The sequence below is a fragment of the Arachis hypogaea genome, chromosome 8 (assembly GCF_003086295.3).
Source record: "Arachis hypogaea cultivar Tifrunner chromosome 8, arahy.Tifrunner.gnm2.J5K5, whole genome shotgun sequence".
NCBI classification, from domain to species: Eukaryota; Viridiplantae; Streptophyta; class Magnoliopsida; order Fabales; family Fabaceae; genus Arachis; species Arachis hypogaea.
In genome coordinates, this window is record NC_092043.1 from 10747988 (window position 1) to 10892166 (window position 144179).

Sequence of the window (144179 nt, forward strand, 5' to 3'; positions counted from 1 at the left end):
AAAGTAGCTTCTAAGGTTGATTTTGTGATCCCTTGAAGCTTTTATCATATTATGCATGATATCTGTTGAAATTTTGCTGTTCTGACCTCTTTAGGTTGTTTGCATGCTTTATCGTTTGTAGCTTGGATCCTTTTGAGGTCGTGCCTGTGGGGGGTCCGACTTTTTTCTCGGTTTCCTCGCTCTTTGTTTGTATTTCTGACGCCTTATGACCGATTTCTTTATATTGGTCCCCTTCAAAAGTTTATTTTGTGATCCCCTTTTCTAGACTTTTACTTGGTCTTTTTCAGGGATTATGTTGATAACTTTCTAATGGTAGGAGTCCGACTTGGTTGTGTCGGTCTCCTTTAAGTTATTTTTTCGTAGTCCTCTTTTTTGGATCTTTGTCAGATCTCTTTCAGGAACTACTTGTATAACTTTTCCAATGGTAGGAGTCCGACTTGGTTGCGTCGGTCTCCTTTAAGTTATCCTTTGTAGTCCTCTTTTTTGGATCTTTATCAGATCTCTTTCAGGGACTACTTGTATAACATTTCTGATGGTAGGAGTCCGACTTGGTTGTGTCGGTCTCCTTTAAGTTATTTTTTCGTAGTCCTTTTTTTTGGATCTTTGTCAGATCTCTTTCAGGGACTACTTGTATAACTTTTCTGATGGTAGGAGTCCGACTTGGTTGTGTCGGTCTCCTTTAAGTTATTCTTCGTAGTCCTCTTTTTTGGATCTTTGTCAGATCTCTTTCAGGGACTACTTGTATAACTTTTCCAATGGTAGGAGTCCGACTTGGTTGCGTCGGTCTCCTTTAAGTTATCCTTTGTAGTCCTCTTTTTTGGATCTTTATCAGATCTCTTTCAGGGACTACTTGTATAACTTTTTTGTTTTGGGCTGACTTTGTTATGTCAGGCCCTTCTAAGTTAAAGTAATCCTCTTTAATAGGGTTGGCCAGACCTCTTTCCAGGGTTTACTTATAACTTGGGTTGACCTGGTCCGATTTCTAAATGTCGGCCAGTCTTTTAAGTTATTATATTAGCTATCCGTAAGACCTCGTCAGGTTCTTTTATTGGATTGCTTTCGATAACTTCTTACATTATTCTGTGTTCATCTTTGCCGATTTGTAGAAAATGGTTGGCGTCTTTAGGTCGTCTTTTGGGTGAATCGCGTTTTCACCTTTATCGGACGATTGTCTTTATCGTGGTCGCGCAGTGAATTTGTTTTTCACTTTCTGCCGACCTGTTGCTTTATAATCGGACGATGAATACTTCAGATTAATGCGTCTTGGAATCTTGTAGAATATCTAAATAATTTTTATTCAAAGGAAAAAAAATGCAAACATGTACATGTGGGAGTTTCCTTGTCCCTTTAAGTCGGGTACGATCTAGGTCTCGATATGGTGCCTCATTAAAAAACCTTTTCAGGAAAAAGAGCGCATCCATTTAGTGAGATCTTTTACCTTTTCTAACTGTAGTACCTTCTTAGGTTGCAGGCGTGCCATGATCGAGGAAGCTCTCGTCCATCGAGCTCGGACAGTCTGTAGTATCCCCTCCCCAATACTTCAATGATTCGGTAGGGTCCTTTCCAGTTTGCTGCCAGCTTTCCTTCTCCGGGTCGAGTTGTTCCGATGTCATTTCTGATTAAGATGAGATCATTTTCTGCAAAACTTCTCGGCACTACCTTTTGATTATATCTAGAAGCCATTCGTCGCTTTAGGGCTTCTTCCCTGATTCGAGCTCTTTCTTGTATTTCGGGTAACAAGTCGAGCTCTTCTCTCTGGAGTTGGGAGTTTTCTTGTTCATTGTAGTGGACTACTCGGGGAGATCCTTCTTCGATTTCTATTGGAATCATTGCCTCCGCTCCGTATGCTAGTCGGAATGGTGATTCGTTTGTAGTGGAATGAGGGGTTGTTCGATATGCCCATAGGACCTGTGGAAGTTCCTCGGCTTCTTGTAGCCTCCGCTTTAATCCGGCCAATATAACTTTGTTGGCCGCTTCGGCTTGTCCATTGGCTTGGGGATGTTCAACGGAGGTGAACTGGTGTTTTATGTTCAAGTCAGCCACCAGTTTTCTGAAGCCTGCCTCTGTAAATTGGGTACCGTTGTCCGTGGTGATGGAGTATGGTACCCCGAACCTCGTAATAATATTTCTATATAGGAATTTTCGACTTCTTTGAGCGGTGGCGTTGGCCAGGGGTTCTACCTCGATCCATTTTGTGAAATAATCTACTCCTAGTATGAGGAATTTTACTTGTCCCGATCCCTATGGGAAGGGTCCGAGAAGGTTGAGTCCCCATTTCGCAAATGGCCAGGGTGAGGTTACGCTGATGAGCTTTTCTGGTGGGGCGATGTGAAAGTTGGCATGCTTTTGGCATGGTGGACATGTCCTTACAAATTCTGTAGCCTCCTTTTGCAGAGTTGGCCAATAGAACCCCGTCCGGAGTATCTTTTTGGTGAGAGCTTGCGCTCCGAGATGATTACCACAAATAACGCTGTGTACTTCCTCCAAGACTTCCTTTGTGTTGGAAGTTGGTACGCATTTTAGTAAAGGTGTTGATATCCCTCTTTTGTACAGCGTGTTGTTTATGATGGTGTAGTACTGTGCCTCTCTTTTCAGCCTCTTTGCCTCCTTTTCATTTGTGGGGAGTTCTTCTGTTTTAAGGTAGTTTATTATGGGTGTCATCCATCCTTGATCCCAACCTATTATGGCTAGGATTCTTTCTTCTTCCGCTATTGATGGGTTCTATAGTACCTCCTGGATGAGGCTTCTGTTGTTGCCCCCTGGTTTGGTGCTGGCTAATTTTGAAAGGGCGTCAGCTCGGGCATTTTGCTCACGAGGTATGTGGTGGATCCTATATTCCCCGAGTTGTCCGAACTGTTCTTTGGTTTTATCCAAATATTTTTTCATGGTCGGATCTTTGGCTTGGTAGCTTCCCGTTATTTGTGAGGTGATGACTTGTGAGTCACTGTAGATGTTGAGTTTCCGAGCTCCAACCTCCCTAGCCAGCTTCAGACCAGCTAGTAGTGCTTCGTATTCTGCCTGGTTGTTTGAGGCCGGGAATCCGAATTTAAGGGAGAGTTCAAGTTGAGTTCCTTGATTGCTTTCAATTATCACACCCGCACCGCTTCCTGTTTTATTCGAGGATCCATCCACATATATGTTCCATTCTATGGGGATTTCCGGGATATCTGTAAATTCCGCGATGAAGTCGGCCAGGTGCTGCGATTTGATTGCTGTACATGCCTCGTATTGGAGGTCGAATTCAGAAAACTCGATTGCCCATTGTAGGATTTTTCCTGCTAGATCTATTTTCTGCAATATCCCTTTTATGGGTTGGTTTGTTCGGACTTTAATGGTATGCGCTTGGAAATATGGGCGAAGTCGCCGGGATGTGAGGATCAGAGCGTAGGCAAACTTTTCTATTTTCTGGTAGTTCAACTCGGATCCCTGTAGTGCTTTACTAATGAAGTAGACGGGTTGCTGTCCTTTTTCGTCTTCTCGAATCAGCGCTGAGGCTATTGCCCGACTTCCTACTGCGAGGTATAGTATGAGCGATTCTCCCTCTTGTGGTCGAGATAGGATAGGTGGTTGCCCTAAGAATCTTTTGAAGTCTTTGAAGGCTTGTTCACATTCCGCTGTCCATTCGAAGTTCTTTCCTTTCTTTATGGTAGCATAGAAAGGGAGGGATCTTATTGCTGATCCTGCTAGGAATCTGGACAAGGCTGCCAACCTTCCATTGAGCTGTTGTACCTCTTTGACGCAGGTTGGGCTCTTCATGTTGAGTATGGCCTGATATTTATCTGGATTTGCCTCGATTCCCCTTTGTGTGAGCATAAATCCTAAAAATTTACCTGCTTCTACTGCGAAGGTGCATTTAGCCGGATTGAGTCGCATGCCATGTTTCCTTATGGTATCAAATACTTGAATCAAATCGGTTAGCAATGTCTCTTCGCTTTGTGTCTTTATCAACATATCATCCACGTAGACCTCCATGATTTTTCTGATGTGATATGAGAAGACTTTATTCATTAGTCTTTGATAAGTGGCTCCTGCGTTTTTCAGGCCGAAAGGCATCACAATGTAACAATAATTTGCCTTAGGTGTAAGAAATGAGGTTTTTTCTTGGTCTGGTGGATACATTGGTATCTGGTTGTACCCTGAGTATGCGTCCATGAATGAGAGATACTTGTATCCCGATGAAGCATCTACTAGAGCGTCAATGCTTGGGAGTGGGTAGGGGTCTTTCGGGCAGGCTTTGTTGAGGTCGGTGTAGTCGGTGCACATTCGCCACTTCCCATTTGACTTTTTCACCAAGACGACGTTTGCTAGCCATAGTGGATATTTGACTTCCCTTATGAACCCGGCCTCAAGTAGTGCTTGTACTTGTTCTTCTACAGCCTGAGTTCGTTCTGGTCCAAGTTTTCTCCGTCTTTGTTGTACCGGTCGGGATCCCGGATAGACTGCCAATTTATGGCTCATTAGTTCGGGATCAATACCTGGCATGTCGGCGGCTTTCCATGCAAAGAGATCAACATTGTCTCGTAGGAACCGTATTAGTGATTCCTTTATGCCTCCTTTTAGGATCGTACCAATATTAGTTGTTTTATCCGAGGTATCTCCGATCTGGATTCTTTCTACTTCTCCTTCGAGTTGTGGTCGGAGTTCTTCTCGTCTCTGAACTCCACCGAGCTCGATCGTGTGGAACTCTCCTCCTTCACCTCGGAGGTTTAGGCTTTCGTTATAACAGCGACGTGCCATCTTTTGATCTGCCTTTATCGTAGCTATTCCTTCCGCAGTTGGGAACTTCATACATAGATGTGGAGTTGAAACTATTGCACCGAGTTGATTTAACGTTGTCCGACCTATTAAGGCATTGTAAGCTGAACTTACGTTGACCACGATGTAGTCTATCTTGAGTGTTCTGGATTGGTTCCCCTTTCCGAAGGTTGTATGCAGCGATACGTATCCCAATGGTTGAACAGGGACATCTCCCAATCCGAACAGACTGTTTGGGTATGCTGTTAGCTCTTTTTCTTCTAGGCCGAGTTTGTCAAAGGCAGTTTTAAATAAGATGTCGGCAGAGCTTCCCTAATCGATTAGTGTGCGGTGGAGGTTGGCATTTGCCAATATGATCGTGATGACCATGGGGTCGTCATGTCCTGAGATGACTCCGGATGCATCTTCTTTAGTAAACGTGATTGCCAGGATGTCTGGTGTCTCCTTCAGTCCTTCGACATGGTATACCTCTTTGAGGTGTCGTTTGCGGGATGATTTGGAGATTCCTCCCCCAGCAAATCCGCCGTGTATCACGTGGACATGTCTTTTTGGTGTGCGAGGCGATCGTTCAGATCGTCCGACGTCTTCATCCCTCCTTCTTTTTCTTGGTTCTTCGTCCCGATTGGCCAAGAACCGATCTAACTTTCCTTCTCGAACTAATCTTTCTATGACATTTTTCAAGTCGAAACATTCGTTGGTGGAATGTCCTCGAAGTCGGTGATATTCACAGTACTCATTCCGATTTCCCCTCCTCTTTTGCCTTTAAGTGGCCGAGCTGAGGGGATTTTTTCCGTATGGCAGACTTCTTTGTAAACGTCTACCAAGGATACCCTAAGAGGGGTGTAGTTGTGATATTTCTTGATTTTCTATCCGGAGCGATCTTCCTTTTTCTTGGATTCTTTATCTCGGTTGGCAGAACCGGACCTTGAGGCTTCGCCAAGTCGAGAATTTTCCTCCATGTTAATGTACTTCTGCGCTCGCTCTTGTACTTCGTCTAGGGATGTCGGGTATCTTTTTGATATAGATTGACTAAATGGTCCTTCTTGCAGGCCATTTATAAGGCCCATGATGGCAGCTTCTGTTGGCAGATTTTGTATATCCATGCATGTTTTGTTGAATCTCTCCATGTAGTTGCGAAGACTTTCTCGATCTCCTTGCTTGATCCCTAGTAGGCTAGGCACGTGTTTGGCTTTATCCTTTTGTATGGAGAATCGGGCCAGGAACTTCTTGGCCAGGTCGTCGAAACTCGAGATGGATTTTGGAGGTAGGTTGTCGAACCATTTAATGGCTGTCTTGGTGAGGGTTGTTGGAAAGGCTTTGCAACGAACTGCATCTGAAGCATCGGTGAGGTACATTCTACTTCTGAAGTTGCTGAGATGATGGTTGGGGTCGGAGGTACCGTCATATGGAGCCATATTCGGAAGCTTGAAATCCTTTGGAATTTTGGTTTTCATAATTTCTCTAGTAAATGGATCTTGATCTTTTTGAGAACTATCCTCCGTGGATGGTCGCGTGGCTTTAGTTTTGAGATCAGCTTCGAGTTTTATGAGCTTATCTTCTAATTCTCGGCGTCGCCTTATTTCCCGGCGTAGATCTTCTTCTTTTTCACGTTGATGTTGGGCTTCTTTCTCAAGTTGCTCCAATCGATTTTGAAGTGCTCCTATTACTCCTGGATTTGATGAATTTTTGTCTCCGTTGGTTTCTGGAGTATCTTTGAGTATTGTGTCCGCGTTTTTATGCGGCGTTCTGTCTTCCAAACCTGAATCGTGGTCGTTGTCATGGTCATCCGCCATGTTAATGGGATGACTTCCAGGTTCCCCGGCAACGGCGCCAATGTTCCGAGCGTTACCTAAAACTGTAGGTCGATCTTGGATGAGATCTTCTGTATTAGTCGGAGCCGACGTGTCCGGCAGGTGTACGGCGGCCGGAGCTGGTGTGTCCGACTTGTTGGACTTGGTGGTGGTGCTGATCCTTCGTCCCCAGAGGGTGGGGGGTACCTGCAAGGGACTCCGATGCTTAAGTTAGCAAGAGCATTAAGCAGGTATTAAGTAGAATCAGTGTATCAGTTATACCTGGGTGCTCCAGTGTATTTATAATGGTGAGATGTGGCCTCCTGTGAATAAGATAAGTTAGTTATCTTATCTTATCTTTATCTTTAAGTGAGGTTATCTTTTAAGGGAACCGCCTTTATCCCTGTAGGCTTGGGTCGCCTTAGGATTTGGGGCGTGTTCCTCTATTTGGGCCCTTTGTTTGGGCTTTCCTGTGACTTGGCCGAGCTCTTTGAGAAGAGGTCGGGTTGTCCTGACCTGAAGAGGTCGGTCGCTTTGCCTGTAGAACATCCCGGGTCGGACAGCTCGACCCAGGGTATGAACACTATCCATATACCATCCTGTGATCTCAATTTGATGATCTTGTTCCTTTTTCTTCTTATGATTGTTTTAGTATGGAAGTATTTTTTATTACGGTCCCCGTCCACAATCCGATTCTCCCTAACTTTTTTGCATCCAGAACACCTCCTATCTACCTAGGACAGCTTCCAATTCCTCTCTTAATTCTTTCTCCAGGTTGTCAAGATAAGGGTTGCGTCTATAAGACGGTGCTTGCTGGATACCCCCAATCCTATTCAAAAGTCTTCTCTTTTGTTTATTCACATGGCCAAATGTCTCCTTATTCCAACTCTTCAGATGACTAGAAAGGTGAGTTAGAGCGCATCCGAGATTAGCACTTCCTTTCCAATTCTCTTTGATGACTTTTTTATACTCCGGATGGAGGCTCTACATGGCTTCAATCCTGAAAGGCTTGTCTATGAGGTGTTGATTTTAAGGTCTCAAGGAGATAAGCAAAGGATGGTGGTCAGAGTTGGTGTGGGTTAGCACATCAACTCTGGCTTCATGAAACCTGATTTGTCACGACGCATTTGATAAAGCTCTGTCTAGCCTTTTGAAGACTCTTTCTAAGCCTTCCCACTTAGGTCCCCTCCAGGTAAATTTAGAGCCACAAAATTCCAGGTCCATCAGTGAGCAGTTATTGATCCAGTTTCTAAATCTTCTACAGGCACGAGCATCAGAACGACCTCCTCCTTTCTTTTCCAAAGGATGGTTATTTCATTAAAATCACCAGCCAGCAACCACTCTTCTCCCATATTAGTAGCAATATTGCGCAAATCTCCAGGTTTGCTTTCAAACCCTTTCTTGAGGGTTAGCATAGATTGCCGTAAAGATCCAGCTTGCCTGGTTACCTTCTTGAATTCTCATGTGAACATATTGTGTCTTCGAGACTAAAAAATTTATAGCAAGGTCTGAATCCCTCCAAAGGATCCAAATGCCTCCACTGAAACCACATGCCTCCTCAATATGATAAAAAGCAAAACCCAATTTACTATTGACATTTTTCGCATTATCCCCACTGCATCTTGTTTCTAGCAAGATTACAAGGTTTGGATTCTGAATTCTTACCAGTTCTTTTAGAGAGCGACCAAAAGCCACACTGGCGGCTCCCCTGCAATTCCAAGTCAGAATCATCATATATAGAAATATAACAGGTAACCTGATCTTCCTCATCACAGAATTTTTCATCTCTCTGCCCCATTTCGGGCATCATCCACATCCATTTGAGGCTCCTCTTGAGAGTTTTGGTTAGCTTGTTTTCCAACTCCAGCTGATTGAGATTGGAAAGCCACACACTTATTTTGTTGTAGTTGCTCCTCCACCCTCTTCGCTACTACAACCATCAACTCTGTATTGATGGAATTGAGGTCTGGAAGCTCTGGTTCTTGATTATACTCTATCTCTTCATTTGTGTTAACTGTTTCTGGAATAAAAGAGTCTTCCATATCTAACTCCAGGTTGTGCTCAAATGTGTTGGGATTACTTTGGGGGTTACTGACTTGTGCACATATGTTGCTTGTATTGTTCTTGTTAGGATGGGTCTTTGATGTCTTAGAGACATGAGTTTCTTGGCCAAGGTTTTTGTTCAGTGTTAGTCTATCTTGACCTAGGTTGGGTTGCGATTTTTGGGGCTGAGGTAGTGCGGAGACAGGTGTCTCCTTTGCAAGTTTTTGGTTCTGGTTTGGACTTTTCTCTACTTGTTGGGGTCTATTTTGGTTTATGTTAGGCTGTGATTTTTGGGCTTCAGATAGTGTTGGGTCATTTTGCAAGGCATTGCTATTTTTTGAACTATTAGGGACTTGGGTAGTATCTTTTTTGGTTGTTTCATTCCTATAGAAATTCTTTCCATATTTTGCTCCTGTGGTCCCATTGCACCATCATTGGCATTCGTAGCCTCCTCATCATTCAGAATAACGAACTTCATACCACTAACCACTTTCTTTTCATTTTTGCTTGTCTCTCCATCCACTCCACTAACTGTACCTACACCTTCTTTTACCGTTTTCCTGCCGCGTGTAGTTTTTTGGACAATTATCCATAGTCCAAAGGCTTCTCTTTGTTCCTCCTGGACTTCTTTGCCCTTTCCCTTCTTACCCCTGTCTTCTTCCCTGCTTTGTTGGTTTTTCATCCTTTCACCTTCTTGATTCATCCTTGCATGTTGCTGTTCAGTGCTTCCAGGAGGCTTATTTTGAACCTTTTTCGGGCATCTTTGCTTCTTATGTCCGACCATCCTACATGCAAAGCATATGTTATGAATTCTTTCGTACTCCACTAAGTAACGGACTTCATTGATGGCATATTGAGCTACAAGTAATTCAATGAGGTCCAACTCGACACAAAGTCGCACAAATTTGTCTCTGCATTTCTCTACCGTGTAAGTGTCTACTCTAAGGGTTCTGCCGATGATGTTCCCGATTTGTCTAAGCATCTGTTCCTCATAATACTCGATTGCTAAACCGGGAAGTCTCACACACGCCGCAATCTTATCTATCTCCGCCTTCTCCGAATTAAAGTCGGGCTTCCAAAATCTTATGGAGAGATAGTGGCCATGATTTTCCATGGCCCTCCAGTCAACGCAAAATCCAGGTTCTCTTTAGAATAGAATTTGACAATGAAAAAATTATTGCCTAAATCGATCACTTCTATGCTACCTTGTCTGCTCCACATTGCCTCCAGTCTTCTAGTCAGAGTTGACAAGGATATTCGACGACCCATCAGTTTCACGATGAGCATCTCCCACCACGGGTTGTGGAGGTTCTTCATTTAAAATGAAATTATAGATACCTCCAACTTTCTCTGTGATTTCTGGCTGCTGGCTTTTCACCTCCCTTTCTTTTTCGTCGACTCGCTACTTCTCTTTTCCACCTTCTTTATCTGACTTGTCAGAATCTTCCTGAGAGGAGAAAAATGAGTCATCTTCTTCCATCTCTATAGGAATCTAACCTCCCTAACAGCCTCACAAAACAATTTCTTCGTCATGCTTATCTGTTCTAGAACTTCAACATCTTCTATCATCCAATTTTTTTCTCTGGGCATCAAGGATGTGTCTCTTGTAAACTCTTGTTCCGAACTTTCTTTTCTTATATTTTTGGTATTTCTAGTTGGCTCATGGGAATCGGACTACCGGAGTGAACCCCCCTCTTTCAAAGCTGCCTCTCATACGATGGTTCTTGATAGCGGAAAGATTAGAACTTGAGGAGACAATATCGTATAGACTTTTGAGGCGAATGTTACAATACTCCCTTGATGTTTGGAGTTTTAAAACTCCATATAATTTTAACAAAAAAAAACACTATTAAAATTTAAAATTCAATTTATTTTACGTTGTTTTAGGTTAACATTTAATGCATACTGATGAAATCAATAAATAATTAATACTTGAAAAACTACAAACATATTAATTACAACTTATAAAATATATTTTTAATAAATGATAATTATAATTATTATAAGAAATTTAATATGCTCTATTAATATATAAGTTATTTAATTAGTTAATAAAATCTAATTAATTAATAATTTTATATTTTATTTATTTTAATTATTTATTTAAAATTATAATTTATTTCATAAAGTTTATTTAATATATTATCTTCTTTTGTTCATTGAAAATAATAAATTTGTTTACCGACAAACTTATTCCTATTTCTGTACAATTTGAATCGTATTCGTATATTTTTATTTTTTTATTATTAATCTAATCTTATTCACATATTTGAATTTTAAATTTTTAAAATTTTTTATTTAAAATTTAGATAGATATAATTTAAATTAATAATTTAATTTAACAAAAATAAACGTATTCGTATTATTTTTATTATTTTAAGTAAAAAATATCTCTAACAAAATTTTCTAGGTAAGATTTATTAATCTTTTCAGATATTATGTACTTATATATACACTCTAATATTATTAATTTGAAAGATTATATATATCTATCTCTTTTGTTGAGATATTTAAAATCATGTTTAATCGCTTTACAAAAATAATACGAGAACATTTATTTAAAATAAGATGAATATATTTATTTAAAATTTAAAAATTTTAAATAAATTTATTCGTATTAATTTTAAAATAATATGAATATGTTTGTTTAAATAAAAAAATTTTAAAATAATAAGAGTATTATATCTTTTTAATTCTTTTAAATTTTTTATTTTTATCATAATTTTATAATAATTTAATATCAATCTAAAATAAAATAAATTTAAACTAAAACAAAAAATTTAATCCAAATAGAATTTAATGTTAATTCTTTTTTCTTTTCTTAATAATTAAATAATAATTTTTCTCTCTCTTATTAATTAAGAAGTACTAAAACTCCAAATACGTTAACTTTTATTTAACTTTTTAAAAAGAGTTTTAATACTCCAAACCTTCTAGGAGTATTGAATCAGGTCCCGACTTTTGACATGGTTATCTCTTTTTTTTTTTTTGGTCTTACATGGTGATCTCTTAAATTTGATAATTTGTTAAGGTAGAACGGTGTCGCCGAGTCGCGGACTAATTGTTTGTTATTGCTCGCTTGCTTACTGCTATCTTCTAGTTTTTTTTTTTTGAACGTTCTGACAGATAACTCTTTTAATTATTGGACTAACCACTAGGCCCATTTATTTTTTCTTTATTTGGGTCTTTGGTTTTTTTCGAAGTGTGAAGTGTGGACCCGCTGGAATCTGTGGTTTGGCGCCAATTATACAATAGGCATAACCATTCACCATTTACCACTGAGTGCCAATTTGATGTTCTTCAATCTTCAGTATCAACGACCTAACTCGGATTTACCATCAACGCAGAGTTTAGTGTAGCAACGCATCGATGGCGGAGACTATCTCTCCCATGGAAATCGACGGCAACGAAACCCTTTTCCCTTCAAGTACCGACAAGGGTAAGAGGGTCTTCGTCGCCGGGAACAACTCCGGTAACGGCAAGGCCACTCCGTGGGTCGAGAAGTACCGCCCTCAGTCCCTTGACGACGTCGCTGCTCACCGTGACATCATCAGTACCAGTAAGCTTCTTTTTTTCTGTCAACCCCCCCCTTAGGGTTTATGATTTCCTTTTTTTGTTAAATGTTAATCGTTTTTCGAACATAATCTCATTATATAGAATTTTTTCAGTATTTTTTGCGTGAGTTACTTTATTTCTTTTGGTGAATAGTTGTTCCTCCTATGATGGTAATACTACTAGGGTTTTAGGTATGTGGTGAATGGTGGTGCTATTTAGTTGGGTTGCGACAACATGGTTAGTAAGGGATTCCTTTTACTTCAGTCCTGGAATTTCGTTTGGGAATTTAATATATTCGTGCAAGTGTAATGGAAATAGAGGAGCTTGCATTATTCAGCTAGTCTTAGATCTTTTTATTTTTCGGTTATGTTTCTTTCTTAATTTGGTTTAGTAGATGCTTTGAAAATAAAAGGATTAATTTCCGTAAATTTTTTTTCGGAATTAAATTATTATGGTGTTTCTTTCATCTCTTGTGGTCAGGTTTTCACTTTATTTATTTACTGTTTCTCTTTTTGGTAGTTGATAGGCTGACTACTGAGAACAGATTGCCACATCTTCTACTATATGGTCCACCTGGCACGGGCAAAACTTCGACTATTCTTGCCGTGGCACGCAAACTCTATGGTGCGCAATACCACAAAATGATTTTGGAGCTCAATGCCTCTGATGACAGAGGAATTGATGTTGTACGCCAGCAGATTCAAGATTTTGCTAGCACCCAGAGCTTATCATTTGGGTTGTATTCTCTGCTCATTCTCTTTTTCTACTTATAAATCTTTATTGTGTGATTGACTAGTTTTTTACTTCAATGGTTTGTGCTTTGGAGTTAGTGTCAGTGGTGTACCTGATTCTGAGTTCTTTATAGTCCTATATCATTGGCATTGTAATATTCAGAAATCTCTTTTTTTGAGACTTGAATATGCAGGTTGTAACTTATATACGTGCTTTCATGAATCTCCTCATCAGTGAGCTCCTAATTTAGTCTATTCGAAAGTTGCACATTAAAGTTGTTATTGTATTGTGTAATTTTTAGTCCACTAGATGGGTTAATGAGACATTTTTTTCCCCTTTAACTAACCCTCAAGTTACCTCTGTTTAGTGCAAAGGCCTCAGTGAAATTGGTCTTGCTAGATGAAGCAGATGCCATGACAAAGGATGCCCAATTTGCATTACGTAGAGGTAAATGCTTGTTTTTATACTCTGATTCACTTCTGTGTATAGCTTCAATATATAACCATTCATCTTCTTGGGTGCAGTGATTGAGAAATATACAAAAAGTACAAGGTTTGCACTTATCTGCAATCATGTAAATAAGATTATCCCTGCACTACAATCAAGGTGCACTCGATTTCGGTTTGCCCCTCTTGATGAAGTCCATGTCACTGATAGACTGAAGCATGTTATTAAAGCTGAAGGGTAAGTTTCACCAACTGTATTATACAGCCTCCAATTCGATGTATGCTGAAATGCTCAATTTGAAATGGAAAGGGTATTATATTCTCTGGTTAATACTGACAATTAAATCATAGGATCAGGGTCATCTACACTGGAACAGTAGGTGTAATTAGAGAGATAAAAACAAGTATTCTGGGTGCCAAATTTCAAAAACTAGACCCAATTCTTGTTTCTATCGCTTTGTAACTCCACATGCAGTTCAACTGCGATGATTAAATCCTCGAGTTTTATTTGTTCTTTTTATGTGATTTGTATGATCAAATTATTGCAGTAAAATTTCTATTCAGTTTAGTCTGTCACTGAGGATTATTCATAATTTTTTAAAGGTTTATTAAGGACACGATTAATTTGTTTGGATGTTCAGCAAAAGTTGTAATTTGAATCTTGTACACTGCCTTTAAATGTGGAATGCAATTATTGTAATGAAAAACTAATATCTGTGCAATATAATACTGAATGGGCTGTGCATATTAATCTCCAATCCCATTGACATCTCACATCTCTTTCCTTCCTACTAGATATTCACTCTACTACATTGTTATTGATAGTTGTATCACTGTGATCCAATTTTGAATAACTTAGAATATGATGATTTCCATTCTGTGATTGAACTAGGCTTGATGTTGAAGACAGTGGCTTAGCTGCGCTTGTTCGGCTTAGCAATGGTGATATGAGAAAGGCTTTGAATATTCTTCAGGTGGTATTTCTTAATTAAATTATGCTTGCATTTTGATGTTTCTTTTGTCAAATAAAAGTGGTAATTGTAGATTTTTGGTAAAAAAATAATTGTAACCTTATTTTTGGAATGAGTATTTATTTCATCTGTGTGCACTCCTTGCTGCTTACATAGACATATTGTAATGTACATACTCATACTGTTATTTTTCAAATTTACAGAGTCAATATACAAAATTATGGAATCTAGGGTCATTCCTGGTGAAGTCTTGAATTGTACTAATATCATTCTTGTTTTCTGATTAAAATGACAAGGCTTTTCTGTTTAAGACTGCATATAATACATCACCGCTATTAATTTTTGTATTAAATTATCATCATTTGATCCTTTACGTGAATGCATGCCAGTATTGTCAAAGTTTTGACTTTTTAGGTTGTTAGGCTCCCATGACTTTCTTTCACTCAGCTCATGTCTAACTATCTGGGATAACTACCATGTCTCAATTCTTATCCTTGGGAGAACCTGATGTTATTTAATTTTTCCATTGTGTCAATGGATCCTATATGACAGTTTCCGTTGCTTTTAAATATTTGCAGTCAACGCATATGGCTTCTCAGCAGATAACAGAAGAAGCTGTATACCTGTGCACTGGAAATCCATTGCCCAAAGATATTGAGCAAATATCTTATTGGCTGCTAAATGAACAATTTTCAGAGAGTTTTAAAAGTAACAAGTGATTCCTTACTTTTTATAGTGAATTTTAAAGATGCAACTTATGATTTATATCTGGCATTAATTTTATAGGAATACATGAAATCAAGACAAGGAAAGGATTGGCCCTGGTAGATATTGTGAGAGAAGTGACAATGTGAGCCTTATGCATTGTACTTGCTGTCCATCTTCTCCTCTAATTATTATTATTATTTGCCCCTATCTTTACTATATTCTTATCACAGGTTTGTCTTTAAGATTAAGATGCCTCCAGATGTCCGAGTACAGTTGATTAATGATTTGGCAGACATAGAGTATGTATTGCTATACTATACTGTTCTTTTGCACAAGTCTGAGAACATTATTTAATTATTATTCACATATGAATGAAGAATCAGTAATTCTGTATGCATTGGAAGTATATATGCCCAAATAACCAGTCTCTATTATGTTAGATATGATATCATCCATTATTATCAATGCAGTTAAGGGTTAAACGGCGTGTTGTTGTCCCCTCCCTCCCCCTGCTCCTATTCATTAGTATGTGATGTGAAGGAAATTTCATCTCTTACAGGTACAGATTAAGTTTTGGGTGCAATGACAAGCTTCAGCTTGGTTCAGTTATCGCTACGTTTACTCGAGCCAGATCTGCACTGGTTGCTGCTGCTAAATAGCCTACTTTGATCTGTTCAACTTGGTGGCTGCTTTCACATGCTCTTTGGCCTGGCTTGCCAGCTTTTGCACCATCAAGAATGAGTTTAGGGTCTAAATTTGTAAAGACAAACGTTGTTTGTCGGTTTTTAACTTAAAACCAGTTTTCACTTTACATAATCTCAAGTTAGATCTTTCAGTGTTTATTATCGTAATTTATCAACATGTTCACTGCTATTCAGTTTAAGAGAGACATCGGAATGAATGTCTTCCCTACCTTTGACTGAACCCATACAAGTTAATGCCAGATTAGAGTTCCATCCTAATTAGTATAGGATAAATGTTTTAGAATTAAAGAACTAACATAGTGAAATAAGGATGAGATTATGCAATGATTTGATAGTGTAATAATACATTAGTTCCAAGTCATAAGGGATGCAAATGTCAAGCTAATAAATGGATTTGTGAAGTAATAATAACTAATAAGATCCCACAAGACACGATTCTAGCAAAGACAATTTATGATGTTACACAACCTATCTCTTACTTTACAGAAAGCAAAATGTATAAAAAGTTACTAAGATTTATTAAATAATTTATCATATTTGATTATATTATTATCTAACATTTGTCACATGTCAAAATTCGAGACTGAAAAAAACTCAGCAAGTAACTAATCAATGTTATGTATATGTAGACAGCAGTATAAGATCACTTAGCTAGAGTTGGACAACTATCTAGTAAATTATGTAAACTAGACTTACTTTGACTTCATAGTAAAAACTGGAAAAAACATGAATTCTGCATACATACTTTATTTTCCTAAATCCGTGGCTCGAGAAATCAATAGACCTAAACACATTAATACGGGGTAATCTAATTAGAATAATAAACAGTACAATATTTAATACTATATTCCGGTAAAATATGCGTGTTCGTCAGAGACACATCTCACCCTCCAACCACTACACAAATTACATCATGCCTAGACCTAAATATGTAACTATTTGACATAATGTCCATTATCACATCATAATATTTTATTCTTGCATAAGCACCATATATTTTAATTCGGTGTCAAAATCAATAAGGGAAAAAAAAAACACTGACAATATTGAAATGAAATGGTCTCGAGACTCTAACTGCGTTACACTTCAGATATGATAGAATGGATAGAATATAACATATAGATTAAAAAGTAAACGCAGTACTAGGTCGCAATCATACAAACTACTTGAAACAAATTTTATTTTTTATTATTAACATCAATGAAATAAAATTATTTTAAATTCTCATGTTGAAATTTAAAATTAAAATTAAAATTTAAAATTTAAATTTCAAATAATTTAAAAAATTATGTGGCACAGAATAAAATTAACCATTTATATTAACTAATCATAAATAGATGGAAACATACACCACCATCCACCGTATAGTTTACCCCCTCCGGTCTTACACTCTACATTGTACAAAATAAACTATACACAGCCCAACCTAGCGAACCTAGCGACTACCCAACATCCACCGTCAGACTCCCCAAACGATATTCTAATCCCACGACCCAAATCAATGGGCGCACAATGCTGCACACCTAACGCATGCATTTTTTTCATTTTCCCTTCTTCAGATTCTCCCCTTGCTGTTCCATCTCGTTGACCCATCCATGGACTCGCACCCGCACAGGCACACTCATGGACCTTAACGTCTCGTGCTGCCGTGGAATGCACCATAGTGCATATCAAAGGTTTTCCATAAAAAGATTCTTTCTCTGGTGTTCTACTATTACTAGCGCGTTCAGAACGGTTTCGGAAGGTTCATGAACATATCCTGAAGCGGCGACATCTGATTGTTACCCTGGAACGGGAACCCAAAACCGTTCGTGAGTGTGGCATCGAGGTAATTATACGCACTTTCGAGGTTTTTATCCCACTCGTTCCACTTTGGCTCGCTCTGAACCTCGCTCGCAAACTCCGGCGACACCACCTGCTCCGAGCAACTCGAGTCCGTGTGAAGCTTCGGAACTGAATCGGAGTTGTCGAAGTACATATAATCTGTCGTCACGCCGCCTGCCGAAGCCTGAGCCGTAGGAGGATGCGGTGGAAGTACGCCCCCGCCGCCGCCACGTGGAACTATATCGGGCTTCTTGTCTTCGACTTCCGAAGATTCGGCCCTCTGGTTCACGACGGTACTGACGCCGCTGCTCGGTTGTTGCTTCTCGATTGATCCTTTCTTATTGTAGATGCGACACAGCACCCAGTCATCCAGCTGCCAAAAGACCACAATGGTTTTTAGATCTATCCATAGAAAACTTGTAGAAGATAATGATTGTGATTCTTCATGATCGTATTAATTGATTAATTTCCTTTTTAAAAAAATAAAAATCAATTTGAGACAGTTCATGCACACACGCCACAAGTTTGCATGTTCAACTTGTGATCAGTCAATGTCACGCATCAAATGATCACGAAGGTGTGTGTCATGAGAACAAATTTGGGCCACATGTTTTTTCACCAAAAATTCTCAACGGGTCCACACGCAGCTCTTATCTTTATGCTGTACAACAAGATAATCACTGCTTATTTGTATGGCTGGCCACACTGACTGGCCGCAAAACAAGATAGGGACCAGAGGGGTAAATCGGTAATCTCATCCCATCATAATAAAAAATTTTTTTAATGACTCTGTACTTGACAACTAATCAGCTACAGTGTATGCTGAGGTATATACCCTGAGGCTATTCTTTTTGCGAACAGAACGATCTACGTCTGCAAGACGATATTCGTGCATAATCCAATTGGTCTTATCTCCTTTGGGAGCCTTTCCAGAGTAAAAGACCAAAGCTTTCTTAATCCCAACTGGTTTGGGTTGTCCAATAGGCTTATCGGCTCCGGTTGCCTTCCAGTAACCAGTTCCTGCAGCCCGATTCGGTCTAGACCCATTCGGATATTTTCTATCTCTAGGTGAAAAAAAATACCACTCCTTCTCACCATAAGAAGCCATACCTGCAAAAACAATCATTATAATTAAATAATCAATCACAACAAGTATATATTAATGAATTAAAAACTAATTAACATTACGGTAATTACCAGGAAGGTCCCAGGGATCATATTTATAAAGGTCGATCTCGGCAATGATCGGAACAGCAATCGGTTGTGAAGTGCATTTACGGCAGAGATAGTGCAACACGAGTTCTTCATCTGTTGGATGGAATCGAAATCCAGGCGGCAATTGAAGCTCCGATGCCATTTTTGAAAGAACTGAGATACTTTAGTGAGATCTGGTGAAGGTAGATAAGAAGCTTTTCGCCTCTCTGAAAGACTAAGAAGAACTACGGCTGCGCTTGAAACTTAAAACGTAAGGGAGAGAAGGGTATTTATAGCGAGCGAAGGGGGACACGTGGCATGGTAAGCCAGCTGTTTCTAGAATACACGTGGGCGATAACGTTTTCTCTGGTGGTGGTGGTGAGCGTGAAGCGGGTGAGGGGGTCTAAAGAGCGAGGGGGTGGTGACGCAGTTGGACACGTGTCGATCAGTCAAGTGTGGTGCGTGCGTGTCGAGAGCCCACAAGAGATGATTTTGTCACTGCTTACGACACTCGTTTTGGACGGGCCTGAGGCCCAGTCGGTTGGGCCCCATCTTCTCACTGCTCATGGAGTCGGCGCCTTCTTTTGATTTTGTTGCAGTATGTTTCACGGTGAAATGAGGGTGCACGTGGCAGTTCGAGGATTTTTTACCGTTCGATCGTCGACTCGCGTGATTTATGATTTGGAGCTTCTCCATCGACACCATGCCCCACCATACCGCGTGGTCTCTTGCGGCTCCAAAACTTTTTCCCTACTCAAATATTTTAATATTTTTATTTCAAAATAAATATCTAAATTTATTGCCAAGAATTTTAAATCAATTTTTAATAAATTTTTATTATTTTAAAAGTCTTAACTATTATTAGTATAAATTATTTTTCTTATCTGGCTCTCTCGCTATATTAGAAATTTAGAATAGAGATAAATATATTTGTATCATCTTTTTTTGAAAGTTATTTATTATTAAGGAATGTGGTAGTTCTAAATATATGTAGGTGATGAAGAAAACTGAAAAATGCAATATTGCTGTCATGAATGATTATTTCTTTCCGGATTATGAAACGAGTAACATGCATAATGCATTAACTGTTATAACATAGTGGCTACTTTTTATATCTCAATAAAAATGGTAAATTAGAAAGCAACTTAGTAAGCTAGCAGCCGCCTTCGATTTAGAAGACTACATTCAACGTTTCGAATAATATGGTAGTAATATATATTTATCTTTACGCTGTGATTATAAACAAAGAATTTAGTGTGTTTGTGTGTGTGAGAATTAATATTTGTAATGAATATTGGTATAAATGCATTTTTTAATAGTTAATTTTGGTTGAAATTAAATTGATGTTAATATGATTTGTGTTTGGATATTTTTTGTCAAACATAATTTTAAATAAATAAACATTATTAAAATAATATTAACTAAAATTATGTTAGAGTGTAAAATTATTAAAAAAACATAATTTATATAATTCTTTATATTATTTTTGTAATTTAATTTTATAATAAAATGTATATTTAAAAAACCTAAATATTAGTTTATAGTTTAAAAAATAAAAAATTACATTCTCAAATTTTGAAAAAATATATCAAATTACAATTAAGATTTATTTTAAATAAAATTATACTATTTGATCCATTTATTTAAAATAATATTAAGTCTGAAAGTATATAGTGTTCAAATTCTACTATATTTTCAATTTCAAACCAACAATTGAAAGACCATTATTATACTATTAAGAAGTATTTTAATAAAAAAAAACAAGTTATCTAAATAAAATGTTTGAAACATTGCAAACGCGAATAAAACTTTTATTTCTATAGAAATCACGTGAGGGTATGATGGATTTTGGATTAAACATAAATCGCTAGGGATGTAACAATTTACGTTGTAACAAGTATGATATTTTTATAGCAATTTTTAAACGAACTAAACAATAAAAAAACTATGACACCCTACAATGATTTCTTCACAAATAGTACATTGCAAAAACTGCAGTACCCCTAAGGCGCCATTTTTAAGTGGGATCATGGCGAATGAAAGTAATTTGTATCAACTTAACAATGTTGTTTACATTGCTGGTGACATCAATAAAGATGTAAGTTTGTTTTTTTTAGTTATTAAATTTTATAACATAATACGTAGTATTTAGGGGTAGGAATTAGAATACAAAATTTAAGATTTGTAATTTAGTATTTAAAATTTAAGATTTAAATTTTAAAATTAAAGATATAGTGTTTAAGATTTATTTTAAATGTAGAGTGTTTGCCCTTTAGTAATTGAGATTTATGATTCAAATTTTAAATATAGTGTTTAAGGTTTGTAAGTTTAATTTTTAAATATAGCATTTTAAAATTAGAAATTTTGTAGTTTAATATTTGAAATTTAAGACTTAAATCAACCACGTCTAACAATACGATTTACATCTCCCATGATACTTGAGATGATCTGACTCTATCATCCTATACTTAATTCCATAACGGATGCTATAATCCTTTACATTTAATACGACTTCCTCCTTAGTTTGGAAACATTAGCCAATCTGAAATTCCACAACAGAAATTTTCTGATACAATTCTTATCCCCCTAAAGATAGGATTCATATCTGGTTGCTGGCCGACGGCTTCCAAGTTCAGCATTGAGAAATGTGGAGGATGTTGTAGTGTCTCGGAATTTGATGGCCCCTAATGTGTAGGTGGGTTTCTCAGAGTATCCTCATCACTGTCACCCATGATGTGAGCAAGCTCTTCGTCAGAATCATCCTTTCACATTGCATTTTCAACCCGATCCGGTTTACTCTCACCTGAAATACCCGGAATCATACGGGATGACCTAGCTATCCGAATTGCAACAGATGGAGGATAAGCCAACAGACAAGCAGGTGCAACGACAAATATCAAGGTAGAAGCACCCCTATCATAATCGACTGAGGATTCGGCGCTGATGCCCCAGAATTTTCAACGCTATCTTCCAACTTGGCATACAGCTCGCGTATTCTCACTTTCGAAAAGTTTCGCCGACAATGAAATAAAACATGCATATCTTCATCCGACCATATCACAATTGTTTCATACTTCACACCAATTGACACAACCGCAATAGAAATCTTGTAAAACAACTTCTTCACTTACTTTGTTTCACATAATCTCGCCTTTTGTAATATACTCGGTTTTAGCTCCGATAACATATTTGATAACTGGATAAAAACACTCACTAGTTCTCTATCAGTAAACTTAACGTCGTATTTTTTGTTTTTATTTTTTTAGAACAATAAACTAGAACTAAAATACTCATCTCACTATTTATTTGTGAATTTGTAAAAATAACAATCTACTACTACACCATTATTTTCTACCTGGTATTTATAGACATTTTTAACAAAAAAAAAAACGATATAGCCTCACATAATTTTTTAGATGTGCCATTTGTGAAGAAATCACTATAGGAGTGTTACGATTTTTTCATTGTTCAGTTCGTTCAGAAACTATTATAAGAGTATAGCAATTTTTTTTTCACATACGTTTCAACATAAATTGTTACATACGTGCAATCTGAAATTTACTATACTCTTTTGTAATTTTTATATAAATATAAAAATTACATTTACGTTTGTTATATTTAAAAATTATATTTTGATAATATTAATTTTTAAATATTTTATTTAGATAATTTGTCCATAAACAAAAGTAGGTTAAGATATATGAAAAGTAAGTTTAATAATTTTATCTAGTTTTATTTAATATATAAACAATACTTGGATGAATGCCAAAGCAATAAAAACTTGTTCTGGCCTTGTATGAACTGGGATAAGAACTCAACTAAAACAATTTTGGATGAAAAAACGTCTAAATACTTATTTTACGTCATTTAAAAAATTAAAAGCATGTTTAAATGGATGAAACAGTTAACTAAACACACGTGACACAACTAAATCTTTAGCGGGATTCGAGATTATTTTAATTTTTTAAATTTAAATTTAATATAATTTTTAAAATTTAATTTTATGTATTATATTGATCATTTAATTCTTTTTATTATTGAATTAATAAATAAATGTTGGGCTAGTTCTAGATACATGTTAAAAAAATACATGTTAAAAGACGTCGTTTTATTTTGACATTTAAACAAAAAGATATTATTTTTAAAAAATAAAAAATTAAATAATTTATACATTATATAATTTTTTTATCTTATTTAAATACCAAAATAAAATGATATAGTTTATTCTATATCTAGCATAATAAATTATAAAATCAGATCAACATTTTATTGATTTAGTGTAAAAAAAATCTAAGAACTAATATATTTTTTAAAATTGAATCTTAAATATTAGTATAATAAATTTTAAATTTAAAAAATTAAAATAATAAAAACCATACATTTAAATGACCATTTTAAAAATTTAATCTAAAAAGAGATGACAATGAATATTTATGAGATGGAAACCCTCTTTCATTCCCATCACCGTTTAAGAAATTACCCCATCCTCGTCTCATCCTAGTCACATATTCCTATCGGTATGCGTAGATATTAAATTTTAAAAATAACATAAAATTAAAATCTTTCATACATAAATTAAAATAAAACGAAATAATTTTTTTAACACATATCAAATTTTGATCGACAATCATAATTCAATAATAGTATTTTTTATAATAATATAAATTTAAATAATTAATTAATACAAATTTAAATATTATATATATCATTAATTTGTTTTTAAATAAAAATATTAAATATATACAAATTTAAAATTTCACATTAATTTGTGTATATAATATAAAAAATATTTTAATGATTTTATATTAATAAAAATTTAATAAGTCCTTATAAAATAAGGATCTTAATCTCTGTTAGCTTTCTATTTATTCATAGAAGATAAAAAAGTGAACATTTTGCAGATCTCCATTTTATTTTCTGTCGCAAATTTTTTTCGTAGGTTCTACGGATCCAAATTTTTTTGCCATCCCGCATTTTTCGCTAGTTTTTTTTTCTTTTTATATATAATTATTTCAGTTGCGGCTAATTAACCAATTAGCCAATTGAATAATTTTTTTCATATTTGATCATTGAACTTTGACGTTCGAATATAAGAACATTGACTTGCACGTGTTGTTAGAGAGGGAAAGGTGAGGAAGTTACCAGGAAGTACCCGTCCCAATCCTTAATTATACTTTAGTTTTTCTAATAAGACTCAATTATATACTGATTAAGATTTCTAAGTATGATAAAATATTATTTTAATTTTTATGTTTGATTGCGTTCAAATTTCGTCTTTAAATTAAAACGTTTTTAATATTTTATTTTATCATTTTTATTTTCGTATCAAAATTAAAACTTTTCTTTTATTATCATCTTTGTTTCTTTTATTTTCTGATATTTTTACTTTTAAATCACTATAATCAACTTTACCTTCACTACAATTACAATTTTTAATTGCTTCTTAAAAAGAACATTAATAGGAAAAAAGTATTTTTTGAAGAAGAAAAATTAATTTTGAGCAAAAAATTAAAATAGGACAAAAAGAAAGTAGTTTAATCACTAAAGGGGAAATTAAAATTTAACCTTAAATGTGAGGAACTAAAATATTATACCTTTTCTAAGTGATAAAATGCTTGTGCCGAAGACCTTTTTTTTCTGTTTTCATTACTTTTTAATCATTAAAAATTTTAGTCAATTCCTTTTGGTAAATCTATTATTATTTTTTACTCATTTTTATGGTGTTACTCTGTAATTATCTTCTTTTATAAAACTAATTCTCCATTTAAACTTTTGATAATTTCCAATTTAGTATACCTTATATGTTAATTTTTCAAATTAGTTTTATATCATAAATGATGTATCAAATGAAACATAATATTACGATTTTGCTAAGAATGTATCGTTAATAATTTTTTAAAATATGATTGAAAAATAATTCTTTTAATAAAATTTATGGTTAAAAAATAAAAATCCCTTATAAAATATATAATTTTAAAAAATATTTATTAGTATTTTGAAATTACATTCATGTTTCAAACTATTTAATGACTTGTAATCAAAACAAGAAAAATTAAAATACACTGGAACTGATAAGATCGATCAAGCTAAGAAACAATGAATAATTCGTTATATTATTACTTTATTAGTGTAGTATAGACACATGCATCAAATAATTGTTTTCAACTCAACATTTATACTCTACTACATTATTCTAAAACCGTTTAGCACTATTCCGCAGTAGACACTATTATTTGGCGGAAAAAAGAAATTTTGTAAGAAAAATAATGAAATAAAACTATGCTATGAATAAATTATCATTAAATCAGCTACTTATATAAAATATATATTAATAATATATATTTATATATAAATACATAATAATTAAATTTAGTGTTTGATTTTTGATATGCACATAAAATTTTTTATTGTATATAATATTAGAAAAATAATTTTATCACTTGAAACTTAACATATCACTCTTTTTATGTAATTCACTAAATTATTCTTTATTTTTATTATTTTATTATATATTCCTCATAACGGGTAAAAAAGTATTTATTTATTATAAGAATAATATATAATGAGAAAATAACATCATCAATTAAGAAATGATAATATTCTTGAAATATTATTATAAATATAAAATAAAATAAAATAAATAGTAAATGAAAAAATATATATATAAAAAGTTAGGTAAACAAAAATACACAATAAAATCTATAAATGTAAAAGCATATTTCAAAAATTATTTTTGTTAGACAAAAATATATACTAAAAATTCATAAAAATCAAAATTTTTTTAACGTCATGGAACTTTGTTTATTAAAAATAATTTTTAATGTGTAGTTTTGTATTTGTAAATTTTTAATATATATTTGTCTATCTTAGACTTTTTTGTTAATGTGTGTTTTTTTTAATCTATTTTCTATAAAATAAAATGGTAAAAATTTAAGTATAATTAATTTTATATAAAACTAATAGTAAAAATTATTAAATAATAATTTAATCAAATAAATTATGTTAGATAATTAATGATTTTTTAAATAACATGAACAATGAGTTTTAAAATTGGTTCAATTCAAGTAAAATACACTACACTCCAAATTATTTACCTAAATCTTAATATTAAAATAACTATCCGTACACCTAGTGAATTGAACATTCGATATATTTATTATTCGTATTGTTTGATATTTTCATTGTCTACCTATACTTTTTTATATATAAAATGAAGCAGCATGTTTTTCTTCGATAATGTGTGTGGAGCGGTCAAGATCAACAGATAAGCGTGAGAAGAATAAGAGGCTTAAATGGAGAGAAGAAAGGTCAAGGTGCGATGTATCTTATTCTGATTCAAATGCTGTGTCCAGTGTCTGTGTGTGCCGCTTCACTTCGCTTTCGGTGTTCGGTGGTTACTACTAAGCACTAAGCACTGATCTTCAATGCCTCACACAATTTCCACGTCTGCTTGCTCCTTGTTATCCTGCTACTAATTGTTTAAAGAAAAAGTCTAGATAAGTAACATTTTTTATGTCAACATTTTAATAAATTAATTAATTCTATAACAAAATACTGAATATAAAAATTAATTCAAAATTATTGAAAAATATATCTAAAATTTAATAAAAAATAAAAAATTATAAAAAATATATTTAGAATTTAATAAAATAAAACAACTATAATTTTTTTAAAGAAAATCTAAAATCTAAAAAAAACAAAACATTTAAAATAATAAAAAAGATCCAAAATTTCTATTTAAAATAATAAAAAAAATCCAAAATTTCTAAAATTTAAACATACAAAATTTAGAGATATTATTTATTTTATTTATCCTAAAAACAATATCTGAGTCTTCTAAAATTTAAAATTTGAAATTTAGATATAAAAAAATTCAAAATGATGCTTTGATTTTTAATAGTTTATTTTTATTTAATTACTTTTAATTGTATATTCTTAGAAAAACATTTAAAACTTATAAAATTTAAACATTTAAAATTCAGATATAAAAAACATTTAAAATGATGTCTTTTTTTTAATAGTTTACTTTTATTTTTATTGTATATTTTTTAAAAAATATTTAACACTTTAAGTTAAACATTAAAAACTCAGCTATAAGAAATATTCGAAAGTGGTAAATTTTTTTAACCACAATTAAAAAAGTTTTATTGTGTTTAGATTTTGAATGTTTTTTATTATTAAATTTTAAATGTTGTTTTATAATAATTTTAGATTTTTTTTTAGGTTTTAAATATTTTTTATTTAATTTTAGACGTTTTTTTGGAGTTAGATTTTACATTTTTTATTTAATTTTGATTTTTTTTATTACAACTCAATTAATAATTAGTTATTGTTGATTAATATCTTAGTTAATTATCTAGCATGATTGTTTTTAATATATGATTAGGTTTTCTTTAATCGAATAAAAGCATATACCAATTTAATTATCAAGCAAAACTAATGATTATGCTATTGTGTTCCACGGGGTACGCAAACATGACTCATGATCGTCGTTGTCGTTGTCCTAAAATAAATGTCTTACGTGGTGTACTATGATTTGGTTGTCGTTGTGGCTTGCATTCTAAATTTATAATAAAGCTTCTAGTGCTTTCTATAATAACAAAAATATATAAAAAGAGAAAGTAAGTAGTGATCATTAAAAGTTAAAAATTCAGATACACATCATTATCTTTATACAAAATTGATAATTAAAAATTATTAAATAATTTAAACTAAATTATTATTTAATAATTATTAATTTCACTTAAAAATAAATATAATTTGCTCTGATGAAGATTTGCTTAAGCGATATACAGTTATACAGCCTAGTCAATAACATTGAAATAAAATCTTTGATAATCTTCTTGGGTCCACTCGGTTGATTTATCAATTACCTCGTGGACTCCGATCCTGGATCCATTCTTCATTTTTTTTTTCTTTTTATTCTATTTCATCTAATTTTCTTTAATTAATATTTTCTTTACTTTTTTTTAAGGTTTGAAATATGTCTTAGAAACACAATACTGGTTCAGAATTTCAGATAGAAGAAAACAGAAAATAAGAAAATTTAAACAGAAAATTTCGTGCATACGGTGCTATTATCCCAATTCGAACATTTTCAATTGATCATTTTTTTACTTTTAAATATTTTTTTAATTATTTATACACGTTCTACCCATGAACACAGCAACACAAACTTTTAATTCGTAACCTATTCTGTTAGCATTGTCATCATAGACAAATTACCACAAATCCAAAAATTTATAAGTCATAATAATAACATTTAAAAAGTGTCAATTCCAAAATTACACAAATATTACCTCATAGGCTCATACAAACTAAAACCAATAACTCCCAAAACAACTCATAATAAAAACAATCTATGCTATTATAAAAGCAAGTACCAACGGCAACACACTCCTAAACTAATGATAAGATAATTGACTCAAAACTTTTAAATTCTTCATTTTTATTTAAAATGAGAATCAAACTCTTTAAGTCAACTATTAATTAAAAAAGAGATTTTTTTTTCTTCTTAACAGCAACCACCACCAAGCGCCCATTATCTTGATTGAGATATGTAATTGAGTTCTTCAATACCAATTCTTTACATTCTTTCCAAGCTATATCAATAATTTTTCTTTACTATTTCATCAATAATTTTTCCTTATTGTTGCTTTTTTTCCATGAATCTGAGCAACTTTAATTCATGAGCAAAATCCACGTTTTACATAATAAAAAAAAAGGACAATTTATAATGCAATCTGTTTTATGATATTTGAGTAACACTGGATTGCAAATATTTCAACGCTTATGTTACATATATATTAAAATACTATCATGTATAAATATAAATACACATTTAAAATAAATTAATAAATTATACATATATTATACATAAATATATTAATAATTAATTTTAATAACTAATTTTAATATATAAATAATATTTTTAATTAAAATATTTTAATTATGTAAATTATCCTAAGAATCTAATCCGATACTGAACAATAAAGGACTTATGGAAAAGTGATTTTGATTGAAATTAGATACTTTTTTTCAAATCGAGGATTGGTGGGACATCTTAAACCATGATCATGTGTTCTGAGTATAAATAATAATAATAATCAAACAATTAACTAGTTCCATTATAATGTGATTGGACACAAAAGCTATATTATTATTGGAGGTACAAAATTAAAGGGTAGCATAATTCGGGTTAAATCAAGTACAAATATCACTAAAAATCCCACTAAAATTGTATATAGTAGTGGGTTGGCTTGACCTTTCATAGTTCATACTAGATTTTTCCTTTTCATTCTTGATGAAGCGGCTATGTTGTCTAAACGAATTGAACACCATTTGTTTCTTTGTTTCGATGTGCACTATTTAATGAGAAACCGCTTGACAAAAATAGGGTCACTATATGGGGGGCGGCAACATCTATCTGAGTTAAGTAGCACTTTTAATTTTTATTTTTATTATTATTTTTCTTTTGCCGCTATTCACCATTGAATTCCCAAAACAACATAAAATAATGCTAGCCGCCATAAAAAAAAAAGTCTTATTCCTCATTTAATTTCCACACTTGTTTTCAGTGACTCTCGATTTTGTCCATGGCTTTGATTAACAGATTAGATAGAACTGAAATCAAAATTTCTTAATTTATTGACATTGTTTTACTAGGAGTACTATTTAAGAGAAATAATAAATGTTCTCAAACCGAACTGAGTCATAAAATTACTCAAATTATATATTTAAAAATTTAATCAATATTCAATTAAAATTAGATCTAATATAATAAAATAATATATTTTATATATAAAATATATACTTTTAAAAATATAAAATTTATAGATATTATTATTTTGAATAGTTAATTATTAATATCAAATATGATTTAGTCATTATAATTTGGTGGCTATAAAACATAATTTAGATATTAGTTCAAAATTAAAGAATATTAAGATTTTATGATTTATAAATAATCACCACTTATAATCTGGTCCGTCCCGTATTATACGGTAAGTACCACTTATTTAAAAAATAAATATTGATCTATTACCATTACCTATAATTCATGCAACGAAATTTAGATTTTAGTCCAAAAAAATTTATAACTCACATCCGTAACTAAAAAATATGATAAGATTCAACACAACAATATGATAACTCTATTACACCTTATCATCCAACAACTCAAGTCCCTCTTATTTTTTTGTTTTTTTTTTGTGAATTATTACCGTGACTTGAGTACTTTTACAAATATCCATCCATCCCATCTAATATTCTTTGGAGTATTATGTATAACTCATTTGTGGAAAAGACAGAATAACATCTCTTCTACAAAAAATTATACTTTGAATAGGCCCCTTGACAACAAGAACATAATCAATTAAACTAATCTATTAATTTATACTTTTTTAGTTTTGAACAAATTTAATAGCCAATTTCTAATTTAATTGAAGAAGCAGATTTAATCCGCTTCTCGAATCCATGCAACATCATATTATATATGTATAATTCAAATAAAAATAATTATTATAAAAAAGAGTATGTACTATCATAAGTAATTTATTTTTCTGGAGTAAATAATATTATAACATCAATATAAACAATGTTTATGTAAAAAGTAGTCCATTTTAATATTCACATTTAAATCACTTTAATGTATATATAATATTAGCCATCTGTTTAGATGCATGCATGCTTAGTACTACCATTTTTCATGTTTAATGTGTTTTTGTCGTCTCGTGATTCTAACTTTACTTCTCGAAATATACTGGTGAATAATAATATAATAGAGTAAATTAAAGTAAAAGCTTCCACTTAATCATTCAAGAATAGATATTTTTTTATAATAATAAGTTTATTTTAATTTTCAATCTAGTAGTCCTAATAATACCCTTTTCATGTTGCAACATTACAACATACATATAATGATGGCAGGATGGGTATGGTGAGCTCGCAACAATAACATGCTGTCTCCGTAGCAGCCTCAACTTTTACTAAATATGTTTTTTTTTTCTTAAACTATATGAATAGGAAAAACTAGCCATAAAATAAATAATCATATTACGTGTATATTAAATTTAGTTATTAATACAAATTAACACTAAAAATAAACTAAATCATACATAAATATATTAATGATTGATTTTAGTTACTATTTTTAATATATAAATAATATTTTTATAAAAAATTATTATGTATTTATATTTAATCATATATTTTATATATTTTTTCATAATTAATTATTAAAATAGTCAAAATTTTACAAGAAAATTAAACTGGTCACTGTAATTATACAATTATAGACTATAGTTCAAAAATTAAGTCAAAAGAATATTAAGATTTGTATGACTCATAAACAATAAAAAAAATTATAACTCGATCCATAACTCAAAAATATGATAATATTTCGTACAAACTCAATCACAAGTCATTAATAACAAACATGATAATATTTCGTATAAATTCAATTATATCTAAAAATTTAATACTCACTTGAGCTACTCTTGTTAGTAACGCTCTTTCTTTTATGAGAAGCTATCTTTAAAGTTTGAACAGACTCCTTATCACTAAAAAATAAAAATAATTAAAATTTTTAGAACAAAATAATCAAATGTTTTATAAACATAAAATTAATCACTATTCATGTTATTTATGTTTCCTATAAAATTTAATTATAAAAATAAATAAAGATAATTTAAATAGTATGATTTGTCACTATTTTTTTTTTATATTTGTAAGAGATAAATTTAATTTTAATAAACTGTTAATCTACAAAATTTTATACTGATATAATTACGTATCATTATGTTAATAAAATATATAAACAGTTTTATTAGTATCAAAATTAAACGTTAAATATATATATTTTTAATATACATAATATGCATTTGTTTATTTTGTTTACATGTGAGTCTGAATTTTAATAGTATTTGTCGTTACATACATATATATTTGGAAATTTAACGTTCTTATAATGTGACTAAAATTCTGCAAATATGCACCAGCAATATACAATGCTTTAATTTATTATAATTTTTTTTGCAGGTTGCAGAATCATAGCCTCCAAAGAAACAGCAAAGGACCTTCCCTCTTCAATTGACACGTTACATCAAAACATACATCTTTTAAATTGCAAGTTCCAACAACACAGCTTCTAAAGAGACAGTCAAAAACCTCTTCTTCAATTGCCACGTCTCATCAAATTATACCACTTTCAAATTGCACAGAATAATAAGACACCATATAAATTTGAGTTATAATAGCGTCAGATTCACATTTGATAGGAATTGTTATTTATTTGGCAGTTATTTAATACATCCGCCAAAAAAGTAAACTATATATAAAATTAAATTTAAAATTTGAATCGATTTGTTTGATTTTAAGATTAGTTTAAGACTTAGATATATTTAACAATTTGATCTTATTATGAATGGATCCATTTATTTTAATTCAATGATTTTTATTATTTAGATTAATTTTTATTATCAATAATATGAATTTAATTATAATTAATTTTGTAGTAAAAATACATAAGAGTACATAAAATATAATCACTTAATAAATATAGCATATAAATTATATGTTTCCAATTAGGACATAAAGAACCAAAATTGAGGTGAAGGAATAGTCTTGGTTAAAATGTTAGCAAGCTGGTGCTTAGGGGCATTTATTTTGTTTTTGGCGATCATTTATTTTGCTTTTAGCAATAATAAAAATAGCTACTAATATATTTATCGACAAATAGATATTAGTCGTCTTATATTTTATTGCTAAAAGGATTTCAATGGCAATAATCTATTTATCGATAAAGACATTTTCAAAGGCTGCTAAAAATTATAATTTTTTGCGATAATTATACAATAATAGCCGGTAAAAAAGCAAATTTAATTGCCAATTTCTAACTTAATTGAAGAAGCAGATTTAATCAGCTTCTTGAATCCATGAAAAATAATACATTACAACATCACATTATATGTGCAATTCAAATCAAAGTAATTATTATGAAAAAAGAGCATGTAATATCATAAGTAATTTATTTCTCTGGAGTAAATAATATTATAACATGAATATAAATAATATTTATGTAAAAAGTAGTCAATTTTAACATTCACATTTAAATCACTTTAATGAATATAAAATATTAGCTGTCTGTTGTTTATTAGATGCATGCATGCTTATAGTGTCCCCATTTTTCATGTTTAATGTGTTTTTGTCGTCTCATAATTTTAATTTTGCTCTTCGAGATATACTGGTGAATAATAATATAATAGAGTAAATTAAAATAAAAACTTTCACTTAATCATTCAAGAATAGATATTTTTTTTATAATGACAAATTGTTTATTTTGATTTTCAATTTAGTAGTTCAAATAATACTCTTTTCATGTTGCAACATTGCAACATACATATAATGTGAATGTGTATGGTGAGATCGCAACAATAACATGCGGTCTCCATAGCAGCCTTAACTTTCACCAAATATATTTTTTTTTCTTAAACTATATGAATAGGAAAAACTAACCACAAAATAAATAAAAAAAGTATAAGTAAACAATTATATTACTTGTATACTAAGTTTAGTTATGAGTACAAATTAATACTAAAAATAAATTAAACCATACATAAATATATTAATTACTGATTTTAGCTATTATTTTTAATGTACAAATAATATTTTTATAAAATAAATTATTATGTATTTATATTTAATTATATATTTTATATATTTTCTCATAATTAATTATTGAAATGGTCAAAATTTTATAAGAAAATTGATCTAGTTACTATAATTATACAGCTATAGAATATAGTTCAAAAATTAAGTCAAAAGAATGTTAGGATTTTTATGACTCATAAATAACAAAAAAAACTATAGCTCTGTCCATAACTCAAAAATATGATAATATTTCGTACAAACTAGGGGTGAGCACGGGTCGGTTTGTTCGGGTTCATGGTAAAATTAGAACTGAATCGATCAAAATATAATTGGTTCGGTTTGGTTTGGATTTGCATTTTTTTTTGTACATGTACTCGAACCAACCAAACCAATTAAGAACGGATTGGTTTGGTTCGGATAATTGGGTATCCGATGACTTTGAAATTCATAAAAAAAATTAAATTTTTACCTTAAAAATTCAACAAGTACAATAAACATGTACCATCAATATAAATAATCCAAACATGTTAAACACCAGATACATTAAAAACTAAACTCATTAAAATCCAAACATATTAATAGTGAATAATCTTTTTCTAATGGAAAAATCATATATGTATTTTTTATTTTTTTATTTAATTAATATATGATCGGGTTCGCGAGTTGGTTCGGGTTTCGCACCCCAGAACCGATATCCGAACCAATCACTAATAAAGACCATCGGTTTGGTTCGGGTTGAATCCGATTACCCGTTGATTCCAGAACCAATTTAATTGGTTCGGTTTGAGTTCGGACAGGTATAACACAATCACACTTAATTTAGTAACAAATATATCTAAAAATTTAATACTCACTTGAGTTACTCTTATTATGTTCTTTAAATTATTACTAATTTACACTTATGTCGGAGTATCTTTTACAGATAGCATGTTCTTTGAAATCTAACATATACCTCATCTATGAAAAAGATAGACACCTTTTTTTTTCATAAGAAGTTATATCAGTGCAGACTCTTTATCACCAAAGAATAAAAATAATTAAAATTTTTAGACAAAATAATCAAATATTTTATAAACATAAAATTAATCACTATTCATGTTATTTATGTTGGCTATAAAATTTAGTTATAAAAATGAATAAAGATCATTTAAATAGTATGATTTGTCACTAATTTTTTTTATATTTGTAAGAGATAAAATTTAATTTTAATAAACTGTTAATCTAAAAAATTTTATACGTATATAATTACATATCATTATGTTAATAAAATATATAAATAATTTTATTAGTATCAAAATTAAACGTTAAATATATATATTTTTAATATACATGATATATATTTGCTTATTTTGTTTGCACGTGGGTCTGAATTTTAATAATATTTGTCGTTACATACATATAAATTTAGAAATTTAATGTTTTTATAATGAGGCCAAAATTCTGCAAACATGCACGAACAGTATGCCATGCTTTAATTTATTATAGTTTTTTTTGCAGGTTGCAGCATCATAACCTCCAAAAGCAAGGAACCTTTCCTCTTTAATTGGCATATTAAATCAAAGCATACATCTTTTAAATTGTAAGTTGCAGCAACACAGCTTTCAAATAAATAGTAAAGAATCTCCTGTCTTTAATTGCCACGTTCCATCAAAGTATACCACTTTTAAATTGCACAAAATAATAAAACATCAAGATATAGGTTTGAATTACGGTTCAATCCAATAAAAATATTAAGATTACAATAGCATCAGATTCACATTTGACAGGAATTGTTATTTATTTTGCAGTTATTTAATACACCTGCCAAAGAAGTAAACTATATATAAATTTAAATTTAAAATTTGAATTGATTTGTTTGATTTTAAGATTAAGTTAAGGCTTAGATATATTTAGCAATTTGATCTTATTATGGATAGATCCATTTATTTTAATTCAATGATTTTGGGCGAATCACCCGTATAAACTAAGTTAGGAAAAAAATTACGTGATTCAACTAAACCAATAATCGTTACAGGATTCGACCAAAAGAACATTTTTATGTAATTCGAATTAGTCTAAATATAATCTATTAACGATAACTCAATTAATGAAACATATATCTCGGCCCAAAGAAACTATAACTCGGCCTATAACTAAAAAATATGATCATATTTCGTATAAACTCAATTACAAGTCATTAGTAACAAACATGATAATATTTCGTACAAATTCAATCACATCTAAAAATTTAATACTTACTTGAGCTACTTTCGTTCTCTTCTTTAAATTATTACTAATTTAAATATCGAAGTACCTTTTACTATGTTCTTTAAAATCTAGCATATATCTCATTTATGAAAAAGATAAGACAACACTTTTTTGATGATGAATTATAACAAAGATAGACTCCTTATCACCAAAGAATAAAAATAATTAAAATTTTTAGAACAAAATAATCAAATGTTTTATATACATAAACTTAATCACTATATAGGTTATTTATGTTGCCTATAAAATTTAGTTATAAAAGTGAATGAAGATCATTTAAATAATATGATTTGTTACTCATTTTTTTTATATTTGTAAGAGATAAACTTTAATTTTGATGAAATGTTACTCATTTAAAATGTTATATATATATATATATATATATATATATATATATATATATATATATATATAATCACATATCATTATATTAAGAAAATATATAAACGATTTTATAGTATCAAACTTAAAGGATTTTTTTCAGAAATAAAATAAAAAATAATTATTTCTCCATCTGATTTTCAACTTTAATTTGCCAAATACAATTTTTTTGATTTAGGACGAGTTCACTACATTCTCTAACGAACTCTATATTCTTTATAGAGTTCGCTTAACCCCGACTAACTTCACTTTAATTTTTTTTAAAATCCACAAAACACAAATTTTAAGTTATTATCATCGTCTCCAAGACTACTGAAAATAAGCCATATTTAACAAGAATTTTTTCTCATTATAAATTAAAAAAAACTATTATTTCTCCAATAAAAATATGACTTACTTTTGTGTACTCTTATGTAGTGTGGAGATGATAATAATGATTACTATTGTCCATTGTGAAGTTTAAGAATTTAAGTTAGCTATTTTTTTAGAATTTGAAGTGAAGTTCGCTGGGATGCGACAAACTTGCTCTAAATAAAAAAAATCTTATTTAAAAATTAAAGTTAAAAAATAAAATTTTAAAAAATAATAAATTTTTTTATTTTAATTCGATAAAACATCCTAAAATTAAATATATAATTTTTTTTACATACATAATATGTATTTGCTTGTTTTATTTGCACGTGGGTCTGAATTTTGACAATATATTGTTGTTACATGTATATATATTTGAAAAATCAACGTTCTTTTAATGAGGCCAAAATTCTACAAACATGCACGAACAGTGTGCAATGCTTTAATTTATTATAGCCTTTTTGCAGGTTGCAGTATTATAGCCTCCAAAAAAACAGCAAAGAACCTTCCCTCTTCAATTGGCACATTGCATCAAAGCATACATCTTTCAAATTGCATGTTGCAGCAACACAGCCTCTGAAAAAACAGTAAGAACCTCCTGTCTTGAATTGCCACGTTCTATCTAAGCATATCACTTTCAAATTGCACAGAATAATAAAACACCAAGATATAGGTTTGAGTTACGGTTTAATCCAAAAAAATATAAAAATTACAGTAGCCTCGGATTTACATTTGGTAGGAATTGTTATTTTTTTTGCAGTTATTTAATACACCCGCTAGAAAAAAGTAAACTATATATAAATTTAAATTTAAAACTTGAATTGATTTGTTTGATTTTAAGATTAGGTTAAAGCTTAGATATATTTAGCAATTTGATCCTATTATGGATTTATCATTTATTTTAATTCAATGATTTTTATTATCTAAATCAATTTTTATTAGCAATAATATGAATTTAATTATAATTAATTTTGTAATAAAGATACATAAAGAGTATATAAAATATAATCACCTAATAAATATTTGTTTAGATTTTTATTTTAATTTTTTTAAAAAGATAAAAATCTAAATAAAATATATTAGGTGAATATATCTTATGTACTTCTATTACAAAATTAATTACAATTAAATTTACATTATTATTAATAAAAAAATATTTAAGTAACCATTTCAATGAAAATTTTTTATCACATCTTCCACTGATCTCTCCTAGATAGGCACATATGACTCTAATAATATCTTTAGTATTGGTTACTACTATATATTGGTTAATCTATTACTATTTTAGTATACATCACAAAAATGAAAAAAAAATACATTTTTAAAATATTGAAACCAACTAATAAAATATGCACAATTCAAAAATTTAGATGTATAACCTAAAAATTTTAATGTATAACACAAATTTTTTTAAAAAATTATATGTCCAAAATATTGATACTCAATTAGTACAACATATAAATTTTGGTGTATAATATCAAAATTTTAGTACATAGCACATAAATTTTAGTATTCAGTTTTGGAAGACCAGTGGTCAGAACATTGACTCACCTAACAAAATTTGTGGTATGTCTAAAATTTTTTATACTATATCGATAAGTTTGTGTTACAGCAAAATTTTTTGTGTTTTATAAGTATGAAAAAATTTATGTGTAGCGTATATTGAATCAGAGAAAATAATGATCTTGTGAGAATGATTGGAATGAAAAGATTAGTTTCATTATATTGCATAATTGGTTTTATATATAAGGGTGTTGGCTCCTTAAGTAGCAAACCATGTAGTGCAAGAAATAACTAACTCATTCCTAACTGATTCTAACTGAAAGCAGTTAATTCATAAACTAATTTGACTAATTATATTTGGTTGCTAAAGATAAATATCTTATTGCTAACATTTCCCTTAAATTAGAGCATATAAATTGTACGTTCCCAACTTGGACATAAGGAACCAAAACTGAGGTGGAAGAATAGCCTTGGTTAAGATGTTAGCAAGCTGGTGTTTGGGGGAACATGAACCAATTTAATGAAACTACCTTCTACTTTCTTCCTTATAAAGTGATGATCGATCTCTACATGCTTTCATGAAAGGTAGGTTTTGTTGTTATATGTATCATTAAATTGTTGTCACATAACAACATGGCAGAATTAATATGAATTCTCATGAATTTGAGCAGCCCAATTAGCTAAACTACTTCACAACTAGCATTAGCCATAGACCAACACTCTGCCTCTGTTGAACTTTAAGACACTATTGATTGTTTCTTGCTTATAGATGAGATTAGAGAATCTCCTAAGAATTCACAATAACCAGTAGTTGAGCGTCTAGCGTCAACGCAACTCCCTCAATCAGCATCCGAGTAAATGGAGAGATTAAACTTAGAGGTAGAAGAAAAAAGAATGCCTTGTCCAAGTGCATACTTGAGGTATCTTAATACTTGATGGACAACATTAAGGTGTGGGACTCGTGGATCTGCCTAGAGATTGTCAGATACATGAGCCTCCTGATCATCTGTCTATAGGCAGAAGCATCTATAATTGGAACAGCTTCTTTTGCTTTCAATTTGGCATTCTCATCTATAGTACCTATGGATGGTTTGCAATATAAGAAATTGGTATATTAAGGAAGGGTGTATTTTCTTCGTGAGAGAAAGATACCTTTAGAAGACTTAGCAAGATCTAATCCTATGAAAAATTTTATATCTCCCAAGATTTTAAGTTTGAAGATTGATTGCAACTTGAGTTGGACCTGATTTACCATGTCATGTCTTGCACCCACAATTATTATATCGTCAACATAAACTAGCAAGAAGGTGAGAGAGTTACCTGAGCCTATGGAGAACAAAGACTATCCAGTGTTGCACTGAGTAAACAATTCTATTTTAGAGTAGAGCAAAATATGTGGAACCATTGTCTCGATGCTTGTCGGAGACTGTAAAGTGACCTTGTAAGCTTGCATACCAGTCCCTTCTTCCTCTCAAGGTGCCCCATTGGAACTTCAATATACACTTCCTCGTCCAAGTCTCCGTTAAGAAAGACGTTATTAATGTCTAATTGGATTAAATGCCAATTGTGTATGGATGCTGTATTGAGTAAGACCTGAACTGTTGTTACCTTAGCCACAGGACTAAAGGTACCCTTGAAATCAATCCATACCTACTGTGTGTAATCTTTTACGACCAACCGTACTTTGTAACTCTCAACACTCCCATCCGCTTTCAATTTTTCCTTGTTAATCCACCTATATCTAATAGCAACTTTGATGGGAGGTAATGGAACCAACTTCCAAGTATTGTTAGCCTCCAAAGCATCGAGCTCTTCTTTCATAGCAAGTCTCCACTCTTTATGTTTCATGGCATGATGATAAAACTGAGGTTTTGAGATGGTACTTGCTTGGTGTAAGGAATGGTGGTAAGCATGGTTCAATCTGTGGTTACTTATGAAGTTGGAGATTGGGTAAGGTGATTTGGTGTGGCAAATATAGTCGTTAAGGGAAGCGGGAGGGTGTCTTTGTCCAATGGATCTTCGAAATTAGGTGGAATTGGAAATTGTAATTTATGGATGTGGAGTTGGGAGAACAGGTGTTTGGTTGTGATTTAAGTTGGGAGGTTGTGTAACTAGAATTGGAGGCACTATAAAATAAACACTGAGAACCGTTGGATTTACCAACGAAAAAAATTTGATAATATAAACGACATTGGAAGACGTTTACTATCGGATTATTTTGTCCGACGCTAATTACCGGCAGATTTTACGTTGAAGTTTCTAATTAATATGACAAAAATAAGTGGTTGGTTACCGACGAATTTTTCCAACGGTAATTTTGGCACGATATTATGTTTTGTGGTGCCCATTTACCGTCGGATTTTTCTTCCGGTAAATTCGATAGTATGCAATTCTTTTTTGCATAATTAGTAGTCAAATTCAATTTTTTTTTTTGCAAAATTAGTGCACAAATTCTAAATACCAGAAATCAAGTAATTATTTTATTACATATCAAGGGTCTGAATATAATAAAAAGTCAAATAAGTTAAATACAATGACATAAAATAAATAAAATTCCTAAACCCTATGGATCCTGGTAATCGTCATCATTGTCGTCTTTCCCATGTTGAAGGCAGACTAGGTGGTGATTTTGGTGCTCCACCAATAGCGTTGCTGCCACCAGCATGCATCTACTCAATGTACACCGCCATTTGGTCTCACAAATGCTCTAGCCACTCCAAGTCCTCCCTCAATTGCAGCTTGAGGGAAACAGTGTCTCTCACATGTGCAAGAAGCTTGTTGTTCCTTTCCTTAGACTGCTGAGCTTGGTGGTGAAGCTTATGTGCGAGCTTCAGCACCTTCTCCCTCAAATCGACGACTTTCTTGGGATCGGCAAGACTGATGGCAGAGGCAGATGAAGCCGCCAATGTAGAAGTATAGAGGCCGCCAGTGAAGAATGACCCTAACCCATAAACATAATTCTTGTAGGGCTTAGAGGCGAAATGGCACCAAACCCTATCAGCATCGACTATTGAGGCATCGGAGTTAGGGTCGTCCCCAATGATGAGATTGTTGGGTCGCGGCCTCCAATCTCTGCGTGTAATCCTCCTATATGACACATGTTGTGATTAGGATGAAAATTAATAAACTTTAAACCGACTACATTTCAAATATAGAATTAATTAAAAACTCACATAATGAGTTGCAGATCCCTAATCAACAAATCTCTCCTTGTTGGCCTTCAATGTAAGGTCTCCGCCAATGTCGCCTCACGATCTAATGACTTAGACTACACATATCGAAACCAAGTAATAAAATAAATAAAGTAACAAATAATTCAAGTCATAACTAACAAAGATTAGCAAACTACATACCAGCCTGCTCTTCATCTTCATGAAAGTTACCGACCCACCGGTATACTTCGATGACCTCGACAATGCCCTGTTAAAGCTATTCGTTAGACGGCGACACCTAAATCCCTTATCATTACTAAAATGGTCGTCCAGTACCTTCTTAATATCTGGACGGATCCAAATTGTGAGGTGGTCGCGCCCCTCGCGAACGTCCTACATCATCTGCTGAAGTCGTCTAGTTATCTGGTGGTCATAGATCTTCCTGATCATGGGATCATGTTCTCTATCCCATATAAATTTCTCCTGCACAAAGTAATTCAAAAACATTAGTTAGTCGAAATAAAATACAATTAAAATACATTTAATTCAACAACATTGGGTTCTTACCCCGCCCACTTCTGAAATAATCGCTCTCTAGTATCAGCAAGGATCTTTGTGTAGCTCAGCCTTGGGTTGTCGTACATGGACTTAATCACATTAGAGCTCTCCTGTGTACATGCATTGTCGTTTCGTGTAAACCTATCAATGAAAAATTTAAGATTAGCAAATATATAAAAAGACATAAAACTTCACAATTTCAAAATAGTTTACGGATAAAAGACATTAAAATACTGCTCACGTCGTCATGTCATTAAGCTAAATCTTCATTCGTATGACGGGCGGTGATGGAGGGAAATCTGACTGGGACGCATCACGCATTAGAGGATTCTGGCACCGCGATCTCTGTCACTAGAGTTGGAAGGGCATAGTAGAAGGAGCCACGTAGTTGGGAATCGGGATCATGACAAACTGCTAGTCCGGGGGATCCGCCTGTGACGTCACAGGGGTACGGGGTAGCCGGGGTAGAGGGATGACTGAGAAGTCTCTGGAGTACTAGTGAAAACCGTCTCTCTACCACGACTACGAGACCGACTCGTGACACCTCTACTACCTGTCATTATATCTGCAAAGAGAATATCAATTAACACTAATCAGTATATACAACACAAATCCTTCAACATTTATATTATTTTAAAAAATTTTGACATAACCTCTCCTAAAAGTGAACATATATCCACCTTTACGGTTCCTACAACTCCAACCAACTTCAATCCACAACATCAGTCAAAACACAATTAAAGTGTGATATGTAATGGTTAAAAGTAAGTTCACAAACAAACCAATGTGGCATTATATCATTGCATACACACCAAAAACTTAATTATTACAAGAGGCATATTATCGAACACTTGACTTGCAAAAGCATCAAACATATCAAAAAGCAAAACCAAGCATTCTTTCAACTTTAATTGACAATTTTAATCGATCAATTTATTCACAATTCTAAACACTTTTCAATAACTTAAAACCTAATACTTTAAATCTAATCTATACGAACAACCTAAACCTTCTAAAACTAAAATTAAATCCAACTCGAACATAATACTAATTAACAGCTAAAACTTATAATAATACTAAGGATACCTAAAACAAAGATTGAAATTAATTTAAAAATAAAGAAGAAACTAGAATGCAGGAGTAGAGAAGAGAACAGAGAAGGGGGCGACGACAGTAGCAATAACGACGGCAGCAGCAACAGCAGTAATGACGGTAGCAGCAATGACAGCAGTGACTAGAGAATGTTGGAAGGCCAAAACTGTTAGTGGCGGTTGGCAGAGGTGGATGGCGCGACGATAGGGAGAGGGGCCGGTGGAGAGGATGTTGAGGGAAATGGTTATGGAGAAATTAGGTTGCAGAGGGTAAAGGAAGAAGTGGCGGTGAAAGTGGGCTACGAAGGGGCTGCCAGCGGGGCTGATGGAGTGATGTGAGAGTGTTGGAGAGTGTGGGAGAAGAGAAGGTAGAGAGAGAGGGGGGATTCAAAATGAAGGGGGAGATGGTTCACGCTTTGAATTTTAGGGCACGTTACTGTCAGATTTACTAGCGAATAAATTCGACGGTAATGTTTGTGGGTGACCGAAATGCTACATCGCACTAAATTGAGTTACCATCGGATCTGACGGTAACGACTCCGCGCCAAGTTTTTCGTTTTCTCTCCAATTATTACCAGCGAATTTATCGTTGGAATAACTAATCCGACGATAAATGTTTGACACAAAGAAATTGTTCCAATTTCTACCTTTAAATCCGACGATGACACACGACACTAAATTTGACGAAAAATCCGATGGTACTCAACGATTTTCTTGTAGTGAGGCCTAGGTTTAAGGTTTGGCATTTTAGAATCTGAGCATGGCTTTAGAAGAACAAAGTCCCAAAGTTAGTAAACTCACCATATATAATTTTTTTCTTTTCTGCAAGTTTATGTATTAGTCATTCTACAAATATTTCATGATGAGTAAAATCTTTAAGAGTAACATTATAAAAAAATAAATTTATTTAGAATGAAAGTAATGTGATTTACTTAGATGTGATTAAAAAATAATTGAATAACTATGTACCATAAATAATTGATATTATTTGAGGATAAAATTAAAATTTATTTCTATGTATCATTTTTGTCTCTAACATTTTTGTCCTATTTAAGTTCCTAACGTTTCAAAATTGTTTCAATTTTGTCCCACCGTCAATTCTGTTAACAGATCCTTAACGGCAGGACAATATTGATTTAATTTTAAAACGTTAAAGACTTAAATATGACGATTTAAATGTTATAGACAATTTTAGGACTTATCCCAAATATTGGGGACAAAAACGATACTTTACTCTATAATTGTTTAGTGTGGTGTGAGGACTTTGGGTAAAGCGCATGATGTCTTCATGGAATGTCACGTCTTTGGAGATGAATATTTGCTTGGTTTGAAGGTTATATAATTTATATCCCTTGTAGCCAATGGAATAGCCTGTGAATACAATTGGATCCGCTCTTGGGTCAAATTTGGTCCTGGAATGTGAGTTGGTAGCAGCATAAGCACCCAAATATCTTCATGGACTTGTAATTGAGAGATTTATTGAATAGAAGCTCGAAAGGAGATTTCATATGGAAGAAAGGACTTGGTGTTCTATTAATCAAGAAAGCAGCTGTTGTAACACATTCTCTCCCAAAAGTAAGCGGGACTTGGGATTGGAAGTATAGAGCTCGAGCCACGCTAAGGACTCCTTTTTTTTTTGAAAAAACTAGTATATAAACCCGTGCTTAGCACGGAAAAATTTATAAAAGTAAAAAAAAAAGATTTATATGTTTGGATATTTTAAAAAAATACAAAATCATTATTATATTAAGAAATTTATAAAATTATTATCAAAATCAAAGTTTAACTTAAAAATAGTGAGTAATAATTATTTTACATTTTTTTAAGTTAAATAATTATACATTGATATGAAATTTAAAATAAAATTAAAATATTTATATTAGAATCCTATTTTTTCAAAGATTTCAAACAACATTGATGGTTGAATTTGCGGACATTCTTACGTGATTTATAAGTAAAACTTTTAACCTCTCTTACTCTTAACTCTTGAAAGTGCCACATATAGTTGGCCATGTGTAAAAACTAGTTTGATTAAGTACAATCCAACATGAGATAAAGTTTGTCCTTGAGACTTATTAATTGTCATGGCAAACGATACTACTATAGAAAATTGTCTTCGTTGGAATCTAACTGGGACGGTTTCATTTGTTGGTACCATATTCATTCTTGGAATCAAAGCAATATGACCAACATTGTTACCCATTAAAACTTCACATTCTATGACATGATTTCTAAGCTTCCTAACTTGTAACCTTATACCATTATAAAGACCACTGGATTGGTCAATATTCCTCAGTAACATCATCGAAACACCAACCTTGAGTATTAATTTATATGGAGGCAAACCAAAGCAATTTATGCTATTCAGTAAATCAGGACCATAGAGATCTAGTTGACTCTCCATATTTCCTTCATCCATACAAATCGAATCCGAACTAAGATATACTTTTTTCCCTCCAGGAATGATAGCCATCAGATGGTTGTTGACCTCTTCAACAATGTCCAGCGTAGGAGCCAGTATAGTTCTTTCTTTGAAAATTCCTTGAGGACATGTTATCCAAAATATTTGGATAAGAAAAATGAACCAACTCATCACATGCCTGGTCTGAAGAAGGAATAACAATATCTCTTAGAAGACATATCTCAGATTCACCATCCATATTGTCACATATTAGACCATCACAAACTTTCAATAACCACTCACCAAATTGCTTTGTCTCATCTTGATCTGAAGCAGTCGTCCCTATAGAGAGTCTCATATTTTTTGTTAGTTTGAGCACCTGATAAAACTTCCAAAGGTAAGACGAATTCACGGTTAAATGAACGATATCTTGTCTCGATCCTCATGAAATGACAGGAAGAATTTGTCTAAAGTCTCCACCTAGTACAACTACTTTTTCTCCAAAGAGCAAATCTTTGTTACATGTTAGAGAAAATCTCATGATATCACCTAAGCATTTATCAAGCACTTCATAGTAGTACCTACTAACCATTGGAGACTCATCCTAAATTATAAGTTTGGCTTTTAACAGCAGCATTGCTTGAGGGGAACCAGGTTTGATATTACATACAGAATTCTCAATTATATTCAGTGGTATTTTGAACCTTGAGTGTGTCGTTCTTCCATTGGGAAGAAGTAAAGATGCAATATCACTTGAAGCAATGTTTAACACAATATCACCCTTGAGCGAATCTCAGCAGACATAAGGTTCCAGAGAAATATTTTTTCAGTACCCCCATGACCATACACAAAGAAAAACTCCTTCATCACAATATACAGGTAATGCAGCCAACAATATCTCAGCGAATCTAGTTTGACTCTCTATAATAATATCTTTATCTTTGCTTAGTTGTTCGACATCACCAACAATCAATGCAGCCATTTCAGATGCAGATGGCAAGTTGTATGTCCTGCCATCTATAGTCCTTTTACTAATCAACTTAAACTTTATGTTTGTGCAATTTTTTTGTTGGTGCCTATCTCTTGCATAGCAAAAATTCTTTGCCAAATTATTATATTTGTCTAGCATGTTTCTTAATATTGTCATAATTTTCTTATCCCGCTCATTTATAGCTTCATTAGAACTGCACAAAAAAAAACACAATAAATTTTATGTTATTTTCTCTCAGATAAAAAATAACCAAAATGTTTAACTGGTTGCATGAAAATTACTGAAGTGTGCATATTCGATTATCAATCTCATTTTCTATGTCATAGATATATAGCTGGGCAAATGTTGGTCACAGACTATCCGAAGGAAGTAAGCTACTAATGTTATGGTAGTTTTGACCCCAGGCTAAAAAATTGGAGGAGCAGTCCCATTGTTCACCTCACGATTAATTTTTCTAGCCATTGGTGTAAAACAAAATATTGAATTAAATGCCCTTATATTTTTTAGGAAATGAATACTTCTTTGATCTCCTCCAGTATGAAGCTGAATGAGCTCATCACGAGGCACAGAAAGTAGAGGAAGCTCAATCTTTCCTTTCATACAACATAATGAAAACTTTGGTTGGGGCGACTGTTTGAATTTAGCGAGCCTTTCTTCAGACCATATCCATACTTTACAGTGTTGACATTGATAAATAGGATTTTCTATATCTCATACATCTGCTGAATGAACTCTTTTTAGATACCCAATTGTCATACCGATGCAATTTAGTCCATGATGTACACAAAGATGCAAATAAACATACAGATAAAATTTTTACATACCGTCTAAAATTTTTGAGGATAGTATAAAATTATCTTCTATATTCACATCCGACATTGAATCATCATAACCATTCAAATGGTTTCAACAGCAGAAACCACATACATTGAACTCTCTCACCATCTCAGTACAGGTCCGTCCGAATAGAGCTGTGGCCTCCTTATCAAACACAACAAAAGTTGTTGTAGCAGTACCATCAAAAACCAACAAATTCAACTTATACTTACTTTTTTTATTCAAAAACATCAATTAACACTTGGCTTGTCACCCTTTAGTTACAATAAAATCATAAAAATTATATTCAACATAATTTAAATGCTCAAACACAATTTTTTTAGGCTTATCAGTTTTCTAGATTTTAGTCTAGCAGAGGAGACTTTAGTGTAAAATTGTTGTAGATATATGAATTTTTTCTATGCACTCTATCTCATTTTGCCAATTTTTTTTGTGGATAGACGATATTTCTATCAATCAAAGCAGTTTTTGTTTTTAATAAATTGTTCTCTTATTGTCTACTAATTGTTGGTATTAAGCTAGATATTGCTAAATAAATTAAAAAGAGACATAATCAATTACATAACTATATTGCTTTTTTTATGTAAAGATTGCACAAATAAATCCAATTAGAGTTGTACCTATTAATCACATTATTCACGTCCTTATTACAGTTATCGCAGAAGTATGTATCCGCATTAGCTTCTGCCTTCACGCTACAAACACAAGATTTATACCACCAACTTAGGACGGGTTCAACATTAAGAATAATGGCCAGAACAACATAAAATCCAATCTATATAGGAACAGTTTGAAAGTAAAAAAAAAAAAAACAAACAATGAACCAAACATAAAAAGTAGTTTTTTATAAGGCACTCACATCCGCAGTCGCATGTAACTCCTTTATTGTCATTCTCTCAGTGGAATATAAAACTTCATGTTCATTAACATACGTCAGTTTGCCAGAAAGTACAGATAGGTAATGCGAGATCTCTCTATAGTACACGCTACTTATCAATCACAACGCCATAAAAACACAGTCAATATGCACAATCATAAATAATTCACAATATTGGTACAATACCTTTTTTGAAACATCACAACCTCAGGAACATCTGAATTTATCAAGAGTTTGGTACCATACATAATGTTCTGTAAAATATTGGTACCTATGTACAATAATCATTGCTTAAATGAGTTGTACAATTACATGACAGAAAAATTATCGAATAGAAAGTAACCAAAAGTGTCCTTAGATTTAAAAAAATAACTATAATTTACTGTGAACCTAATTAATTAGTAAAATTTTTTATTTTAACAATGAGCTATACAAAAAATATTTATTGCAAATATAAAATAATAAAAAGTATTATGTAATAACAAAAATATAACTTGAAAATATATATTGATTAATTAATTATTGAATAATTCAACATAGAATTTACAATAAAAAAATAAAAAAACTGGTGATACATTTTATCCACGTATATATAATAATATTTTTTATCACTTCAAATTTTAATTTCTAGAATGTAAGCCATTTGCCGAAATTGTTATTACTGTTTTCTATAATTTCACTTGTAATCCCACATGATCAAAAGTATTAAAACACAAAATACAATACTTATAATTTTGCTTCTACGACATGTAGTATCACACTCTAAAATTTAGAACAAAAAAATACTATTATATATAGCATCACACCATAAAATTTTAAAACTAAAAATACCTATTGAATCGCATCCCAATAATTAATAGAAATAGCTACGATAAGATATAACCATTCGATAGTAGTCAAATCTTGACATACCTCAAAAAATTTTTACTCTTATAAATTGAAAAATAACTACCGGTAGCTATTGCTCACCTGTTGTCACAAGACCTTTGATCCGGTCCACCATCTCTCCAGGAACAGTAATATTAAGCTTTAAGCTGTAGAGAAAATGTAAATTATTTAGAAAATAAAAAATTTCTTATATAAACATATTAAGTGTTGAGTAAAGGCATAGAAAAAATGCACCCGTCATTCTCAATATGAATGACCAACATGTCAATAAGTTTGCCATTCTTCACATATTTTCTCTCACCTTCTACACCGGTCATAACTCCAGTAACGTCTAAAATAAGTATCAAACAGAAGATTGTGCACAAATCACCCGTCTTAGTGATATTTTGTCATAAAAACAAAAGAAAAATCAACTTATGTACTTGCCATAAATTATACACTTACCAACCAAAAAAGGATGTTAAGGAAAGTATCCCATAATTTTCCTAAAAAGGACTAACTTAATACCATATAACGGTATTGCATCACAGAAAGAGGGTAAGATAGTAGTTCTTTTTTGAAAAAATAATAAAAAATGATGTGATATTGTGCGGTACAACCCAAAATTGTTGCTAACTCCAAAGTATGTAAAAACATACACATCTCCCTCCGATATCAATGATTCGAACATAGATATCAGATCCTTACATAAGCATACATAATTGTTCCCTATTTTTTCACAAAGCAAAATATTTTATTATTCACTTTCTACATAGAGTACCAATAAGGTCCAACTAAATAAACAAACAAAATTTATATAAAATATTTCTTTCAACAAAAATAACTGAATAAATTAAAAATATGATTTAATTCCAAAATATTAAGTATTAAGTATTAACTAATGGATTTATATTCACCCAAAAGGAAGTATACATATAATGGATTCAAATATTTAATACTTTAATGTATACTATTATTATATTTTACATAAAAAATCAATTATATATTAACACAATAATTAAAATATTTAATTTAAAACGACTAATTTTATTGTTTAATGACTTTCACTTGAGTATAAAATTTTTATACTTGACTTTTTTTTTTTCACACAACTCATATGAAAAATAGGTTGAGGAAACTTTTGATTTATTTTTTTTAACCATAGGTATTAAAAAGAAAAAATTTGTGATGACAATCATGCGTGAGAATTAAGTGTTATGTAGAAGAGGGTTAAGATTAACGACAATCAAGCATATGTGTTAGTCATGTTATTATTTTTCTCTCTTTTTTCACCTCCATATGCATCTTTGTTTAATGGGATTGATTTAGTCTAAAATTTTGAATGTTAAATTAGTGGAGGCTATACTGCTTGGTTTCCAACAGTCAACACTACCTGGAGATGTTTCGCACAAACTTTTCTAATACAAACCTCTCTGGTTAGTTGTTACCCATACGAAAAGAGAAAATTTAAGTCTTCAAGATGAGAATAATAAACAAAGGAGTAAGAAATAATCTGACTCTCAATTTTGTTGTGATGTGCTTATTATTTCTTATAAAAAATATACGTTATGCTTTTTTAGGATGTGAAAGCAAGAGTGACTCAAATTTTGTTATTTTTGGTCGGGATAAACTCTTATATCCAATCTGCATTATTTAGTAATTATGTATCTTGGTATTAGTGCATGTCTTTGTAAGCTAAAATTTATAATTTTATATAACTGTCTATGAAAATCTTGCTGAAAGTCTCCCAATTCCTTTCTTTATTGGCCGAATATAACATGAACTATATCAAAATTATTAAATATCTAATCAAATCAATTAGTTGATATAATTAAATCATATCAAAACACTTAAAAATGCATCATTTTTAATTAAATACTATCTATACTATATAAACCACATTTAAATCCATTTTCCCGTGCGTATATAATTCAAAGTAATTTATAATTTATTTGATTGAATATTATAATATAAAATAATGTATAAATTAACGCTAATTCATATATAATATATAATTAAATTTAATAAATTTAATTAAAATAAACAATAAACTATTTATTTTATTTTAGACTTCATAAATAAAAAAATCAATTCTCTAATATAACGAATTACAATTAATATGGTATAATTAATTAAATAATATAAATTATAATAAATTATATTGATATTTAAATATATAATCAAATCAATTAGTTGTTATAATTAATTCACCATAATAATTTGTATTTAATGAGTTAAAAGAAATAAATCGAAAAATACTCTCAGAAGCATGCCACGTCAGCTCCATCATTAAGTGTAGAAATCCAATTTTTATATAATAGAATAGATTCTGTCATGGCTAGCTTTTTGGCATTGGCAAACCTGAAGCATTTTATCTTTATATTGAATTGTGTCTCTATCATGGCATAGAAGGCTTTTAAACAACTTGCAACTTCAGACTTAAGTTGCAACATGTATAACCAGCAAAATCTTGTAGCATCATCAACTAAACTAAAAAAATATTTCTTTCCATTATAAGTAAGAACCTGGTATGGTCCCCAAACATCACAATGATGAACAAGGTCAAAAGTACTGGGAAAAAGATTATTATTTGATTCAAAAGTTAGATTCTTAAACTTTGCAATTGGACACACGTGACAGTCTAAAAAATCATACTCTGGTAAGAAATTTATTGTGGATAAATTGAAATTGAAAATGACTAATTTAATGATTTTATTTGAAGCACATCCTAAACGTGCATGCCAAGTTGAAAATTACATAAATTAATGGATTTGAGACTCTAATTTCAATCGCTTGGAAGGAGATGTTGCTTTGAGGATGTAGAGGCCCTCATGTAGCTCACCTATCCTAATTATCTTCAGTGTTGTTGTTTTGAATTTTGAACTCAAGAGAATTTATGGTGATGATAAGTGAAGTGTGTGAAAGAAAGGAGGAGACTGACAAAAGATTGATATATAAATTAGGTACATAAATAACATTATGCAGTGTTATACTAGAACTTATGGCTACTGTACCGATAAAATTGGCACAAAAATGTTCATTGCTTGTTTGGAAGAGAAACTGAATAATTTTGTAATGTATGTATGGTTCGAAAAAGAGATAGATCACATGCAATATGAATTGTAGTACCATTATCTAAAATCCAATCTTGTTTTTGACAAATTTGACCTTGTGAGATATTGAGGACTACACCTACAGGTGTAGCTACTTGTGTAGCTGCACTAGAAGCAAATTCTTGAACCTTTTGGTTGTTCAACAATTGTATGAGGTGTTGCATTTGGGAGGTACTCAATGTGAGCGTTGGAGATGGTTTAGATGCTGGAGGAGATTCTCCAGTGACCACATTGTAAATTGTCTGTTTGCCATGCAGTGGGGAACATCAGTGACGGATCCAGAAAATTTTGATAGTGGAGGCAAAATTTTTATAACATCATAATTATTTTTATAATAAAAATAATATATGTATATAAAAAATTAAATATTAAATTATTTATTAATTATTATATATCTGTGTATAAATATATGTATTGTTTAACTTATTTTTAATGTGTATTTTATATTTTAATATATATTTTATACAAATAATTATTTTTTATGTACATATAACATAATTATTGTTATGATTATATTTTATTATTGTAAAATATGATTAGTTTTCAAAATATCTAATATATAAATTACAATACTAAAATAGTAATTTAAATAATAATATATAATTTAAATTTTTATTATTTTAGGTTTTATATTTTAAAAAATTAAATAATTTTTCTGTTAACTACCATCAAAATTTCTCTCTTTTTATATATATTACTAAATAATTATTTAAAAATTCACTTCCTAACACAATTAGAAGTCGACTCTTATTTATATTTATAGTTAAAAAAGTTCTTTCAATTGATACAGTTGCTATGCAAAAATTAAAGCTAATTTGAAAAGAAGATAAATAATATTCTTTTGAGTTGATTTTTAAAAAAGAACACTAATTTCGTTTAAATTTGAGAATTGATCATTCTAAATTCTAACGAATTTCTAATATAAAATTTTTAAATTGATGATTAAGTACCAAAAGTTGAGTAAAAATTTATTGTGGGGTCAAATTTAATAATCTAATAGGGGCAAATAAATATTATTATCATATACTACTCAAAAAAATTTCAAATTGTAGTGGGGGCGCTTGCTCCCACAACAATGTATGTAGAACCGTCCTGGGGAACATCTTCCTCTGCCATTATTAAACCACTCTTCTACCTTAACCCATGACAACAATAAAGACGTCTCACGGTCCACAAATTCAGCTCAACAGAATACACAAATTCAATTGTAATTTTAGACTTTATCTTATCTTATAGTTATCTTTATCTTTATCTTATCTTTATTTACTTTTATCTTTCATAGGCTAATAATCTATATATACTTAGTTTTACCTTCATAGTGTACAATTCAATTCAATCAATCAACAATCAATAAAAGTTCTTTTCTCGTCTTTTCCTATTCTTACACAATTTTATCATGGTATCAGAGCTCCTCTTGAGCTCTGCTGACATCCATGGGTAAATCAACCAATTCAGATCTTAAAACGCCTTCAACCTCTCATCCCACTATGAATAATCAACTTTCTTACTCTGTCCTAGATCAAGGAGAAAGGGCACACCAGCAACTTCATCCGGAGCCTCTTTTGGACTTTTCGTCAGCCCAACACTTTTCTTTCATGGCACTTCCTTTCAATGAAGAAGCTTGTCCTTCAAACCAACTTGAACTTTTGTCAAGTCCAACTACTCATTATCTTTGTTCTTTCAATACATTTTCTACTGTTAACAATTCTTCAAATCGAGATTCATTCTTGAATACTTGGATCATTGATTCTGGTGCCACAGATCACATTGCATCAAATTTGTCTTGGTTTATTTCTTACACACAAATTTCTCCTGTTATTGTTCATTTACCAAATGGTTCTCGAACTACTACTTCTTATAAAGGCATCGTTCAATTTTCACCATCCTTGGTTCTTCATGATGTTCTTTATTTACCTCATTTTAACTTTAATATTATCTCTATTTCAAAAATTACTTCAGCACTCATATGTGAACTCACTTTTTCATCTTCTTCTTGCACTCTACAGAGCAATAATTTGGGGACGATTGATTTGGCCAGAATGAGAGAGGGATTATATGTCTTTGAACCCAATTTTGGTAAAAATTCATTCACTACACACTCCATAAATTCCATCCAATCTCCACCCATTACACCTTCCAATATATGGCATTTTCGTTTAGGACACCTTTCTGGGCAAAGACTTAATCATTTACATAAACAATTTTCTTTTATCTCTATGCATCATGACGAGGCTTGTGACATTTGTCATCTTTCTAAACAAAAAAACTTTCATTTTCTCAAAGTTTTAACAAAGCCAATGCAAGTTTTGATTTATTACACTTTGATATTTGGGGTCCGTTTCGACAAAATTCTATTCATAATCATAAATATTTTTTTACTATTGTTGATGATTTTAGTCGCTTTACATGGGTTACTTTATTAAAATCAAAAGGAGAAGTGCAAAATCAAATAAAAAATTTTATTACTTTAAGTGAAACACAATTCAACTCCAAAGTCAAAACTATTCGTTCCGATATGGACCAGAATTTATTTTACTTGATTTTTATGCTTCAAAGGGCATTATTCATCAACGTAGTTGTGTTGAAACTCCTCAACAAAATGGAAAGGTAGAACGCAAGCATCAACATATTTTGAATATAGCTTATGCTTTTATGTTTCAATCTAATTTACCATCATCTTTTTGGTTTTATGCTGTTAGACATGCTGTTTATTTACTTAACAGAGTTCCATCATCCGCAATTAATTTTAAATCACCATTTGAGATTTTATTCAATCATCCACCAAATTATCATGACCTTAAAGTTTTTGGATGCTTATGTTTTGTTTCTACCCTAATGGCAAACAGATCAAAATTTGATCCAAGAGCCAAAAAGGCTGTATTTATTGGCTTTCAACAAGGTTTTAAAGGATATATTGTTTATGTTTTAGAAGATAAAAGAATTGAGATTTCTAGAAACGTGATTTTTTATGAAATGATCTTACCCTTAGTTACAAAAAATGTTCAATTTCATACACTCAGCCCAACATTGCCAAACACACCTTCTCAAAAACAAGATTCAGTTAGTCTCCCAGTCGAACCCTCACCTATACCCATTGACCCAACTCCACCTAGTTCTTTATTTTCTCCAACAACCTCTCCTTCTTCTTCACTATCGTTTCCTAACCAAGTTGAAGCTATGACCACCGAATCACTTTCAACACTAGACACCAGTCCACCATCACCTTCTCATCCCCCGTCAACTTCTTCACCACCTGAGCAACCCCATCATCGTCATTCCAACCGGCCTCGCCGACCTCCAGCATATCTCTCTGATTACTTGTGTAATTCCTCTCTCATCTCTACAAATCAATCTCCCTCAAAGTGCAAGTATCCTTTATCTTCAGTCATGTATTTTTCTTCTCTTTCATCTTCACATAAAAAGTTTCTTTTATCTCTACATTTTGACGTGGAGCCAAAGTCCTTTAAGGATTCCAATCAACACTCTAATTGGCATAGTGCTATGAAAGATGAGTTGGATGCTCTTGAACAGAACAAAACTTGGCGTCTTGTTGATTGCCCTGCATGGGTTAAGCCGGTTGGCTGTAAATGGGTCTATCACATCAAGCGCAAGCCTGATGGTTCAGTTGATCAATATAAAGCATGCCTTGTGGCTAAAGGGTTCACTCAAACTGAAGGTGTTGATTTCTTGAAAACTTTCTCCCCTGTTGTCAAGCCTGCCACCATCAGATTAGTTTTGGCATTGGTCTCTATGAAGCATTAGCCCATTCATCAGTTGGATGTCAATAATGCTTTCTTACATGGGATCTTTCTGAGGATGTTTATATGACTCTGCCACCCGGATTTTCATCTCCTCAACCGAATCAATGTTGTAAGCTACTAAAGTCACTGTATGGTTTACGACAATCTAGTCGTATGTGGTATGACAAACTTTCTCATCTTTTGCTATCTCATGGATATCAGCAAACCTCATCTGATTATAGTTTATTTGTTAAATTCATTGCTGATCAAATTTCTATCCTTTTAGTCTATGTTGACGACATTGTTCTCACTGGTAATTCCATTTCTGAACTTACTGTCATTAAGTCTATTTTGCACCAACAGTTTCGAATTAAAGACTTGGGCCCATTAAAATATTTTTTGGGTATTGAGCTTGCTCAATCAGAGAAGGGAATTTGCTTATCTCAGAGAAAATATTGTCTTGATCTTTTGGAGGATTCTGGTTTATTAGGTGATAAACCTGCCTCTATTCCAATGGATAGTACCACAAGACTATATCAAGACAAAAGTTCCCTGCTATCCGACCCTTTTGTATATCGCCGTTTAGTTGGCCATCTTATCTATCTCACCACTACTCGACCGGACATCATGTATGCCACTCAACAATTAAGTCAATTCATGGCATCTTCTACTGAATCTCATCTTCAAGCTGCCAAGCATGTGTTAACTAGTCCCGGCAAAGGACTTTTCTTTCCAAGGGAATCAAAAATTCAGCTTCTCAGTTTCAGTGACTTTGATTGGGCCGGATGTCCTGACACACGACGATCTTTAACAAGTTATTATTTCTTTTTAGGCAGTTCTTTAGTCTCTTGGAAGACCAACAAACAAACCACCATTGTCCGCTCATCCACGGAAGTAGAATATCGTGCATTTGCCAACACAACTTGTGAACTTCAATGGATACTAAATGTGTTACAATTTTTACGCATCTCTCCTATCCGCCCACCAGTTTTATATTGTGATAATCAGAGTGCTCTTCATATTGCTGCTAACCTGGTTTTTCATGAACGGACCAAACATTTAGAGGTTGATTGTCACTTGGTTCGACAAAAAGCTCAAGTTGGAGTGATGAAACTTCTCCCAATTCCCTCTTCTGGGCAACTAGCTGACATCTTCACCAAGCCTTTGTCTCCTCAACCCTTCCATCTTAATCTGAATAAGCTTAGTGTTCTTGACATCTTTCATCCTCCAGCTTGCGGGGCATATTAAACCACTCTTCCACCTTAACCCATGACAACAATAAAGACGTCTCGCGGTCCACAAATTCAGCCCAACAGAATACACAAATTCGATTGTAATTTTAGACTTTATCTTATCTTATAGTTATCTTTATCTTTATCTCTATCTTATCTTTATTTACTTTTATATTTCATAGGCCAATACTCTATATATACTTAGTTTTACCTTCATAGTTTACAATTCAATTCAATCAATCAACAATCAATAAAAATTTTTTTCTCGTCTTTTTCTATTCTTTCACAATTTTATCAGCCATAGCTCAGCAGAAAGCCATGAAGCTTGAAACATTTGTCGACAATGTGCCCAAGAATATTGCAATGGGAGCACAGAGGCCTATCCTTCTTTATAGTTCCTCTGCCTCTTCCGAATTGCATAGGTAAGGGTTGGATTCTTGCTAAGAAGACAACTTGGTTTTGATTGGAGGAAGAACCAATAACTTTATGCTTCTCCTCTTGTACAACTAAGGAAAGGACTTTTTTTATCACTGGGAGCGGCTCCATCAAGAGAATTTGCTCACGAATCTGAGTATATGAATCATCGAGTCCCATAAAAAAAACAATGACCATATTTTGCTTTGAGAAAATCTTGTAACGATTTAAACTCTTCACAATTGCACGAAATTGGACGATAAAAGCTAAGTTCTTCCCAAAGAACTTTAATCTTGGTAAAGTATTGCGACACCAACATTGTGCCTTGTTGCAAATTCACGAGTTCTCTCTTGATCTCAAAGATTTGTGTTCCATTTCCATGTTGGAAACGATCTTTGAGATCTTTTCAAAGTTCTCAATTGAATTAATGTACCCCAAAGAAGTTGCAATATCTTTTGAAATGGAGCTGAGGATCCAGGTGCTGACGACGTCTTTTATGCATTGCCATGTCTCGAATTGCTCTATATAAATTGTAGGACCTGGTTGTGGAATGGATCCATTGATGAATCCAAGCTTGCGTTTGGTATTGGGCGCCTTTTGCAGAGCTTGGATCCATGTATTATAGTTCTCCTCTGTGAGCTGTTGTATAACAAGAATGAGGACTGGTTGATCGGCCGATGAGAGAAAGTATGGATCTGCATAAGTGAAGTTGTGTTTATTCTTAAGAAAGAAATGGAAATTAAAAGCTCCTCACACTCGATGTTATGATCAGAGCCCGTACACCTCCACTGTGTTGGATTCGGAACTTGAAAAAAGTAAGACAACTCTTATCAATTCTGTTGAATGAGTTCAAGTGTGAGGTGATAAGAAATGGGATAAAGAAGAGAGATGAATTTTAGAAAAAGAAAATGGAAGAAAAGACAAGAAAATAAGAAAAAGAAAAAAAGAAAAAAATGCACGTAGAAGGTGTGGTTTTGAGAAATTGTTCTTGATACCGTATTGAATCAGAGAGGACAATGATTTTGTGAGAATGATAGGAATGAAAATATTAGTTTTATTATACTGCATAGTTGGATTTATATAAAGAGGTGCTGGCTCTTTAGGTAGCAAATCATACAGTGTAGGAAATAACTAACTCATTTCTAACTGATTTTAATTGAATGCAATTAATTCATAAATTAATTTGATTAATTATATTTGATTGCTAAAGATAAATATTTTATTGTTAACAACTTAAGAGCGAAAAAAGAAAAGTGATGATATATGTGTGAGTTTTTTTGCTAGATTTGTGCCAATTTGATTAGACTTATTATAAAAATGTTTATGCATATAACATCGCCAATTTTTTTAAATGACTTGTTGATATTTTATATATCTTCACCTTCATTAAAAATTTAAAATCTTAGACTATTTATTTTCTATTTTTATCAATATACAAACTTGATCTTTTGTAACACGAATCCAGGTTTAAAAGATGATATTTGAGATATATAATAAATTTTTTGTAATTTGAATTTACATTTAAATTTAAATTAATTTGCTTGCCTTTAAAATTAGGTTTGGGTTTAAATTTTATATTTATCATTAAATATTAAAAAAATTAAAAATTAACAATTTCAATTTATATTAGTCAGCACTTAGCACTTTTAATTAATAGGCCAGTATCATATTTATACTCAATATTTTTAAACATTGTTAGCTGATTACGAGTCCAAAATAATAAATTATGCTAGTCCTATATTATCATGAGTGAATACCTTTATGAAGAACTATGAGGCTCCAATAAAAAAATATCTTTTTTGGTCTTCGATATTTGATTTCGTGAGACAAGTTAGTTTCTTTGTCAATGATCTCTCTTCAGAACATATTTATGTGACGTGTTAATCATTAATATATCCTTCATTTAATTTTTACAAGTAAAAATAATCTAAAAATCACTAATATTTTTTAGTTTTGTACAGTAAATTTAGCCAATGTATTTAAAAAAATAACAAAAAAATAAAAAAATAAATGTTCTTGACAATTATTTATAAAAGACAATAAAACTCCGAACAAAAAAGAATTTGTCAATTCTAGTTGATTATTAATGGATATATCAACAGTTTAACATGCTACGTAGGCTTATTCTATTAATATAGAGAGATAAATATTGATAGAAGAATTAATTAGTCCTATAAAAATAAAGATAAAAAATAAAAAATATATTTTTTATTAATTATCTCATTGTCTTTCGAAATAATTTTGAGGGACCGATTAGAATTTTTTTTTTTTATTATCTTTAAATATATTTATGTATTCTTACTATCAAGCTGTTTAACTATTAGTTAAGTCTTAAAAAAATTTAAGCCTTTCATTCCATGATCCCAATTTAAAGAATCAATTAGAAGTGTAGTGAGTTAGAACGAACTAATTAAAAAATATGTCTATTATAAAAAAAAAAATTCACTATCTTAATTTTTTAAATTTTAAAACTAAAAATACAAAAAATTGATTTAAATTGGCTAACGTTGAGTTGCCTTCCTAGACTTTTTCTTAATCTAATAAAGAAATATAGCCACCGGTTACAGTTGAAAACTGAAGGAAAAAATTGATACCAAATTAAAGGTAGAAATTTATTTAATTTTCTCTGCGATATTATTGCTAGTAGCTAGCTAGTAATTCTACGATATCCAATCCTTTGATGCTTCATTTATTTTTCAACGATGGTATAGTTGCATTCATCAAATGAATAAATCACAGTAATTTGTTCATAAATAATATTCAAATGCGGATTACATACATATATATTTACATACACTAGCCAGTAATATAATATGTACAGACACATCAATAACTTAACAATAATCTAATCTAAAGTATATATACAATAACAAGAATAATCAAAGGTTATTCATTCTTAGGCATGATCTTGTTGGTATTATTATTATTGGTTGAAACTTCATTGCCACAAATTGGACAAACCTTCTTAATCTGAAGCCATGTGGTTATGCAATCTTCATGAAAAGGGTGCTTACATTCCAGTGCCACCATTGATTCACCTTCTTCATATTCTATCTGACAAACTACACACCGATCGATTCTTTCATCATCACTATTAGATTTGCAAGTGTAAGGGTATAAGCAAGAAGACACTTCATTTTCTGATAATCCTCTATTCTCTTCTCCTATGATTTCTCCCAACTCAATCAACTCTTCATAGGACATTTCATCTGGATCAATTTCATCTTCTTCCATCTCTTCTTCTTCTCCCTCGTCATCGTCGTCGTCGTAGTTGCTTCCTTCACCTTCAAGGAACTGAGTTTCTGACTCCTCAAAGTCTTGGCTTTCTAAATAATACTCAGAATCGCCATCTTCATCGCCCAAAGAGGAATAATCATCTTCGTCGTCGTCTTCTTCATCGTCGTCACTTTCCATGGTTGCTAGGGTTGTGTATGTTGCTCCCTCTTGTTCTTGCAAGCTAATTGCAAGAATATAATCAAAGTTCTCTTGCTCAAATAATTCATTATTGTTACTACTATTATTATTGCATGGTTCTTTGTGGGTTGGTTGTTTTCCATCATCACCTTCCATATTGTTATGATGAAAATAAAAAATAAAAAAAAAAAGAGAGAAAAAGAACTAAAATGTGGTAGGTTTATGAGAAGAGAACAAATTAAAGTGATTTGATTTGTGCATGGTATTTGAGGGGATGAATAGAAACATATTCTAAATAGATTCTATTGGGGAAGGAAGGATGAACAAACTTCCACGTCAAGTAAATGGTGAACCCTTTGTAATGGATTCTCAATATTCCATATTCTTGGGTTATTCTTAGGTCTTCTTATTACCAATGACAATTAATAATCATAAACTTTGGATTTTCTTTTTGGATAAGGTAGGCCTTTGTGCAAATTGCAACGCAATGGCAAAACATGTTCCATACGTAGCAATATACCTTATTCCAAAAATGAAGATATCAAATAAAATAAATTAGCATGCTCAGTTTTCAAACTTTAATATATCATTATTCTCTCTTTTCTTTTTGTCATGAATGTATCATTGTTCATATGCGTGTTTGTCAATAACTTTGGTATTTGTCAGGCCACTTTCTTTTATTTTTTCAAAACAAACCAAATACATTTTGTTGGGCTTTTGATTTTGGGTTAGACCATCTCATGGTATGTCTTTTCTTTTCTGGGCCGGATGTTCTCTTCTTTCTTTTTAATTTTTTCCAAATGACTCTATATGTATTCTTTTTCTTTAAAAAAAATTACTTAAAAAAAAACACCCTGATACTGTGGTGAAAAAAATTGCAACCAACACAAGTTACCAAAAAAATTTTTTTCTTTTTTGCAAATGATTTAATTATTTTTAACCAAAAACCTGAATTAACTTTTTAAAAATAAGTGAATAAATAAATGAAGGTTTTATTGATAATGAATTTAATCAAATAATATATTTTCTTTCAAACCTACCTTTAAAGCTGGTACTTTTTCAAACCTAATTATTTGATAATAAGAATTTTATAAATAATACTATAACATGCATAAAGGATAAAATTGATAAAAAAAAATAAATATTTAGTGACGATGGCTAAAAGTTTATTAGTAAAATGCAGAAACTAAAAATTGTTGTTTCTTCTAAACGTGGTTTTTAGTTCAAAATTACTTCTACGTTTATAAATAAAAAAATTAACCAAATAAAAAATTGAAACTTTCAAAAAGTTTAAATAACTTTTTCTTTCCAATGCTTTGCCAAACACACCCAACAAGAGATTAGTGGCCTACTTTTGTGGCTAGTTTAAAACTAATAGCGTTTGTTTTGAGGTATTGAGAGAGATACTGGTACTAAAATTTTTGTCTTTGTCTCCAAAATTTTAATATTTCAGTACCTCCAAAAAATAGATATATAAGAGACTAAAATTTTTAGAGATAAAAACTGAAAATTTAATAACATTTTATACCTAAAAAAATACCTTCATTTCAATTAATTAATTCTAATTTTATTATTTGTACAAATTAAATTAGAATTTCATTCTTATTTTAATTTATGTCTCTCATTTTACACCAAACAAAATATTAATATTTATTTCAATATCTGTCTTTTTTAATTTCTGTCTCTCAGTTTCAATTTGTCTCTCCACCAAAAGCTACTTAGTGTTGGAGATTAGTTCCTTTTTCCATTCTCCTCGTGTATAGCAGTTTCTAAATGGTAAATGTTGCTAAAATCAATACAATTTTACAAACTATGAATTTGAACTCATTTTAAAAAACAAAAATGTACAACATTAATCTATGTACTTAATTTATAACCCACGTTCTCTTCTCTTTATATATATACATTCCCAAACATCACCCCTAAGCGATCTAATTTCAATTTTTGCAATTTCATATCATATCTGCCTTTTTTCCGGTTATATTATAATTATATTGCTATGCTCTTTCGAAAAATTAGAGAGAAATAGTATACTCCCCTATCAAGATCAAAACAAAATTGCATTTAAAATAACTTCATATACTGATTTCATGAGAGAATAGAAAAGAAGAAAATAGTTTCTATCAATGTCACAAGACAAAAAGCAAGAAGATACCTTTTTTTTCCCCTCAAATTAACGAGTCATAAGCATATGCATTAATAATACAAAGAAGGTAATTACTTTGTAAGAATTCTTTTTCTCCTATTGACACCTTTTCTAGCAAACTTAGATGTACGAGTTACCTTAATATCATGAACATTGCCTTTGTAATCACAATGTTCCATTACATTATTGCCATGATGCTTTTTGCTTCTATAACTACTAATCTCAACTCGAGCATGATCACCATTTCTAACCCGTAAAGATTTTCTTAAATGCGAGCTCTTGTAGTCTCTCCTTCTACGCGAAAGTGATGGAAAACGATTTGAAATACTTTCATCACTATAATCTTGTTCAGTTGCCAAGTAGAACCTGTTATCTATAGTGTTTCTTAATCTCCTCCTTCTTCTCCTTTTAATCTTGTGCAGTTTGGCACACAAAAAAGCACAGGCATATTCCCATATGCAACAATAAGAAGAACAACATGCCCATATTATTTTGCAAAGCCCCCGCCCAATGCACCCGAATATGCCTAATTTATGCAGCAGATAAAAGAATAATAGAACTGCAAAGAAAAACAGAACATTAAACATATTTAACTAATTTATCATCAATACAACTGCAGTTGAGTTTCTATCTTGAATCAGAAAATATTGATAAATCACTTACCCGCATACAGCAGAATAAAAACCATGGCGAGTCTCAAGAGATTGGCAACGCAGAAATTTTCGATGTAGCAAAGAAAGTCCCATGTTGGTCCACATACTGAACTGAAACAAATTAAATTCCAATTTTTTCACATTTCATGTTTAATTTAATTTTGAATTTATTAAAATGCATTGAAGAGTATGTATTGTATGGTGTTACCTACAAGACTTGCCGGAGAGGAACTCAACAGGGGAACTAAAAAGTTTGCCGACGCCGTTTCCAATTCCCTGAGCAAATGACTCAATAACGTTGCCCATAAATTGAAGATCAGGTTATTTCTTTGTGAAATGCAATTTTATAAGAGTAGAAGCGGTTTCTTTTTTTCTTTCAACTGTTTGAATCTTTTCTTTTTCTTTTTTCAATAAATCCCTTATTTCACTCTCTGCGGCTCTGCCTTGGCAGTTGGCACATCGCCTTCCTCGCAGGGATGGGAAGAGAAGAAGGAGGAGAGCGCGGGAAGGTTGAGAATTTCTTCTTAGGGACTCTCATTTTGTGGGCCCTATCCGTTTGTTTTCAGATACTATTCAATAACCGCAGGCAGCTTCTCTACGTCGTTGCCGGTACTGTATTCTACCAGGGCTGTAATTCCCTCATCCGAATATTCTTTTGCAAACAAACGCACAAAGACAGAGACGCTCTTTTCGTCAACACTTCCGTCTCCCTTCTCCATTCTACCATCACCTCCGCTTCAGGTTCCCCCTTTTACTTGCTTCTTTCTTATCCATACACAAATCTGAGATGCGAATTCCAGATGAAATAAAAATCAGCCTCTTTTTGTTGCTAATTGTAGTAACTTTTCTAATTTGTGGAATCTAAATGTATTATTATTTGTTTAATTGTTTGAGCCTTTGAGGTTAGGGTTCAGAAAAACCCAGTCTATATCTGTTGATTACCGTTGATACTGTCATTTTTTCTTTTGCAGTGGTCTTTATTTTGCTCAGACAGGTGCTAATTAACGGTCCGAGTGGAATGTTCGATCACTCGCAGTTGGTAGAACATACATGGCCATGGGCATTTGAAGCATTGTGCTTTTCATGTGGTTACTTTGCATATGATCAATGGGATATGCTTTGCTACCACTTGTACAATGGTTGGATCCCTTCCATCCTTGTGCATCATCTGGTTCTCCTAATTTGCTTCACTCTTGCTTTGTATCGAAATATCACCATCAACTACCTCATTCTCACTTTAGTTTGCGAGGTAAGCTTCAGTTATTTTGAAACTTCACCTTCTTTTAAGTGATTGTACCATGATTGAATGAGTTTTTGTGATGGTATAGCTGCATTCAATCTTTCTGCACGTGAGGAAAGTGAGACGGATGTCCGGTGTACGCGAAGCAAAGGGCAGTTTTGTTAAGCTAGAATGGTTTCTTAATTGGTTGACATTCTTTCTGGCAAGGACTATACCTCACATTCTCATCACGGTCAAGCTCATCCGGGATGCTCACAAATTTGGAAGGGGAATGGAGCTACCACTGGCTCTGTTTGGCATGGCTGGTATGAATGTGTTGAATATTGGTCTTGGCCTTGATCTCATTAAAGCTTTTAATAGAGAGAGCAAGTCACACCAGACTAAGCAGCATCACCATAGTGAATGATATAATAGAAATCAGCATAATACTTTGTATTAGCACACCCCTTCACTAAAAGTGTAATGTAATAAATTCATGGAGATGATGTATATTAGATCTAGTGTCATTTGTAAAGTACACAAATTGATTGTTTGTAATCTCCGCTATCCAAATTGTTTTGGAAGAGGTATCTATATTCTAGGCTAGAATTCTAGTCATTTTATAATAATCTTTATACTTCAGACTTCAAAAAGTTGTGAAAATGATAAAAATGGTAATTAAAGAGCACTTAGAAGGTCCACTAGAAGTTTTGATCCTTGGTTCAACAATAGAATAACCTTTTCAGAAAACAAAGATGATGTGAACTATGTTTGTTTCCAGATGGCAGTAGAAAGTTTCTGAATTACATCAGAAGTGAATGGCTTCGTTATAGTTAGTTTCTCTACATCCTCATTCAATTTCTATTCCATTTTTAACTGGAATATCTACTCATGTTATGTGTCATTTAAATACAACTTGAAATTTTCAAGTGCTGCTAAGCAAGTTAGTTGATTTCCCAAAGCTGCTATTGTTTGTTGGCAATCAGCAAGCTTCCCTGCAGCCAGTGCTAGATCCTCCTGCCATAGAAAACCATTTTATGTTACAAACACTGAAGTGTTTTCTAGATTCATGTCAATATCAAATTGTCAATGATGAGTGATTGACCAACCTGTTTGATCTTCATGTCACTGAACAACAATTTCTCATTTTGCTTCTTGCTTTCTAGCTCTTCCTCCAGGACCTTACACTTGATTGCGATTTCATCTGACATTGCCTGTTCTCTATCAACCTCAGCTTCTAATAACTGAACTCTTTTGGTTATTGATTGTGCCTCGGCTTCCATGCTCGCTAGTTGGTTTTCTATCATTTGCTCTGATTCGTTGGCACTTTCTAGCTCTCTTTGCAGCTCCTTCAATTTTGTGTCTGCCTCTCTTAGCCGAAGTTGCGAGGCCTCGAACTGCTCGTGGCATTTCATCAAAGCTATCTCCAGCTCAGATTTATCTACATTCGCCTTATCTAGCTTCTCTTTTAGTTCTTTCATCTGACGGTTCATCATGTCAAACTCATCTCCAAGGGAGATTTCTCCGTTAGTACTTTGATCAGTAACAACTGACTCCTGGTTAAAGTTTTCAGTTGTAATCTCAGGCATTGCAGCGAATCGTTCCATTTCAAGAAAATCGTCCATGAGATCAATTTTAATAGCACTGGATGGAATTTGTCCACACTTGTCATTCTTGAACTGATCAAGCTCTGCAATTAGCGCAGCTGCCCATGAATCAGAACTCGGCTCACACTTGTCTGTTTCTGAGCCACTCTTCCTGCAGGCATCAATCTCAGCCGAATTCAGCCTCTCCCCGTTGTCTGATTGACTATCTGTGAGAGATTCAACACAAAATGAGGATGATGTAATGGATTTATGATCACTAACTGCAGAGCCTTTACAAGCTGTGCTCTTCAGTCTCCGGCATTCGGCCTCAAGCTTCGCCACTTTGCTGATGCTTTCTAAATGTTGCTTGCTAGCTATCTCGGCCGCTTGCGTGCTTAAATCCCTCTCTATTGTCCTTATTTCAAGCTCCTCTGATTGAGCTTGGAGTTCATGCTTCAGTTTCATATTCTCTTTCTCCAAAATTTCACTCTTATGTAACATCTCAAGATCAATTGATTGAGATCTAGCATTAGAAGCTTCCAATTTACTTTGGAGCTCAATGAGCTTGCTCTGGAGTTCAATTTTCGCAGATTCTAAGTCCCTTGTTTTGTTTTCTACAGCATCATGGAAATTCTGTTCCTTCTCTTCTCTTACTTGTCTTAGCTGCCTAACACACTCCTTAAGTGCGGCGTCTAAATGCGCAACTCTATCGTCCAAAGCCGAATTTCTGAGACTTAGCGCCTCGAGTTGCTTCTTTAAGCCTGCAACTTCTTTTTCAGCCTTCTCCCAACCTATAAGTTCATGAAAATGGTCCAATTACATATGACCTACCCAAACTTCATGCAAATTCTGTTTTGTGGTTTTCTTGCTTAGCAATCAGATGAATTGCTTCAGACAAAGTTAAAACAACACCAAGCATATTCAAGGTAGAAAAGCAATAGTGGAAAATATGAACCTATTATTACAAAACATTTCTATGTATGTACCTGCAATGGCTTCTTCAGCAACTTCAGCATGTAACTTAACCAAGTCTTCTTTGCCACTTACATTCACAAGTGCTGCAGATAGCTTCTCTGAGATGTTCCTCAAACCATAAGTTAAATCTCTGTCATTTATATTCGTTACATCATCATTTGCTTCATTTTGATCTTCCTCCAATGCACTATATTTTACATTCTGCCTTAAATTTGAGGTGAGTTCAAGTGAACGCGCAATTTCGTCGACATCTTCAGCACTCGCCACGTCTTCTGATGTGATATCAGGGGATTGGTTTTGTCCCATAGGGAATTCATCATGCTACAGAGACAAGAAGAAAAAATAACTAAACTATTTCCTAAAGAATTATAAAATATCTGAAAGTTATGCCTAATTTCAGAAAGAAAAGTTGGTGAATACACAATTTAGAGTGCTTATATTACCAGTTCATCCGAGTTCCTGTCAGAATCAGACCCTGAAAATTCAGTTTGCATGGAATTCATCTGCAAAGAAATTAACCAAAAATGTGGAGAGCAGAAAGCTTTGGTTAGTGCTTCATCAACTTTTTACTAAACAGAAACCTCATCCTGCAAGCTCTAACCTTTAGATATCAGAGAATTCAAATCACATTTTCAACATTTCCTTCAACAAACTCAGTTGTTTAGACAGAAAAAAAAAGGTTACTTTGCTTGATATTTTCTGATTAGCTTTGACTAGAAATAAACACAAAGCATGTGTACAGAATGAGCCTTTAGGGGTTAGCTTTGACAAATAAAATACCATTATAAAATATTAGAAGGAGAAGTATCAAAGTTCCTAGAGCAGCATTGAGACTTTTTACTGAAAGAAAAAAAAATAGAAAAATGAAAAAGAAAGAAGAACTGGTTCATAAAACCTTGCAGAAAAAGTACAGGTAATGAAACATTACATGGTATCCAATGCAAAATATCCCAAGAACATTACATGAAGTCATGAACATGAACAAAAAGGGAAAAAATAAACTCAAATAATACCTTTGACTCTGTGATAAGTGGAAACCAAACTTCAGGATAGCTAGAAGCCTAAGAATGAAACTGGAAAAAAAAAAAGAATGAGTTTGAGAGTTCAGAGTATAAACTCAAGGTTTGAAATAAATAAATAAATAAATAAAAAGGCTATAATCAGTGACATGGGCTGGTATATTTTGAAAAAAAGTGGGGGGAGGGGAAAATGGGAGAGTACAAGTGTGTGTTTCACTGCACAAGTGCACATAAAGATAACAAGTACTGACAAACAAGTAGGAGATTAGGGGATAATAGGTCTTTCTATTTCTTGAATTCTTGCTACCCCTTTCTCTTTTCTTTGCATATAAAAAATAGATTGCCATGTGACACTACCATGTTCATTTGTGAATTTCAAGGTTATCTAAGTGCATTGCATGACCACAGTCACATTTTTTTAATATATTATTTATCTCATTTAGAATTTAATTATTGTATTGTACTGGTTAGGGTCATTTATGAACAATCCATGAATTCGACCGAATCCAAGAACATAATTGTCTTCTTATATCTTTTGTTGTTTCATGGTCTGTACAACAATTGTGTGTGAGAACAAGGTCATATGTAAAAATAAAAATTGATTTTAGTACTTAATTAATTGAAAAACTTCTCTCCAGAGAAACATGACAGCTCGGTGCACAATCATTTAAGGTTAATCCGGTCTGACAAAGGTTGTACCTAAAAGATTAATGTATATAACCTAATTCGATAATTATATCGGGTATAATCTTAAAATTACATAGACACAACTCAACTGTTATTCTAAAACTCTAATATCCAACACAAAATACTTCCACAAAAGTAGTTTAAGCATTTACACAGCAGTATATCATTCCTAAGAAAATGTAACTATACCAGAGAAAAAGAACTGTTTTCCTTTTCTCAATTCGCCATTCATAAGTTATTATTAATAGTGACCATCCTTTTTTTGTGCTTCACTTAGCATTTTGTATTATTTTGTAGTTTTGTTTAAAGAATGAATAGTATCTGGGCGGCATAAAAGAACAGAAAAATATACAATAATAACTTCACAGACAGCAAGAAGCCCCCACACTCACAGTATGTATAGTGCCACACATACAAACTTCCACTCTAGTTCCTTTAGTTTTTCAGTTTTCATGTTTCTTCTTATTATTATTTTGATTTCTCACGGTATTTTCTAATCCGATACGTTACATACTAATTTGTTGTAGTATTGAACTCCATTTAAGGATTTGTCAATGGCCAATACATTGCTGCATGCATAAGAGAAAATTCGAACTCCTGACACTTACTTAAACAAACTAATAAGCTAACTACTAGATCAACCCCATTTAGTTGATTATTATTATTATTATAGAGATCAATGAAGACTTCTTATTCAATAGATCATAGATATATGCAAAAGTATACACCTTTGTATAAGACAAAACAAGTTGACCCACTACATAAGCAAAAGCAGCAATAATAAGACAAACTCATTGCCCATTATTAGCATGTTGAATTTTTATTACATATATAAAACAATGTATGTAATATGGTAATACCAACTTATAAGATCGGTTAAATAAATGTCTCGATAAACGAGTTTGCATTTTCGGATTAAAAAAAGAAACACCTTGCTAGTAGAATTATTTTATCTATTTTATTGAATTAATAAATGCATTGAGAACTACTAGCTTATTAAGAGTGTTCATGTATATGCACATTAGTGAAAGTGTAATGTTTTGTTACCATACAATATGGCATTTTGCTACCACCTTTAATTTATGTTTGGTATGACTTATAACTCACATTTTTTTATGTCAAAGATATCTGTCTTATGATGTTGAAACTTGAAATATTAATTAGCCAGAACTCAAAAGTTTCTTCTCAAATTACCAATTAAGATTAGGGAACCAATTATTGATTTGGTGGAAGTGGGACACACCACTAGGACGCAAGCAGTGATATATAGTTGGAATGGTCAGAGAGTACATTACTTTTTTTTTTTTCCTTCTGTTTTATGGTGTTAAGATGAAATGAAATGAAAATGATGGCATATCTGCAATATCGGTACATAACATGGCGTCTAACCAAAACAAAACACACTCATAAAAATCTCTGTGACTGTACACAACCATAGCTATATATGACTATCTGCAGCTGCATGTATGTGTCATTTTCTTTAAGTTAGGTTTTACACAGTGCCTCTTTTTAGTAATATTAATTAACTGTGATTGTGATAGGCAACCATTTTGAAAAAAAAAAAAATTTTGGTACACACCAAAAATTAACTATTAAATTAGTCATTAAATATTTTTTATAAAAATATATATTATTTAATTTATTTTTAATATATATTTCATATTAATAATTAATTTGGTGATTGATTTTTTCAAAAATTTTGTACGATTGTTTTGACAAATATACTAAGAATAAGATAAATGCTTATTTTGAGCTTGTTTTAATGTTTTATAGTATCCATAATAAGATATTTTTTTTAGGGTTTGTTTAAATCTGCTTCATTCACTGACCATAAATTTTTAATTCGGTTTGTTTATAGTCAGTTCGATGGGTTAAACGGGCCAACTTATTTATCTTTTTATTTTATTTTTTTAAAATATTTTGATAAAAAATATCACTTTTAAATCAAAAGTCTTTAAAAATAATATTTGTTTAGTTTATGGTCGGATAAAGAGAAATATCAGCTAAAAGTGTTACTTTTTTTAAGAAAACGTAAAAAAAAATAGTTCACCCATTTAGCCTACAAGTTAGTCCGTTTAACCTGTCATTTTTTTCAGGTTAATCGGACTTAACCCGTTTAGCTCGAAATTTAAACAGATTTAATTTTAGACACAAAATCTACTTATTTAAATGAATAAACAAACTAAATCGATGAATTTGGCCCATTTTAACAGCTTACTTTTTTTAGTTGTGCTATGTAGTTGTTTATGTTTTATCTTTGTACGTACTTAAAATTCTGATTCAACATTTTTTTCTTATTCACTCACTCCAGCCTGAATAGGCCATATGTTACTTGATCCACCTCGAATTCACACTCTTCATTTTATTTTATTTTATTTTGGGTAAATAAAGAAATAATACCGTCCAAAATATAAGAAAATAAATAAAGCAACGATATATTAGTGGGAGCATGTTACTATTGTGCTTCGCCGTAACGGAGTGGCAACGCATGTATGCGATGGAGGAATCTAAATTCAGATCCTGAAAATACAACACATAGAAGTAGATATATGGCATGGTATTTGTAGTAAAATTGTTTAAAAAATTGTTTTATTGACACCCATTAATATCTAAAATTTCAAAGAGTTTATCATATTAATAATTTTGGTGTTAAGAAGATAATTATACTAAAATTCAAATATTATTAGATTTCTTGCACCATCCGCTAGACGCATGGGATCAACATCTTGATCCTAATAAACTATGTTTGTAGTAATTAGTAAAGTTATTTTCAACATCTTCCATTAATAGGCACCATTAGAATTCGAGTTAAGAATGATCTTTTTGTAGTAATTTAAGTATTCTTAAACAGAGAGATGAATAAGATACAAAGACAAGACTAATGGACACAAAAATCTTTATTATATTGAGAGAAATTATTTCATTTGTCAATCAATCAATGTATGAATGTAATATTTTTTGGATTGTTCATTCACCATTTATTTGATGAGATACAATTTGTAGTTTATTTTAAAAAATTTGTTTATTATTCAGTACTCAATAGTGCATATTCTTCCAATCTTTTACTATTTAGGTAGAATTCAAATGTTATAAGAATAAAATTTAACTAACCTAGTATAACTAATTAGAGCGTAATACTTATTAATACACTTGAAAATTATTCTGTTGTTTAAAAAATTATTGAATCTGATATCAAACATTAATATGATATTTAATTTTTGAATGATATGATATTTGATATTGTTGATGAATTGCTGATAAAAATATTAAGCCCCACGCCTCAATAGATTTTTCCTCCATACTTAACAATATTCATTCTAAAAGAACTCACATGAAAGGAGAATACCATAGAAGAGAAGTTGGATGCATGCGATGGATATTCATAATCAATGCTTAATTAGTTTGGTTAAAGTCCTATTTGTAATTTTCTTTTGTCATTTCAAGAAAAGGTCTAGGGAGAATGGTTTGGTGGTTTGGCTAATTAAGTCATAGGGAGTGGGTTTAGTGGGCCATTGTTATACGGGTTTTTTTTTGTTTGAGGATGTGTTTAGTATAATTCGTTAGGAGGCCCAGAAAGGCTGGGTAATGTTACCCATGAAAAAAATTTTCGATCCAAAAATGGGTAAGGAAAAGAAAAAAATTGCTACCCATTGTATAATAGTTTAGTTTTAAATATTTTATAATTCATCGTAAAAAAATATATATCTTTGTTTGGTAGGTCGGGTACCGGACGATTCGGGATGTCTCTTTTGGGTGTGAAGGTGGATTTCCGCCTGGTTTTGGATCGGGGGTATGAGAGATGGAGCGGCCGACTTTCCGAGTACGTCAAGTGGAGTGAGGGTGTCACCTGCAAGAACACTTCGACGCTCAGAAAAGTGCGCAAGTGGTATGAGAGTAGGGATTGTGGTGACGTACCTTGGGGGAGGAGTGGGTCCCTCCCCTTTTATACACTCTCAGTGAGGTGGGTCTCACGAGGGCAAACCCACGTTCCTGGAACTTCCCTAATCCCCAGCTGTCAATAGCTGGCTCTCAGGAGATGAGGTGTTCGGGTAAGGGGTCGGGCGCGCGGTGCTTCGCTGCCCGTTCTCTCGGGTCGAGTCGGCTATGAGGCCAGTTGGGTCGGGCCGTAACAATTTTATATTTCACTGTACATCAAATACAAGAATTAACAATTGAAAAGAAAAAAATTTAAAAAGAACCTAATTAAAAGTTTGTATCTAATATGGATAGTCAATATAGATATATATTTTAAATTTTAATGTTTGTTGACATAAAAGGTCTTTATTATAAAATTAAAAACAGTATAAAAATCGAATTAAAAAAATATATTTAAAAACCAACAAGATAATTAAACTCTTTATAAAAATTAAATCCAATTTTGTATAACTATTTATAACTATAAAACATGAATAATTGTCAAATTATTTAACTACTAAGAAGAAACACTAAAATATTAAGGTTGGTATAATAACATATATTTTAGAATTCAATTATTTTTATTTTAAAAAAATTGAATAAAATTTTCATTGTGAATATAATCAAATATGTATGTTATGTATTTGTTATTAAACAATAACTTAAAATATAATTATTGGAACAAACTGGGGCGATAAGATAACATGGTTCGAGATACAGTAATTTTACTAGAGTCACGAGAAAAAGCATACATTTAGGTCAAGATTCTCGGTTCGTATCCCTTAATTAGCTATTTGAAATATTTTTGTGACCTTCTTTATTTTTTTTGGAACCTTCTTTTTTTTATTTATTTTTGACCAACATCACACAACCCACCACATGAATTAGCCTATTATCTAATCATTTATAAATTAGTGATTAACTCCTAATTATTTATTCTTCCCAAAGCAATCAAAAATTTAAAATAAAAACTGTTCCGTCCTGATTGTGCCGAGGTATAGGGCTTTCAGTTGAGTGCTTGGATCCTTGGTCGAGCTATGCGTCGTCAAGGTCCAATGATGCGATTTGACCTCGGCCCTCTGAAACACGGCGGCGGGAGCTCCTGCAAAAAGCAATCCGACGCTCAAGTAAGTATATGAGTTATCTAAGAATAAAAAGTGTAAACTGAAATGAGTTATGTGACCTGACTCTTCGTGGTTTATTAGGTTTGTTTTTATAGACGAGTAGTGTGTCAGTTTGTTTGCTTTAAAATGTTAGGTGAGTGCCGTTATTGATATATTTGACCTGTGTAGAGTCGTGATCGGATTTGAGGGAGTGAGTTCCATGGTTGTGGGTGATGATTGAGAGATAATGCTGACCTGTCCACGATTTAGTTGGGAGTTTCTACTTTTGTTTAATTTTTCCGAGTTCTTAGGTCGGTAATCAGTTGTGGGTTTATCTCCGAGGTTGGCGGGGTACACGTCATAGCCCCCAAGTTCGGCTAGTGTTGTACGGAAGAACGATAGGCGAACTTTAGTTGATTTGTTGTTGACTCCCTTCTTTTGTGGCCTTATAGCTTTTTGTTGTTGCTGGGCCTCTGTGGCCCATTGAAGGAATTTGAAAAAGAAATTGGGGAGACTTTTTGGTTACTCTTGCGGGGCGTGCCTCATTTAATGTGCCTTTATATTTTTTTTATTTCCCACGTTAGTGGTAGTTATTGACTAAGATTCTCACTAATTTAGTGGGCTTGCAATAATAACTGCACCTTTCTTCGGGACTTTACATTTTGCTGCTATGTTTTTTACGGTTTAACCTTCCTCATGTCTTTGCAAGGTTAGTGTTTTTTTTCGTTGCTTTTTACTATTACTTCTATGGCGAGAGAGAATGGGAAAGAAAAGTTGAAAGCGGTTGAGGAGAGGGAAGATGATCCGTATCATTGGGTCCATGACGATGTTCGGACTCGTTCTTCCTCGTTTACCACTGCCGAGTCCATATCTAATTTGAGTAGTCTAAATCCTGTTAGGGGCGGTTCTGTTGCTGCTGTTGAACTCCTTCCCTGTTCTGATACTGATAGGGTTTGTGAGAGGAGGGGCGATTGGGGGTATTTCTACATGTATACCCCTTGTATCGTTGAACTTGGTGTGAGATTTCCCTTTACTTCTTTTGAGTGTGACGTTTTTACGCAGCTCAATTGCGCACCATCACAACTTCACCCAAATTCCTGGGCATTTCTTCGTGCCTTTGAGTGCTTGATGGATTTCTTCTCTTTTCCTTGTTCGTTGTCCCTATTTTTCTCTCTGTTTCAGTCAAAAGGCGTTTGAAAGGGTTTGTGGGTTTGTCTTAGTAGTTTCCCGGGTCGTTCCTTGTTTCTCCTGTACAAATCTTTGTTCAAGAATTTTAAATCCCTGTTTGTTAAAGTTAGGACAGCTGAGACTGAGTACCCGTTCTATTTGGATAATGAGCTTATTGAGAGGTTTCCTCTTTACTGGTGTTCTGAGCCGAGTCAGATTCTTGAGGCCTCTGAGCGGAGTGAGTAGGAAGATTCCCTTTTAGATTTCTTGGTTGAAAGCTTCGCTGCCGAAGAGTGTTTATCGATTTCTGAATTTTTGTATTTGTATGACTCTGGTGATAATAAGGGCTTGAAAGCGTATATAGGTATCGTTGTTTGTCTGTTATTAGGTTTGTTGATGTTGTTATGTTTTCTAACTTTTGGTGCTTTCAGGTGGCCGTGTTCCTCTTCTTGACCCGACGAAGTTTCACTCCTTCTTGAAGAAGAAGAAAGAGAAAGGTACTGGTGGTGCAGGGGTGCAGAAGGACGAATGTGGTCAAGTTGCTTATTCTGCTGCCCAGCCGACGTCTTCATATAAGAGGAGGAGGGATGATAATGACAGGTCGTTAGAGATCATCTCGGAGGGCGAGCAGGAGGCCCATGGGGTTGGTGGGGTTGCTTTTGACCGTTAGAAGAAACTTCATGGCTTCGTTCCTGGGTCTAGTTCTCAGTCTTTATGGAGTGATCAATTCAATTTCACCGAGCTTTCGGATATGGCGTCCCAGTACCTGGGGGACATGCTCATGACTCGACGGGTTGGCATGAAGGCCCTTGGAAAGTTTTTTCAGGTCGGTTTTCTTTTTGGGCTCTTTTATTTTCTTTTGGTATTTTTGATCCTTATGTTTTGTGATTTTTGTAGATCGTTGCCTCTCGTTTACTATGTGTTGGTCGTACTACCGAGCTTATAGGCGCTGAACAACAGGAGGTTGTAGATAAGGCTTCTCAGCTTGAGAAATCTTATAAGGAAAGAGTTGCTGAGTTGGAGACGTCTTTGAAGGAGAAAGATGATGACATGGTTAGTGCTATAGCCAGGGCAAAGGATTCTGAGGAGGAGGTTGTTCGATTAAGGGATCAGGTTCGGTTGTTGCAAGCTGACATGAAAGAGAGTGATGTTTCCAAAGGGAAGTTAACTGCTCGGGTTCATGAATTGGAGGAGGTAGGAATGGAGATGTTTTTCTCTGGCTTTGATCGTGCTGTTAGCCAGATCTTCTTCTTGGCTCCTGACTTTGACTGTGACCGTTTGGACGTGACTAAGATCGTGGTTGGTGGAAAAATGATCGTGGATGGTACTGCCGAGGAGCATGATGAGAATGATCCTTCTTGATTTGTATATTTGTAACTTATTTTCTGTTTGGCCGAGTTTAGCTTTGTAGACCGATGTTTTGGTCTGTTTAACTGTACTTATTCTCATTTTTTGTTTTGAAACTTGAATGATGTTTTTTGTTTCGGCCATGTTTTGGACAAGTTTGAAAATATCGTTTACTATGATGTTGTTAGCATATGCTTTATTGTTTCCGGATTTGTTGTTTAGAATTGGAATTGTCTGACAATAGTCATTCGCATTTCTTTGAATGTATTGTGTGTCCGGCCTCATTAAAACCCTCTTTAGGCAAGACCCTTTTTGGAAAAAACTCTAAGGGGGAAAAAGAGTACCTTTATTCGCCGATTGTACAAGTCATGATCTGTACATTTTTAGGGAGGAAACATTCCAGTTTCCTGACATTGTGTTGCCTTGTAATGTCTGAAGTTGGTAAGCCCCCATTCTGAGTACTTTTGATATTCGGAATGGGCCTTCCCAATTTGTGGCTAGCTTGCCATGTGAATGAGGTCGTCTGGCTTCTTCTGTTCGTCTGAGGACTAGATCGCCCTCCATGAATGTCCTCGGCACAATTTTATTATTGTGCTTCCTTTCTGCCAGTTGTTTCTGGCTATTTGTTTGATGGCGGCGATTTCCCTGTCTTCCTCGGCCAGGTCAAGCTCGACATTTCTGGCTCTTATATTATGTTGTTCGTCGTATAGCTCGGCTCTTAACGTGGGGACCCCGATTTCTACAGGGATTAATGCTTCTGAACCATAGACTAACCTGAAGGGTGTCTCTCCTGTAGTGTTTTGTACTGTGGTGTTGTAGCTCCACAATATTTTCGGGATTAGCTCGACCCATTCTCCCTTCGCATTATCGAGCTTTCTCTTTATTGCCTGTAATACAACTCGGTTAGCAGCTTCGGCCTGCCCATTGGTTTGTGGGTGTTCGACCGAGATAAAATGATGATGTATATTAAATTTTTTTAGAAATGAGCGGAGCTTATTATCTGTAAATTGTCTACCATTGTCTGATATTATTTTCCTTGGTATTCCAAATCGGCATATTATGTTTTTCCATATAAAAGATTGTACCTTTTTGGCTGTTATTCTTGCTAAGGGTTGTGCTTCTATCCATTTTAAGAAGTAGTCTATTGATACTAAAAGAAATTTTACCTGTCCTGGTGCTATTGGAAATGGGCCGAGGATATCGATCCCCCATCTGTGGAAAGGCCAGCTTACCTCCATGGTGTGTAATACCTCGGCCGGCTTTGTAGAGATGGCTTCGTGCTTTTGGCATTTGTCACATGTCTTGACTTTTGTTATGCAATCCCTCTTCATGGTCGGCCAATAGTATCCTGTTCGGGCTATCTTTGTGGTGAGAGCTCATCCTCCCATGTGGTTTCCACATACGCCCTCGTGAACTTTGTCCATCACCTCTTTTGCTTCATCTTTGCTTAAGCATTTTAGCAATGGTTGTGAGAAACCGCGCCTGTACAGCTCTCCCGCTATCTTTGTGTAGAAGCTCGCCTTACGTCTGAAGTGTTGTGGGTTGAGCTCATCCCTGGGTATGGTGCTTGTATTTATGTACTCAAGAAAAGGTGTTCTCCAGTCATGCAGGCGGTTAATGTTTTCTATGCGTAATAGTTCAATGCTGGGTTTTGTGAGTGTAAGTTGTGATAGTGCTGATGTTTGTGTATCTGCCCTAGTGGCGGCGAGTTTGGATAATATGTATGCTCTAACATTCTTTTCTCTATGCACATGTAGTATAGTAAACGAGCTGAATTTTGAAATGAGATCCTTTGCTATGAGCCAATATTGCTCTAGCAAGGGATCTTTTACCTGGAACTCTCCTCAGATCTGCTGGACTACCAAAAGGGAGTCACAATGGGCTGTCAGGTTTTGTACTTGGTGGCTTAGGGCGAGTTTGAGTCCTGCTATGAGGGCCTCGTACTCGTCCTGGTTGTTGCTTGCCGAAAAATGGAACTGCGAGGCTTGTTCGGCTACCACTTCGTCTCCTTCTTTTAGGATTATCCTAGCCCCACTTCCTTCCTGACTTGACGCTCCGTCCACATGTAACTCCCATGTTTTGTTGTGCTCGTCAGGAGTCAGTTCCGTGATGAAGTCGGCGAGGATCTGTGCTTTGAGGGCTGATCTTGGTTAAAACTGAATGTCAAATTCTGAGAGCTCGATTGACCATTTGGTCAAACGTCCGGCCAGTTCTGGTTTTGTGAGTATTTGCCTTAATGGGTGTTTTGTCCTTACTATTATTGTGTGACTTGGAAATAATGCCTTAGTCTTCTTGCTGTGACCACGAGTGTTAAGGCTAGCTGCTCTATCCTCGGATACCTTTGTTCCGTTGGTTGCATGACTCTGCTGATGAAGTATACTAGCTGTCTTAATGACAAGAGCCGAGCTTATAGAGTAATTGGAAATAGACAAATATAAATATAGGGGTTTACCGACTCCAGGTCTTTGCAGCACGGGTGGTGATGATAAGATAGTTTTAAGCTCGGCAAATGCCTTCTCGCATTCTTTTGTCCATTAGAATTTTTTATTCTTTAAGATCGTCTGGAAGAACAGGTATGATCGGCTTGATACTGCTAGCAAGAATCGAGATAGTGCGGCTACCCTTCCTGCTAATTGTTGTACCTCTTTCATCGTTTTAGGGCTTGCCATGTTGAATATTGCTTCGCATTTTTTAGGGTTCGCTTTAATTCCTCGTGAGGTTAGCATAAATCCGAGGAATTTACCTCCTTGAACTCCGAAGGCGCATTTTTCCGGGTTGAGTCTCATATTGTATGATCGGATCTGTTCGAATATTTCCTTGAGGTCGTTGTAGTGTGACCGCTCTTGGGTGGTCTTGGCGACCATATCGTCCACATAAATTTCTATGTTCCGACCTATTTGGTGCCGGAATACTTTGTCCATCAGTCGTTGGTAGCTTGCACCTGCATTCTTTAGACCAAATGGCATGACTCTATAACAGAAATTACCATGTTCAGTTATAAATGCTGTCTTGCTTTGGTCTTCTGGATGCATGAGGATCTGGTTGTAGCCAGAGTATGCATCCATGAAGCTTAAGCTTTTGAAACCTGATGCATTATCTATGAGTTTATCGATGCACAGCAAAGGGTAAGCATCTTTAGGGCATGCTTTGTTTAAATCTGTAAAGTCGACGCACATGCGCCATTTACCTGAGTTTTTTCTTACCATTACCACGTTTGAGAGCCATGTGGTGAAGCGGATTTCTTTGATGAAGTTGGCTTTAAGGAGCTTCTCTGTTTCTTCTAAGGCTGCCCTTGATTTTTCTGCCCCGAGGTTCCTCTTCTTCTGAGCTATAGGTCGGCTTGTTCTGTCAGTGGCCAGTTTGTGGCAGATTATGTCTAGGCTTATGCCGGGCATGTCTGCTGGGGTCCAGGCGAATAGATCAGCATTGGCTTGTAATACTCTTATCAGCTCTGACCTCTTTTGTCCCTGTAGTGCTTGACCGATGTATGTTACCTGTTCCTGTGTGAAAGTAGACTCCGAGGTTTAGCCTGTTATGCTAGTGCTTGAACTTGCTTTCCTTGGAAATGAGAGGAAGGAACATCGTCTTCTTGTAAGGACGGCGGCGTTGGACACCTGCAAAGGGACTCCAACGCTCAAGTTAGTAAGAGTAGAAGATAAATATGAGTTATTCAGAATGAATAACGCACCTCTTTCATGTCAAGAGTGGATATATTTATAGAATTGCTGTGCTACAACTACTCTTTAGTGAGCTTCTTTAGAGAGATTTGCGGAGAGATTCTGTGCCCATTTGGGTTGGCACGTAGTTGCTTGATTTTATGGGATAAGTCCGTGATAAACCCTGTTTTGATGGTTTATCTTGTATTGATTTTAAGAGCTTTTATCACCTTTTACCCACATTTATTCAATGAAATAGCATGGTTTTGTGATTGTCTCCTTATTTGTGCTTAGATGTGAAAACATGCTTTTAAACCCTTAATTTGATGGTTTTAATCTCCCTTTGATTCCACTAGATGCCTTGATATGTTTGTTAGTGATTTCAGACTGAAAAGGCTAGGAATGGATCAAAGGAGTGAAGAGGGAAAGCATGCAAAGTGGAGAAATCATAAAAAGTCAAAGAAGTTGAACTCGCCCATGGACGCGCGCGCGCACCTGGCGCTTGCGCGCACCTGCGAATCACCCCATGGAGCGTACGCGTGCTGTGCACGTATGCGTCGGTGTTGGTTTATGATTTTTTAATGAAAACGTGACCAACGAATTCTCAAGGGTTGTGGGGCCCAATCCCAACCAACTTTGGCGCCAAAGATGCTATTTAAAGCCAAGGATTGAAGAGAGAAGAGTTCATACACACACATTAGGATTAGTTTAGAAGTAGTTTCTAGAGAGAGAAGCTATCACTTCTCTCTAGAATTAGGATTAGGATTAGTTCTTAGATCTAGGTTTTAATCTTTGCTTTCTTCTACTTCTACATCTCAATTCCTTGGTGTTAGATTCATTCTTCTTTTATTCTTTTGTTGTAATTTCCTTTATGATGTTCTTATACTTTGTTGTAGATCTACTATTCTTCCTTCCATTTTCTCTCAATTCAATAAGAGGTAATTTATAATAGTTGTTCTTATTTACTTTTCTATTGTTGATCTCTTGCCTTTGTAGTTACATCTCTCTTTAATTCTTGCAATTTATGTTGATTACTTTTATTGCCTTTTATGTGTTTGTTGAAATGCCTCTTCTAGATATAGTGTAGATTTTGTTCCTCTTGGCCTAGGTAGAGTAATTAGTGACACTTGAGTTATCTAATTCCTTTGTTGATTGATAATTGGAGAGATTGCTAATTGGTTTGGAGTGCACTAAAGCTAGTCTTTCCTTGGGAGTTGGCTAGGACTTGTGACTCAAGTCAATTCATCCACTTGACTTTCTTTTATTTAGTAAGGGTTAACTAAGTGGTAGCAATGAACAATTCTCATCACAATTGAGAAGGATAACTAGGATAGAACTTCTAGTTCTCATACCTTGCCAAGAGCCTTTTATAGTTGTTAGTTTATTTTCATTGCCATTTACTTTTCATGCTTCTTATCCAAAAACCCCAAAATAACTCACAACCAATAACAAGACACTTTATTATAATTCCTAGGGAGAACGACCTGAGGTTTAAATACTTCGGTTTATAAATTTTAGGGGTTTGTACTAGTGACAAACAACTTTTTGTATGAAAGGATTATTGATTGGTTTAGAAACTATACTTGCAACGAGAATTCATTTGTGAAATTCTATACCATCAAAAATCCAATCATCAGTCCGTTAGGAGAGCAAAACACGTACTCTCCACATACTCCTGATATAGCATGTGTGTATTTAGTTTTAACTAGATTCCGATTTATAGTTTTACCTGAGCCGAAGTATAGCCAACGGAGGGAACATAGCCCCCAAGCTTGACCTGTGAAAATTTTTAATTAAACAGGTTGAGCTTCCGACCTATAAATCGGAATTATGATTACAGCAGCCCCCAAACGCAACTTGTTAGATTGAAAAGAGAGGAAAAATTGAAAAAAATTGGTAGTGAAAAAGTGATATTGAAAGATTGTGAACGATCAAACAGATGAAATAGATAAACAAATAAATAAATATGAATAAAAAAAGATTAGAATGTGAGATAGTTAAGGCTATTCAATGAGTGGTAGCCCCCAAACTTAGTCAGTTAGTTGATATTTATTCAAAACCAATTGAATGGTAAGAGTTGTTCGATCAATATAATTGTGTGGGGGATACTTTTCTGCTTGAGAACAATTTTTCATGGATGGCATATAGTATTTGATTCACACGAACTGAAAAGTTTGAAAATATGTATTCGTTGACCAAATTGATTGTATGATCCGAGGATGTAATGATCAATTGTCTTGAGAATTTTTCCAACTCACAGCAACTTATTGACGAATTTCTTACTCAAAGCAATTAATTATTGAATATTGAATAATAAAGATTTGTACCATAAATAAAATGGATTGAAATAATAGCCAATTTTATTTTCGGATGGATTGATTGATTGATTTTGATATATGATAAGATACATACATAATGTGAAGCAATTCAAATATATAGAGTAGCAAATACTTCGTAAGAAGTTATGATGTATTGAAAGTTGACATAAAAAATTTATATGAGCAAATTAGATTATACATATACATAATTTTACCGAAGTAGAAATGTCAACTACGACTTATAGGTAAGGTTCATAAGTTATAACTCGGTTAACTTGGTTTGAGTTGATAGAGGAGGAGCTGAAATTTGCTCACGTGTGATAGAGGTCCATTCTCGTAAGTTGAAGGTGAAAAATTGAAGACATATTAAACATCTCCTGTTCCAATCGTCAATACATTAAGAGCTTGTTTGGGTGAGCTTTTAAAAAAAGATCTTTTTTTGAGTTGTCTTTTTTTAAAAGATCTTATGTAAAAGTAAAAGTAATTTTATGTTTGGGTATCTCATGTAAAAAGATCTTTTTATTTATCAATTATGTTTGGGTATAACAATATAAAAGTACTTTTTTATTTATTTATTATATGAAAAACATCTTTTTTTTAAGGAAAAAAGATCTTTTAAAAAAAGATGTAAATTATAGCTTCTCGAAAAAGATGTTTTTCTGATTTTTCTAGTGTTTTTACTTTTACTACTAAAAATTTGCCAAACACACTAAAAAATAAAAAAATATTTTTTCAATAAAAAAGATTTTTTTTTATCAAAATAATGGCGCCCAAACAAGCACTAAGAAAAAATTTTGTTAAATACAGTCTAAATTTATTGGCTAAAGTTAAAATTAAGCTTCGACATTCCGAATAATTGAAAAAATACGAATAAGACAGCATGAACATTAAGTAATTAGTTGAAGAACAAGCAGTAATTGCTAATAATAATAATAATATAAACAACAAATAAAGAAGTTTTCAATAATACATGAAAATAATTGAGAAAGAATAAGAACAAATGTAGCTTGTTAACATGTCAATAGGAATAAGTAGTTATGTATTATGCTAATTTGGTAGAAATCAATAAGAAAGTGTCATTACTATAGTAAGTTCTTAAACTTTTTATAGTCGACAACACAAGAAGAAGAAAAAAGAGGAATTCGGCATAATAATAAATATTATGATTAGAGCAAAGCAGTGTAAAATAAGAAATAAAGCGAATACTAATTCACAAGTAATACGTGAATTTAAAATAAATGTAAAGAAGATTTACTATCACCGAAAAGATAGAATAAATGATAAGTTAATAAATTATAAAAGATTGTTAAATTTGGTTAAAAACTCGAATATAATTCCAACTTTATGAACTTCGGTGGAGCGAAATTAGTTTATTTGGCCCCTTTCTTAATTTCTCTCGTTTTTGCTCCATTCAGAAGATTGGTCGTTTTCTCTTGCCTCCACTTGGAGAGTGATGTTCATTGCCACAAGTTCATCATCATGAGTAGGTGAAAGAACATCATCAACCGTGGACCTGTAAGAATAATAACAAAAGGTTGTCGTTGGGTTATTTAATTTCGGCCCCACGGTGGGCGCCAAATGTTCTGGCGTGCGGGTCAGTTGAATCTTCTGGAGCTTATCTACTGGTTGAGGTCGTTCTTGGGTGTCCCCTCAAGGATCAAGCTCGGCTAGGGACAAAACTTCTGTGCCATGTATTGATTGGACTTCATGTTGTTTCTGGCTTGTATCCGACCTCTTTAGGCTTGCATTATAGCATTGCCGAGCTTGTTGGCGGTCAGAATATATTGTCGCTATCTTGCCGCCTTGTGCCTGAAATTTAACACATAGATGAAAAGTAGATATGACTGCTCTGAACATGTTCAGAGCAGGTCTTTCGAGAATAATATTATAAGGACTGGGACAGTAAACTATTAGGTATTGTATGTCTATGGTTCTTGAAAACGGGTCATCTCCCATCGTTGTCCTTAGCCATATATAACCCTTGATCGGCACTCTTTCTCCGGAGAACCCTACTAATTCTCTGGATGAGGGTTGCATTAGTTTTTCAGATAGATCCATTTTTGAAAAAGTAGAGTAAAAGAGGACATCTACACTACTACCTAGGTCCAAAAGGACTTTTCTTACCAAAAGGTCGTCTATTTGGATAGAGATTACCACCGGATCGTCTGAGTGAGGGGCGGCCGAGCATATGTCAGTCTGGTTGAAAGTGATTTCTAGGTCAGGCGTATTTTTGTTATTTGGTGGCGTTGTTCCTTCGATTGCTAGCATTGCATGGTAGCTTCGCTTCCGTGCCGAGGTTGTTTCGCCTCCCCCCGCGAATCCCCGGATATGCAGTTTATAACCCCTTTAGGTGGGTTGTTGTTTGACCATTTATTGGTGTCCTTGCTTGCCGAGGTTTGCTGGCATTCTTCTTTGTTCCTGTCGCTCTCCTTATACTTCCTTCCTTCGATGTACTTATCTAGGAGGCCCTGCCAAGCTAATCTTTCTAGGAGATTTTTGGCAATCACGCACTCGTCGGTTGTGTGACCATACTTCTGGTGGAAGGCACAGTGTTTGCTTTTGTCAACAAATCGCTGATCTTGGTAGCTCCCAGTTCTTGCTGGTGGTTTTATAATTTTGGCGTTGAGTATTTCTTTGATTATCTTTTCCCTCTTCGTATTGAATCTGGTGTAGTTGTCAAATTTTGGGGTGAGCTTGAATGGTTTGCCGAGGTCTTTAGTGCTCACCGACCTTGGTCTTCTGTCGTCTTCCCTTCTTGGTCTTCTTTCGGTTTTGTCGGCCTCACGGAGTTCTTCAATCTCCATTTGTCCAGCTTCTCTTTTCCGGAACTCTTCTAGTGTCTTCGGCTTTGTAACCGCGATTATTTCTCTGAACTTTTCGGGTCGGAGACCGGCTTTGAGGGCATGTAGGTGGACGGCAGGATTTAGATCAGGTATTTCCATGGTGGCTTCTATAAACCTGGTCATATAATCCTTCAAGCTTTCTTGTGGACCCTGGCGGATGGTGTTGAGGTAGTCCGATCCGTGTATGTAGATTCGTGCTGCTGCAAAGTAGTCGATGAAAGACCTTGCTAGTTCCTTGAAGGAAGCGATTGATCCTGCAGGTAATTTCGAAAACCAAAGCAAAGCAGCTCCGTCAAGGTAAGTAGGGAAAGCTCTGCAAAGCACAGGATCGTTATTAGGTCCGTTAAAAAATATCATAGACTAAAATTTTTTAATGTGAGCCCGGGAGTCACCAATCCCCTTATATGGCTCAAGAGAGGAAGGAAGTGTGAAATGATTCGGCATTTGATAATTCGTGATTTCTTCAGAGAATGGGTTGTCCAAGGTCAGTTTCTCCTTGGGGGGTTGACACCTATTAGATCGGTGCCGCCTTGGGTTGAGCCTTTGGAATTACCCTCCTCTCGTTTGTTGTTCTGGGTTGATAGCTCTGCTAACCTCTTGACTTCTGCTTGCAGCTCAGCCATCTGGGCCACAACTGAGTTGATGAGCTCCATTATCAGCCATGTCGAAAGGTTGATAAACCCTATATAAGAGAAGAACACAAAATGCAATGTAGAAAGAAAGTGGGGTTAGTGTAACTTTTCGGACCCCACGGTGGGCGCCAAATGTTCCTGTGTGAAAGTAGACTCCGAGGTTTAGCCTATTCTGCTAGTACTTGAACTTGCTTTCCTTGGGAGTGAGAGGAAGGAGCATCGTCTTCTTGTAAGGACGGCGGCGTTGGGCACCTACAAAAGACTCCAACGCTCAAGTTAGTAAGAGTAGAGGATAAATATGAGTTATTCAGAATGAATAACGTACCTCTTTCATGTCAAGAGTGGATATATTTATAGAATTGCTGTGCTACAACTTCTTTTTAGTGAGCTTCTTTAGAGAGATTTGCGGAAAAATTCCTATACCCATTTGAGTTGACATGGGATAAGTCCGTTAGAAGAACAAAAAACAAAAACAATGAACCAAAGTATAGCCAACGGACGAAACAAAAACAATGAAATCACTTCACATATCCATATCCGGTAGTCCTGTACTCACATCTATTCTCGACTTTATGCGTTACCATTTGGCCATGACACTGCATAAAAGTATTTATCATAAAATTTCCCGTGTATCACTAACTCAGTGTGCTGATACATATGTAAAATTCCTTCTAATATCTGTGATTTTTTGTATTCAATTTTGTTTTGAATTATAAAGTAGAAAACTAAATATGATTATATGTGTTATTCTTAACTTTTCTTTTTGTTCAATAATTTTCTGTTTGATGGTAAGTTCGCAACGTCACATTTTCCATTTTCACAAGCTAAGCTAGCTTCGACAATCACCCCAATGAGTAAAGTTATTTATATTAAATGGGTTTTTTTAATACAAAATTGGGCACAAATGATCTATCTCATATGTGTTTATGATATATAAGAATTGTATTTTATAAATAGTTATCATATAGGTATCGATTCTCACCTTACTATCGCTGGATCATTTCTCCAACCTGACTTCAATTATATTAAAAATAATTTGTTACAAGAATGAGCTTTTAATTTGCTAAATAATCTTAGTGTTTGACTATTTTAAATATTACTTGGTCAGATTATTGTTGATTAAATAACTTATGTTTATGCAAAACAAAAAATAATGTACTGAAATAAATATTATATATAAAAAATGTACTCAATTTCTTAATAACTTATATAAATATAATATCAAATAATTTTAAAGGTCACTTTACTCAACATTGTCCAACTTCTTGATTTCTATAGCATTGGTATATTATTAATTTTTGTAAAGTACTTAATTTCTTGTTATTAGAAATATAAACCTTTTCAACGTAAATATTGATAAATTAAACAGTATGTTGATTAGAGGCGTTAAAATAGGCCGAACCTATTGGGCTAATCCGCCAAATTTGTAGATTTTGGTGGGGCGGATGGGTCGATTTATTGAACCAAAGATTTTTATTTTTATTTTATTAAATAAAAGAATAATTAGTTCTATAAATTAATAAGTATAAATTTTAAATACTTTTTTTACTTTTTGTTTTTATTTTTTTTAGTTATTAATTTTATTTATTTTATTTTACACTTTCGTATATATGTTCAAATTATGTGACTTATTTTTTAAAATAAAAATAGTTCTATTAATAAATATTGTTTTGAACAATTTTAATGAAGTTAAAAATTTAAAAATAGATAGTAAAAAAATTATATTGTAATTTGACTATTTTTTATTTGTATTTAATTTTTTAATTATTATTTTTTATTAATTTTAATAATTTTTTTTAAAGTTAAGCGGACTAGTCGGTTAATCCACCACAAACCAAGATGAGCTAGCATTTTGAACCGTTAATCCACCATAAATCGAGATGAGCTAGCATTTTGAACCTATTTTGGTTGGTGGGGCTCTCCGACCCATTTTAAAATCAGTTTACTCTCTCAAGAAGAGAATGAAAATTTGTATTTTTATGAATTTCAAATAAAATTTAAATTTATTTCCAACACTCTAGGATATTGTTCGAAATTAAAGTATTTTGTTAATTACTATTATAATTGTAAGCCAAAAAAAATTCTACTATTATATTATTGTGAAAATATTCTATTCACAAATATATAATAACTATAACCATTAAAAATTATCAAAGTGAATCGTCCAATATTTATATATAATTTAATAAATAACGTCTATTAATTTTTATTCAATGAAGACTATTATTACTTTGATTTGAGGCAAAAAAAAAAAAAGTTATCAATAGTAAGACACATATGAATAGAATATTATATCACTGTATATTAACTTCTTTTTCTTTTTTTTTTTGGTCATACAAACATACTCATACATAGGGTTGTCAATGGGTAGGGTAGGGTAGGGTTTAGACTCTACTCTAATCCTACCTGCGGGTTAAAAGCTTTTTTAAAACTCTATCCTATCTTATCCGCGGGTTGAGAATCTCTCAACCCTAACCCTACTCACACCCTAAAGTTTTAAACCCTACTCTACTCTCGATCCTATCCCCCAGAAACAAAAAAAAAATTCAAATAAATATAAAATTCAACCATTCCAAATTTTATACATATTAATAAAATAGAAAATAAAAAATTAAGTTTAAATTAAAATTAAAAATAATAAAATCTTAAAAAATCTAACATAAAATTACAAATAATATGATCATTAACTAACTTAGTGATTATTTCAAATTTTTATAAAAAAAAGATTATAAGTACAAGACTCACTTTTTTCACTATATACATAACTTTTACATATATATTATATAATATATTAAGAGTGTAGATTGGGTAGGATAAGATATACCCTAAACTCGTATCCTACCTTATCCGCAGACAAATTAGCACCCTACTCTACCTACAACGGGTAAAATAAACAACCCTATTCAAACAGATTGATCTAAATTAAATACCCACAAATAAAATATATATTGCGAGCCCTACTCATTCACTCACAATAACCTAACCACCACTGCTACGATTCAAACATGGTGTGGCTTAATTTTGCCACTACATCGCATGTCTCAGCCACCACTGTATATTAACTTGTAGACTTAAATAATTAAGACCATAAAAAAAGTCCAATTTCATTTTATAAAAATGTGTTGGGCTCCGGCCTTAATGGAAGAGGAACAAAAAGTTGTAAAATTTGGGCAACTAAAATAATATAACACATAATGAACAAAAACAAAGCATACATAAAGCGTCGTGTCCAAAAAGAGAAATAACATAACAGATTTGTGTGTAGTAGGGAATATCCATAATCCATTGAAACGGTTGTGGTCGTGTCAAGTTATGATTTGTCAACTTCAGATTTCCTTGTCCACTTCTCCCTATCAACTGGGAGTTAGGTTAACTTGAACTAGCTAGTCACTAGTGAGTTAAATTGTGGAAGAATGAGACTGAGCCACACTTCAAAACAATCCACACATGTGTCCCTTTCTCCTTACCTTCCAATTTAGATTTTAATCTCAACTCAGATAAAATAGTGTAAAAATCATGAATTATCGATCATATTATTCTTAATTAAATTGTGGATTCTTCTTAAACTGAAGTTTATGACATTTTGCAACCAAGATCTGAGTGTACCGACCAAAGTTTGAGGTAGAAAATGAAAGGTCCCAAAAAATTAAGTTTATAAATTAGATAATACACCAATAATTTTGCATTATAATAGCTTAAATCAAAAAACATTATCACGATGAAAATATATGGTACATTTGATAGAGGAGACGTGGGCATTGTATTTGCCTGTCATCAATTCTTACACCATATCCACACCCTTGTTTTTAGATGCTATATTCCCATATATTTCTACTATGATATTTAGGTAAACTATTACTAACAAGTAAGAACATAGTAGATAGCATCATACTAAGGTTTCTCATCATCTATCTTTGTTTGTGTGGAAGGAAGCAAGCAATAATAATAACAATAATGATGGCTCAAACTATGTTGCTCATGTCTAGTGTCTCAACTACTTACTCCATGGATTTGAAGAAAGACACTTTGCTTCAACTTCAGAATCAAAGATTGAGGCCTAAATTCTCTCATCTCCCATTCAACCCAATTCCTTCTAATTCTCTCTCTTTTTCACCTCCTACATTCACAACTCTGGCACTCTTCAAATCCAAGACCAAAGCCCCTCCTAAGGTACACATAATGCATTCTCTTTCTCTTATTTTCTTATAATAACATTAACAAAGCTAAGAGCTTGTTTTTTCTTGAACTAATGAATTTAGTTTCCCTACAGGTTGTAAAGCCAAAGCCAAAGGTTGAAGATGGTATATTTGGAACTTCTGGAGGCTTTGGTTTTACTAAGCAGAACGAGCTCTTTGTTGGTCGTGTTGCCATGCTTGGTTTTGCTGTGAGTATAAATCATTTATTTATTTACGAAAAATACAGAACTAATTTTTAGTTAGCTAACATTACTGAATTTTAAGATTTAGATTTATAATTTAAAATTTAAATTTAAAGATTTATAATTTAGAATTTAAATTTTAAAATAATTTTTAAAAAATTAATGAATATTAACCTCCAAAAAAAAGTTTCTTATATTATTTTTTATTGAAGAGTGCTAGACTGCTAGAGATAGTAGATTTTGTAATTTGTAGCTATTAATTAATTATCATTAATGTTTTTAATGGTGTGAGATGATTTACTTTTCTTTTGCTTATTAAGTGCTTGTCAGATTTTAAAAAAAGTGCTGCCCTAAATTTTTTCTTCTTTATTTTTTCGTTGAGCAAAGCAAATTTACCTTGTTTTTACAATTTCCATATTCACTATCAGATATGCTTTATGGGTCAAAATAATTTTCAACTCAAACAAAGTGATATGTTAAAAAAAAAGTAAGATACTAGTTTCTCTGAATTGCCAATTATTTGATACTAAAAGAAGATATTATAGAAAAAAGAATGGAATGTGATGACAAAAAAAGGCACATAATTTGTGCAGGCATCAATTTTGGGAGAAGCAATTACTGGGAAAGGGATTTTAGCACAATTGAACTTGGAAACAGGGATTCCAATTTATGAAGCTGAGCCTCTTCTCCTTTTCTTCATCCTTTTCACACTGCTTGGAGCCATTGGAGCACTTGGTGACCGTGGTAGATTCGTTGATGATGATGAACCTAACACTGGAGGTGTCATTCCTCCAGGCAAAGGTTTCAGATCAGCTCTTGGTCTCAAAGAAGGAGGTAACACAATTCTATAATTTAACATCTTTAATTATTATGTGCTACCATATTAAACATGTTTTACATTCTAAATTTATAAGAATTTGACCCTTTATCTGTTAATAGATACCAATGTGGGATTGATTATAGACCTAGACACATAGTGACCTTAATTTCAAATCCTCCTAATAGAAGAACTGTATTTACAACTATGTTACGGACATATAAAAAATTAATTATTTATGTAAAATATATGTTGTAAATGACTAAATGAGTTTCAATACATATATTTATACATAAATAATATATAGAGATTGAATTTTGGTGTGTACGAATTGATTTTAAAGATTATATTAACTAAATGCAGGATAATTAATCTCACCAGAGAGTATTGAAAAGTAGGTTTATTACTATAACAATCATGCTATGTGGATATTAAAAATTAATTATCAAATTAATTATTAGTATAAAATATATATTAAAAATAAATTAAATAATATATGTATTTATACACGAATATACGAAGACTATTTTTTTGCATATAGCAGTTTTGGTAATGTAAATGAAAATTGGTTAGATTGATTGAATTGTGATGAAAATGGTTTGGTTGTTTTTGTATGAATAGGTCCTTTGTTTGGATTCACCAAAGCAAACGAACTATTTGTTGGAAGATTGGCTCAATTGGGATTTGCATTCTCTTTAATTGGAGAGATTATTACAGGGAAAGGAGCACTCGCACAACTCAACATTGAGACAGGGGTACCCATCAATGAAATTGAACCCCTTGTGTTGTTCAATGTTGCTTTCTTCTTCATTGCTGCTCTCAATCCTGGAACTGGTAAATTTGTCACAGATGAAGAGGAAGATTAGGATGCCACTAACAACAACCTTATTTCTTGTACTTAGACAGAACAAAAATTTGTATGATCTGTGCATTCAATTCTTGCCAAACAAACACTTCTATCACCATGCATCTCTATCTCCTTAAAAGTAGCACGGATCATACACTCCAATCTCCATATTTACGTCATTAATATGTGCATATGCGAGTTTCAACGTTCAACATTCCACTCGGTAAAGTTTTCAACTAACATTAAATATGTAAAAGCTTTAAAATAAAATTTTTATACAGAAATGCTAAAATCATCAGAATTTATTATTTTTTGATGATTAATTAGTTATCAATTCAATTTTTTTAATTTAATAATTTAATAATATATTTTATTTTATACTTTTAAATGTTGAGGACTAACTGATAATTAAAAATAGATAGAAACTTAGGTGTAGTCGACTTCACGTGAAGTTGATATCTGAGAACCGTTAGATGATTTGACTGATTTGACTAAATTTTCATCTAACGGCTCTCAAATATCAACTTCATGTGCAATCCACTTCACCTGAATTTTCACCTTAAAAATAATAAATTCTCATGATTTTTTAATATTTTTTATTTTTGTATGCTTAAATAAATGTGATTAAAATAGTTGTTAGGGCAATTTACTTAATTAAAATGGGTGCGAAAATTCTTTACTCAAATGCAACATTTCTAATTCTTTTATGTGAGTGTCTTTTTTGGTTATTATGTAAACCGTGGTAGGTAACCACGGTTTTCAATTTGTGCACAAATTGTAGGAGATTGACACGGTTTACAATTAGGAAACGTTGCACATAAATCGTGTCTGCTTACCACGGATTACGAAGGAAAAATACTACTAGAAACTATGCTTGGTCATCAGTGTTTATGAAAAAAAGCTATGAGCATAAAATCTTGTTGGCTCCACGGTTTATGCTTTCTTATTCCTATTTCGCATAACTTCCAATCACTTAGCCTTCTTTCTTATTCCATTCTCTTTTTTCAGCTATTTGTCTACTTTTATTAATTTTTTTTATTTCTTTGCATCTTTTTTCATTTATTAAATTAATTATGTATTATTTTTTTAAAAAAAATTGCAAGAAAAAATGACTCATAGTTAAGTATGCAAAAAATTCCTCATTTTTATGATAACTATAAAAAAAGTGGTTATAACTTTTTTAACAATTTGTGATAGTATGAAAGATATTTATTTATACTGAATTAAGGCACAGTCAAAGAAAAATTAAGAGTAAATAGAGTATATATTTTTTTACATTCATATGATTTACATACAAAAATTAAGAATGAAACGATTTTTAAGAAAAAGAAAGTATATTTTAGAAGGAATGAAGAGAAAAAAAATAGTCTTAACTTATATGATTTAGTACTCACTACGTACTCTGTGATATACTGTACTATACTTTGATTTGTAATTCGGTCCCAATGCATTTTAATTTTTATAATTTTATATTTTTATTTAATTATAACTAATCAATTGGAATCAGTAGCAATGGATGAAAATGAATGGTATAATAACAAAGTTGAATAAAAGTGAATATTCAATAATAGGATAATCAGGAAAAGGTTGCATTTGAAATGATTATCCTATCATTGAATATTCGCTTTTGTTCAACCTTGTTATTATATCATTCATTCTCATCCATTGCTACTGATTCCAATTGACTGGTTATAATTAAATAAAAATATAAAATTATAAAAATTAAAATGCATTGAGACCGAATTACAAGTCAGAGTACAATACAGTATATCACAGAGTACGTAGTGAGTACTAAACCATATAAGTTAAGACTATTTTTTTATCTCTTCGTCCCTTCTAAAATATTTTTTTTCCTTAAAAATTGTTTCATTCTTAATTTTTATATGTAAACCATATGAATGCAAAAGAATATATACTTCATTTATTCTCAATCTTTCTTTGACTGTATCTTAATCCAGTATAAATAAACATCTTTCGTACTATCACAAATTGTTAAAAAAAGTTATGACCAAGAAGTTGAAATGATAACTATTGTCCTCCTTTGGTACTTCAAACAATTTAACCTTTCTCCCATCGGGCAAGGTTGCATTTGAAATGATTATCCTATCATTGAATATTCGCTTTTATTCAACTTTGTTATTATACCATTCATTCTCATCCATTGCTAGTGATTCCAATTTACTGGTCATAATTAAACAAAAATATAAAATTATAAAAATTAAAATACATTGAGACCGAATTACAAGTCAGAGTACAGTACAATATATCACAGAGTACGTAGTGAGTACTAAACCATATAAGTTAAGACTATTTTTTTTTCTCTTCATCCCTTCTAAAATATTTTTTTTCTTAAAAATCGCTTCATTCTTGATTTTTGTATGTAAACCATATGAATGCAAAAAAATATATACTCCATTTACTCTCAATCTTTTCTTGACGATGTCTTAATCCAGTATAAATAAACATCTTTCATACTATCACAAATTGTTAAAAAAGTTACAACCAAAAAGACGAAGTGATTGAAAGTTATGCGAAATAGAAATAAAAAAGCATAAACCGTGGTAGCCAACCAGATTTTATGCTCATAGCCTTTCTTCATAAACCGTGGTGACCAAACATGATTTCTACTTTCTAGTAGCATTTTTCTTTCATAATCCGTGGTAAGCAGCCGCGGTTTATGTGTAATATTTCTTAAGTGTAAATTATACCAATCTTCCATAGTTTATACACAAATTAAAAACCATAATTACCTACCACAGTTTATATAATAACCAAAAAAATACTCATATAAATGAATTAAAAATGTTGTATTTGAGTAAAAATCTTCGTACCCATTTTAATTGTGTAAATTGCTCTAGTTATTAGGCAAACCATTATTCCAATCCTGCCATGTGAGCTTTGGCTATTGGCTTTTAGGTTAAATGAATTAGAAATATTGTATTTGAGTAAAAATCTTCATACTCATTTTAATTGTGTAAATTGCTCTAGTTATTAGGTAAACCATTATTCCAATCCTGCCATGTGAGCTTTGGCTATTGGCTTTTAGGTCATGGAACATTCTGATTAAAAATGATTGCAACTTCTGGTTTCCGTAGTTCACGCGCGTTATTATGAGATACACATGTCAACAAATGATGGCTTTGGTTGTATTATATACTAGTGATGAAACTCTGAAACATAAAGATTCCTAAATATTCTAATTGCTTCATATTCGATAAACTAACACTAGAGTAGAGACTTAACAGCAAGGAAGCGAGGATTGAAGTGTCTAAATTATTCATGAAATATTGTAGCAGAAAACTCACCGGCCGTTGATTTTTATTGCATGATATATTTAATTATACTTTTACAAATACTAAAGTATTTATTAATTTACCTTTTGATTAATAAAAATATTATTTATGTATTAAAATCAGTTACTAATAAAATCATCCACTAATATATTTGTATATAAATATATGTATAATTTAATTTATTTTTAATGTATATTTATATTCTAATATTTTTTATACTAATGATTAATTTTAGTATATACATAACATAGTTATTTAATTAATTACATGTGTAATTATAATAAATTTGAGATTGATAAGTTGAAATGATAAATATTTTATTTTTTAAGTAAAAAATTATTTTCTTAGTTACATATACAAATCATCTTTTTTTATATTTAAAATCTAATTTTAATACATTGATAGTATAAAAAATTTTAATAATTCAGTCAAATTCATATATTTGAATATTTTTTTAAATAACAAATTTATAAATTAATTAATTTTTAAAAAATATAATAATACATAATTGAATATTTGAATGTATGCATCAAAATTAAATTATTAGCTTTGTTTAAAAACTAAAAGTTACAAATTTAATTATGATTAATATTTCTTTTCCTTATCAATTTTCAATTTTAGGTTATTTTTTTCCTCCTTAAACCTGAGCCGTCCATCCATGTAGTATATCGCCATTTAGGAATTAGATTTAACACTGCGAAACAGCGTGGCGTTAGCGTCAACGTCAACGTCGTGGTGTCGTCTACACGCTTTCTAGTTTCTTCTTCTTCTTCTTCTTCTCTCTCTCTCTCTCTCTCTCTCTCTCTCTCTCTCTCTCTCTCTCTCTCTCTCTCTCTCTCTCTCTCTCTCTCTCTCTCTCTCTCTCTCTCTCTCTCTCTCTCCATATTCCATAGTAAACGGCACAAACACTAACTACCAACGAGTCCGTTTCCTTTTCGTTTTTCCTCATTTGTCTTGTGTCCTGCAACTGCAACCCTTCTTCTTCCTCTCAAATCACAACATGCCTTCTATTTCTGATGCTCGTTCCACTTCTCACAGGGATGTACGTTACAGGTTCTCTCTCTACCCCTCTCTCTGCTGGAATATTCTTTAATTTTACTTCAATCACAGATCCATCTGAATAATTAGATTCTTTTTGTTGCTATACAGTGATTAATCACTGATCATCGAGTCCCTTTTTGAAGCCACCCAGAAATATTTTATATACTTCACTTGAGAACAGAACACTAATAACTCCCAATTCCGGATTTTTCTTTATGTGTATTTTGTTTAAAGTTTGCAAACGAAAATTTAGGTTAAATTGATTTTTTAAATTTAATTTTGATGAAAAGTAAAATTGTGTGACTGATTTATGTTTCACAATTTTTATATCAAAATAGATTACAGTAAAATAAACGACTCAAAATCACTTTGTAATTGATTTTTATTTCTTCTTCTTCTTATGTCCATGGCAGCTGTGGTAGCTGCGGTTATGAGCTTAACCTATCTTCCTCGAACCGTGACATCTCAACAATCGGTTCAAAATATGGGAAATCCATGAAACGAGGCATAATAACATTCTCCAACGTCGATGATGATAGATTTGGCCATGTCGATGAAATCGAGTGCGCCCCTCACTTATCTAAACTCTCATGGCGTTTGTTCCGCCGCAAAACCAAGCTTATTTGTCGCAAATGTTGCAACCACATTGGATACGCTTATAACACTTCATCTTCATCCATTCCTCTTGTCTCAGTTGGAGCTGCTGAATCCGAACCATCAAGTTATACAAAGTACGAAATTCGAATCCGTGCATTACAACCTTCGTCTTCTCAAGACAATAATGGGATCACCATTGTTGCTTGAAACTTAATTTAATATAATTTGTAGTCATTTGTTAATAACCGGCTATATACAAGAACAAACATAAAGTTGCAACCTCATTAATGTAAATGGTGCAAAATTTTTTTTATTTATGTTTTTGTGTTCCTTTTCTCTTCCACTAAATTTTATAAGGTGTTATTATATGAGAATTTAACATAGAGCGAGTATCTTTTTCGATCTTTGATTTTTTTATTTTAATAATATAGTGCACCTAAATTATTTTGAAATTGTAGATAAAATCTAAAATGTCATTTATTAATATAGAAATGGAGAGATTGAGATTGAAAGATAAAAATTAAGAGATAGAAACTGAAATAATATTGTGTTTGATGTAAAATGAAAGATAAAAATTAAAATAAAAATAAAATTTTAATTTAATTTGTATAAAGAATAAAGTTAGAATTAATTAATAAAAATGAGATATTTTAGATATAAAATGTTATTAAAATTTTAGTCTTCATTTCTAAAAGTTTGAGTCTCCTGTGTTTCTACTTTTTAGAAGTATTAAAATAATAAAATTTTAAAGACAGAGATTTAAATTTTAATATCAATCTCTGAACCAATAAATATGATATTAAATCTCAATCTCTTAATTTTCTTCTTAATATATCAAAATAAACGCTACCTACTATATGTGAAGGCCAAATAGTCACAGGAACTAAACATTTTCTCTTTACAACTCAAACGTCACTTTCTTTTTTCTCTTTCTTTTTCCTCCTAAATCATATTTTTCTTTGAACCTTTTTTCTTTGGGCACAATTTCACCCTTCATTCTTCCATCCACTTCACTAAACCATCGCTATTTTTTCGAACCAATTGCTTGCACCAATTTTATCCTTTTGTGTGTATGTGAAAAAATTATTATTCTCTTTAGTGTGAGATTGTAGATTTTTAATGTAGGAAAACGGTTGAAGAAGATGTTGTTGTCGAACAGGTTGCAGAACACCAACGGCGTCTATAGTAATATTGGTGGCGGTGGAAGTGGTTGAATTATATTTTTTTGGTTGGCCATGATCAATCCAATAGGTTTATTTTTAGCCAATTAATTACTGTATGCATAAGGTGGAATTCAAACCTCCAATATTTGTTTAAGTGGCGAACAAATAAACTAATTATTCGACTAACCCAAATTAGTTAGGATTCGAATCCTCCTCTAAAGTTTAAATTTTACTTTAGAGAATAAAATGTGATCTTCTACCCTTAAATAATTTTTCTTTTATATTTATTTTTGGTCTCATTTATAAAATAAATGGTGAAAAATCACACTTTATTTTTTAAAATAAAATTCAAACTTTAGAACATCTAAATCCAGTTAGTTAGGATGTCACTCTCACTTCACTCACTCCCCCCGCCCCCTCCGTTATCTCTTTCCACACAAATATACTGGCATAAATGTTAGTCTCACTTCACTCATCTCCTCCCTGAATTCATGCCGCTTTTATTGAAAAAGCTCAAATTTTGAGATTTGGAAAATCTAGAATTTTGATGAGAACTTGTTCAATCAGGTTTTTTTTTTTTTTTTGGGTCCATCATGGATGTTCTCAAACTCCATTTTCCTGTATATCCAGAGCTATTGTCTTCTATTTTACTATATATGTCCTCTGTGTGCACCCTTTCTATTGATCTTTCTTTTCCTATACACTTTTTATTCCTTTTCAATTTTTTGTGTTGTAAGGTCGAAGGATTCTCATTTTTCATGATGATGCTTGATTTGAATGTGATAAAGGGTATTGTTTGATGCTGAGGATCCCATGAAAATCACAAGGCTTGGATATTATATTAAAAATAGCTTTGGTTATGTCTTCTTTGAACGTTTGAGTTGCAGGGTCAGTTATTAGAGTTTATTAATAAATAAAAAGGTTGACAACATCACTAACAAAGTAACATAAGTGGACAACCAATTACATGTGAATCGTTAGAGTAGGATTGTCAGCATATTTTTTTTTGTCATTACAATATCTAAATATTTATACATCCACTCACTCACTCACCCATTTATTTATACTATGTATTAAATTATTCTTCTACCTTAACCCATGACAATACATGTTCAATTCAATTCAAATCAATCAATAATCAATAAAAGTTCGCATTCTTTTTTTTTCCTTATTCTTTCACAATTTTATCATGGTATCAGAGCCTTGGTATCCTCCTTGAAGAGGATACATAAGCTATCATCTTTCGGTGAGAAATTACCCTACATCTTTTTCAACCTCCTTTCACAATGAATAATCAATCTTCCAATTCAATTCAAGATTCAACCAATCTTTGTTAAAGGCATCCAAGTGAAAATCCTACCCCAATTTTGGTTACCCTGGTTCTTTACCAGCAATTCCGTCTGCACCTCCTTTCTTCCGACAATTTCGTCTGCATTCTGTTTCAGCAGTCATATCTGCATTTTGTTTCAGCAGTTTAATCTGCATATGTTTTAGCAGTTTCATCTGCACTCTTATTGCGCTCCACGCGCCCTCTTTTTCTATCGCGCTCTATGCGCCATTTGAAGTTATTGCGTCATACGTACGCATTTTTTTTTGAAGATCGCTGCTCAAGCACAGCATTTCCTTTTATATTTTTGCCGCCGGCAGCTCAAGCTCCGCTGCGCGCATTTTTTGAAGATCGCTGCTCAAGTACAACATCTCCTTTTATATTTTTGCCGCCGGCAGCTCAAGCTCCGCTAGCGCATTTTTTGAAGATCGCTGCTCAAGTACAGCATCTCCTTTTATATTTTTTTGCCGTCGGCAGCTCAAACTCCGCCGCACGCATCTTCCTCCGCGTCACTACAGACGCGTCTTCCTCAACAATTTCATTGGAACTTATCCAAGCTGTGGATTATTGACATCTTCCATCCACCAGCTTGCAGGGGCATATTAAACTACTCTTCTATATTAGCCCATGACAACAATAAAGAAGTCTTGTGGCCCACAAATTCAGCCCAACAGAATACATAAATTCAGTTCTAATTTTAGTCTTTATTAGTTTATCTTATCTTATCTTTATGTTATTTTCTCTTCTTATCTTATCTTTACTTTTATCTTTCATAGGACAATGCTCTATATATATTTAGTTTTACCCTCATAATTTACAACACATATGTTCAATTCAATCAATCAATAATCAATAAAAATTATTTCTTTACTTTTTCTATTCTTTCACAATTTTATCACTATGAAATTCTTAAACCACATTTTATTCTTAACTAGAAATTAAACCTGATATAATTTTTCAAATAATAGATAAATCTACTATCTGATCCGGGCTTCAACTCACTGTTGGTAGCTTAACAAATGTCTAAAGGAATGTTCATGGGTCTTTAATTTGCCTTCGATTTGTTGCTTAACTAAAGCCCAGAAAACAAAAAAGGGAAAAAAAATCACAATTTGAATTTTACCAAATATCTCGGTAAAGAATACAATCACTTAATTTAAAGTGTATTTTTTATTTTTGAAGTTTGTTAAATATTTTTAAAATATGTTTAATTTTTATTTTATTTTAATTTTATATCAAAAAAATTTTATATTCACCAAATATATTCTTAATAACTAAATTTTTAAAAAACTTAAAATTATTTTAATAATAGTATATAATAATTATGTCTGATTTTTTTATATTAAAAATTATTGTTGTAAAATTATTAATAAATTAATCATAATTTTTTTAAATTAATCGTTAGAAACAAATTTAATAGTTAATACAAATAAAAATCAAAACAAAATAAAAAATATACTTTATCATTATATTTGCATTATATTGATGCCTCGAACCGTCCAAAAGTCAAAAAGTCAAAAGCATTACCCATGACTATGAAGAGGAAGATGTCACCTTCATCGCAATTGGGACCATGCCGGGTTGGCTCAACAAACATTATCTTTTATCAATGGTACCTATTAATCCACTTTCATGTATGCAATAATAGCTTCAATAATGCATGCGGTAGTAATAATAAATACTGGATTAGTTATGTTAGCAAATTTGGTAAAGGCTTAAAATTTAAATATAAAACTAAAACAAAAAATGTGTATAGATACATAAAAAGTAGGTAAACCTTTTCTTAAAAAATATTACGTCAAATACCTCCTAATTTCTTTATTATATATAGAGATTATCGGGTTGGTTATAGAGTGTTTTAAAGTTATTTTATATTAAAAAAACAAAACTATCAATGTTTTAAATAAAGAGGAATGCTAGAGATAGTAATTTTTGTGATTTGTATTCATTAAATAGTTATCGATGATGATTTTATTGGTGTAAAATTGGTGTGAAGTTTTATCCAGTAACTCACTTTTTTTGTTGATTATATACTAAACAGAATTTAATGAAGTTATTAGTCCTAGACTTTTTCTTAAATAAATCATCTTTTGTCTTCTTAACAACAACTTTTATACCACTATTTAAAAATAAAACAAATTCTAAAAAAAAATTTTGAGTAGAATGATCATTAGATTCTTAAAGATTTTAATTTTGAGAGAGATTAATTGTTAAAAAAAAGATCAATTAATTTTTTAACAATAACAAACAATAAATATGTATGTTCTTTTATTAATAGACAGTGTAAAATAAAACGAAATTGTCTATGTATTTTGTTAGTGTGAGTCTCGTTACTGTAATAACATGAACATAAAAATAATATAATTTTGTACAATAAAATATTTATTATCTTCTAAGTTTTTATATAATCTTTATAAATTATTCTTTATTTAACACGAATCCTACCAGAATAAATAAAATTTCGCTTTAAAAAATTATTATTTACATAACGATCTTTTATAAATAAATAAATTACAGTAATTAATAATACATATAAGCATCACCATTAAATTTAACTCAATAAATTAATAGAAGAACATAACATATCCATAATTTACTATTGCAAAAGGACTGAAACCAAAATTTTCAGATTTAATTATCACTTTACCTTTTTTTTTTATCTCTCTGCCAGGAAATCGTGGTAAGTATAGTTGGATCGGACCGAATACTTCTTTATGGGACATCTCAAAACCCAATGATAATCTCTTGGACCGTTACGTCAAAAACAAATGCAGATTGAACTTTTAAAAACCCTAATGTTGCTTCCCGTCCAAAAATACAATATTAAAAAACTTAAAATAAACTAAATAACTAATGCTGCTTGATCTCTCTATAAAGGCTTTAAATAGTTTTGCCCGAAAATGATTTACTTTCAATAGAAACAGTAATATCGAAAGAAAATAAAAATCAACTCAAATTTATTTTATTTAATATTTAAAATAAAATAAATTTAAATTATTTAGATGGATTTTAATTGTATTTTTTTACGTGATTTTTTAATTGTATTCTAAACATATTAAAATTGGTGATTCTATATTTCTATCAAACACACATCCACGCCAAAAGTCTAGAAGTGGGTTAGTATTGGTGTGGGTCTGCTGTCAAAGTCTATGACTCACGCAATGGTTATTTATGGTTGTGTAAGTAGCTGTTTGGTTGAGAGGAGCGGGAGAATTGACTTTGGTTTTGGCGTCAGCTTGTTCCGAAAAAGCATAAGTTTTTGCCTTGGTTGTATCTTAAGGAGGCCCTTCCTACTGCAAGTTTTTGCTTTAGAAGAGGGATGTCGTCATCGGATAGGTGTTCAAAATGTCTTTCTAGCCAAGAATCGATTTTACATTGTATTCGGGATTGTCCAAAAGCTCAGCTTGTCTGGCATAGGTTGGATATTTCTTATCATCTTTTGGATTTGAAGAACTGGTTCTTGTATCATAGCAGAGAGCATCCGTTCAAGTTCTTTTCGAGACTTTGGTGGATATGGCGAGCAAGGAATAATGATATCTTTAATCCTCATGAAATTTGGCCTCCGAAAAAAGTGATTTGTCTGGCATTAACTTCAGAAAATGAGCTTAGGAATATTTTTGAATTACAACGTATGTCCCTTCCCTCTACTCTAAATGGTTTTTAGAATCCCCCATCCATTGGTGCTTTTAAGATTAATTGTGATACTAGTTATTTTGGTTCGGGTGATAGTGTTGGTTTTACTTGTGTTATTAGAGATTGTAATGGGAGTTGGCAAATGGGGTGTTTGGGAATGATTGAGAGTAATAGTATTCTTCAAGGAGAATTGTTTACTATTTGGAGATGATATCTCTTAGCTTGTGATGTGGGTCAACGAGATGTTATTTGTGAGACGGATTGTGTGGAAGCATTTAATCTTGTTACTCAAGATGGTTTTGGGTTTATTGATCCATTGGTGCTTAAAATAAGAGATATCATACATTAGAATTGGCGTGTTGACTTTCGTTTGATTATGAGAGATGCAAACACGGTGGCAGATACTATGGCAAAGATGGCGATGAAGTTACAACTTTCGCATGTGGAGCTTCTTTCACCTTGGGAGGAGTTTAAGAGTAGTCGTAAATGGGACTGTCCCTCTATTTAACCAGTTCCTTGTTTTATTTGTTTTGTTTTTCTTTGTTTAATTTATTTTAGTCACACAAAAAAATACACATCCGCGCAGGGGTGTTTATGGCCCCGTGCGGTCCAAAAATCTAGTCCAAGTTCAAATATTTTAGGAATTAATTTGATATAATTTTATTGAATTTAAGGTTAAGTAAGTGTTTCAAAAATAAATCTGGTTATTATTTTAAATTGGGTCCAAATCAAAGCAAACTTGATTTTATTTTATCCATGTACATCCTAAAAAAATAAAAAATATATGTTTTAAATTAATTTTTAATATTACGTTATATTAATTATAAGCTTATTGTTTTATTTTTAATCACACTTGTTAAATTAGAAAATAAATAAAAGAAGCATTAAATTATAATTTATGGATAAATTCAAGTTTAAATATGAATATCAATTTTTTGGTAACAAATTTTATTTTTTTTTATAAATAAGTGCATCATAAATAAGTTTCTTTATTTATTGTTAAAATTTTAAGGACTCAGTTTTCACTCGATTTGGATCCAGTATAATGGTGACCCAAAAATGTTTAGGTTTCATCGACTTTAGAACCGAATTAAAATCTAAAAAATAAACTCAGTATATATTTAGACCGAATTTAAATCAGGACAAATTCAATTTTATCGACTATAAACATTTCCTAAATCTGCGTACCTAATACCTATCTCACACTGTTTTCTTTTTTATAATAATATTATTATAACTAATCACATATTTCAAAATAAATTAGAAAGCTTAAAGTCAAACCCCCAATGTTTCATCGTCATAGCAAAGCCATTATTGCAACAATGTTATATAAGTTACAAATTATACATGTTAAAAAGTTACGTAAATAAGCCAAAGCAAAAATCGTTTCAGCAATAAATCAGAACGGATTTTTATATAATTCGAACCAGGTTAGTTCGAACTGTAATTGTGAGTAAATCGAACCAGGATAGTTCGAATTAGTTGTTTTGGGTTGGTAATAAATTGAACCAGTTTGTTTCGAATTAAGAATGAATGTAATTCGAACCAACTTGGTTCGAATTATAGAGAGAGACGCTTCTGGTGTAATTCAAACCGGGCTGGTTCGAATTACACAAATCATAGTTCGAACCAGACCGGTTCGAATTGGTTTGAGACTGAGCTGTATATATATGGTTCCAAACGTGAGTTAGTCTCAATAGAGGGAGTAAGATGGCTAGTGAGGAGAGTTTTGTGGTTTTGGTGCATCACAGAGGATCTGTCAATAGAAAAACTCGTTCCGGAGTAAAGTTCACAGATAAGAATCCTCTATGTATTATCGTAACTTCTACGACGAGTTATGATGACCTTGTTAGCGCTGTACTAATGAAGCTTGGTCTGGAAGGTGCGAAGCGGGTAAAGAAGTTTTTCTATCGCATTCCAGTCACGGTGCTACAGAATACGGTGAAGTATGATTGCTTCACGATTAATAATGATGTCGACTTGCAAATAATGTTTCTTTGTCGGTGGCAGTTTCCGGAGGTGAGGACACCAGAGTTGTTGGCACGGCTGGTTGATGTGGTATCCAGCTCCGGCGGTTCGAACCGGAATACGAACACTATAGCGAATGCAGCAGGTTCTAGTTCCCGGCCTGCCGTTGCTTCCTCCTCCGTCCCTGTGTACGAACCAGTGGTCCAACCTGTCGCCTCCCCGTCATTTGCTGTTGACCTCAATGGCACCGAAGGCGACGAGGTAGTGGAAAGGGAAAATTTGCCGAATGCTTTAGTGGGAGTTGCACCTGTTGGCGTTGGAGACGGTTTTTTGGGTGATGAAGAGGAGGATGACGTCAAGCCGGATATGATTGACGATGACAGTGCTGATGATATTGGAGCGAATGGGCCTCCATTGGCGGTAGGTGGTTCTAGCTCTGGCACACAGCAGTATCCACCACATTTTTCCTCGTTGGAGTTGGATGCCATGAGACATGAGGGGGTTTTAGGGCACGCTGTTGGATTCGGAGCTAGAGATGCGGAAGGGACTGTTGGTCTGACAGAGTTCCAGGTTGGTCAGCAATTCCAGGATAAAGATGAAGCCCTTTTAAGTGTGAAGACTTACAGCATCCGGCGAGGGGTACAGTACAAGGTGGTGGAGTCCGATCACCGCCGGTATGTGGGCAAGTGTTCCGAGTTTGGGAATGGGTGCACATGGTTGATTCGACTGAGTCTCCGGAAGCGCAAGGGCATATGGGAGGTCAAATGGTACAATGGACCTCACACTTGCCTGGCCCCATCTATCTCGAGTGACCACAGGAGTTTGGATTATCATGTGATTTCGGCGTTCATTATGCCAATGGTTAGGGCTGATGCATCCGTGAGCATAAAGGTGCTCCTGAACGCCACGGCAGCGCACTTTGGTTTTAGGCCGACTTACCGGAGGGTTTGGATGGTGAAGCAGAAATCTATTGCCCTCATCTACGGTGACTGGGATGAGTCCTACAACGACCTGCCTAGGTGGGTGTTGGGTGTCCAGCTGACGATGCCTGGTAGTGTTGCAGTCCTTAAGACGAGCCCGGTTCGAGTTGGAGGACAGGTGGACAAGTCTCAAGCGTACTTCCACAGACTTTTCTGGACTTTCCCGCCGTGCATCGAGGCATTCTGTCATTGCAAGCCGCTAGTCAGCATTGACGGCACACATCTTTATGGGAAGTATGGGGAAACGTTGCTCATCGAGATTGCACAGGACGGGAACTCCAACATTCTACCTGTCGCATTCGCACTAGTAGGGTGAGAATGCGGAGTCCTGGACATTCTTTCTCTCACACCTTTGACAGCACGTGACCCCGCAGCCCGGTCTGCTGGTTATATCGGACAGGCACAACGGCATCAAGACTGCGCTTGAGGCCCCTGACGGCGGTTGGTTACCGCCATCTGCGTACCGTGCATTCTGCATACGACACGTAGCGGCTAATTTTGCCCTTACCTTCAAGGGCAAAGACGCTAGGAGGCTCCTAGTAAACGCGGCGTATGCGAAGACCGAGGTTGAATTTGATTACTGGTTTGATATTCTGCGATCTGAAGATCCGGCGATGTGTGAGTGGGCGAACCGGATTGATTACTCGTTGTGGACTCAGCATCGTGATGAGGGGCAGAGATTCGGTCACATGACGACGAACATCTCCGAGTGTGTGAACTCTATCCTCAAGGGGGTCAGAAATCTCCCTGTAGCATCCCTGGTGAAGGCAACATATTGTAGGCTTGCGGAACTCTTTGTTCGCAAGGGGAGAGAGGCTGAGGCCCAGATGGGAACGGGACAACAATTCAGTCAGTATTTGGTGAAGTGTATTGAGGCCAACTTGAAGACGGCCAGGTGCTTCACGGTGACGCTGTATGACCGGGATAACTCCGAGTTCACTGTAGCAGAGACCACTCCGACTGGTTCTTTCTCCTTGGGTACTTACAGAGTATCACTTGCCTCTCGGACATGTGACTGCGGGTACTTCCAGGCTCTTCATTTCCCGTGTCAGCACGCCCTTGCATGCTGTGCCTACTCACGGGTCACCTGGACCTCTTACGTTCACAGCGTCTGTCAGATTAGCTCGGTGTTCAGTGTGTATCGGATGGGATTCACACCTCCGATCCCGGAGGGCTTCTGGCCACCTTACGACGGGCCCACGGTGATTCCAGACCCGGACAAGAGGCGTGCGAGAGAGGGTCGTCCTAGATCCACTAGGATACGGACGAATATGGACGAGGCAGATCCGAGTCGGCCAAAGAGGTGCGCCCTATGTCGCCAACCCGGACACACACGACGTAGTTGCCCACAGGTTGGAGGATCGTCTCAGACAGGCCACCATTAGTGCGCATGTTGTTAGTGTTAGTATTATTTACATTTAGGTTTTCCTGTTAGATGCAATGTTTGAGCATGTATGTAACTAGTTGATCTTTATACATTGTACTTTGATTGTTGCGAGTAGTAATGAATATGTCTTCTTTCATTATGAGTACTGCTACATGTTCCGTATATGCAAAATTTAATAAGTAAAAATAAACACTAAACCAATTCATGATTCATTGATTCTAAATAGTCAAGGTCCGACAACACAAATAACAAAAAAATAGGTGAACAGACTATAACATAACAAGAAAAGTATCTGTCATCAAGTCGCATGCCCTGCTGCCGCCGCATGCTCCTAATGCATCGCTGGGGCTGCGCACAAAATGAACCGCATAGTTAGAACCAGCATAAAATATAACCACAACCGTAAGCAGCACGATAAATCATCAACAAACCATTCTGCTAAATAAAACCACATACCCTAAACCACTAACATAAACCGCACCACTCGCAAAAACCGCTAACATAAACCACTACCCTAAACCACAAACCTAAACCACTAGCATAAACCACTAACTTAAACCGCTAACTAAAACCACTAACATAAACCACTACCCTAAACCACAAACCTAAACCACTAGCATAAACCACTAACTTAAACCGCCAACATAAACCACCAACATAAACCACCAACATAAACCACCAACATAAACCACTAACATAAACCACTAACATAAACCACTACCCTAAACCACAAACCTAAACCACTAGCATAAACCACTAACTTAAACAGCTAACTTAAACCACTAACATAAACCACCTACATAAACCACTAACATAAACTACCATCTAACCCACATGCAAAACCACTAAGGCACAAATCCGCTAGAATCAAAAATAGTTCTGTACTAACCTCCTCGTTGATGACCCCGGCTATATGAGCGACTCCGTCCAAGCGATATAGCCGCGCAGGATCATCCCCCATGAGCAGAGTATTCCGTTCAGGTCTTCCTCGGAGAGAATCTAGGTCGTTTTCTCTGAGATTTTGTGGGGTAGGGGGAGGAATAATAGTTCGAATGAGGGTGATTCGAACTCCTTATATAGCCGAATCACCACTAATTCGAACCACCTTGGTTCGAATTATGAAGGAGCACGCCAAGGGTAATTCGAACCAGGTTGGTTCGAATTACATGTTTTGCTTTCCAATGAATAATTCGAACTAGACCAGTTCGAATTACATGCATCATGAGTTCGAACCACCTTGGTTCGAATTACGTTCAAACTTCCTCTCCTCTAATTCGAACCTCCTTGATTCGAATTACTAAGGTTTATAGTTCGAACCACATTGGTTCGAATTACATAAAGATAATGTTTGGCTTATTGCTAAAACAATTTTCGGTTTGGCGTATTTAGGTTACACACTTCTTGCCTTGGCTTATTATGGTTTTTTACCCTAATATTATTATAACTAATCACATATTTCAAAATAAATTAGAAAGCTTAAAGTCAAACCCCAATGTTTCATCGTCATAGCAAAGCCATTATTGCAACAATGTTATATAAGTTACAAATTATACATGTTAAAATAATAAATTGAAAAAAAGTACATTTTTGGCAACATTTTTTTTACTTCCTTCATATAAAATAGTTGTATAAAATTTATGTAAAGAAAATAGTATTAAATAAAAGGCTGATCAATGGCATGGCAACAAGAAAAAAGTGGTCTCATTTCACGTGGGATGTTGTAACATACATAACTTTGAAATGAAATTGAATTGACAAGAAAGGGATGGAGAAGTTAAAAGCAAAGTAATGTAGAGAATAAGTGGCCAATATATAAACCAAAATCAATAGGGGACAGGGCAGAGGTTGTGAACAGAACCCTAGCTACCAAGATTGTCTCAAATTTGAGCTGCATTATGATCTTTTACAATATTTGCCTTTGCTCACACTTCTACACATAGCAACTTAATTCACCTTTTCCCTCCTTAAGTTTGACAAACAAAATAATGTATGTGCCTTAGTAAAGGTTGTTTCACCTAAGAATCATTGACACATTGTTCATTTACTAAACTAAATATGGATCTTACTGTAAGTAAAATTCATACTTTACCTAATAAGTTAGATCAAGAAAAAAGGTCTCTGACAATTATCTCAAAAGACAATGAGATTCTTAACAAAAAAAATATTCAACTCGACTTTTGAGTTTTATTTTTATGGGATTAATTAGTCCCTATGTTAGTGTTTTTTTTTTTGCATAGGGGCTAATCAATCCCATAAAAAAAAAATTAGGAGCCAAGTTGAATATTTTTTTTAAGAGTCTCGTAGTCTTTACGAAGTAATTGTCAGAGCCAGATTGGGTATTCACTCTTAAATTAAATATTTATATAACCAACTTGAATTGGTAGAGTAGTCAACTCACTCGTCTGCTTAAACAAATGTTAGAAGTTCGAATCCTCTTTATATATGCAGCAACTCATTAGCTAACGACAAATCATTAAATAGAGCTCAAATTCATTAATGGATTGATCTTTAATTTATCGGATTGAAAATACTTTAGACAACCAAACAAAAATTAAATATTTATATTTATGTCAAAATTAGAGAATTATAACTATCAAGTGCTATGGCTCAAATTAAGTCTATCAAATCCTAAGATAACGTTGATGGAATAAAAGCAATACAACAATAGGTTGATATAATAAGTAAAGATACAATAAAATAACAACTATATATGTTGAAACAACGCTACATTTTCATGATATGAATTAATTCACTTTATCACTGGTTACAACTTTGAGGGATACACAATAATTAGTCTTCTCCATTCCCATCACATAATAATTAAAAGCCACACAATAATGCATGTCTTCTACGCAATGCTATATATGCTATACCAGCTATACCATACAAGCACATGTTCATATGAACATATACACAAACACATGCACATATATACAAGATATTACCAACAAAAAAAAAACATCAAATATTAATCATTTTAACTGTGAAATAATAATGATGGTATACATGTGTGTGACACACACGTACATGTGCATGTGCACTTAGGCATATCCTGTGTTTGGCTACTGTTTTAGAACAATAAGAATTGGAGATAAAATGTCTATGAATATACGTAATTTATTTAGTTGTTAAAATATTAATAACAAGACATAAGCATATTTGTCATTAAAAATTAAGAATTTAATTTTAATATACCGATAATTTTATACTGTTATTTAATTATATTTATTTTTTAAAATTATTATTTATATGATTAATATAAAAAAAGTTATTTTTGTGTGCTAATATGATATTATGGTATTCAATATATATATAAAATTATTTTACACTGATTATGTATTAAAATATAAAAAAATTAGCAAGAAGGACCATTAACAAAAATTAATTAATAAAAAAGCAATATTCTTATTTACATATATGCTTATGTCTTTTTAATTTATAAAAAAGCAATAATTCTTAATTTTTAATGACAAATATGCTTATGTCTTTTTATTAATATATTAACAACTAAATAAATTATGCCAACGAATTATAACTCAAATAACATAATCTTTCTGTATTTACCTAAGAAATCGCAATATTTTTTAGTTAAAAAAAACAACTAAATAAATTAGTTATATTCATAGACATTTTATCTCCAATTCTTATTGTTCTAAAACAGTAGCCAAACACAGAATATGCCTAAGTGCACATGCACATGTACGTGTGTCACACACATGTATACCATCATTATTATTTCACAGTCAAATGATTAATATTTGATGGTTTTTTTTGTTGGTAAACATGTGTCTAACCGCCATAGACATTTTTATCATTTCGGGATGTGTGCCCTTAGCATGCATATTCTTATTTCTTAGTATGTAAGACATAAATTTAGATTTATTTTGTTAGAGAATTGAAGATGTAATTAATTAGCTATATCACCATGCATGGGACCCTGATATATGTTATCTAAAACGTAGTAAGAAAGCAATAATATATATATATGCGTTTTGTGCTATGGCGTTGAACAGAATAATTTAAATCATATAATTTCATATGATCCAAATGATGCCACATTAGCTCCTTCATCGGATGCATTTGTTGATTTTAGTGTGAATGAAGATTCGATTTTGTCTTGTCATTTTCGTCTGCTCCGATTAAAGCTTTTCGCTATCACCTTCTTCAACAGTGGTCCTCTATAGTTTGGCACATACATTAATGTCTCTACTCTAAGTTCCCAATTCCCATCACACCGCCATATTTAAGATTAGGATTACCACTTCAACCAAATCAAACGATTATTATTATTATTATTATTATTATTATTATTATTATTATTATTATTATTATTATTATTATTATTATTATTATTATTATTATTATTATTATTATTATTATTATTATGATTATTATTATTATGATTATTATTATTATTATTATTATTATTATCAAGTGATTGCTATGCATGATAATTAAAAAATATTGTTTATTTTGTCAAAAAAATAAATAAAAATTAGTATTTAATTTAAAAGTATAAGAATAAATAATTTTAAATATTTAAAATTTATTATGAAAATGAGTTAGACAAAATTAAATTTTGACATTAAATAATAAACATTATAAAATTCACCTTATTTTCACTGTACACGTTTATTTTTGTTTATTTTATATAATTAAATAGGCGATCATAGAACCAATATAACATGAAATTCATATTCTATCTAATATCAAATCAATAAATAAGAGTGAATTAATGGCAACAAATAAATTATTGAGCATAAATGAAACAATTTTTAAATCAAAATTACAAGTGTTGATCATAGGACAAGCACAATAGCAACTATGCAATATGATTTGCACGTGGGAACACCTTATAGTTTGGTCTGATTATTATTGAGAAAATAATTGCTTTTTCCTATTAAAATAATGATTTTATATATAAAAGGAAAAAAAAGAGAAATAAAGATAGTACACACTAATAATAAGAGCAAATTACTTAATTAAATAAAATAGATTTTAAAATTGTCACATTAAAATAATAATTTTATATATAAAAGGAAAAAAAGAGAAATAAAGATAGTACACACTAATAATAAGAGCAAATTACTTAATTAAAAAAATAGATTTTAAAATGATCAAATACAATAATTAAAAATTAATTATATTTTGATTCTATAATTAATATATATATAAACTACTCTAAGAGATAAGATTTCTAAAATTTAAACATAAACTACTCTAGAGTATGTAATTTATGCACAAACTAAACTTTTGTCATATTTCGCGATTTATATTGTAATATTATGCAAACTTCATAAACTTTACTATCTAATAATTTTATGAATCAATAAATTATAACTCAAATGATATCATTTTTTTATCTTAACGTAGAAATTTTGCATTCGAATTTTGTTTCTAATTTAAGAAAAGAAAAATTATGAGGCATAAATTAAAAAAATTCTAATTAAAAAATGGCATTGTTACGCCCAACAGTCATAAAATCCCAAAATATGAGGCTGCATAATATGCCAAAGCAAGAAAGATAAAAGAAAAAGAAGATAGACATGGGTCACAATTTTAAATTTACTAATATTTTTATTATTATTGTTATTATTTCATCTAAAAAATTTATCTAATAATCAATTATATGTACGGCTAAAATTTTTATATTTTGAAACAAAATAAAATACATATTTAAAACAAACAAAATAATAATTAATTAAAATTTTTTAAAAATATAATAACCGCATAGCCATCCTGATTCTTGAATAGAGAGATTTTTGCCACTCATCCTTTAAATTGTTTTGTACCGTTTTTAATTTCTCATATTATCATGGGATCTTTTATTTAAATAAATAAAATAAATATAATAATTATCGAAATAAATAATTTAAAAAATATTTATTCTTTTACATTTTCAAATTATATTTTATTTATAGTATAAATAAGATGGATCTTTTGTATAAGACTTTAAAACCTATAAAGCTTAAGTAAGACAAAATTTTTTGAAAGTTTGACAAGAAAAATATATTTTCAACTAATTCTTTTGTGCAGATAGTACAGTTAAAATCTCTCTTATAGGATATAACCAGCTACAGTTTCATAAGAACCCTATAAAAAAGTTTGGTGCCGTTACGAGTGGAGTTATTTATTTGTTTTATTCTGATAGGAAGAGTAAGTACTAAAGAAAGACTGCATAGATTGGGAATTATTAGTCACGGTGATAACATTTGCATTTTATGTAATAAAGAAGTTGAATATATTCATCATTTATTCTTGGATTGTGAGTTTACTTGGCAGGTGTGGTGCCAATGGCTATCTGAATTTGGAAGATCGTGATCTGTTTCGGACTCACTAAAAGAACACTTTGAGAGTTGAATAGGTGTTGCTAACAGGAAGGTAGAGCGCAGCAAGTGGCTCATTTGCTTTTTTTTCGATTATTTGGAACGTTTGACTAGAGAGAAACGGACGGATTTTTAATAACAATGACGGGATTACAGAGGTGGTATTTCAGCAATTTTTAAACAGTTTTAGAGAATGGAGTAATTTGAATCTTTTTGTTGTTGATGGCAATACCGGAGATGATATTAAGGAGATTTTTGTTTTTATTTACTTGTTCATGTTGAATTATTGACTTATTTATCGCTCCACTTTATTCTGTTTAAGCTCTCTTATTAAAAAAAATATATAAACTCTGAGAGATTGCAGAAGTTTATACTGTATTTTAGTTTGTGCATAAATTACAACACTTTAAAACGGTTTATATTTAAATTTTAAAAATTTTGTACCCTATAATAATTTATATAAATTAATTACAGGACTAAAATATATTTAATTTTTAATTATTAATTTATTATATTTAGATAATTTTAAAATCTACTTTATTTAGTTGCGTAATTTGTCCTTAATATTTGATTTTTTTTTTGAAAAATTGAAAGAACAAGATAGACATTATGATCTTCTCATACTAATTAATCAAGTCTTGTAGCATTATGCAATTGGGCCCTTAAGCTTTATTGTTTCCCACCATGGCTACCTAATATGGAAGCCTCTATATGGAAAGGAGCTACTAATTTCATTTTTTTAATATAGTAATAATTTTCAAAATTAAACAAAACAATTTTCAACAAACTCTTCTTTTACAGCCTGTACTACAGTAGTCTATAGGATGGAGAAATTAAGAAACATAAAATAATAATAATAAAAAAATGGCAAAAGAGTAAATACAAGAATAAGAACCTCATTCCCTTCTCATCAAAGCTAGCATGCAAAGCAATACCTTTTTTTCCCCTTACTTTTTCCTTTTTTATAAATTTAAAGCGCATTTTCGAATGAAAGAGTGACAAAGCTATTTTTGACTTTAGCATATGGAAAAAAATAATAAAAAATAATAGTATTATATATATATATTTATATATAACACACTTTACAGTAGTCATACTGCAAAGAACAAGGGACCAAATAAAAAGGTGGTTGTTCTTCTTGAATTCTTGAGTAAAGAGTAGTAATGTCACTTTCTTTTATGAGAGACTCTTAAAAACTTTATTCATTTCATTCCATGGTCTTGTTCCTCTTTGTCAGAGTCCTCATCCAATTACTCTTTCTGACTTTGACTCCCTCCACCTTGGTGCCTACGTGGCACACGCCACCTGTCCTCTTCCACCTCATGAGGTGGAATATGTGGCCAATCCTCTTTCGCCACCTCAGCATGTCACGTGACTTTCCATGCTCTATCACACTCTTGTTGTTACTGTCTTTGGTGGTGGTGGTGTTCTTTGACATCATTTTGGTGTTAGAAACCGTGTTCTTTTCCCACGAGGCAATACCATTCTCTTCAAACTTGATTGAAATGAATGAGTCTTCTGCACAAAGTTAAAGTCGTTACCAGAATGTTTATCATTCTAATTCGTCGGTTTTCAAGACCCCATCAAAAGCAAAAGTATAAAAAAGAAGCTTAGTGCATAAAAAAATTGAGACTATCCAAGTTTTATTCACCATTTTGATTTCGTTTCGTTTTTTCAACCTTTCAATTATGTAATATTGGACCCAACTTTTTTTCCCCCTTAAATGAAAAAAAAATTTACAGCTATAAATTAAAAATTAAATAAAAAAATAATAATCAATTTTTAAATTTAAAATAAAAACCGTCCCTGACAATTATCTCGAAAGACAACGAATTCTTTAACAAAAAAATCCAATTCGATTCCTGAACTTTATTTTTATGATACTAATTAATTCTTATACCAAAAAAAGTCAATGTTATTTTTTTCTAACACAAGAGTTAATTAGTCCAAAAAAAAATTAGGAGCCGAGTTGAATATTTTTTTTAAGGGCCTCATGTAGTCTTTTCGAGATAATTGTTAAGACGAAATGGATATTCACTCTTTTATTTATGTTGACTTACATTTTTAGTCAGCATTATATCTACACTAGCACTATGCTGATGCATTTGAACTTATTTTTGACATCATTAAATTGTTAATTAATTAATTAATGATCAAAAACAATAAATTGTACGGATAACTAAACATATATAGTAGCATATTCTATATAGAACAAATAATACCCATTATTAATGTGATTTTATACCTACATGAAAAATATATATTTGAGCTAAATTAGTTCAATGCACACAAACCTAATTGTTCCGTTTCACTATTACATATGCTGCCGACGGATTTAATGAAAAGCACATGCATATTCAAATTTCAAGTGTATGTACTTTCTTGGCACCAGTTTTCCCTCAACAGTATATGCTACTAGATACTGACATACACTTTTCATATAAACGAAATTTATTTATATAGAAGAAAATATATAATGTATGTGTTCAAAATTCAAATAAGGGCATATAGACCCATCATGATAACACACATGAATGACATTTTGCCAGATTAGTTGTGCACCCTAATTCCCCCACCAAATCAATGTAACCAATAATAATATTAATATATATATATATATCTTGTAAAAATAATTTAATTTCCTGAGTGTCATAATGCTCTTTGGCGTTTGTATCTGACATGGTCATATGCCACGCCAAGAAGAAAAGGGGTGACAGAAAACCGAAAGAACAAACACTAGTAGGAAATTAAAGTTGCAATCTCAACTCTGATCTACAATGGTTTATTTGTCACTCTTTATTATAATGTCTTTTGACCTTAAATTTGTCACTATCATTATCATCACAATGTGTATCTTATCTTCCCGGTGAAGGGAAGGCACACAACATGCACCACCCATGATATAATTCTCCACCAACAATAATCAAACAAAAACACCAACCATTGCCCCCACTTAATATTTCCCTCATCACCACCATGGACATTATTACACTAAACATGAGGAATATTTGCATCATTTTTTTAATATATTTTAGTGTGAAAAATTAAACTTTGTTGGTATAGGCAATGTCTTTTCTTTTTCCTCATCTATAATATAATTTTTAAGCATTATTAAAAACATGAAGCAGCAAAAATAAAACCTTTTTTTTGGGGTATTCGTGAGGCAATGCTAATAACAAGAATAATCATCACAACCGAAGAACTAAAAAGGGTTAACAAAAACTTTCTGTTTTTCTTTCTCGTTTTTCATTGTTTTTGTTCATAGTGGTAGAAAACTTGAAATTAATTTGAAGAGAGATTGAGACCGAAAAATAAAGAATGAGAGACAAAGATTAAAAGGCTAAGATTAAATTAAATTTTATTATATTTAATATTAAGTATTAAGGACCCAGTTATATTTTATTATTATATTTAGTTTAAAATAAATATAAAATTAAATAAAAATATTTAGTTATTAAAAAAAAATTTAAAATTTCAGTTTTGTGTTTCTAATTTTTGAAAATCCGGAAGGATTAATAATTTGATATTATAAAATTAAAATTTGCAGCAAATAGAATACTAAATTTTTGGAGGATTGGGTCTGAAAAGAAAGAGTAACTAAGAAAGTAAACAAGTTAAGGGTATTGATGAGTGTATTACCTTCTGGACTTGAAGAAGCATCATACTCATAGTTAATCTGAGTTTTCCACTGGTGTTGATGAGAGTCTTGGCGACTAAAGAGAGAGCCAAAAGCAAAGATCTTGTGAATAGAAGAACTACTTGCTGGCTTTCTGTGTACGGAAGAAGAAGAACTCTGAAGAATCCTATTGTGTGAGGAAGCTTTGGAAGAAGAGGAAGAAGAAGAGTGGTGGTGGTGGTGGCGATGACGGTGGTGGCCTTGTTTTGCAGCTACTATGAGAAGCCTCTCATTGAGACACAAGGGACAAACACCAATAAGAAGTTGCTTTGGATGGAAATAGCAGCATGGCTTGTCATCTCTACTGTTGCCATTATTATTATTGTTATTTCTGTTCATATTAATGTATGTTATATTACACTTGAATGAAGAATGAAGAAGAATGGAGAAGGTGAAGTGAAGGGGACCAAATAAGAGAAAAAAGCCCAAAGTGGGGTGAAGTAATTTAGAGAAAAAGTTGGAATTGGAAGGTGGTGTTGTGAATATATATGGTGCCACAGGGAAACCAAAATGGATGATAACACATAGCTGTGGGGCCCACCAGCTACTGTTTCGATATTTTTAAAACATAATGTGACTTTCTCAGCAAATATTATTATTTTTCGCTAATATTTACCATCAGCATTTAATCAGTAATAATTTGTATTTATATTTATAAATATTTTATATATAAAAAATAAATAATATATATTTATATTTATTAGAATTTTGCATATACACGAATCATTATAGTTTATAGCTAAAAATTAATATAATATACACTTAATTTTTTTAAAATTACATACGTAAATTAATAAAATAATAATTTAATATTTATATTGATCAAATAATAATAAAAAATACTAAAATTTGCTTACCTCTAAGAATTTTTTATTTTTAAATTTTATATTAAAAATATTTTAAATTTTTGAATTTTTAGTTACAAAACTAATCAATATTCATTAATTTTTAAAATAGTTTTTATTTAAATGTTAAATCTCCAAAAATAAAAGTTAAATATGATACTTTTACAATAAAAAAATAATTAGTATTAATTAATTACTTAAATAATATTAAATAATTAATTCTTTTAACCAATATTAACTAATTTTTTAAAAATTATTTTATTTATATTAAATTATAATAATAATGTATAACTATTAAATATTATAATTTTTGGTTATTTGACCAATAATAATTTTTATCTATATGTAAAATATTAGTTTAAACATATATTTATTAAAATTTATATATAGTACAATTTACACTTATATTTATTAGAATTTGTATATTTAGATTAGTAAAATTTATTTATTAAAAATAATTTGATATTTATGTTGACTAAATGCTCCAAATTTGTTAAAAATTATTGACCCTTAAGATTTTCTATTAAATTATAGAATTTTTTCAAAATTTCTTAACCCAAAATTATCCATGTTAAATCATTAAGAAAGAAAATATTTGAATACGGAAGCGTACCTGAATTTCATAAATATGAATCATAATTGAAAAATTTGAATCTTGTAGTTCTTTCGATCTTCTTCAATCAAATTCTTCTATATCCCTAATAGAGCTGAATTGTGACTCTTCTAATGGGGAAAGGGCGTCAAAGGCGGCTTTGGTGTGTTGGAGACTGAAACCTTGAAGTCACTGTTTATATTTGAGCATGACACCCATTAAACCCTAAAGTCCAAATAAAAATAGTATCTAAAGTCCAAAAGATAATATATCTAACGTCCAAAAGATAATATCTGATTTTATTCTCATTTAATTTCAAATCAAAAGTAATTATAACTTATTCAATTTAACATTTATAACAATAATTGAGATCACCGTTATATAAGTCATTTAATTTGAAATAGCATAATTTGTGATTACAATTAATATATGTATTGTCCACAAATAAATTAAAAATTATTATAATCTCCCACTTGGGCCATACATATTTTTTCTTGACATAATCACATCTTATAAACTTTATACGCACATGTGAATGTTATTTTTCCTATTACTTTAATAATTTGGTCCGTCTCATATATTAGATATGGAATCACCGCAACTTTTATCATATTAATGTCATGACTGAACCACGATAATCACCATCTTAATATACTTAACGACATAGATCAAATTTGGATGAGTAATATGAAAATTACATGTCAAGTGATCTCATGTATGTATATTTCCAGCTGGTCCAACTTTAAAACTTTATTGAGATCAAACACAAAACAAACATTTTAAAGTAAACGTTACATATAACATGAAATCAACCATCAACTTAATTCTGTAAAAAGATAATTCAATATCTGTCATAGGACACATAGCATAAAATAAACTCCCACAAAATCAAGACATCATAAATATTGACACCCATCCGAGTAGTGTGCTCATGAAAGACTTTAATGATCAATCCCTTCGTTAATGGGTCTGCTAGCATATACTCTGTCCCTATATGTTCTATGAGAATATGTTTTTCATGAACTTTCTCCTTGACAACTAAGAAGTTGATGTCTATATGCTTCGATTTTCTCAAACTCTTATTGTTGTTGGAGTATAGTACTGCTAACTTATTGTCACAAAATATCTTCAATGACTTTTTTATGTCATCTACTTTACAAAGTTTAATGACAAAATTTCACAATTATATGCCATAAAATCGGAATCAGAGTACTCAATGATCTCCAAATTTCTGATCTCTGATAAGTAAACATGTAATCCTTTGTTCTCTTCAAATAACGCATTACGCATTTAACAGCTATCTAATGATCCATGTCCGGATTGCTCAAGTATCTCTCGACATTACCCTTAGAATCCCTTTTGGTTTTAAATATCCATTTACAATCAACTGGTTTCACACCTTCAAGTAATTCTACGAGGTCTCAAACGTCATTGTCTTTTATAGACTTTATCTCTTCTTTCATGGCATCAATCAACTTTTTCAGAGTTATAACTTTGCATGACTTGAAGAAAATTGATGGGATATTTTCTATCAAACCAATACCATCGTCATGTTCTTGGAGATAGACTACATATACATCTGAAATTATACTTTTTATTTTTCTAGTGAATCTCCTTAATGGCATTTCTTGAGGTTGTTGAACTTGCTGTATGGATTGCGATTGAGTAGAATTCTCATTGTACTCTTGTACTATAACTGTCTCTTGAACACTAATAGGTACAAATACCTGATTATGATCAGTTACAGAATCCTTATCAAAAGCAATATTTGTAATATTTTCTTCTCTCCAAAACTCAACATCCTCAAAAAATTTTGTATTTTTCGTTTCAAAAAATAGATCTTGATGCAGTATTGTAAAACTTATACCCCTGTGAACGCGCTCAGCGTAACCAACAAAATAGTGACTAATTATTCTTGAGTTTAATTTTTTTTCATGCAGTCTATAAAGTCGCGCCTCAGCTAGACATTTCCAAATGTGTAAATGCTTTATGCTGAACTTTTTTCTAGCAAATATTATCATTTTTCGCCAGCACTTATAGCCAGCATTTAGTCGGTAATAATTTATACTTATATTTACAAATGTTTTATACACAAAAAATATATAATTTACATCTATATTCACTAAAATTTTACACACATGCATCAATACAGTTTGCACACATAAATCAATATAATTTATACTAAAATTTTTTAAAATTTATATACATAAATTAATAAATTTAATATTTATACTGGCCAAATAATGACAAAAAATACTAAAAGTTGTTGGCACCTAAGAAATTTTGTATTCTTAAATTTTATATTAAAAATATTTTAAATTTTTTAATTTTTAGTTACAAAATTAATCAATATTAATAAATTTTTAAAATTATTTTTTATTTTAAATTTTAAATCTCCAAAAATAAAAGTTAAATATGATACTTTTACAAAAGAAAAAAATTAGCGTTAGTTAATTATTTGAATAATATTAAATGATTAACTTTTTTAACTAATATCAATTAATTTTTAAAAAAATTTATTTTATTTATATTAAATTAATAACAATACTATATAATTAATAAATATTATTATTTTTGGTCATTTGATTAATAATAATTTTTATCTATATTTATAAAAATTTGTATACATATAATACCTAATTTAAACATATATTTATCAGAATTTATATATATAAGGTAGCACAATCTACGCTTATATTTATTAAAATTTGTATATTTAAATAAGTAAAATTTATTTTTTAAAGATAATTTAATATTTATGTTAACTAAATATTTTAAAATTGTTAAAAATTATTGACCTCCCTTAAATTTTCTATTAAATTATAGACTCATTCGATAGCCAATTGATAAAAAAAATCAAAAATTGATTTAATTTTTTAATAATTAATTAATTTAAAATAATTAAATAAAAAGTTATTTTTAAAAATATATATTTTTAAAAATAAATATAATTATTTTATTACATTCAATTCAATGAAAATTAAAAGTTAAAATACGATTAAATTTCTAAACCTTTAAATTTATAACTTTTAGTTAAATGACCAGTTCGATTTTCTAAAATATCGAATATTAGGCAAAACTGTTGTGGCTTAGCCAGTGCATTAGAAATGCATCTAAAGCGCAAGAGATTTGTTACTTGCGGGCTATTACGGTAGTTTTAATTCTATATATCAGTTATGAGTTAATAATTATTCTATCTCAAGTTGAGGATTTTTTTTTAGAAATAAAATAAAAAAATAATTACTTTTCCGTACTTAATTTTTTAATTTTAATTTTTTAAATATGATTTCTTTTATTTAAGGCGAATTCGTCGTATTTCCGACAAACTCTATATTTTTTTATAGAGTTTGCCTAACTCCTGTCAATATAGGAGTGTTCATGAATCAAATCGTATCCGTAAATTTGCGGTAAATATTTTCATTCAATCCAAAAATTGCGGATATAATCTGATTTGCAGTCTGATTGGATCGGATAGGATCCGATCCGTACTCTTTATGGATTGAATCGCGGATATTAGCTCTGCATCCGCGTATCCGATCTGCAGATCCGCACAATAATAATTAAAAAAAGTAAATATGTATGTATGTATGTATGTATGTATGTATGTATGTATGTATGTATGTATGTATGTATTTACTTGTTTGTATGCTTTAGTTAGTAGTTATTATTTATATATTGTTTTATTTTATTTTTGTTATTTAGAAAAAAATTGATTAAAAATATTTTGGGAATAAATAGGTTTAAAAGTGTGAAAGAAATATTCTTATTGAATTTCTTTTACATAGAAATATGATTAAAACGAGAATGTTCAATTATGCGGATATACTCGATATTCGATCCGACCCGATCCACAAATGTGCGGATCAGATCGGATCTGACATAAAAAAATGCGGATATCATATCCGATCTGATCCGATGAAAATTGTGCGGATCGAATCGAATTTTCGGCCATATCCAATCTGATCCGATCCGCATACATCCCTACCCGCCAAACTCTATAAAAATTATAGAGTTCGCCACAGATATACCGGAATAAATCATATTTAGCGAGAATTTTTTCCATTATAAATTAAAAAAGCCATTATTTCCTATTAAAAAATATTACTTATTCCTGTGTACTCTTATATACTCTGGAGACGATGATAATGGTTGCCATTGTCCATTGTGAAACTTAAGAAGTTGAGTTAGCCATTTTTTAGAATTTAAATGAAGTTCGCCGGGTTAGAGGAACTCTATAAAAAAATATAGAATTCGTCGGAGGTGCGACAAACTTATTTTAAAAAAAATCGTATTTAAAAAATTAAAGTTAAAAAATGGGGTTAAAAAAATAATAAATTTTTTGTTTTATTTCAGAAAAAAACCCCTCAAGTTAATGATAGTAATTAGTTATATGAAGTTTACTACGATTGAAGTTCGACAATGAGATGTATTGTTGTTTGTAAATATTAAAAATATAACAACAATAGTAATAAAATTTGTAAATTTTATAAACGGCTTGTATTTGAAAAAAAAGTTCACCCTAAAAATGAGGATAAAAAATAAAAACATAATTTGAAATATAAATTAAACAAAACTATAATTATTGAGAGGGATAAGTACTCATTTAATTCCTAAGATTTAAGATCAAAATCAAATTCGTTTTTAACGTTATTTTAGATTTAAAATCGTCTCCAACGTTTTATTTGGTATTAAAATCGTTTTTTTAACTTTTTACCGACAAAAATATTTTCTACTACCACTATCTTTACCACCACCATCACCTCTTTTACTCCCACCAAATACCAATAATCAGATTCAAGAACACTAACAATAATACATTACTCAAATTCAGAAACAATAATATCAAATTCAACAAAATCAACACAGAACAACAATGAAATTAGAAAAATAACAAATCAAAGTAGAAATAGAAACAGAAGCAGACGCAAAAGCAAAATCGGAAGCAGAAGTAGAAGCCAAAACAGAAGCAAAACCCAAATTGAAAATAGAAGCCGAAGCTGAAACAGAAGCAGAATCGGCGAGGTACAGCAGCGAGGACGCAAATGGGCAGTGTGGTCGTAGCAACGGCAGTAGTGGTGGAGCACGACGGCAAGCTCTCTCCCTGGCTCGCGTCTCCTCTCTCTTTCCCGAGTTTTCTCCGTGACGGCGGCTCCAAATTTCGCCGGCGCCGTCCCTCCTTCCCCCTCTTCTTCTTTCCCCTCATCTTGCCCTCCCCCTTTCCCTTTTCCCTCTTCCTTTCTCCTCCTCCTTAGCGTTATTTTTTTTTATTTTATAGTTTTTTTATTATGAGTAATTCATTAATAAAATAAAAAATTTTATTAAAAATGACAATTTTAATACCAAATAAAATGGTGGGGATGATTTTAAATCCAAAATAATCTTAGAGACAAATTTAATTTTGACCCTAAATTTTGAGGACCAAAACAGTACCTATCCCTTACTATAATCACCATAATTATATCGAAAATAAAAGATACTTCATACATAATTTAAATAAAAATGTTCCCATTTTATTTTGCTAACGGACTAAATTTTAAGGTATTCATATATCATCAATAAAATATAAACTCTCGCTCGTCTTCATTTTTTTTTAACTAAATATAGAGAGAATCGAATCCACAATCTCATAAATGAGTATAAGAAGACTATGATATTTGAGTTATAATTCATTAGTGTCTTTGTCTTTTTTCTTGATTATTTTCAACCCCACGATATTATAGAATTTAGCTTATACATATTTTAAAAAGGTAGATTAAAGTTATATATTAGTTGAAAAGATTATATAAAAGGATTACAAAATTTTAAATTTTTATTTATTAAAAAAGTAAAATTGTTTAATTTTTTACAATAATAACCTTAATATATGTTTAGAAAATATATAAAATATATGTTTATCTAATTATATTATTATAAAATTTATGAAAAATTATTTATTATAAATTTTGATTGAAAGCACCAATTTATTTAACTAAAATAATGTTCAATGACTTTAGAAAAATAGAAATCTGTTAAATACTACAATATCTATTTTAAAATTTGATTGAAAGTAATAAAAAATCAATCAATTTGACTAGAATAATATTCAACGAATTTTTAAAAATAAGAACTTATTAAATATTAAAATATCTAATCTAAATTTTTTATTTAATTTAGAGGTTTCATCTATTATATATTTATTCAAGTTTTAGAATAATTACTAAAATCGGTCTTTAAGATTTTTTAAATTACACTTTAGCCATTTAAGATTTAAAATATAAAAATAGTCTTCAATATTTATTTTTGTTAGATACAATTTTTATTGTTACTCACTAACGGTGACAACTGATATGAAACGTTAACTCGCACTCATGACCATTAAATATCCAATATTAGGGATGTTCAAAATCCAACTCGCCCAAAACTCAGCATGGACCCAAGACATACTTTGCGAGTTTGGGTTTATTATTTTTACTTGATGTTATTTTTTTGTTAGGTTCGACTTATGTTTCGAGTCACATTACCCGGTCTAAAGTTATTTCTTATAATAAAAATATATATTTTAGAATCAAATCAGTAATGTCATATTATACTTCCGTTAATATTTTTTTATATTTATATAACATTATTTTTATTTTAAAATAATTTATTTTGATATAAATATGATATAATATTTATTAAATTTAATTTTTAAAAGTAAAATTTTATTACTTTAGTATATAAAATTTACATATTTATATATCCTAATTTTATATCGGGTTTATCCGATTTATTAGGATTTTTTGTTGCCTTTTGGGTCAGGCCCGGGCCAAATTAAACCTTGCCCGGGTCGGTTCATGAATAGCGTTAGTTCACGTGTCTGATTTGGACAAATTAATTCATAAAGTGAAGTATAAAATAATCCCTAAAAAATTTAAAACATCTCAAAAATTATTTAAAAAATTTTAAAAATTCCAAACGAGTCTTTTTAAATTTATATATAAATATTTTTAAATTAATAATTTTTTTAATTTCTAAAAAATTTGGTCTATTTATTTGATTATTTATATACAAATTTTTTATGTATTTTTAAAATAAAATATAAATTAATTTTGAGAAGGTACTATTTAAAAAAAATAAAAAATAAACTCATATTTATTTTTGATCATACAAGATATTAATTTAATTTAATTCAATTTATATGTACTATATTCTATGGTCATTTTTTAACGAGAAAAAAGATATTGAACTAATGTATTTGAAGAAGAAATAGAAAAACTTATATTTAGCATAAAATTTTTTATATAAACAATTGAGAATATTTGTATAAATACTTATGAAGGCAATACTTTAAAACTTACATGTAATGCAAACCAAAGTAATTTATGAAATTAAATTTATAAATTTTAGTCAATCACCAGATCAATATGGATGATTTAAAAAATCTCAATATGAAACTCTTAATACTTTACAACACTTAAAAAAAATATCTTGACACTAAGTGTTTTGTTTATTTTTTAAAAAAAAATTTAGAATTCACTTGTTATAATTTTGTACAAAATAAGTTTGCAATTAAAATTGTTTGTACTCCTAGAGTTAGTAATTATACTATAAAAATATTTTTTTTCACTTAGGAGTATGTTTTTAAGTTTATTTAAGGTTAATATTTTAAAAATTTAGACATATAAATAATTATCTTCATAATGTAATATTTTTTAGATTTAGTTATTTTTGTTATAATTTTTATATAATCTTAATTTAGCTGATTAAAAACGGAAAAATCGAAGATGAGCGGTGGAGTGAGCGGGGAAAAGACTTTGAGGGTGAAACACGGTGAGGCAGCCGATAATGTCGGCGGAAGAGATAAGGGGGAGAGCGGGGGAGGGATTGCATCAGGAGAAAAGGAGGATCATATTTCGGGAGGGGTTTCTAAGCCTTTGAAGGTTTCTTTCAGGGACAAAGTTGTGGGTTCCAAGATTGCTAAAGCTTTTTCACTTGTTGAAACTTTATCGGGAGATAACATTGCGATAGTTTCTGGGAAGCAAGGAGATCTCTTACCACCGAGTGTCATATTTACCCAAGAAGCTAAGAATTGCTTGGCAGAACCTTATAAGGATGCTATAGTGATTAAGGTGCTAGGTAAACATTATAGCTACACTGCATTGTCTCATAAACTCCGAACGGTATGGAGGATTAAGGGAGGTTTTGATTTATTGGACGTGGGATTTGACTACTTTCTTGTGAAGTTTGATGTGGCTGAGGAGCGAGAAAAGGTTCTCTTAGGAGTCCATGGATGATTGAGGGAAATTATGTGGCTGTGAAGCCTTGGGACCAAGAGTTTAGATCAAGTGAAAACTGTTTTGGAGCAACTTTAGTGTGGATTAGAATTTCTGGATTACCAATTTGGTGCTACCAAGAAGATGCAATGCTCCGTGTTGCGGCTGCAGTTGGCATTCCCATTAAGGTTGATTTGGCAACAAAATTAGCTGAAAGAGGACGATATGCTCGAGCCTGTGTTCAGATAGATTTAGGATTGCCAGTGACTAAGAAGATTCTTGTTGAAGGTGTTGAATATGAGGTTGAATATGAAAGTCTTCACCTTATTTGTGACTCCTGTCTCAAGTTTGGTCATGATATGAAGGTGTGCAAGACTGACAGCAATGCAGGAGGAGGAACTAATGCCAAGGTGATCAGCGATGTAGCAAAACAGCCAGAAAGCTCAAATTCAAAAAATCCAGTGCATGTGGAAAAGGCAAGTTTTCATTTTGGCAAGAATCTTGGAGATGAGACTGTAAATGTTACTGTCCCGAATTTGGTGGAGAGTGATTTGCATGCTGTTCATGTAGACCATGCACAACATGAGGATTTGGAAGGTTGGACTCAAGTGATTAGGAAAGGAAAGTATAAAATGGGTCAAAAGCCTTCTCCTAGTACCCATCAGGTCCAACCAAAAGCAAAGAAGACTCCTAACAAGGCTACCAGTACTTGGACAAGGCCTAACCACCAACGTACAACACATGCTACTGGATCCAAAGTAAAATTAAGCAGGGGCATCAATATTGGAAAATCGGTTAGTGTGGCTTCTTCGGGGACCCGGCACAATGTTCATTATCAGCAGCAATGTGAGACAACAAATGGCAATGTGCGAAAGCGTCCTCGCCCAAACTCTTTGCAGAATTCACCAGTAGATAAGGATGGAGCATCGACGGCAGGTATGGTGCAAGTTTCGACGGAGAAAATTGGGCTGCCACTTGAGAGTCCATTAAAGGCAGGATTGTCGAAGATAGGGACAACATGTTGAGTCTCGGGTTTGTTATTGGAGCTCCCTTTTTGCTGTTTTTTATGGATAGTTTCAATATCATAGCTTGGAATGTGAGGGGTGCGTCTAACAAGATGGCCCGTGTGCATTGCAAAAATTTGGTGAGAATATATAAACCATCTTTCTTCTTTCTCTTTGAGACTCATACCATGTTTAATAATTTAAAAATTTTTTGGGATAAGTTGGGTTTTCATTGTGTTGGTATTGAGGAAGCAGTAGGACACAGGGGTGGCATTTGGTTTCTATCTTCTATTGCTAATTCTTCTTGTGTGGTTATTGATCAAATTGACCAATGTATCACAGTAAAAGTGAGTGTGGGTAACTTAGTTTGGCTTTGTAGTGCAGTATATGGGAGTCCTCAATTCGAAAAAAGATGTATGCTTTGGGATCATTTGCGTTCTATTAATTCAGGCCATAATAGACCATGGATGGCCATTGGTGATTTTAATGAGATTGTGGCACCAGATGAGAGTACAGGTGCTTATTTTTCTTCTCACAGAGCTAGTCTATTAGCTACTACTCTAGATGACTGTGAGCTCTTTGATCTTAAAGTGACTGGTAGGAGATATACTTGGTATAGAGCAGTTCAGGCTAGCAGGGACTTGGCTAAAAGGTTGGATAGAGCTCTAGTTAATGAGGCGTGGATGTCAATGTTTCCTGAGGGTTATTCTGAAATTCTTAGCAGGCTTCATTCTGATCATTGTCCTATTTTAGTTCGTTGTCATGGTAGCCCCAGAGTGAAAGGTTCTCGTCCTTTTAGGTTCCAAGCTGCGTGGGCAACACATCCTTCTTATAAACATGTTATTAGTAAGGCTTGGAATCAAGAGTTTGGAGGCGTTACTGAAAGGCTTAAGATGGTTCAACAGGCTTCTTTGGACTTCAACTCAAAGATTTTTGGAAATATTTTTGTGCGAAAAAATAAGCTGGAATATCAGATTGATCAGATTCAACGGCGTTTGGAGGTTACCGATGTGTTATCTCTGAGAATTAAAGAAGCTGAACTGAGGGAAGATTATAATAGGCTTTTATTGCAAGAGGAACTTTTTTGGTACCAGAAATCTAGAGAGCACTGGGTCAAGTATGGGGATAGAAACACTAAATTCTTTCATCTTCAGACTTTGGTGCGTAGAAACCATAATAGAGTACATGGATTATATGTTAGAGATGGGTCTTGGTCTACTGATCCAGATATTCTCCAGGAAGAAGCCCTCTCTTTTTACAAGAATCTCTTTGGTACAACGGAAGAGGTTGAGGTTGATTGTTTAGGGGATGTTCCGATGCCCACTCTAAGCACTGAGGCTTGTGCTAGGTTAATTGACCCTGTCTCTTTTGCGGAAGTCAAGTCAGCAGTATTCAGTATGAGCCCTTTTAAGGCTCCTGGTCCAGATGGCTTTCAAGCTTATTTTTTTAAAGAATATTGGGAGATAGTAGGCACTGAGATTTGGAATATTGTCCGGAGCGCTTTTTTGGGAGAGTTCTTAAATCCTAGCATCATGGAAACTCTGATTGTGCTTATTCCTAAAATTGATAATCCTACCTTTATGAAGGATTTCAGGCCTATTAGCTTGTGTAATGTTGTTTATAAAATTATCACCAAAGTATTGACTAACCGACTTCGGCCTTTTCTTCCAGATATTGTTAGTCCTTTACAAGGAGGTTTTATTCCGGGTCGTGGTGCTCCTGATAATATTATTGTGGCCCAAGAAATTTTGAATTTCATGAAGCACACAAAATCCAAGAAAGGTACTCTTGCTTTTAAAATTGATCTTGAAAAAGCTTATGATAGGGTGGATTGGAGGTTTTTGGAGAGTACTCTCATTGCTTTTGGTTTTCCTATCATCACTGTTAATTTGATTATGACTTGTGTCCGTGCATCCTCTCTTTCTATTATGTGGAATGGGAATAGATTGGATAGTTTTGCTCCTAGAAGGGGGCTTAGACAGGGCGATCCAATGTCTCCTTACTTATTTGTGCTTTGTATGGAAAGACTTGCCTGCTATATATCTCATAAGGTGGTCGAGGGTGTGTGGAAACCAGTTTCTGTCACTAGGGGTGGCCCAAAATTTTCTCATTTGATGTTTGCAGATGATCTCTTACTCTTCTGCCAGGCTACAAAAAGTCAGGTCCAAATGGTCATGCATTCTCTTAATATTTTTTGCAAGGCATCTGGCATGAAAGTGAATCTTGAAAAGTCTAAAGCTTTTTGTTCTAAAAATGTGACTGCTCGTAGAAGAGATATTTTTACTAGTGTTTCTTCAATACGTTTTGCTTTGGACTTAGGAAGATATCTTGGAGTTAACCTTAATCATTCCCGTACCAGTAGGGCTTCTTTTCATTCGGTGATTGAAAAGGTGAGGGGAAGATTAGCTAATTGGAAAGGAAGGCTTCTAAATAAAGTAGGGAGACTTTGCCTGATCAATTCTGTTGCAGCATCCATTCCTGTCTATCATATGCAGGTATCCTTTTTTCCAAATTGGGTTTGCGATAAATTATCTTCTATGATGAGACAGTTCCTTTGGAAGGGTCAAGTTGATGGTAGAGGTCTTTCTCTTGTTAATTGGAGGACCGTGATCACTCCAAAAAAATTTGGTGGCCTGGGTGTTAGAGACCCTGCGTGTGTTAATATATCTTTACTTGGTAAATTGGTGTGGCAACTTTTTCATTGTCAGGACAAGCCTTGGGTTGCTCTATTGAGGGCGAAGTATCTGAGGAATGAGGGAGTTTTAGATGGCCTTGTCCCTTGCAATGCTTCTCATGTTTGGAAGAGTATCTCAAAGGCTTTTGGTGCTCTTAAGGATGCCTTCTCTTGGTGCGTTGGGTCACTTGATCAATCTTTTTGGTTTGACAATGGAGTATTGAGGGCCCAATTGCTCAAGATGTCCCTTTTGTACATATATCTGACTCTGATTTAACTATTAGAGACGTTTGGAAAGATGGTAATGGAATCTCCATAATATTTTCTCTATCATTCTAGAAGATGTCAAACAGCGTTTGAATGCTTATAATCCGGATTTGAATGCTGGAGAGAGTTCGGGTTGGTCGTGGGGTGTGGCATCTTCTAGACTCTACTCAGCTAGGAGTGGGTACAGTTGGCTAGCCAAAAGAAAGTTTGACTGGAATGAGCATGATAATTGGTTGTGGGTATGGCGTCTGCATATTCCTGAGAAGTATAAGTTCTTGATTTGGCTCAGTCTCCATAATGTTATTCCTACAGCAGAGTTTCGTTTGGGTCGTGGTTTAGCTTTATCTAGCACCTGTCATCGGTGTCAGAATGGTTCTGAATCCACTCTTCATTGTCTTCGGGAGTGCCCTAGTGCCAAGGAGGTCTGGACCCTTTTAGGCTTGTATTCAGATAACTCGAATTTACATGATTGGCTCTACAGAGGTGCAAGGAGTGGAGATGCTTTTCTTTTCTTTTCGACTATCTGGTGGATTTAGAGAAGCAGAAATCATGACTTATTTAATATAGATGATTCATGGAGTGCTAGTAAAGTGGTGAGTTTGATTCGTAGTTCAGTAAGGGAGTTTCACACTATTTTTGCTATGCATCAATCTTTGTCTCCTCCTTCACTTTGTTTGCATTGGGTTCCACCTCCAGTTCATTCTGTTAAATTGAATTGTGATGCTAGTTGGTTTGCTCCTTCTGGCTATGCTGGTTTTGGTTGTATTATTCGCAATCCTGATGGATGTTGGTTGAAATGTTGCACTGGAAAAGTCGAAGTGTGCAGTGTTCTTTTTGCTGAATTGTATGCAATTTGGAGAGGTTTACTTCTTGCTTGGGAGAGTGGATTTCGTGAGGTTATTTGTGAAACAGACTGTTTAGAAGCTCTTTTCTTGGTAAACCAAAGAATGCTTAGTAAGGATATTCCGGAATGGGATTTGGCAAAGCATATTCAGGAGGTTATGAATTGGAATTGGAGAGTCTCTATTCTTTTAATTCAGAGGACTGCAAATAGTGTTGCAGATTGTATGGCTAAAGCAGCTGCTTCTGTCGCGGACATTCACTCGAATTGGAGCCAACCATGGAGTGAGCTTCAACATCTAATAGATTTAGATATGACCCTAGCCAATTAATTTGGTTTTGTCTCTTTTTTCTTTCTTTTCTATTTAGTCACCAAAAAAAAAATTTAGTTATTATAGGTTAATAATGAAATAATATTATTTTTTATAATATTTTAAGTTAATAAATAAAATTATCTTTTAATATGTATTTTATTATTTTTATATTTTTATTTATTATATATTTTTAATATTATTTTATTATTATGATTAATAAAAATAAAAATATTCAAAAGATTATTTTAGAATTTTAAAAAAAAATTAGACATTATTTTAAATTTTTAAAATTCTTCAAAAATTAATTTATTTAGTTCACACATATTGATACTAATAATTATGTGTGCGAGTTAATATTTTAAATTAACTGTCACTATTAATAACTAAAAAAAAAACATATATTATTTAACGAAAATAATATGAGAAATCTATCTAATTTTTTTTTACAGCCATGCAAGTACTTGTCAGTATACAGAGTGTAATAAAACAAGTTGTACTTTTAAGTCAAAGAGTTGGCTTTGACCAAAATATAAATGCAAATCAGAAGATATACTCTTGAGCCAATTAAAGTAGATAGCTGCAACAAGTTCGACAACTAGTACTTTTTCTGGTTCAACCTTATAAATGCAATGGCTAATGCACGCTATTTGGGGTCCAACCTTGGGAAAATTTTTAAAATTAAGAGCCACTATCACCATCAAGTTAATATTTAGCTGTCGATCAATTCTATTATTTGATTTCCATTTCTTTTTCTATAAAAATAGAAAAGGCTTAATCTTTTAGATGAGTTAATTATTGTGAATGAATAAGAATGCATACTTTGAAGTAAATGTAATTTGTTATTGAAATGATAAAAACTAAACTTCTATCTTACATAACTATAACACAGAGGTACTTATACATGTTAGAGTCTTGTATATGAAAGCTATTATCATAAACAGAATCAGGAAGTATAAATAAATTGACTTCAAGAATTAATACTCTGACTTTAACTAATTCTAATTATATCTTATTATATTTGATTTGTATTCTAATAATTTTTTCACAAACTCAAGGTAGGTGATTTTTCAACCTGAATTTGTTCTTCAATTTTTAAAAATTGAAGATGAAATTAATTTTGTAAAGATGTCTACAATCTGCTCAATAAAAAAAACATCAATTATAATAATTAAATTTTTTTTATAATTCTGTTTTTTACAAAATAGAGATTTAGTTCAAAGTATTTAGTCTTATCGTAAAGTATAGGACTATATGTAAAAAGAATAGTCAACATATTATCACAAAATACTGCGGAAGAGATTTTGCAAAATTATTTTAGCTTAGTTAAAAAGTTGTATCCAAAATAATTCTTAAAAAACAATTACTAATACTCTAAACTTTGTTTTTGTTGAGTTTCTATTGACTGTGATTTGTTTGCTGCATTTTTGAGATAGAGTAAAGTATTGTTTTTATCCCTAATGTTTGGGGTAAGCTCTATAATTGTTTCTAACATTTCATTCGTTCTATTTATATCTCTAACGTTCCAAAACTGATTCCATATTACCCTCCCATTAACTCAACTGACGGAATACTAACGGAACTGCCTGCGAAACCATGGAGTCAGCCACGACTGCAACAGAGATGGAGATAGTGAGAAGAAGAAGCTACAAGAGAGGCAATCTCAAATTAGGGTTCACCCTTTTAAATTAATATTTCTTTTTTTTATTTTCTCAGTAACACTAGGAGAAAAGTTTGCCACAATGAACAAAGTTAGACACATAAACAGTTTCGTTAGTGTTCTGTCAATAGAGTTAACGGAAAGATAATATTAAATCAGTTTTGGAACGTTGAGGACATAAATATGACGAATAAAACGTTAGAAATAATTATAGAATTTACCTCAAACGTTGGGGATAAAAACAATATTTTACTTTTTAAGATATTATATTGAATCTAAAACAACACAATATGCAATGGTTAATTTTCGACCATCCAAATCACTTGCCTAATCTAAATTTGAAAAGACAATTAATTTTAAGTCAATGCATTTGTAAAATTCAAGATGAAGATGTGCTATACCAGCAAGGTATTTTAGCACTTTCTGACTGCAATACAGTGTCTTTGGCACGATTTTGTCATGAATTGACTGAATTTATTTACAAAAATAATAATATATAATCTAGTGACTATAGCATATTACTCTCTCCACTATGAAACAATACAAAGTGGAATTTTCAAATGGTTCATCCAAATGAGCTGTGATTTTGAGAGAGCTAACTATAGGTGTTTTGTATTGGCGGGTTTAGAAAAAAAAAAGAGACAGACCAATTTTTTAAGCTGCGTTAGTTTACAGAGACAGGACACTGAGACATGGACACTGAGACACAAAATCATGTTTGATAGAGGAGATATAGATAGAGACAGTGTGTCTAGAAACACTGAATTAATGTATTTTGTGTCTATCCTGACAGAAAAAATACAGGAATACTAACAAAGAATACAACTTATTTTTTATTTTTTTTTTCATTATTTTTGTTAATTTTTTATAATTATATTTTTTTATTTCGAATTTTTTGAATAAAAAAAAGATAAATTAGATTTTCATAATTTGTTTTAGTTTATCATCAAATAGAATACAAAATTTTGTATCTCTATCCATCAATATCTTATCCTGTCTTATTCTCAATGTCTTGTCATGTTCTATTCTCAGAAATAAATGTAACCTAAATAACAGATTTTTGATAGAACGAGATGAAATAATCCATTTATTACTCCTTAATGTTACATCACTCACCTATTAAAATAGGTCTAGAAAAAAAAGTTTTTATATCTTTATAAAGTATATTTTGTTCTCTTAAATGTAAAACTTCACAAAGTAAATTTTGAAGCAAGACCTCTACACGTTCATTGTTTTTTATTATATACTCTAATATTATTTAAATTATTAATGTGATGTATTATTAATATATAATTGCTCAAAAAGAATATAATATCCTCTTTAAAAATATTTTATTGTGAAACGACAATTTTATTAGAGAATTCCAAATCTCTTTTTTGTCTTTTTTAAACAATACTTGACAATAATAATTTTGCTAATCATGCATATTTTTCAAAAAATACTTAAAAGATGACCTTAGAAAACATGTTGAAGACTTCTATTTATATTAAATAATGAATTTAAGTAGTTAATAATACTTTTAATTTTTAAACTCTTCACTTACTAGTATTAACTCTATCACTGGAATATTGTTTTTAAACAACCAACTAAATATTAGCACTTTAATTATGTGTCACCAAATATGGTTCTAACTTCTATGTTGTTCACAAACATAAATATAAAGAAAAAATATGAAATATTTAAACATTTGTTTTTATACTTGAAACTTTTAATCAATTAAAATGATGAAATATAATATTTTAATTTGCAAAAAAACCATTAGTTAAAATTTCATTATCCTATCCTATAGCCTAGTCGTCTTGATAGAAAAAGAAAATTAGACCACAATAAATGTACACCAAGACCTACAAATAGGAGTACGGTTGTTTAGTGGATAAGGTCAAAATACGCGACTGCCACTTCATTTTGTTATCAGAGCTTTGAAAAGGTCAAAACAAACCACTGTTCATGCCGGCACTTTGGCCTTTGTCATTAAAATATCCAAGGAATTAAAAAGGGTGCGAGTAATTTTGTGACTTCCCTTGATAAATTCAATTTTATTATTTGACCTTGTGTATTACCATGTGAAAACGTTAAAATAGTGCATTTAATTGTATATTTGTTATTATATTTTTTTTCTAATTTACTAATATTTGTAAAGTTTTGGAAAAAGAACAAATAGATTTTTTATTTATGGACTTTTTTGAGAAATATAAAACATTTTTTATTATTCAAAATGCCGTATATATGAGTCATTCCGTTTAATCTGCTCTCTAATGTTAAACAGACAAGGATAACGGAATGATGTGTCTGTTACAGAATTAATGTATTATGTAGACAAAAGTTTGGAGGACAAGTAAGTTTAGGTGCTGTAACTCTTCAAATTGGTTCTAGACGCCATCGTAGCTATGTAGTTAGGGCTCTGTGCTATGGCCAGTGAAGGAGGTTCTTCGAGCACACAACGAGTCCAATTGCTGTCTCATATTTGTTGCGTGAAAGGTGGAGATGAGAAGGATGACATTATTCCGATGTACAAATGTGAAGTGTATGCTATATTGTATAAGTCCAGGACGCCAAATAATTCCACCGGTAGTTTTTTTAGTGCCCCTTCTTTAAGGTAACATGGTTCTGTGAAGCTTGAAGCAGGTTTATGTGTTTAATTGAATTTTGATTTTATTTTTGATATTGCAATTAAAAAATTCATTCCATTACAAGTTCTTTGTCTAGCTTGATGATCATGTTGTAAAAATTGGAGGTACAAAAAAGTCAATTTGTGACAATGAGGTTGATGACCTGGAACAGTATTTATGCAAGAATAAAGTAGAACAGAGACTGATTAAGTTGGAAAGGAAGCTTGCTTATCTAGAGAGGAAAAAAAAACTAATATGTTGGTTATTCTTGTGTGTTTGTTAGTAACTGGTGCTGTTGTTGTTGTTATTAAGTGTTAAAAAATAGATAACCAGAGATGTTGTGCATTGTTGTTATGATGAATTATAACTGGAGTTGACATAACTATATTATGTGTTTAATTGGTTGTTTTGGTCTCAAGGTGCTGTTGAATGGCCTTGTGAAAACTTGGGCTGGAGGTTTGAATGGTACTTAACCTTGCCTTGCAGGGACTGCAGAAACAGACACAAATGGAGACACTTGTTTTCTCTTTCCTTTGACAGCTCTAACACTTCTACCCCCCATCATCTTCACCAATGTCACTCCTACTTTCATAACTAGGAGGTGGTGGTTTATACAGTTCATCTTCCTCACTGTTATCACTATCATGATCAATAGATGAGTCATCCAATATTTTGAACTCACTTGGATCCACTTCTTCCTCAACCTCATCATCTGCGATCTGAGGTTGATCAACAGGATAATAAAAAAATATAAAATTCATCAGGTCTTTGTTCCTCAACTTAACCTGTCGTATTTGGTTGATCTCTGCATCCCTCTCAATACATACAACCCTGACTTTATATTTGTGTTTTTTGGATTATACCAGTAAACCTCCTTATACGATTGATATCTCAGTTCTTTGAACAACGTGATCAAATCTTTAAATTGACAAAATTCAAGTCCATGGGTGAAAACCTCTCAACTTGACCATGAAAAATAGACTAACTCACTGGTAGGTGTCCTTGAAAAGTAGCCCCTTAATGGAACACGAAAACACCGAATATATCATCCATCTGCAATATTTTTCAATACACATCACAACACAAAACCATACATTATTAACAATGATCCAAAACCTCACTAAATATTATCCTAAACCTGACTAACTCTACAACTAATTAGCTACTACCCTCACTTACAGTCCCTATAAAACCCATCCTACAACATGTATAAAAAATTAAAGGCAGAAGCACACTAAGTTTCAACAATAATGTATTTACTACTCTCCACAGCGGATGCAGCTACAACAACGAAGCTTAACTGGAACTGAAATAAGACGGAGATGAAGCGTTATATTTTTTGGAGGAAAAATATTAGTGCTAGAACTTCCTGAAATTATCTATGATTCATATGAGAATCTTTGGCATATTTGATATGAAGTGTTGAACAATGTTTTGCGAAACGTCGTCGTCTTAGTGCATAAGGACCAATATATCCCATAACTTTCTATAACGGACCACGTCAGCCCCGTTCACAACATTTTGGCGACATGTACCCACCCCCACGCCACGTAAGCGTCACCTCATCTGAATCCGTAACGTTTGGCCAAGCAAATTGAACGAAAGGACCCGTATCTACGACGTTTTGAATGGTTAGGGATCGTTTTGTATTTTTCAATCCTGAGGGAGTAAAATGTCCATGAATAAAAAGTTCAAAAACCTATTTGTCCTTTTTTCTAAAGTTATTTGACTTTTACACCGGTTTGCACTAAGGTATCCATCAGACCAAAAGTACAATGACTAATCTCTCGAGTACTGCAGAGGTACAAAGTGGACGACCCTCCCAAACAAACAAGTTTCATTCCCATCCTCTAGTGACTATCGAACTCAAAAAATAACTTTCATAAGTAATTAGTTTGTATGCTGTTAGCACAAAAATTTGACATTACAAATAATTCGACCATGATTGTTTGACCTAAAAGTGAGTTCGTAATATGTAAGTCAAAGTATTATAGCATGCGGGTTGTTATATGAGAATGTAGGTCGAAGTATCATAACACATGGGTTGTTCCAAAAGAGCGTTAACACAAGAGTTCGACTTATTATAAAAAGTGAAAAGAAAATAATTAAAAGAATGAGTCGAATTGGTAATTTCTAAAAGTCGAAATGAAATAACCACACAAAGGCTTTCTTTAGAAGCACTTTATGAAATGTGGGGTTTGAAACCAAGATAAGAGAAGACGCGGGACATTAAACTTAAGAGTCAAGATTTTTTATGGTCAAAGTAGTGTCGTGGCCTGAGAAATAGGAGGAAGCTAGATTATGGGAAGAGGAAAATACTCAGCAAATCTATTTTTGTGGTCTATAAATAAAAGAAATGTAGAAGTGAAAAATGGACTTGAATTTAAATATTACACTATCACACAAAATTCTACAAAATCCAAAATTATACTGACGCAAAGGAGATTCATGAAGTGCAAGTGCATGTGAGTGTTTGGAGTCAATTTTCTTTTATTCTTGATTTTTTCTTTTATTTTCAGTTTATTTCATTTTATTATTTTTCATTTTTTTGGATATTTTAATTTTTTTTGTTCATTTATTTTAAAGTTCAATTTACTTGTTATTTCAGTTATAGTTCTTATTTATTTCATTTCTTTTTCTTTGCGTTGTTTTATTTTGATTATTTTCTTTTAAGAATTTTATTTTCAAGTTTTTATTTCATTTTATCTACTTTCTTGTTTTGTAATTTATCACAAATATTTCGACATACATAATTTTGATACCTACGCTAAGTAATTTTGGGATCGAATTTACTCTATTTTAAAGGAGCCATATCTACTCTCCAAATTAAAATCTCGGTACAAACTTAATTTGACATCTTTCGAAATTACAAAAAATCAAGTGAAACACATACTAATTAAAATCTAAAATAAAATCGTGAGTATATATTATTTTGAGAAAAAAAAAGAACTTAAAAAATAAAAATAATGAAGTTAACATGATATCTTAAACGGAAATTTTAATAGAATAAAATACATTCTATTTATATATAAGAAAAAAAACCGTCGAATTAAAAGGTTTGTTTAATTTGGCAGGATGTCTTTGATATATGCTAAATCATGGCATCATAATTGAATCAAACCTTTATTCTCGGGACTTAAAAAAGAAAAAAGGATGAAAAAAAAGGAAAGTTTTTCTTTTAAAAGATGGCAATTATTTAAAGTTTAAAATCTCATGATAGACACCCAAATCACTCAGCATTCAGCAAGAGCAAGGGCTTCTCATAACACCATACACCACTAAAGATAGTCAAACTAATAATACATTGATTATGTTTATTTTATTTTGTTTTATTTGTAAGCAGCGTAGCTGATCATTCAATTGAAGTAATAAGTGGTACTCCCTCCTTTGTAAAATAATTAAGTGTCAATTTCTTTTATCAAATTTTAAATATATATTAATTTTTCAATGAAACAAAAAAGTGAAAACAATACTTATTTTAAAACAGAGTGCGTAATTAAAAAAGGAGTCCCTATTTGAAGTAAAAATCCACATAAGCATCATATGTACGTAGATTGTGGTACCTCCTCCAATGAATTAGGCAAAGCTAGTTTGAGTGTGGGGGCATGTGCTAGGCACTAACTAGTTAGGGAATTCGTGCAAATCTTCTTCTTTATGATCTCTCTCTGTTTTTGTCAAACATGTGAATATGATGAACCGTAGATGCATTCACTTGTTCCAAAATCAGAAGTACTTTGGGGAAAAGGAGGAAAGGGAAGAAAGTATACTAAAAAAAATGAATTGAAGAAAAGGCAAGGAGAGTGGTAGTAGGCTAGTTAATAGTAGTGGGCATGAGATGAACAACGAATTGTGAATATGAAGTGTCTATGAAACATCCTAAAAGGCTTTAAATAAAGGTGATAAAAAACAAAGTAATAGTCACATGGGCAGAAATGGTGGGGACTGTTTCGGATTTGGTTGGCTTTCAAGTCATGCTCATATCATGCCCCAAAGTTGGGTGTGGCTTTGCTTTATTTTCATTCACCGTTGCTCTTTCATCCATAGTCTCCCCCCAATTTCCCTTCACAATTTAATGTTTTCACCAAAATAAACATGGTGATATATGTAGAAAAATTAAGTTGGAAATCTACTTTGCTATTACAAAAACTCTTCTTTTTGTTTTTCCCTTCTTCTTTTAATCATGGTAATATGATATTGCTAAACTACCTATTTGTATTTTAATCTACAACTTAGTAATTAAGTCTCTTATATTTTATTTGAATCAAGTAGTGAATAATTCATATCTAGCATTTCTGTTTAACACATTCAAAATTTTGGCATTCTCATTTATAAGGCCCACCAACAGAATAATTGTAATATGCGAAAAATATAAAAACAAAAAACCAAATTCTTGTACCCACCCCTATGTCCCTCAACTCAAAAAATAAAAGAAAAAATATTGATTTGAAAAACTGCAAAATAGATGTAGCTTCTTTCATCAATAGGATGAAAGCTAGATCCTAATGTAGTGCAATAGTGGTAATCTATGAAGAATACAATTCTTTGAGCTCATTATCAAAAGTTTTTCTGATGGATTCTCTCTTGATCTTGAGAGCTGCAGTGACTAGGCCAGACTCAGGAGTCCATGGGTTACAAAGCAACTTAATTTTGGCAGGAATCTCAAACTTTTCCAAACGAGAATTCTTAGCTTCCTACAAAGAATGATGTCAAAAACCAGCACAGTAAGAGATAATTATCTAATGATAAATTGATGTTAACCTCATAAAACTTGCCTTAATTAAAGTAAATTGGTACATTTTGCTTTAAAATTGCGACAAACTAATTCGTATATATCATTAGAGCAATTCCAGTGTGTTTATTTGTATGTCCCTATTTTCTCTTTATATTAAGAGAATAGAGGCTTTGCCCATTAGAGATAATTGAGGGAAGATGAGAGAATAATAATATATAGGATCCCTGACGAAGATTGAAAAGTGTGGTAATTGTTTTTTTTTGGATTAATAATAAAATAATTTTTGAAAGAATAAATGCGCATCAATTTGATTTTTAAAAGATACATTGTAAATCATACTAGTCTTTTTTATAAGTTAGATGATGATATGATATAATCATTTGCGATATATCACCATCTAATTAGTCAGAAGACTAATTTGATTTAATATTGTATATTTTGGAACCAATTTGAGCTGTTTGATATTTTGAAGATCAAATCAACAAATGTGAAATTTTCTTCAGACAATTTTGACTATTAACTCTGATTTTTTAAAGTTAAAAAGAATAATATAAATTGAATTATAAATGTGTGGGATAAGTTAATTTCTTCCATTGAAAAATGGAGATATCATTGGTTCTCATTCATTATTTATGATATTAATAATAATGTGCCGTTATTTTCTTTTGTAACAGATGGATCATCAATAAGGATCAATGAGAATTTTCTATTCGAGTTTCTGTTGTAACTCAAAAGATGTAAAAAGAATGGTAATACAGAAGTTATACCTTTAAAAGTGATGCATATACCTCCTTCATAGCTTCTTCTTTCTTACATAGTTCTGAAATATCAGAATAAGTAATTCCCTGCTTTGAAGCCCATTTTTCCAATGCTTCATGAGAAGCCACCACAAGTGCCACACAGTAGCTTTGAAAAGGATCAGCATGTAGCATAACGTTGTCTACATAGGAGCTGCCTATAAGGGCTGCCTCAACCTGCATTCAAATAAATTGTTAGTAACAAAACATGAAGAACATTATATTACATTCCACAATCCAGCATTCATCTATACCTTTCCCAAAGAGACATATTCTCCATGCTGCAATTTAACAATGTCCTTTTTCCTATCAATGATTTCAAGGCAACCATCTGCATGAAATCTACCTATGTCACCAGTGTAGAACCACCTCACTCCTCTTTCGTCAACCTTTACAACAAAACATACAACAACAAATATGTATAATTATATATAAAAGTAACAGGTTTCAATGTCACTATGCAAAATTGTCACTTTTTAATTTTGATATTGAAAAGATAACGGTATTTTGCAATGTTGTTGGAGTATGATGTGTTTGACCAGGATGTGAAAAACACATATCGGACCAACAGATTTGCCATTTAAAACACAAATTTAACACTTATATTTGTGTACCTGAATTTTTAAAATTTTTATAATGCACAAATGTAACCCCCAAATTTGTGCATCGAAAATTTTTAAAATACTTAATATACAAATTTGATCCTAAAATTTGTGGACCTCACTCTATTCCGAATCTCAGATTTCAATTTTCTCCTCTCTTTTTGACAAATGTGAGTATGTGACTATCACATTTGTTCAATAATAATAATTAAAAAAATTAATTCCATATTGAGAAAAAATACCAACTCTTTCAATAATTATGCATTACAAACCAATTTTCTCAATATCAACAAAACTTTAAGACCAACTTCGAGATTCACAAATATATTTTACCTAACACACCGCCTTCTACAAGAGACTTTTAGGCTAAAGGGTGTATTGTATAGTGATTTGACATGTCTACTTGGTGTTAAACATTCAATTTAAGTATAATAGGAGTGCATGATCAAACTCTTGATTACTTTGTTATATAAACTACGAAGAATATTATATGAATTACTATTGTATAAATTTTATGCGTATATTTTCTACTTTTATTATTAAAAGTGATTGGTAAAAAATTTATCGATGATGCCATAATTTATCTAAAAGTGGTACAAATATAATTTCTCATTACAGAAATTGAAAAGTAGAGGAAAATAGTAACCAAAATCTTATGCCAGTTCAGATCCCCCCCCCCCCCCCCCCAGAAGTAAAAAAAGGAAGAGAACATGAAGCCATACCTTATAAGACTCTCTAGTTTTTTCTTCATTTTTGAAGTATCCAAGGGTGACATTAGTACCACCAATTACAATTTCACCTCGGGGCATCGGTGAGTCATTAATTGAATATCCACCTTCAGGCCAGTCGATTAGCTGAGTAAATAATACCAAATGCTAACATAAGACATATTTTTCGAATGCATATATAACGGGACGGTAAACCCCCGTTTTAAGATAATCATATAAATAAAAGCCAAATCATTAGAATATAACTCTAAGGGGTCGATCACGGGAAAGAGGGTTAGATTTAGCATTTCTATTCATGTTATATATTCGGTTGCAAGGTAATCAACAACAACATTTTAACATATTTGCACGTTACAGGAAGCAGAAATAAATGACAATTCAAAGTTTAAGACAAGATTAATAGTGATAATTGGTTTTAAAAGCAGGAAACTACTAGAAAACAAAATCAGCTCCTATACGAAGAATATCTTAGATATGAAATGCAGGTTAATTGTCCTTATGATATGATGTGAAATAATATAAAATGCAAGGAATGGCTACACCAAATGAGGGTGAAATGGTACGATTTCATTTAAAATATAAGGAAATAAAGATCATATAAATTTCAAATGAACAAAAAAGATATCCTTATACAAATTGCATTGGGTTTAGCCATTAAAAGGATAATTAGATTTGATCGTCACTACCTTGATGTATGAAGAAGGAACAGGTGGTCCAACATGACCAACACTTGAATCATCAAAATCAGAAAATGCTCCACCGGCACAGGTTTCTGTGAGACCATATCCTTGACCTATTCCAGCACTAGAGTCGACAATTAAATTTCAAATTGGATAGAAAAAGATGATCGAGAAAAATTTGGAAAGCACAATAGAACTAGCAGACTAGCAGCAGTACATGGAAAAAGCTATATTTTAGATCATTCTAGTGCGAATAAATAATAAGATTTATTTTGGATAGCATGCATGATTTGTTCCTACTTCCTACCTAACTCTATCTAAAATAACGAACAACCTCTTGCATTAAAAATTGTGATCAATTTACTTGA

General features: G+C 32.2%; 12 protein-coding genes across 13 annotated transcripts in view; 5 read left to right on the top strand and 7 right to left on the bottom strand.

Annotated features, from left to right (window-relative positions):
* The first annotated feature begins 11792 nt into the window (after positions 1-11792).
* Positions 11793-15912, top strand: LOC112706056 (replication factor C subunit 3). Its single transcript, XM_025757148.3, has 9 exons — positions 11793-12147; positions 12663-12879; positions 13243-13322; positions 13400-13559; positions 14214-14295; positions 14871-15000; positions 15079-15142; positions 15231-15299; positions 15560-15912. Exons 1-9 carry the CDS (start codon positions 11958-11960, stop codon positions 15657-15659), a joined length of 1092 nt encoding a protein of 363 aa, XP_025612933.1. The 5' UTR covers positions 11793-11957; the 3' UTR covers positions 15660-15912.
* A 1083-nt stretch (positions 15913-16995) lies between these two features.
* Positions 16996-19783, bottom strand: LOC112706057 (NAC domain-containing protein 2). Its single transcript, XM_025757149.2, has 3 exons — positions 18726-19783; positions 18364-18638; positions 16996-17901 (listed from the first exon to the last, which is right to left on the bottom strand). Exons 1-3 carry the CDS (start codon positions 18883-18885, stop codon positions 17431-17433), a joined length of 906 nt encoding a protein of 301 aa, XP_025612934.1. The 5' UTR covers positions 18886-19783; the 3' UTR covers positions 16996-17430.
* A 40068-nt stretch (positions 19784-59851) lies between these two features.
* Positions 59852-60868, bottom strand: LOC112706059 (uncharacterized). Its single transcript, XM_025757150.3, has one exon. It carries the CDS (start codon positions 60694-60696, stop codon positions 60013-60015), a length of 684 nt encoding a protein of 227 aa, XP_025612935.1. The 5' UTR covers positions 60697-60868; the 3' UTR covers positions 59852-60012.
* A 1771-nt stretch (positions 60869-62639) lies between these two features.
* LOC112706062 (uncharacterized) lies at positions 62640-63687 on the bottom strand. The gene is made up of 3 exons (XM_025757154.3): positions 63548-63687; positions 63350-63450; positions 62640-63245 (listed from the first exon to the last, which is right to left on the bottom strand). The coding sequence occupies exons 1-3, from the start codon at positions 63643-63645 to the stop codon at positions 62758-62760; spliced, it is 687 nt and encodes a 228-aa protein (XP_025612939.1). The 5' UTR covers positions 63646-63687; the 3' UTR covers positions 62640-62757.
* LOC112706061 (uncharacterized) lies at positions 63526-65211 on the top strand. Its single transcript, XM_025757152.3, has 4 exons — positions 63526-63659; positions 63791-64080; positions 64311-64588; positions 64668-65211. The coding sequence occupies exons 2-4, from the start codon at positions 63816-63818 to the stop codon at positions 64983-64985; spliced, it is 861 nt and encodes a 286-aa protein (XP_025612937.1). The 5' UTR covers positions 63526-63659; positions 63791-63815; the 3' UTR covers positions 64986-65211.
* Position 65212: 1 nt separating this feature from the next.
* Positions 65213-68482, bottom strand: LOC112706060 (filament-like plant protein). The gene is made up of 6 exons (XM_025757151.3): positions 68390-68482; positions 68133-68192; positions 67563-67622; positions 67131-67440; positions 65668-66935; positions 65213-65575 (listed from the first exon to the last, which is right to left on the bottom strand). Exons 3-6 carry the CDS (start codon positions 67620-67622, stop codon positions 65453-65455), a joined length of 1761 nt encoding a protein of 586 aa, XP_025612936.1. The 5' UTR covers positions 68133-68192; positions 68390-68482; the 3' UTR covers positions 65213-65452.
* A 16110-nt stretch (positions 68483-84592) lies between these two features.
* LOC112704990 (uncharacterized) lies at positions 84593-85827 on the bottom strand. Its single transcript, XM_025755853.1, has 2 exons — positions 85769-85827; positions 84593-85487 (listed from the first exon to the last, which is right to left on the bottom strand). The coding sequence occupies exons 1-2, from the start codon at positions 85825-85827 to the stop codon at positions 84593-84595; spliced, it is 954 nt and encodes a 317-aa protein (XP_025611638.1).
* A 3364-nt stretch (positions 85828-89191) lies between these two features.
* Positions 89192-91963, top strand: LOC112706063 (photosystem II 22 kDa protein, chloroplastic). The gene is made up of 4 exons (XM_025757155.2): positions 89192-89976; positions 90077-90190; positions 90778-91018; positions 91623-91963. Exons 1-4 carry the CDS (start codon positions 89761-89763, stop codon positions 91865-91867), a joined length of 816 nt encoding a protein of 271 aa, XP_025612940.1. The 5' UTR covers positions 89192-89760; the 3' UTR covers positions 91868-91963.
* Positions 91964-95815: 3852 nt separating this feature from the next.
* Positions 95816-97096, top strand: LOC112706064 (uncharacterized protein At4g08330, chloroplastic-like). The gene is made up of 2 exons (XM_025757156.3): positions 95816-96194; positions 96596-97096. The coding sequence occupies exons 1-2, from the start codon at positions 96142-96144 to the stop codon at positions 96984-96986; spliced, it is 444 nt and encodes a 147-aa protein (XP_025612941.1). The 5' UTR covers positions 95816-96141; the 3' UTR covers positions 96987-97096.
* A 17501-nt stretch (positions 97097-114597) lies between these two features.
* Positions 114598-117723, bottom strand: LOC112706066 (uncharacterized). Of its 2 annotated transcripts, none has more exons than XM_025757159.3 (2): positions 117203-117723; positions 114598-115081 (listed from the first exon to the last, which is right to left on the bottom strand). In XM_025757159.3, exons 1-2 carry the CDS (start codon positions 117576-117578, stop codon positions 114771-114773), a joined length of 687 nt encoding a protein of 228 aa, XP_025612944.1. In that variant the 5' UTR covers positions 117579-117723; the 3' UTR covers positions 114598-114770. The 2 variants fall into 2 exon arrangements, with proteins under 2 accessions (XP_025612944.1, XP_025612945.1); XM_025757160.3 differs by having other exon boundaries at positions 114598-115078; positions 117203-117721.
* A 9201-nt stretch (positions 117724-126924) lies between these two features.
* On the top strand, positions 126925-131388 carry LOC112704991 (uncharacterized). Its single transcript, XM_025755854.1, has 5 exons — positions 126925-127843; positions 127996-128051; positions 128133-128268; positions 128362-129028; positions 131142-131388. The coding sequence occupies exons 1-5, from the start codon at positions 126925-126927 to the stop codon at positions 131386-131388; spliced, it is 2025 nt and encodes a 674-aa protein (XP_025611639.1).
* Positions 131389-140560: 9172 nt separating this feature from the next.
* Positions 140561-144179, bottom strand: part of LOC112706067 (long chain acyl-CoA synthetase 9, chloroplastic) — a 6320-nt gene continuing 2701 nt past the window's right edge. Inside the window, exons 7-11 of the mRNA XM_025757161.3 lie at positions 143818-143935; positions 143126-143257; positions 142056-142190; positions 141772-141978; positions 140561-140963 (exon numbers count right to left, since the gene is read on the bottom strand). Coding sequence (XP_025612946.1) covers positions 140796-140963; positions 141772-141978; positions 142056-142190; positions 143126-143257; positions 143818-143935 — 760 coding nt within the window. The 3' untranslated portion in view covers positions 140561-140795. The remainder of the gene's footprint in view (positions 140964-141771; positions 141979-142055; positions 142191-143125; positions 143258-143817; positions 143936-144179) is intronic.

Bases quoted from the DNA above. Each gene is read 5' to 3' on its own strand.
- LOC112706056 (XM_025757148.3), top strand. From the start codon at position 11,958: ATGGCGGAGACTATCTCTCCCATGGAAATCGACGGCAACGAAACCCTT. The intron at 12,148-12,662 runs GTAAGCTTCTTT...TCTTTTTGGTAG, and splicing joins CCGTGACATCATCAGTACCA to TTGATAGGCTGACTACTGAG. The intron at 15,001-15,078 runs GTAACAAGTGAT...TTAATTTTATAG, and splicing joins ATTTTCAGAGAGTTTTAAAA to GAATACATGAAATCAAGACA.
- LOC112704990 (XM_025755853.1), bottom strand. From the start codon at position 85,827: ATGGAGCTCATCAACTCAGTTGTGGCCCAGATGGCTGAGCTGCAAGCA. The intron at 85,488-85,768 runs GTTAGCAGAGCT...TGTGCTTTGCAG, and splicing joins CTGCAAGCAGAAGTCAAGAG to AGCTTTCCCTACTTACCTTG.
- LOC112706060 (XM_025757151.3), bottom strand. From the start codon at position 67,622: ATGAATTCCATGCAAACTGAATTTTCAGGGTCTGATTCTGACAGGAAC. The intron at 67,441-67,562 runs GTAATATAAGCA...TTGTCTCTGTAG, and splicing joins ACAGGAACTCGGATGAACTG to CATGATGAATTCCCTATGGG. The intron at 65,576-65,667 runs GTTGGTCAATCA...TTTCTATGGCAG, and splicing joins GTGACATGAAGATCAAACAG to GAGGATCTAGCACTGGCTGC.
- LOC112706066 (XM_025757159.3), bottom strand. From the start codon at position 117,578: ATGAACAGAAATAACAATAATAATAATGGCAACAGTAGAGATGACAAG. The intron at 115,082-117,202 runs GTAATACACTCA...AACTTTGTGCAG, and splicing joins TGCTTCTTCAAGTCCAGAAG to AAGACTCATTCATTTCAATC.
- LOC112706064 (XM_025757156.3), top strand. From the start codon at position 96,142: ATGCCTTCTATTTCTGATGCTCGTTCCACTTCTCACAGGGATGTACGT. The intron at 96,195-96,595 runs GTTCTCTCTCTA...TGTCCATGGCAG, and splicing joins CACAGGGATGTACGTTACAG to CTGTGGTAGCTGCGGTTATG.
- LOC112706063 (XM_025757155.2), top strand. From the start codon at position 89,761: ATGATGGCTCAAACTATGTTGCTCATGTCTAGTGTCTCAACTACTTAC. The intron at 89,977-90,076 runs GTACACATAATG...GTTTCCCTACAG, and splicing joins AGACCAAAGCCCCTCCTAAG to GTTGTAAAGCCAAAGCCAAA. The intron at 91,019-91,622 runs GTAACACAATTC...TTGTATGAATAG, and splicing joins TCTTGGTCTCAAAGAAGGAG to GTCCTTTGTTTGGATTCACC.
- LOC112704991 (XM_025755854.1), top strand. From the start codon at position 126,925: ATGATTGAGGGAAATTATGTGGCTGTGAAGCCTTGGGACCAAGAGTTT. The intron at 128,052-128,132 runs GTGAGAATATAT...TTTTGGGATAAG, and splicing joins GTGTGCATTGCAAAAATTTG to TTGGGTTTTCATTGTGTTGG. The intron at 128,269-128,361 runs GTAACTTAGTTT...CTATTAATTCAG, and splicing joins CACAGTAAAAGTGAGTGTGG to GCCATAATAGACCATGGATG.
- LOC112706061 (XM_025757152.3), top strand. From the start codon at position 63,816: ATGGGAAGAGAAGAAGGAGGAGAGCGCGGGAAGGTTGAGAATTTCTTC. The intron at 64,081-64,310 runs GTTCCCCCTTTT...TTTCTTTTGCAG, and splicing joins TACCATCACCTCCGCTTCAG to TGGTCTTTATTTTGCTCAGA. The intron at 64,589-64,667 runs GTAAGCTTCAGT...GTGATGGTATAG, and splicing joins TTCTCACTTTAGTTTGCGAG to CTGCATTCAATCTTTCTGCA.
- LOC112706057 (XM_025757149.2), bottom strand. From the start codon at position 18,885: ATGGCATCGGAGCTTCAATTGCCGCCTGGATTTCGATTCCATCCAACA. The intron at 18,639-18,725 runs GTAATTACCGTA...TTGTTTTTGCAG, and splicing joins TGATCCCTGGGACCTTCCTG to GTATGGCTTCTTATGGTGAG. The intron at 17,902-18,363 runs GTATATACCTCA...GTCTTTTGGCAG, and splicing joins GCAAAAAGAATAGCCTCAGG to CTGGATGACTGGGTGCTGTG.
- LOC112706059 (XM_025757150.3), bottom strand. From the start codon at position 60,696: ATGGAAGGTGATGATGGAAAACAACCAACCCACAAAGAACCATGCAAT.
- LOC112706062 (XM_025757154.3), bottom strand. From the start codon at position 63,645: ATGGGCAACGTTATTGAGTCATTTGCTCAGGGAATTGGAAACGGCGTC. The intron at 63,451-63,547 runs GTAACACCATAC...AATTTGTTTCAG, and splicing joins CTCTCCGGCAAGTCTTGTAG to TTCAGTATGTGGACCAACAT. The intron at 63,246-63,349 runs GTAAGTGATTTA...TTTTCTTTGCAG, and splicing joins TTTTATTCTGCTGTATGCGG to TTCTATTATTCTTTTATCTG.